The sequence below is a fragment of the Antechinus flavipes genome, chromosome 4, assembly GCF_016432865.1.
Source record: "Antechinus flavipes isolate AdamAnt ecotype Samford, QLD, Australia chromosome 4, AdamAnt_v2, whole genome shotgun sequence".
In the NCBI taxonomy this organism is placed as follows: domain Eukaryota; kingdom Metazoa; phylum Chordata; class Mammalia; order Dasyuromorphia; family Dasyuridae; genus Antechinus; species Antechinus flavipes.
Window position 1 is genome coordinate 216,015,115 of NC_067401.1, and position 144,179 is coordinate 216,159,293.

Below are 144,179 nucleotides of genomic sequence, written 5' to 3' on the forward strand. Positions count from 1 at the left end.
TAAAACAAAAAGCACAAAAAAGTGAAAATTGTGTGCTTCAATCTGCATTCAAACTTTATCTACATAAAGCATTTTCCATCAAAAGTCCTTTGCAATTGTCTTAGATCATTGCATTTCTGAAAAGAACTATATCTATCATCATTGTTCATCATTCACTCTTGTATTTACTTATATAATGTTCTTCTGGTTCTGCTCATTTCACTCAGCAGCAGTAAATCTGCTTGCTTATTATTCCATATAGAACAATAATATTCTAATGCATTCATATACCACAACTTGTGCAACCATTCTCTAATTTTTGGGTCTCAGTTCCTAATTCTTTGCCACCACAAAAAGAGCTGTTATAAATATTTTCATACCCATGGCTCATTTTCTCTTGTTATGCTCTCTTTGGGATATAGGCCTAGTGGCATTATTGCTGGATAAAAGGATATGCACAGTTTCAAGGCCCTTTGGGTATAGTTCCAAATTGTTCCCTAGAATTGTTGGATCACTTCACAACTCCATCAACAATGCATTAGTATTTCAACTTTTTCACATTTTTTTCAACATTTATCATTTTTCTATTCTGTCATTCACTAATCTAATAGATATCTGGTGTTTTAATTTGCATTTATCTAATCAATAATGATTTAGATAATTTTTTGCATATGTTTATAAATAGCTTTAATTTCATCTGAAAATTTCCTGTTCATATCATTTGACCATTTATCAATTAAGGAATGATTTGTTTTCTTATAAATTTGATTCTGTTCTCTATATATTTTAGAAATTATGCCTTTATCAGAAATATTGGCTGTAAAAAGTTGTTTTCAAGCTCTCTTCTTTTAATCTTAATTGCATTTACTTTGTTTGTGGAAAAACATTTAAATGAATAAAACCAAAAGGATCCATTTTGCATTTCATAATGTACTCTATCTCTTGTTTCATCATAATTCTTATAAATTCACCCCTTCTTTGTAGATCCAATAGATAAAAGCTGCTTTTGCTCAAAGCATGAACTCATTTTGATTTCATAGTGGTATAGAGTGTGAGATATTGGTCTCTGCCTAATTTATGTCATACTAGTTTCCAATTTTCCCAACAGTTTTTGTCAAGTAGTGAGTGCTTATCCAAGAAGCTGGGTCTTTGGGTTTATCAGTCATTAACTACTGTGTCTTGTGTACTTATTCTATTGTACTGATCCACTGATTTCTTAAGCCAATGGTTTTGATATTTGCTACTTTTTAATATAGTTTTATTGGCCACAATTGAGCCAACTTCCTTTGTATTTTTAATTTTTTAAATTAAAATTTAATTTAATTTAAAATTTAAAAATATATAATTAATTCCCTTGACATTCTTGATCTTTTGGTCTTCTAGAGGAATTTTATTATTTTTTCTAGCTATATAAAATAATTTTTGGTAGCTTGATTGTTATGGCATTAAATAAGTAATTTAATTTAGGTAGAGTTGTCATTTTTATTACATCAGCTCTGCCTATCCATGAACAATTAATATTTTTTCAATTGTCGTACATAGAACTTTATTTGAAGAGTGTCAATTTTTTTTCATATATTTCCTGGGTTTGTCTTGGCAGGTAGGATCCCAGATATTTTATATTGTCTGCAATTATTTTAAATGAATTTTTCTTTCTGTTTCTTGCTGTTGAACTTTGTTGGTAAGACATGGAAATGTTGATAATAAATGTGCATTTATTTTATATCCTGCAACTCTGCTAAAGTTGTTAATTGTTTCAAGTAGTTCTTTAATGGATTCTCTAGGATTCCCTAAGTATACCAGTATAATATCTGCAAAAAAAAAAAAAAAAAAAAAAAAAAAAGTAGTTTGTTTCCTTATTGACTAATCTGATTTTTTCAATTTCTTTTTTCTTTTATTGCTAACTTTTCTAGTATTATATTGAATAATAATGGTAAAAACAGGCATCCTTGTTACATGTCTAATCTTATTGGAAAGGCTTCTAGCTTCTCCCCATTACATATAATGCTGCTGATTATATGATATATAGATAGATTTTGCTTATCAGTTTAAGGAAAATTCTATTTATTTCTATTTTCCCTAGTGTTTATAATAAGAATGGGTGCTATATTTTGTCAAAAGTCTTTTCTGCATCTATTGGACAATCATAGATTTCCTATTAATTTTCTTAATGATATGGTCAATTATACTGATAGTTTCCCTAATATTAAACCAGCTCTACATTCCTGTCATAAATCTCATCTGATCATAGTGTGTGATTTTTGTAATGTAATGTAACAACCTTCTTGCTAGAATTTTATTTTTTTAAAATGCATCAATATACGTTAGAGAAATTGAACTATAATTTCCCTTTCTCTGTTTTGCTGAAATAATAAACCAGAGATAGTCTTGGTTTAAATATCAAAACAATATTTGTGTCATACAAGGAATTTTGTAGATCTACTTTACCAATTTTCCCCAATAGTTTTATATAGTATTGGGATTGATTGGTCCTTAAATGTTTTGTAGAATTCACTTGCAAATCTATCTAAACCTAGTGATTTTTTTTCCCTTGGGGAGTCCATTTCTGGCTTGTCCAATTTCTTTTTTTTTTTTAAGATACGATTTTTAAGTATTTTGTTTCTTCTTTTGTTAATCTGGACACTCAAATTTAATTACAAAAGGAATCTTAGGAGTCACAATTCTAAAACTGCTTTAACCATCAAGTTAACATTGTTAACTAATTAAGACACTTTTCACACTCTTTAAAATGAATCATATTTCTGTGAAGATAATTTAGCTTCTCTAAGAGAAATTAATTTTCTATATTCTCTCTCTGTCTCTGTCTCCCTCTTACCATACAAATACACATACACACACATACACACACATATACACACACACACACACACACACATTTATGATGCATTTTACCAAAAGCAACATGAAGTAGAATGTATTTTGTCTATCAATTAAAGTGAATCTTTAGTATATTGTGCCAAAAGTGCATCACCTCATTTCAGAACCAGTTCTGTATATAAACTATGGCCTTAGGGACATCAAAAGGCTACCACTGTACAAAATTATCTGCTATAGATACTCATTATTATTCTTGAAATTTCTTCATTAGATACTTTTTTTGAACTGCCTATAAAGCTCACATTAAATACTCAATATGTGCCAGGAGCAGTGTTGGACACTGGGAACATAAAAAGAAAAGCAAAAGTTTGTGTCCTCTAAGAATTTATATTTTAATTATTAATATATTATACAAATCTCTATAAAGCAGGTACAAGGCAAGATTAGAGGAATGAGCATTAACAATTGTAAAGGCCAAAAATGTGTTTTAAGGTTCATCAAAAAAAATTTTTTTACCTGGCCAGTTGATTAAATATATATATTATGTGTGTATATATGTATATTATAATATATATATATATATATATATATATATATATATATATATATATATATATATATATATATATATATATATATATATATACGTTTGTTGTTCAAGGATAGGCCTAGCTATGTTGAAAGAAATTTATCACCAAGTTGACTTCAGGGTGTTGAATGTTTTTTTTAACCAAAGCAACTACAAAGCTGTGTGAACACATGTACACACACACACACACACAAACACACACACACACACTAAGTAATTAGAAGGGATGTAGTTCATATAGGTGAAGGGTATACCCACATTTTCAAAAGTACAATCCAGAAAGCATATCAAAGTGTGTTATCCTCAAATGATCCTGTCAAATGGTCATTGATTTATAATTTCTTTCCAACATGCAAATGACAACCCATCCATGCCTGCCCATCTTTGTGATTATTTTCCATTTCCTCTTTTAAGTTAGCCGTAGAGAGTCCATCTAATACACAGGAAACCTTCATTATTTACTTTTAATATCACAATAATACTAGTGTAGCACTTCAGCTATCCACATCATCCCTCATTTTTGTCACATTTTCTTTTCCTATCATAAAATTTCTTGATGATGTTTTGTTTTCTTCTCATGTCTCCCCATGTTCAAACAGTAAGTATTGGAGATAAGAATTGGAGATAGGGCTTTCTATTTAGGTCATTTTGATACAGTTAAAAAGATCTCTAGCTTTGAAATCCCAGAACCTTCTTTCAAATCAAGCCTATCTTACATAATACTTTAGCAAATTATTGATCCTCTCTGGACCTCTTGTCTTTCCTTATTTGTAAAAAGTATGGATAAAATGGTTTCCAATGTCCCCTTTAATCCTGTGTTTTTAAGTATCTTAGATATTTCATATTCCCAATTATAGTTCATAATCATTAATTCAACATAAATTCAATGGGATGAAATGTACGTGGAGACAAAATAACCCAGAGGATAAATCATAATAGAAAACTGTGCCATATTAGCTTTATAAGGTCTTACCTACCATAACCTGTTGAATTTTTACCTTGAATAGTCAAAAAAAAAAGTTATACCCCACACATTATTTTACAACATAGTCTGTGCTATTTTTCTTTCTTTTTCTATAACTTATGAAAAAATTATCTTATGACCAATGTTATCACCTGCTGTTTTTTGTCTGTTATGTCTAAATAGTAATGTATGCTTTGCTCAAACTCAAGCTTTCATCTATGTCTCTTCTCTGTTTGTGATAGTGAGTACCTTGCATGCTGATGAACAGCTGAAAAAAAATCATCCAAAATACTATATGGCACATGCTATATATCTGTTTTATACAGTAATGGCATTCTTTGCCCTAAATTCTGTTTTCAGAGTTTGCAAATATGTTTCAAATGTAACAGACAGAATATATTAGCAAAAAGTGTTTAGCATATCAGAAACTTTCTCAAAATAATTGTTAAAAATACAAATGAGATGTAAATGTAGTATATTTTTGTATACAACAGATGATATTAAACAGCCTTGTAGATAACTTCCCCCAAAATGTCTCTGCCCACATTTGCCAATGTTTTAGGAGTAACACACCTGATGGCAGGAAACAGCCTTGGACTAAAAATCCAACTGAATATGAGCTATACATTTTATTTTTATCTTTTTTCCCCTTTACTAGTTTCCCAAAGATTAATTTATTATAAAGTCTGAGTTTTCTCATTTCTGAAACTGTGGACATATATAATCATCCCTTTATAGGATTATAAGAAATGGTAGCTACTAAGGTGAAAGGAAAATCTTCCTTATTTAGGAGTTTCCTAAATTATCAGGTTAACTTGAAAATGACCAGGTACAAAAAAACTTGACTTTGATCTCTTGCTTGTGGTTTGATGTACTATGATCTAAATTTCTGCCCTAACATAACTCTCTTATCTGGTTATCATCCAAGCAGTCCCAGGGGCAGTTTAAGTTTTTGCTTTGAATGTGAGAACCATATCCTCCTTTGCAAAAAATAAAAAAATAAACTTTCCTGGAAAGAAAAAGTCTCCAGTCAGGGACAAAGTGATAATCATGTGTTGAAAAATAGGTGCTACTATTTTAGTCCCTATTTTACAATGGATGAAACTGAGGCGAATAAAAGTTAAATGGCTTGTTCAAGAGCACACAGCTACTAAGTGTCTGAGGTCAGATTTCAAGTCTTTTCTGCCTCCAATATCAGTTCTTTGCCCAATGTACCACCAAGTTGCCAAATATACAAACATATTAAATAAACATTTATAAAAGGAAAGTTAATGGAGAATTGGCTGAATATTATTTTCTTTAGCATGATGAAAGCACTATTATGCTTCAAAGCTTAGCAAAGCTTATAGTCCATACATATGTGGCCAAGGGAAATTGTAATTTCCAGAACAATTCTGACTACTGCTTCAAAAATTCAAAGGTCCATGATTTTTTTTTCTCCGTAATTCACTTATGACTTATCAGATGGTCTTCAGGAGTGGCAGGAGATTGTTTGGCATATCTATAATTTCATTCATTTTGTTATTAATTTAGTTAGATGTGTCAGGCGTACATTTCCTATTTGTGATTCTGGGACCCAAATGTCAATCCTGTTGGAGTCTTTTCCTCCTTACATTAATCTACTTGTTTTCCTGTCTCAACACCTTTCTCAAGTTTACATATCAGAAAGGGTTTTAGAAATAATAAGAAGCTGTCTCAGAATGGTTCTTTGGAAGAGGCTTTTTAAATGTTTTTAGATACAAAATATTCAGATGAGTGAAAACAAGAGTCAAAAATTTCACTCAAACTCTTCTATTCCTTGGGAGAATATTGAGCTGATTCTGAAGGAAGAAAAAGAAAGGAAAAAGAAAAAGAAGTGGAGGACAAATCCATTGTTTCATTAACACCTTTACACCCTTTTAAATTAGTTATATTAATCTCATGTTAAATAAAGTTGGTTTTGATTGAATTTTCAAATCAATGAATGCCTCATTACATTTTAACTCTCAAGCCTGAAATTGCTGGACTGCCCATGAATATTTTTTGTCAACCTGATGATGTTTTTCTGAACTTAGCCAGATTAGGTAGTTTCCTGGAATTTAATTTTAATATTTAAGTGTGTAAGGTGAAATTTAAAATAGGTGTTCCTAACTTTCAGTCTGATACATTATCCACTGCACTACCTAGATGTTTATACTATAGTTATTTGATTTAGTTCCTCCAGTATTATATTCACTTATTGGTCATTGGACAGTAATATCACAATTAAAATTTTAACAACTTAATTATTAAAAAAATTAATAATTATCCTCTAAATTGTGTGATTCTTAGGATTTTTTACTTTCTTTTCTACCACTTTGTCACCATCACTGAAGAAACTGAAAAGATCATATAGAACTGGGAATCATTTAGTATTTTTCTTGGGTTCATAGATTGTGATGATAAAATTATACATAACCAGGTATCCCTCTTACAGGGTGACAAATTCCTCGTATTTTCTTATTTGGTCCTCAGAAAGAAGACCCAGTCTCTTGTAATGACAAGATTTGAAATTTCTACAACATTCTAAAACATGCAACATGCTTTCTGAAATTGCCAGTGTTGGCAATTTCTTGACTTCATGTTAAAATATTGCTCATGGATTCCTTTAGTAAATTCCACAAAAAGAATCAAAATATTACTTTCAAATTCCCACACATATTTTTGAAACAATTAAATTGAATTTCACCTTCTTCAAGACTATTACAAATTATGGCAAGGATTGTCCCAGTTAGGGCTTATACCCCAAAGAGATACTAAAGAAGGGAAAGGGACCTGTATGTGCCAAAATGTTTGTGGGCAGCCCTGTTTGTAGTGGCTAGAAACTGGAAATTAAATGGATGCCTATCAATTGGAGAATGGCTGGGTAAATTGTGGTATATGAATGTTATGGAATATTATTGTTCTGTAAGAAACGACCAGCAGGATGAATACAGAGAGGCTTGGAGAGACTTACATGAACTGATGCTAAGTGAAATGAGCAGAACCAGGAGATCATTATGCACTTCGACAATGATATTGTATGAGGATGTATTCTGATGGAAGTGGATTTCTTTGACAAAGAGACCTAACTGAGTTTCAATTGGTAAATGATGGACAGAAGCAGCTATACCCAAAGAAAGAACACTGGGAAACGAATGTGAACTATTTGCCTTTTTGTTTTTCTTCTTGGGTTATTTTTACCTTCTGAATCCAATTCTCCCTGTGCAACAAGAGAACTGTTTGGTTCTGCAAACATATATTGTATCTAGGATATACTGCGACATATCTAACATATATAGGACTGCTTGCCATCTAGGGGAGGGAGTGGAAAAATCGGAACAAAAGCGAGTGCAAGGGATAATGTTGTAAAAAAATTACCCTGGCATGGATTCTGTCAATAAAAAGTTATTATAAAATAAAATAAAATATAATCATGAATGACAAAAAAAGGAATTGTCCCAGTTAAAAAAAAAGGAACCTTTTAAAATGCATCATTTAACTAATAATATTTGAATTTTTGTTATGCACAAGGCAATATTCTAGAAACTATTAAGGATATAGGAAAATACCAAGCAAAATCCCTGCCCTCAGGAAGTTTGCTCTCTAGTTAGGCATGGATTAAATTATCTCTAAAATGTTCTTTCAATTTTATCTCCTTATGACATGTACATAAACAGTTACATTACAAAGCAAAAAAAATGATAAATACCATAGGAATATTTCAGACAAGAAGTGTTCAGAAGAGGGAGAAATGCTCAAGAGTCCTGTAACTAAATGCTCTTGCTACAAAGGAAGAGTATCAAAAAGAAATAAGAATGGTACTGCAATTAAATCCTTTGAAAAAATGTATCATAGGTCTTCCTATAGACTGCCTTTGACTGAACTATTTGGAAGAGTACATTCTAGTGAAGTACAAAACAAAATCAAACCAATCCTTTATTAAAAAGCACTTTTCTTATTACACCAGGATCAAAAAACTTAATAATAATAAAAATGCGAGCAGAAGTAGGGAAATCCAGACTTCTATTCATTCTTTCTTTATTTTTACCTTGAAAGGTTCTTTGATACTTTTATACCTACAGCCATTACTCTGTTGTGTGTGTGTGTGTGTGTGTGTGTGTGTGTGTGTGAAATTGTATTTTAACCTCCCTCTGGACACTTGGGATATTAATATTATCCCCTGTAACAAACAGCAAAAGAAATAAGGCATTTACGTAAATACTACAAATTAGATTAAACTGCAGTTCTGATGTAACCCTGTGACATACAGTTTCAAGTGAATTAAATGAAATGTACAAGTATTTAATGACTAATCCTTTTAGGTATTTTAATGCCCAAATGAAGATTTATTGAGGAGAAAAGAAAAGCATATGCAGTTTTCCATTAGAGCCTGCCTGCAGGCGGAGGATTGAGCAGATTGGCTTTTTTTTTTTTTTAATTAATATTTCAGTTCTTTGTGTTTTGGCGGGCCAGTTACACGTGGCTACTTGGTACTGAATGGACAGCTCCTTTTAGCTGGGATTGTTCGCTAAGGGAGAGCAGGCTACAGAGGGCAAAATCAGACCAAGAAGGAAGGGAACAAGGATGAGAAGAAAGAAAGGAAATGAGTCCATTCCCTAAGTCCCACACAGCCATCAGCTTTCCTCCTTCAGAAATTAACCTACTGATCTTTATTGAAGGAATTAGTCAAACTAGCAGCCTGCTCAATTCAGTCACAGAGGGGAGGAGAAAGCTTGTCAGACTCTCCGTTCCTCCCTTGGGCTTACTACAAACAACTTTCTTAATGCTGGGGGGAGACCTTTGAAGATGAGAAAGATGAGTAAGCCTACATTTTGGGAATCCCTCCTGCAGATCAGTGGGTCCCAAACTATTGAAACCTTAAGGACCGTTCTTTTTAATGTTATGAATCTTTTTCGTTCTGTAGTCAGAAAGGCACTATAGATATGTTTATGTGTATATATTCAAGTATGTGTATATGCACACATACACACACATAAACACACACACACATTCTGCTTGATCAAGAAACCAAAATTATCAGTGGACTTCTAAAAAACTTTGTTTCTACTTAATGCAGTTACATAGGGTCTTTTAGCATTTGGAACTTAGTTGTGAAGTTAGTTTTGATCTAAGAAGTAAGCATAAGGGATAACTGGACACCTGGCCATAAAATATTCTATTTGGAGTGTTTGAAAATTTTAAGTAGTTATTTTAGGGATCTGAAAATGTCAGTTTTATTTGGGCATTTTCTACACTGCTCTTGAGTTCTAAATACTTATCTGATTCAGGATATTTTTAGGGGAAAATTCTAGGTTTATATTAAATGAATTACATGTGTGTTCTCTCTCAGTCTCCCCAAAAAGCATTTAAATTTAGATGTGATCCTTTCTATAAGGAAAAACTCAAGCTTCAGATGGTCTGAAATTCTACTTATTGCACTTACTTGGGACATTGCTGAAGGTCTGAAAGTATTAATGATTAAGTGACCAATTTCTCACCCTGGACAAAAGTTAGAAATTCTGATAATGAGAAAAATATAGGTGTTCCTTTTCTCCCTCATCTGTTCATTGCAACTTGAAAAAAATGATTTTTACCACAACTTTACTTGACTAAGAATGGAAGTTTTAGATGTTTCATTAAGGACCATCAAGAATCTGGCATCAAAGGACATGGGTAAAACCAAGGAGCAACTTAGTCTATTTATATATTTACTTCCCTACCTCCACCTTTCACTATTCCCTCTGTTTCTGTTTCTAATGCCTAATCTAGTAAATGATTCTCTTTAAGTCCTGATCCTGTGAAAAGCCAAACCTATCTTAACAGAGCTAGACTTTGTGGTTCTATTGGAAATCCAATTATTTAATGGTACTCCAATTATTGTTCCTTTTAGGTCTCTGCCAGATTATTGAACTAGGTTGAAACCAAATTCATATCTTTGTATCCTAAAAATGAAATATGGCATTCAACCTGTTTCAGTGCAAGAAATTCTATGTGTCTTAATTTTAATGAATTCTTTCTTTTGAACCTTACTGGATATTTTATTTCTTTATAAGGGCTATATAAGAGATTTGATTCCATATTGCCCAAGAATAGTTGACATGCCTTCATCCTGTCAATAAAAAGAAAGAAGAAGAAAATATGACTCCATCTAGGATTTAGAAATCAAAGATCATTCTTTGAACTTTTAGAACTGAAGGGATCTTTGCAATTCACCTAATTCAACTTTCTTATTTTACAGAAAATTGAATCACAAAGAAGCAAAATAATTTACACTTATAAGTATAAAAAACACTTTTTAAAATTACTAGATCTGCTGTATCCTAATTCTTCCAGTTACATCATGGTGCCTCTCTTGAATTTTATTCCTGACTTTTTATTTACTTCTTATGTGTATTTCATTACCTGAGATGCTACTGACCTTGTCAGGACAAAGAGCTATTAAAACAATATCTTTCCTTATTCCATTTATGTGGTTAAGTCAAGTGAATGTTATTCTTCCAATCTCACCTTCATTCTCAAAAAAAAAAATTAATGTATTGAGCAGGACCCCCACCTTCTCAGTTGTGTTTAGGTGTTTATATTTTTTCTAAATTGTTAATCTTTTTTTTCCAGTAAAAGAGTCAATCTGAATGCTGTTTCAAGGTGGGCTGCCTATATTTAACTAAAGAAAGAAATTGCTCATTCTAACTGCTAAGGCATAAATAGATGAAGAGTAGATTGTGTTCAATCATACTTTATTATTTATCTGAATGTCTGCATTTATTATAGATAATTCTAATATAAGGTACATCTTTAATACATCACAGCCTACAGATGTTTCTAGTTTCCTCATACAAGAGAAGTCTCTGCACTAGATTCTGTCTCAAATCCAAAGGAAACAGAGAAAGTCTTTTCCCCCCACATTTAAGAAATGCCTTGGAGGGAAGTACACCCCCACACCTCTCTTCCCCCCAAAAAAGTAAATTTGTATAGTTCATTCTATAACTTCAAAATGTTTTAAGGTAAACCCAATTTGAAAAGAGTCTAAAAGTCAAGTGGAGGTTCTCTTGAGAGTGTCTGCTTTATTTCTTCAGCTCCATCTCTCAGCTGAGATGTTTTCTTCATGAGTAGACAGGGATTCATCCCACTGAGTTGGAAAGCAGAGAAAAAAACTCACATACTAGCAATTATAACAAAACAACTAGCATTTATGCTCAAAATTTGCAAAGTACTTTACAAACATTATTTCATTTGAGTCACACAACCACCCAGGAGACTATAACTGCACTGGGAGTCTAGAGAATTAGGCTTTGGCCTTGAATTTGCCACTGACTTGGTGACCTTGGTCAAGTTGTTTCACTTGAATCTTGGTTTTTTTCACAAGCCAAGCAAGATTGGACCAGGTGATATTTAAGACCTCATCCATTTCTAGTACTGTATAATTCTTTGGTGAGGCTCAAGTGGGAGATACTTTAGCAGGAGAGGAGGGGAAATGATTGAAGTATGAGATATGATGGGATATTAGGTAAATCAGGATAAAAAAGAATGATTTAAAAAAAAAGATCAGTATATTCAGAGGCATTCAGGGTAGAAACAGAGCTAGAGAGACCTGAATAAAAAGATTAAAATGAATGGGCCATAAAATTTCAAAACACAACTATTCAAGAGTAAGAAAGACAGGTGTAAGGTCTAAACAACATTCTCAGAGAGTAAAGACTCAGCAAGGTTACATAATGAAGTCAAGAGAGTGTAAAAGAAAATACCAGCAAAGCCAAGTTGAAGAATGAAAGGGTGATTGCACCAGAGAATAAGACAAATAAAATAATAAGATGTTGTACCAGTACACAAGGAAGAAGTCAATGAAAAAATAAAGAGGGAATCTGAGAGGCTAGTGAGATAGTTGACTGGAAGTCTGGAAGAGCATTTAAAATATAAATATATTTGAAACATTGGTCAGGTCCTCAAACCAAGAACAAAAGAAAATTAGAGGATGTCTTAAAGACTATTTCAAGGTCCTAATCATAGAGGCACAGTGTTTTAGGACTAAAGTAAAGAGAAAAATTTTTCATACCAATAACAAAAGTGCTCTGTGTTGAGTATGTAGCTGTTACCTCATGGAAACTTTGTTTTGATACCTTGCTTCCTTTTGCTTTCCTTGCCACATGTATCCCTGCAGATTTCCAAGTCAAGAACCTCCAAACATACTGTCTCTCCCTTTTAACTTAGGTTGGCTCCATCTTTCATTTTATGTGTTCACTATCTCCCATTTTGGTGCCACCCAAATGGAGAATTGGTGAGAAAAGCATCACACACACACACACACACACACACACACACACACAAACTCATACACACACACACACACACACACACACACACACACACATACACACACTTTCCATGGTTACTTGAGACATTTCCAGGTGTCCTGAAGCAAAAGAGATAAAAGGAGAAGAAATTATTTGGTTCATCTGATTTAAAGTTCAATTCAGAATAAGGAACTCTACTACTTCAGGGTAAGAAAAAGTCACAAGGTGAACTAATTATATACATAGGATATGCTAAGACACAAATAATGGAGGGAAAAGGGAAAGGGTGTGTGTAAAGGATGGAAATGGGACTTGGAAACATCATTCCAATGTAATTACATCCACTTGAAATGATAAAACAGACCTCTACTAACTAAAGGGGTAGGGAGAGGGCAATGCTTATTTACCTTACCACTTTCCAAAATGAAGACAATAAAAACCCAAAACCTGTGAAGCAGGTGACTTTCAATAATTTTTTCCAGGTTTAGCTATGCATCAAGACCACAAGTTTGATCCCCAGAAAGACCATTGAGTTTCTTTCTGGACTTCCAGTTGCAGATCTTATATTAGAAATCAACTAGATACAATCTTTTCCTTTTGCAAATAAGGAAAGAACTAGAGGAGTATATAAAGCAGTATAGAACACTAGAACAATCAGGGCTCAGGTTGACATGTGTTTCAGACCTTTACTAGCCTTTTGACCTTGGGTCACAATTCTTTCACCTGCAAATGGAAAGGTGAGGAGAGAGGAGTCTGAGATCCTTTCCAATTTTGAGTCAACATATGACCCTAAGATTTATGGACCTATGAACCTTTCTCAAAAATCCTAAGAAGAGAAGCCAGAATTTGAATGCAATGTATGCACCTACCTGCTCCACTCCTTAGCATTCCAAAGAATTACACATTTTGGTTTTCCCTAATAGAGAAGAGGGAGTTGGGAAAGGATAGTGTTTTAGTCACCTACCTGTTCCTCAACAACGTCTATCATTGTGCGTTGCACATAGTAGGCTTTTAATAAACTTCTATTGTGTTGAATTCCCCCAGACCATCCGGGAGAGGCAAAGGAAGATCCCATTATAATTAGGGCAATTAAAACCAAACTAACTAAAGTCTGCCTCAAATGCAGGTCTGGCCACCAAAAAAAGCAAGGTCAGAGAAACAAGGCTCTGAAGCTACTTGCTTTCCTCTTAATAGTCGTGCTCTGGAAGCAAGAAGGAAAATGAAGCCTGGACCCAGGAGACTGGATTTGTATAGTATTAAGGGAAAGAACCGTGGGAGTCCAGATGGTTCTCAAGGCAAGTCTTGGGAGAAATGACTTTCCGGAGGTGTAATATGGGGGTGGGGGGTGAGGGAGGAGGGAGAGAGAGGAGAGAAAGAGAGAGAAAGAGAGTTTTCTAGAGGCCAGGGAACCAGCTAGCTGGCCTGTCTATGCCAAAGGATCTTCTAGAAGGGCAAATAATTTAAAGACCTAGGGAAAGAGGGAGGATTATCATTAGTTCGAAGTATCTATTTACAGACAGATGCCGATAGGATTTTCCCATAGAGAATACCCCAAAACAGGGCTAACCTAATTAAATTAGATTTCTGAAAGATAGTATTGGGCTTCATACTCCGTGTCTTTCTTTTAGCCCACATCTTCCCATCTCCCGGGTTAAGTGAAAGTGTGGTGCGCACATGCTGATTAAAAGGGAAGGGAAGTTGGCCACCAGTCCTCTGGGCCTTTCCAACATCCACGCAAGCCTGCCATAGAGCCAGGCCCTACTCTAAGCTAGGTCTGCCGGCCCTTTTTAGAACCAACCAGTTTTGCTCTGGCACCAGAGGCTTACGCTGGGTCTCGGCGCCTAAAAGTTTTACAGTTATCAAAGACATTATTTCAGACACGAATCTGCCGCCCCCCTTTAATTTTCTACTAATATATTCGTAGCTCTTTTTAATTGGTTGCAAATGCATTTTCTTTGGACCATTACCGAACCCGTGTTGCCTCTCGGCTGCAGCGCTGAAGCGGAATACAGATCTAAGTGAGGCTTCTGACAGCCAGGCTGGAAAGCAGCATTGGACAGAGCAGACACGCTTTTTGGAAGGGGAGGCGGTGAAAAAAAAAAAAAAAAGAAAGGAAAGAGGAATTTAAAAAATCAATGACAACTCTTAAACAGAAATGACTGGAAAGTCTGTCAGAAATGTTAATTTGCACTAAATACCCCAAAGCTCTTATTTAAAAAAAAAAAAAAAAAAAAAAAGGAAAAGGGGAAAAAAGCCGAATACGTTCTTCCATTAGCAATTAGGTGATGTTCTGTTTCCCTGCAAAGTTCTCCGCTTGCTGTAGAAGAATCCGGCTGGGGTGGGGGGGGTGGCTTAAAAAAAAAAAAAAAAACTGAGTCGCATTACCCATGGGAGATCGGTCCTCAACATCCCTTCATACTAAGGGAAAGTGGGCATCTTCGAAAGAGACGAAGTCAGCTTTTGTTTAAAGTTTCCCGCCTGTTAGAAGTGAGCTGAGTCTTTCCCCAATCCAGCGCTTACATACTGAGCAAATAAATGTCTACACTTGCTCTTATTCTAAACTCCTTGGCCCGGGGAACCCTGTTAATTTCTAGATCTCTAGCCCAAATTTAGTTTTCTAAAACTTATGGGAAAATTCTAGTATTAAGAAAGATTAAGATATTTGTGTATTAGATTCCAGTAAGTATCTTGCCTAGAAAAGCAGGTTTAATTACAAACAAAAGAGTTCCGGCCTGGAGTTGGCGCGGAGTAAAAAACCCTGCATGCCCTTTTAGTTTCTTTAGGGTTGGTTTTAAAAAGTGAAGAGATTGAGTTCCCACTCTTGGAAGAATGCTGAGAGTTATTTGGAGGCCTTTGGGAACTTATATGAAGCCTAGCTGAGGGAGTGGAAGTTGGGATCGCTGCCTTGGAATCATCAAAGGCCAAGACAAATGGGAAGGAAAATATTCTTCTCATTCTGGCCCCAGAAACAAGCTCCTGCTTCTTCAAGAACATTTCTCCCCAAGGATTTCTCTCTTCTAATATTCTCTTTTGTTTGTACCTCTCCACTGGACTCTGAACTTCCAGCTAGAAACTGTATTTGAGCAATTGATATCTCTTTAACCTGTACACAAAATCCTTGAGGGCAGGGATTGGATTGCCACTCACCTTTGAAGCTGCTTCAGTATTAACACAGTGTCCTTGCACGTAGTAGGTGCTCAATAAATTTTAGAACGAATTAGTATTGCTCTTTCTTCGAAACTACTTGGGTTAAGAAAAAAAAATAGTTCTTTCAACGATTTGTTAATTTTGCATGTTTTTATTTGCTTTTCTATACCTGGATGCATTATGAGATGTGTTCCAGATTATACATAACTTCCTAAGATTAAAAATCTATTGAAACACATATTTATTTACATATGAAGAGAAAAAGAAAGATGCTGAAAAATGTGTTTGGAATCCCATTTGATATGCCTGTTCCTCATTTGATGATGTGAATATGAAACAGCTAGGAATAATATCCTGGAGTTTATATTTCTAAGGTCTCACTGGTCTCCTAAATATATCACTAATGTTAGGTTTTTGTGAAAAAATATCTCATTGTTTGAATTCAAGTGACCACACATTCACCCAAATACATCAAATTTTCACAAATGACAGACTTTATGCTCATGTAAAGTGAAGACACATGCGGAAATCATCCAAGAATTCCAAAAGGAATTTTGAGTAGTTTAATCTTTTATTTGTATATTTCAGAGGAGGGTGTAGGGGGCTTGGGGTGAAGTGCTGTTTTTTCCTGTCCTATATATTTATTATATATTCTTACATTTTATATACAATAATCCCTGTTCTCTATTTCAATTTGCATGCTTCTCATGACCATGGACTGGATGAAATGTGTGGATTTAAACTAAGATGGAAAACATTTGGAGAAGGAAAAGTAACTAGGAGGGGGAGCATATATAAATGGAGAAGTGATTTGAAAAAAAAAAAAAAAAAGCAAAATGTACCTATGTAGATGGTACAGTTATCCCTGAATAAAGGTGGCGGATATTGTTTCTGATAAAGAAGATGTGGATATCTTAAAGATAACATTATGCCTGCCTAAAATGGTTTAGATTTGATCCTTTCTGGAAGAAAGTGTGGAAATAGGCAAAGGACTAAAGTCTTGCTGTTTTCTCCAAAGTACCTTCTGACAACAAATCCTATGATTCCCCCAAGTAATCAATATCAATCACCCTTCAGCTCCATTGACTACAAGGTGTGTAAGTTTTTCCAATAACCTGAATCTCCTCTCTCTTATGGGAGGTACCCTCTTTCAGAAAGTGCTGTTAACAGACCATCTCAGACTAGAAAGAGCTTCAGCCCAGCTCTTACCACCTCATCAAAAAGCCACCAGCCACAGCATAAGAGTCATTGCTCCTGAATTAGTCAAAGGTTAGCCAAGAAGAGGAGAATGTCTGAAAGAGTTGTTATCTTTGGAGCAGGAAGGTTATCAAATGATTTACCTAGTGGATTCAATTATTCCATGTGTCCCCTCCCATATGTGTGGCCAGTCTTTCACAGGGAGTGGGAGGAAAGAGAAATAGGAATTAACTGCTGAAAAGACAGGCCTTTGGATTAATTAATAAGTGCAACCCAGATTGACTCAGGCTATTAAGTGGGGGGGGGGGGGAGGGCTGAAAGACACACACACACACATACACACACAACTGTCTAGATGGTTTTTGGGGGTGGGGGGGAGGAGGGAGACCTAAACAAACATAACGACAGATGGAAAGGAGAACTGACCAGTATGTGCATATGGCATGGCTGATTTCCTCAACTTTGCTTCAGACAGAAACAGCTTTTTTTTTTTTTTTTTTTTAAGTCGGTGTGTAATGGGGAGGGAGGAGTTGTTGGTGATTAGATTCTGTTTCCTCTCAGTTTCGTTGGTTTTTCTATCCCTCTGGAGCTGGCTGGGAAGATGGGGCCAGGTGAGGGAAGTGATGTGCAAATGAATTGTGGGTGACCTAGCAAAAGGAAGTCCTTATATAACTGTGTTCCCAATTTCTGTTATAGCTTCATGATCTCCCTTTCCATTAGGCCTTCTTTCCTGCTTTCCATTCCCAAAGTATGAATCCAAGCTATTGTTTATGTTTACCTTTAGGTACTCCCAGAACCCCAGGTTCTTCTCCATCCTCCTTTGTAACCAAAGGGCTCCTGATGTAAAATCAAAAGAGAAAGAGAATCTTAGGAAAATCAAAAGTAAGTGGATACAGTTTGCCTGCCTATCTGAACACTCATTCTAAAAGTTTCCCCCCTCAAATTATGCCAGTAGAGGCAATTTGACTTTAGTCTCCCTTGGCCCAGACAAAAATCATGAAGATCAGGACTTAATCCCAAGAATATCAGTAAAAGGTCTAGCTCCTTAACAGAAGACAAGCATTCAATGTGAGATAATAAGTATGTACTAGGTACTTGTCTCTTGAAATAAATTGAATTTTATTGAATCAAACTGAATCCAAAAGAACTCCATACTTCTTGGATTTTTTTTAATAATCCCTGTAAATCTTTTAATATCAAAGGATTGTATTGTAGTGTGAATAGTATCAAATTGAGACATAACAAACTAGAGTTGCAGTACTGATTCCTTCACTAAGTGTGTTACCATTGCTAAATCATCTCATTTCCTCTTTTGCAGTGTTGGACTACAAATTTCTAAAAGGGTGGTTCAATCTAAAGTATTATATACTAGGAGTAAGATGGTCTCCTGGGGCTCTCAGTGGCAGTAAGTCTGAGGAGCAGCCTGATGTAATGTGTTGTGTCTGGTGTCAAGAAGTCCTGAGTTTGAATCACTTCTTTAGTCAGGTACTAGCCATGTGACACTGAACTTAACGTGTTTGAGCCTCAGTTTCATCATCTGTTAAATGGAAACATTTATAACAACTATCACAAGGATTTGTCATGAGAATTGAAAAAAGATGAGTATAAACTTGTTTATACATTCAAGACATATATATGCATATATGTACATACATACATATATACAGAGAGAGAAAGAGAGAGAGAAGAGAGAGAGAGAGAGAGAGAGAGAGAGAGAGAGAGAGAGAGAGAGAGAGAGAGAGAAAGGTGAGTCAAGGAAGAGGATTTACTTTGGTTTAATCTGATAGATTCCAGAAAGCTCCCATACAGGAAATATTATATTGTGTTTTTCTTATAATTTCCAGTCACACATTAGATCCTTAATAAGTTTTTGTTGACTATAATGATGCTAATTATCTAGAGATTTATTTTATACACCTTAGAAAAAGCTAAAAGCCAAGAGGAAATATTACTTATCTAATTTTAGTTCTTTCTACCTCTGGAGAGGTGAAAAAGTTAACCAGGACATCTATCTGCTTTTAAATGATTTTAATGGGCTTAGAATTCTCCTGCATAGTAATGGACAAGAGCCTTCACAGAATCTGCTATGGTTTTGGTTTATTTATTTATTTATTTATCTCTTTGCTTGATGGCTTTGAGTAAGGTATTCATGTGACAACCAAATGTAATCAGCAGAGGAGCTCAGAACCACTCTTGGAATACAATCGGGCCCTGGCAAACAAAGGCTCCTTTTACAGATATTTCAGAAATCATCTGATCACTGTTTAGCCCATAATCCTTACTAACCCTCTTCAGTTATACAACTCCTCCTTTCCATTTTAAAAATGCTCTTCACTCTATTCCTTTTTTTTTTTTTATGGGGTTCCCTCCTCTCCAACACACACACACACACACACACACACACACACACACACACACACCTCTGTCTTTATTAGGCCAAAATGAAGTGGAATAGAGATCAGGAGAAGGAAGGGAAGGAGAAACTCTTCCATGATAAGAGGTGGCAAGTGTTTGCTGCTGACCCCTGTGCATGACTGGATAATAGCAGTTTTCCATTTCAGACAATGCATTTCAATTCTTGCCGTGTGCCTTTGTCCATCTGTATAAAGAAAGGAGTGCTGAGTGACAGCTCGGGTTAGCCTGCATGAACAGATACCAATAAACCCTCCCCAACCTGGACCTTTAAAAAAAAAAAAAAAAAAGCCACATGCCTGCTTGCCTGCGGCTTATTATTAAGACACCTTCACAGCTTAAACACTTAAAAGCAAACCAAATTAAATGGCAATTAAGAGAATGCCAAACCCTTTCATATCTACCAGATTAGAATTTGGAGATAACCAGCTCTTATCAGTTAAACTCGGGATAGAGAAGCTGAGAGAACTGGTTCCCAGTATATAGTTTGGATAGATTTCCCCTATGATGATCCCTTTCCCCACCCCCTACCCCCCAGGGATACTAGATAACTAAGTAGAAGAGAAGTTAGGGGGAAGAGAAACCGAGTTTTGAACGAACTTGAGCTCCGGTGTTGTTTGAAAATAGATAAATCCATCTAGAAGATGGATGTGGACGTGTATCCTCTCCTCCTTGCCCCCTCTTTGAAAAATGTAACTTCCAGAAGCTTAAAGGTTATTTTGGTTAATGATGTTCACACACCGAGTGTCAGCGTTAAATGGTCTCTACGAACCCCCCAATTCAGCGATATTTCAAAAAAAAAAAAAAAAAGGCAAAAAAAAAAAAAAAAAAAGGAGAATACAAAAGAAAGGAAGAAAATGGGTTGGGTGGGGAGTGGAGGATAACGTTTTACCTAAATTCAAGCTCTTGTCATATGTCTCTATTCTGCTTGTATTAAATATATATAGATAGATCTCACCGGTTACACTATTTTTTTTTTTTTTTATGATGAGAACTTGGGACTGTCCATCAGGGCTATTTATTTTAAAAGCTGCTTCAAAGTGTAAGCCACTGTACTACGTTGCCTTTCAAAAGGGGGGAAACCACCCAAATTCGATGTAAATAAGGAAATACCAACATTGTCTCCACTTAGGCAGAGCCAGCCATCCCAAAGTGTGTAATATTGGTTTGGGTGCAGGTTGGAAAAGGGAGCTTTCCAGCTCCCATGGAGTATAACCAATCGGAACGAACACTTACCTATGTAAAAGGACGCTTTAATTAATATATATATATATACTTCTGTCTCTAATATTCGCGTCTCTGGGCTAGATCTGTTATCTTCACAATAAAATGTGTGCAAATTCTCTTCATAGAGATGAGTCCCCACCATAGACTGTATAGAAAAGCATGATAAAGGTTGGAAAAAATGGATAAAAATGTTGAAAGAACCTACAGTTCCTTATTAGGCGAAGATACAATATTTATTCCTTGTCTCCTGGGATAAATCTCTTCTGCCTATTGTCCTCCCAGTACTCAGTGCTGATGCTTAATTTTCAAAACTTCTATATTACCAAGGGACCTACGACATCAGCCAAAGAAATACTCAGCAAGTACAAAATCTGTTCCAGGGAGCTGCTTTTGTGCAGAGGGAAAATTTTGTTCCTACAGGTTTTTAAGTGGGTACAAGGCAAGGAGATATCTGATCCGGGCAAAGCTATTACAATTTAGAACTCTATCTATAGATCATGTTTTTCCTTTAAAAAAAATTGGAAAATACAAGAAGTTTGGATTTTTTTCCTGATTCTTTTTTGGAGGGGGAAATTGCATCGTAAGCTTTCGGAGAAACCCAACATGTCAACTACCTTTCCGGGACTAGTCCACGATGCCGAGGTATTATTACTTTTTTTTTTTTTTTCCCCTCCTTTTGCGCGCGTGTGTGTGGCTGCTGCGGCGGGCGGTGGCAGCGGTGGTGGCAGCTTCCCCTGTCTCTAATCTATATTGGACCGTTAAGTTTAATTATAATCTGGCTTTGGGGGGACTTAAAGAAGGAAAGAGGAGAAAGTTCGTTATGACATCTGTCGCCAGGAAGGGCAACTCACGGACACGTTAAGAAACAGTTGCCATAATGAGAAGGAAGGGGGAAAAATAATCCTAATAATAAAAGAATGAGGAGGAGGGGTGGAGGAGAACGAGATAGAGATAACGGATAGCCAGAAAGGCAAAGTAAAAAAGACTGGGAAGGGGGGAGGGGGCGGTAGGTGGACAAGGGGTGGGAAGAACGATCCCCTTTGGAATGGGTTTTTCAAGTAGGGGAAGACAGAAACAGAGGACTGGTTTTCTCCCCCACCGCCCCCCCCCACAACCCCCAAAAAAGAAGAAGGCTTAGAAAGTTAAGCATTTTTGCATAGTTTTTTTTTGTTTTTTTTTTGGGGGGGGGGTTCTTTTCTTTTTTTTCTTTTTCTTTCTTTCTTTCTTTTATTTTTTTAGGGTATATACATAAATGGTGTTTTTTTGAATATCACTAGCCAAATGGCCTTAGGGATCTATGAAGGCTTTTGTCTTTGAGTCTGGGCCGGAAAGGTGATCTGCTGGATAGATCAAGTCCTTTAGGGCTGGTCAACCTCGCTTGCGGAGGCCATAGAATGTACTTGTTCCAGACTCCCGACTTTGCGGCACTAGAGACAGAGCGCATTTAGAAGGGGTTGTGCGCGTGTGTCACCCGCACCTATATAGGGTGGTACGTCTCTGTGTGTGTGTGTGTGTGTGTGTGTGTGTGTGTGTGTGCGGTGTGTGTGTGTGTGTGTGTGTGTGTGTGTGTATGTTTCCTTCTCAACTGAGGACGTGGCCGCCCACCCTCAGTTCTCCAGCTTTCATGGGTTTGGTGGCACAGTCGCCTTGCCCTGGCTCTCCTCCTAATCGTTGGCTAGATGGCTATATAGATATCTCTCTAGCTCCATAATTACATCTAGATTTAGATGGATGGAGAGCGGGGCTAAGGGAGAGTTGCGCTTTGGTTGAAAATGACAAACCTCAAGTTTTTTTGCTCTCCTTTTTCCCCCTCTTCCTTCCAGATACGTCACGACGGATCAAACAGCTACCGTTTGATGCAGCTCGGGTGTCTGGAGTCCGTAGCCAATTCCACTGTCGCCTATTCCTCCTCCTCTCCTCTAACTTACTCCACCACTGGCACTGAGTTTGCTTCCCCGTACTTCTCCACTAACCACCAGTACACCCCGCTCCATCACCAGTCCTTTCACTACGAGTTCCAGCACAGTCACCCGGCTGTGAACCCCGACGCCTACTCCCTGAATTCGCTCCACCACTCGCAACAGTACTATCAGCAGATCCACCACGGGGAGCCCACCGATTTTATTAATCTGCACAATGCTCGGGCGCTCAAGTCCTCTTGCTTGGACGAGCAGAGGAGAGAGCTGGGCTGCCTCGATGCTTATCGCCGCCACGACCTGTCTCTTATGAGCCATGGATCCCAGTATGGGATGCATCCAGATCAAAGACTCCTGCCAGGACCCAGCCTGGGGCTGGCCGCCTCGGGAGCAGACGATTTGCAGGTAAATACGCATGCAGCTGATATTCTTTCCCCTCCCCCCCTTACTCCCACCCTCTCCCTACTTCCCCTCCCCAACGCCCATTGATGCCTCTTCAATAACACTCTCTCTCTCTCTCTCTCTCTCTCTCTCTTCTCTCTCTCTCTCTCTCTCTCTCTCTCTCTCTCTCTCTCTCTCTCTCTCTCTCTCTCTCTTCTCTCTCTCTCTCTCTCTTCTCTCTCTCTCTCTCTCTCTCTCTCTCTCTCTCTCTCTCTCTCTCTCTCTCTCATACACACACACACACACACACACACACACACACACACAACACACACACAAAAAAAAAAAAAAAAAAAAAAAAAAAAACTTGCGCAAACTTTTAGACAAACAGTTTTCAAAGAAGTAAGACCTTCCAGTCCTCTTCGTTGGAACAAGACACCTCACCTGAATTTGTGTCCAATTAACCCTGGGTGCCCCTTCAGTTTAAATAGGACTTATCTGTGAACCTGCATTTACTCTGAAGCAGGGGCAGGTTGGATTGAAAGGTTCCACCCATCTTCCTCCAACAATCCCTAAAGTAAAACTAAAATTAATCGACAGCCATCTAAGCCCCAATATCTTTCATTTCGTATGTGTGACTGTGTGTCTTACTCTAGTCTCTGGAAGCTTTGAAATTTATTTGGAGACACAAACACTCCGAAAAATATAGGCCAAAAAAAGGTATATACCGTGACTTTCACCTCTATTGAAACTTTGGTCAAACATTCTAAATTGCTCTGAAAACTTAAATTTCACAAAGTATAAGACACAGGGCTTATTTTTAGTGTTACATAAACCTTTCACAAGTTTCTTACAACTGTAACCATTCTTTCTATTCCATCACCCCGGGAAAGGACTGTCTTGCCGGACTAGATACAGAATAATTGGTTTTATTTTATTCTAGACAGATGTCAGTTTCATTCTATATATATATTGATATCTCTAATTAAGACAGAATATTTTAATGGTATCATAGTATCATAATACTAGATTATTCTTGCCCTCTTTCTTTTATTCACACTTATATGACACATGATATTATATATACACTTGAACGCATGTCATCTATCTATATATTTATATATAATTCATGAATACATTAAAATGTTCAACAAAAAGAAACCTACAGTTTCAACATCTTTTAATGATTCCAACTCTTCTTTCTCTTGTTAAACAACTGATTTTTTTCTTTCATCCTCACAAAGTTCTCCAAGGTTTCCATATCCACTCTGTGGGCTCAAAGATTGTAAGAGCAGAATTTTGGAGACGTAGGAGATCCCTTGTTACGCACTGAAAAGCTTTTCCCCTCATTTACCTCCGAGCAAGGGAATATTTTAAAATTAAAGAAAAAGCCCTTGCTGTCATAACAAAAGAATGTTAGCCCTAGGATCAGCACGAAGGAGAAAAGATTTGGCTTCATAAACATTGACTTTCTACATTTAAATTCACTAAATAATTTTATACGCTCAGGGCGTTTTTTTACATTTTCCACAAGGATCCCCTTATGTCTCAGGGAGGGAAAAAAATCTGCTATTCAATGCTTAGCTCAACTAAAACCTATTTACTTCTTTTTATAACCACGTCTGCTGCTGATTTTTTTGTATCTGTACAAATTTTTTTTCTGTGAGAGGCACAAAGCCTGGCATTTTTCAAAAGAGGGGATTAGAACATTTGCAAGCACCAGACAAAGAGCGAATCCTGTGCAAAAGGACACCGTAGTTTATCCAATTTTCGACTTAGTGCCATTCAACTGGTCATTTATGCAATGTCATCCGACCAAACAACATGTTTTACTGGGGGGGAGGGAAAGGAGGGGGAAAGAGTTTGTAAAGCTGAGGGTTCCAGATTCATTTCTTCTAAGAAAATAAACAATCTTAAAAGGCTCTGTTGGAGAGAGTCTATACCATATTACCTTGCACGTTTCATATACTTCGGCACGTACTCTCCCCCACACACACCTTTTTTAAAATATCCTTAATCTTCCTTTACTCATTTCTACTCCAACTGGGGCAAACACAGAGATACTAAAAGAAGCATAACCTATATTTCCCTGTTCCCATGGAAGCACGTTTGTGCAATCTGTCTCCTTCCTTCCACCCTCTTGGACTTTGTTGACAGAATGGAAAGAGAGAGAGAAAAAGAGTCATAGCTAGTTTTAAAAAGAGAAAGGGAAGGAGGGTGGGGGGAGACCCAGTCTCTTTTTAATTCTTCCTTTTTAAAACGTTCATCAGCATATGCCTCATTTCAAATGCAACAAATGTAAATATACTTTTCCCTGAACAGAATTTTAAGTGAAAGTCCAATAGTTTGGAGGGCGGTTTAAGTCTGCCTAACAGATGCAAACAGTCTTGGGGCTTCAGTTCCATCTTTGAGTCCCCTAAAAAGATTTGCTATGGCCAACAAAGGAAACTGTCACACCTTTTCCCATCACCGCTTTAATTTATGCTCAGTCTCCAAGTTTTTTTTTTCATATTGATTTGATAATCACTTTAAGGCAGAACATTTAAAATAAGAAAGAGCCCAGCAGTGGGTTGAAAAGGGGGTCTTACAGCCTTGCTTCAATATGGTGAAAATGGGAAGGCAAAGAGGGAGCCAGGACTGTAAAGGTTGTTTTGTAAAGTGGGTTTTTATTATGCACCGACTCTCTCCGCATTTACTTAACTCTTCACGGGCTGTTGGGTAGGTTAACACCCTTCAAGGTCTCTTTCATGTCCAATACCTCGTTTGTTTGTAAAGGAAAATGAGCTTTTAACACATTTCCATTGAGCAAAAGTTTTTATTTTATTCTGAACCTAAAATGAGGGGGGGAGAACCCCTTTCCTCATTCCCAACGCAAAAGGTTTCTCAATCAGGAAGGGATCCCAGACAAATGGGCAGCTCTGGAGCATGTGTCTGTGCCTTCTTCCAGAGATACACTTCTGTTGCTTCTAAGGGCTTTCCTGCCTCTGGGGCGACAGAACCAATATGTTCTGAATGTTCTGCATGTGATATTTTCCTTTGAGCTCCCCAATATGGGTGTGCATTATTAGGGCTGGAATTGCCTGTATCATTTGTCGAATACAGTAGGTGCTTAATATACAAGTTATTAGTAGGTGTAGTGTACATGATGTATGCATAGCTAGGGAATTCAAATAAAAAAGTACTCAGTGTTGAGATAAAAGGAGGCATTGCTCTTACAAGCTTTAGCTTACATAGAATCATGAAATACATTCCTTGAGTTTTAAAGAATTGTCAAGTCATTTTCCTTCCTTTTAAAACATATTTGCTGACATCGGTGATTTTGCTAGTCTTTTGCTTCTACTGCTAAATGTTCTCTCCTCCTCTAGGAGGGAGGAGAATGCTGATTGGTGGGGGCTGACAAACCATTATCTATTTGTGTCTGTATTTGATTTATTTTTCTTTTCTTTTCTTTATTTTTAAGGGATCAGTGGATGCCCAGTGCGGGCTTGTTCTCAATGGCCAAGGTGGGGTGATAAGAAGAGGTAAGGATAAGTCACTCTTTCATGATTTCCAGTTATCTTAGGTGGCTCTTTTATATCAGATTAAATTATTTATTTCTTTAAATTTAAAAAAAAAATTACTTTATTTCTGATGTTTCTGAAATTAGAAGCCTCACCACCCACCCAGAAGAATTAACATTTTAAAAATCTCCTATGTATTACTTTTAAATTTTGTATTTTACTCAATCAACAAAAATTCTACTTCTCTCCCTCCCACCTCAACACTCCTTCCCAATTTGAGAAAGAAAATAAAATAAAACTCCGGTTACTAATATGTATAATCAAATAAAACAAATTCCACATTGGCCATGTCCAAAAGACGTATGTCTCATTCTGTACTTAATCCTTCACCTCCTTGTCAGGAGGTGCATACGCTCCCATAAATTTCAGCTGCTCTCCCTCTCTGAAATTAACACAGAATACAATCTGCAGAAGTAGCATTAAGACTGAGACTGGAAAGGGAGGGTAGAAAAGCCAATCATGATGTCCTAATAGTTTGCCAATAACGCATGTCATAATGACTAAAATCGAAGTTCAAGGCAAAAAAACTTCTCACACCCTCCGCCCCTCTGAAATACCACCTCCCCAAGCAGAATTTCGGGTTTCATTTACTCCCAAATGTGCCAGCCACCGCCTGTAAGATTTCAAGCAATGGTGTTAAGTTGAAGCTTTGAGGGCTTGTATAAAAGGTGTCCAGGAAAACTGCAGGGGCGGGTAATAAAACGCCAATATTGTAGCCACCCCTATTTTCCTAAATGTTCTGAACATTTCTTTCTTTAAGGGGGGAGAAAGAGAGGAGGGGGTGGTGTTAACTGTACCGGATAAAGCTTTCTTGTTCCCATCTGTTAACAAAAACATCTGAATCCAGAGTTACTCAGTTCAAAAAGGAATGGGGTGATGGAGGGGGAGAGAAAGGGAGGGGTAGGGTTGAATGTGCCCTTCATACATTGTTATGAGTTCATATCTCTGCATCACAACAAAGAAAAGGCATATAAACTTGGGTTTTCTTGAGACCCTTAGGATTTGATAGTCAAAGATCATAGCTGACTATACTAGTGGTCTGAGCTTATTCTTCCAATGATCTGAATAACCCAAGCCACAGACCAGGGAAAGGGGACCAGCTGTTATCCAACTTCATAAGAATTAATAAGACATAGTCTATTCACCAAGACTAATTCCGCTTCGTGTTGCAGCTCTCTTTAGTAAACCGAATCATTATTATGGGCTGGCAATGCCAAAGACTAAGTCATTTTTCCAACTGCCATTAAATTTACTTAGCTCACTTACTAACCCTTTAATGCTCATTGAAAGACTGTATACTTTTTTTGTGAAAGGGAAATGAATTGGTGGAAATGAGTGGGGCCTTCAGTGTTTGAACTACAGACAACATAACAGGAGTAGGTTAACGCCAAAGATGAAGTTTGGAACTTCAGACAGGCCTACTCATCGTTCCCAAGGATCCTTTCTTTTTAAAACATGTCATGGTCACTAAGCAAAAGATGTGAGGATGAGAGATGGAAGAAACAGTAGGTCAACATTTAAACACAAATTTGTTAACTAGGCAAACTCCTTTATCAATTTAGTAGTGCATAAACCTGGAATAGGCCTGAGGATAATGACAATTTAAAGGAAAAAGCATTAGGATTTACAAACAGGTAACGTGTTAGGAATGAAACCAACATAGCTAGATCATTAAAGGTAAAGTAGTCAATTCAGAGAGCCAACCATATTTTTAAGGGTGCAGATGGTGCTGAAGGACAGCGCCACTAATTAGACGCTTGTACTCTGTTCTTGGAGGACTTTTTGTCTTTGCTTGTATATTTAAGTTTCCTTCTCTACTCTTTTTCCCCCTAAAAATCATTTTTAAATGCTTTAAATGGAATTGTAATTTAAAAGATTATCTCCTGTAGTAGTTAGGGGAAGTTACTGGAAAGAAAAAGTGAGCGAAGAAAATTAGAAAAGTTACTGGAAAGGGTGAGGGAAAAGGAAGTGAGAAAGTTCTGTGATTCCATAAATTTTGATATGTGGGGATCCAGGGTCGTCTTCCTGCTAGAGAATTTCGTTCTTGGAGTAGAAAATCTGAGCGCTGGCTCTTAAAGTTTTATGTAAAGAAAATTGTTTTCATGGGTGCCTAATTGTTTCTCTCCTGTTTGAATATGGTACTGTTAATTACACCTGGTAAAGGTTGTCGAGCTTGAGATTATGAACCCTGATTTGAAACACTTCAGTCGTTAAAAAAAGGAGAGGAGGAATATGCTTTGGGATTCTTATACTAAGATTGATCTCCCAGTTGAGAGAGGATTCCGAGCAGTTTTCTCTTGAAGAGTGTATTCCATTTCTGAAGCGCTGGTAAACCCTTTCTGATTATTGCCTTAATAGATTTTAGCCAGGGTGTATGCGTGCTGGCATATGTATTTTCCTTTATAGCAATTAAAATTTTCAAGGATTTAAAGATTTCCCCTCCTCGCCCCCCCAAAAAAAATGCAGCTCAATTACATTTGATAAGCTTTTCCTGCCTCTTTCAAATAGTTGTTTTTTGTTTGTTTTGTTTGTTTGTTTGTTTTTTTAAATCATAGAGCTGATGCTTTATGAGCCCTTGCTTTAAATCTAACAGAGAGAAGAAATGATATTTCTTGTTTTCTGGGTTTAAAAAAGCAGCCTTTTCCTCCTGTCACTGAGACGCTACAGGAGAGCCCCATGTCAAACATTAGGCTAACGTGTTTTGTTTTGATTTTTTCTTCTTCTCATAGATCAGGTGACAGATGCTAACTACAAAGTGGGGTAGATACTCCACGATTTGGGTACAGTTCATATTTAAATTGCTTTTTTTTCATCACATACTTTCGTGTTACTTTTTACATGTAATTTAAGGGTGACATGAATTCGGAATGCGTAAAAATGCGCGACTTTTTCTTGATTCATCCTCGTCGCCCATTAAGTCTTCCAAGATCATTTGAAACTCTTCTTTTCTAAGTTAAAGAAATAATAATATTTTTTAAAAAGCTAGATTTCTTTACAGAGGACACCAAAATATCTATCATGGTAGAGCCTAATCATGCATCTATTATTTCTGTAAAATCTAAGTGCCATTTTTCAGCTCACCAGATTCAGCAATTGTATTTAGTTTTTCATTCCCTACCCGTCTGTCTCTGTTTTCTTCCTTTTGTGTTTATCTCTGTGTCCATCTCTAAATGTTTTTTTTTTTTTTAACATTTCTGTCTCTGTCAGTCTTTGTCTTTCTGTAATTGTCAGTGTTTTTGTCTCTCTCTGCCTGAGTCTTTTTCTAATCTGCCTCTGTCTCTTTCTGTCTCTGTTCTCTATCCCTGCCTCTCTTTATCTGTCTATTTCTATCTCTACATGCCTCTTCTTCTGCCTGTCTCTGTCTCTCTGTCTTTCTCTGTCTCTGTCTATGTTTAGGTCTGTCTATCTGTACGTCTCTCTCTCCCCCCTCCTTTTTTTTTCTCTATTCCCCAAGAAAAAAAATGACATTTCAGGGTCTAGCTGATAGACGGGGCAATTAGTTTGTGTTTGCCTTTAATGAGGGTCGGAAAGTAAAAGAATGTACAAGAAGACAGAGGCAGTAGTGAAGTAATTACTATCTAGATAAAATATTTGCCACCGAATCTGATGCAGCTATCCCTATGCTATCACTTTCAGTTAATGGTGTGCAAGATTTCGCCCGAAGCTCCGCCATTCTAACCATCACAACCAATAATCTTTACTTTACTCGGGCGCTCTCGTATCGATAGCTTCTCTAGCCTCGGGCGTCTGCTTTGATATGTTAATATTTCTGAGTACCAAACTCTGCAGAGATCATATTAATGTTGTACATACAGAGTGGGGCTTTGCCTTAGTTGAATATTCAGATTCCCAGTTTCAAAAGACAGCTCTTGAAGAAATGAAGCTCCTATTTACAGGAGTCGTCTGTGTTTTTAATCATTAAAAAAAAAAAAAAAAAAAAAGAGAATCTTTTTTTTCTCCTAGAATCTTCTCGGTTTCTCCCTTTCTTTTCTTTGTTAAAAAGTCTCACCTTTCATCCCCCAGTAGACGCATTTAATAATAAAAGAACTATAATAATCCTAACACTAACTGTAGTGATCATGATGGGTTCTTTCATTTGAATAGTAAGGTAAGGGAGTCTCCTCATTTGAGGAGTTTCTGGCTGAAATGGAGGTAGTTGGGGAAATGTAGTCTTACCTACAGATATTTGAATTTTTAAAGGCAAATACGATGACATTTGGTCCATGTATCTCTTTATAAAACTCAGCTGGCAAAATCGAGGCGGGGGTGGGGGCGGGGGGGGAAGGGGGAAAAGAGCTCTTGTTTCACTTTGTGATCCTTCTGCCTTCCTGCCCCAGGCTAATTTCAGAAGCTTAAATACCGCTATAGCCTCTGGGCCACGAAGAGAGACGGCCCAGGCTACCGGCAATATCTCTTTCTCGATTGCCCTTGGCAACATAAAATACAAACTACTTTGAATCAAAACATTTTTGGGGAATTAATATGATCTGAACTCTGCACGTTTTAAGGCTCTTGAGTTTGTCAAATCGCTTAAAGGTGACTGACATGCCAAGGCTGAGGCGTTAATACTCTGGTACAAACATTGTCAGATCTTATTTAATTAAAAAAAAAATGCTTTCTTAAAAGCAGTTCAACTTCAGTCGCCAAAAGTCTGCCAATAACGTCGTGGCCCAGGCCGCTAGCCTCCTCGACTTTTTTTTAGCGCGTTGACTAGTGGAGCTAGAGAGGATGGGTTTAGGGGGCGTCACATAGTTTTCCACTTTCTAAACCCCCTCTAAATCTGCTCTTGGAAAACTTTGGTCTATGCAACTCCAGGCTGGGATGCAACAGGGGATGGGGAGAGGAGTGAAAAAAAGAAAAGAGGAAGAAGTCTTTCCCTTTTTTTTGTATCCTTAGAAATCTGTCAGACTTCGAAAAAAAAAAAAAAAAACAATCCAAAACATCTTTACATTAAATTCCCAGTCACCTTACAAAATAAAGGACATAACATAATCTATAGGGATGGTTGCTCTTTTCTAAGGCATCTAATATGCGTGATCCAACGACTCCAATATGCTTTGTTTGCTACTCTTTATCACAGGTTAAATAAACTCATTGTGTTATCTGGAGCCATTCACTTCTTTCAGGAGACCTGTTTTCACACTCATTTAAGTAGATTGTTTTAAATGGTCCCTAAATTCCTCTCCCGCTTTGGAATCCTATGACTAATTCTTCCCAGGCTCTTCCTTCTCAATTTCCCTGTGCAACAAATAGATTCGCATCCCATGGGTGTGCGTAGACCATGAACTTCATGGATTAAGGTATGCTGGCACATCCTCTCTCAAAATCTGTTCAGGCCTTAGCTCACACCAATGGCAGCATAGACCACATACTCTCCATTCTGGGGTGGCTCTTCTTTCTGGGCTTTCCCTCAAAATGGTGGGGATACTTCAACAATCTACGGACTCCGCCCGGAAGAGTTCCATCTCTGTTTCTTTTGTTCTGTCTTTTACCCATCCTCTTTAATGAGGAGAAGCCTATTTACGCGCAAACAAGCCTAGCGCTCTTAATCCCACAATACTTTTGCGCACCAATGTAGCGCAATTAAGATTACTGTCGCTTTTCCAAAGGCCCATTGGAATCCAATTAAATATTCCCCAAATACTTTTTAATTGCGATTAGTAACTGCTGCAGTTTCAAGGGGAATGGTGGCTCTGGGAGGAGGGGGATAGGTACGCGCGCGAAGAGGGGGAGGGTTAATGGGAGAGGAGGAAAGAGTGCGAAGCTGGAGGGAAAGAGAAACAGGGAAGAAGCTCATTTGGAGACCCAGTTCATACAGATGAACCTCCTGCAACTCCAACTGTATAACAAACAGGGACAGGAAACTCCAGTAATCGCTTACACATTTTTAATGTGTCAGAGAAAACGAGCTATCACTGGAGATGAAGGGGGGGGGGGGGGAGGGTGGAGGAGAACGAAAATCCCTGCCGTTTGTATTTCTTTCATTTGAATTGTAAACATCTGTTTGGCTGTAAGGCGAACAGAACATTTATTTTGCTCTCAAGATTTTTCTCTAATTATGTCAACACCGACGCCACCGCGGCACAGACTGTTGGGAGCGGGGCGCTTTTTCTTTGCAAACGCTGAACGAAGACCCAAGCTCGTTGGAGCTTCGAAGGAAATATTGATCTTGTCTTGGAAAGGGCGAAGAGCGGGGCTATTTGTTGGGTAGTTTTCCTTAGAGGCAGGGAGAATCGAAACCCGTGTAGCTCAGAAGAAGTTTCAGGAGAGTTGGGTTAACACTTCTGGAAGGGAAGGCAAGCAGTTTCCTGAACCTTAAATGTTGGGGGGAGGGGAGATTTACTGGACAGGATCAGCTTTCCTCTGGGGCCAAAGCTCTAGAAGGTGGGGCTGAGGCCAATACTGACTGAGAAAGGTAGGGCATCACTGTTAGAATTTAACACAGAATGTATTTAGCAATACATTCAGCCCAATTCCAGACCCAATTTACATTCCCACATTCTTCTAAAAGGACAACCTTATCTGTACACCACCACAAATTCCCAGCTGATAGCTCTAGATTTCTAGCTTTTTCCATTTCAAAGGCTCAATCTCTATGGCAGACTCCATCTCCCCTAAAACCTTCTCCAGCCTCCAGGATATTAAGTGGGCTCGCAGGGATCTTAATTCTAGCCTTTGGCTGCATGTTCCCAGTTATTCCCGTAACGCAGGTCTTCTTCAGCTATTGGAAGGTTGTAGTGTGTGTATTTCAACCGAGCAAGCAGGGCCAAAGATGATAAATCAAGGGGAGGAGAAAGTGAGACGGTGTGTAAGAAACAGGTGGGATTAGCCACAAGTTTTGAACATTTGTGCTTCCTTAAAGCTATACTTGAGAGTATTTAATGTAATTATTGAGATTATCTATTGGGCAATCGGGCTTATCCTTACTTACAAAGGACACAGTGAAAAGAAGACTGGGCTTGAAGTCAGGAGATTTGGATCAGAATCTTATTGTTGACTCCATTTGTGAGACATAGAAATAGCTAGTTCATTATCTGTGCCAGGTTTTGTCATATGAAAACTGAGTTGGTTGAGAGTCTTTTCAGTATGAAGTCAGTCCTGCTTAACTTGTTTCCATTTTTCACAAATGGAAATAGTATATTATGTCACAAGATTGCAAGTAAAACATTTTACAAATATTAAAGCACTAGATAAATGTGAGTAGTTATTATGTTATACTTACATTTACACATCACTTTACAATTCACAATGCTTTCCTTGAAATAAATCCATGACTGTGTAGTAGGTAATGCAAATTCTATTATTTCGGTTTTACAGATGAGGAAACCAAGTCTCCAGGAATTTAAATGATGTGCTTAGCTAGAAAGCGGCAGAATGAAGAGCACTTCTAATTACAGATTCAAGTGATCTTTCCCATGGCCTATACCGGTTTACTTCTCTTATGTAGAGTCACTTGGGATAATTGAAATATATCATCTCTCCAAGTTCCCTTCCATTGACAAACCTATGATGTCCTATTCCTATCTATGTCTAAGTTCTCTATATCTAAAATTTAACATTGTTGTGTACTAGAGAGTGAAATGAGATTCATTATGTCTGTGTATGGTCTTTTTTTGAAGACACTATGTAGCATGTCTAGAAAGCTGAATTTAAAATCAGAAAAATATTGGTTCAGATCCTACTTCTAAAATATTGGCTTATGACTCTGAGCAATTCACTTATTCTTTCATAATTCTAAGACTGTAAATTGCAAAGACTTTAATGCCAACTCAAAGTGATAGAGGAAATTTCCTCACTTCGGAGTTCCTTTATAATAATGAATTAATTCATAGAGCCAATCCCTATTTATTATGTTTTGGTGAAGAATTATTGTATATACCCAGAATGTAATTATTTCTGCTAAGGAATTCAATTACATATAATGCTGTTGAGTCATTTTGTGAATGTGCTGGGTAAGTAAGCACTGGTCTGCAAATCTTCACTTTTAACTATCACTTAGGAAGGAGTCCTACCCCAGGTATTCTAGATATTAATAAGTCTTAAGACAAAGATTTTTTTTTAAAACAAACCAACCAGCTAATTTCTTCTAGCACCCTGAAAATTGTTGGAAGGGGAGATTCTGAATTTTCCATGTTGCTGTAAACTCTATAAGTTGCCAAATCTTCAATGGGGGTTGAAGGGATCCCTAAAGACTTCAAGAGTGCCAAGTATCAAAGCAACAAGAATTCCCTTTAAAGATGCTGAAGCATTAAAAAGAAGAAGAAAAGAAACTCAAGTTGATGCTAATACTGAATACAAAGTAAATCCTCAGACAATAAATGTATGCTTAAAAGTATAATCTTATCAGAAATATATGGCCCACCCAATAAGTACTCTTACTATGAAATAGTATGAAGCGTCTACAAGGCTGCATCTGGTATGGTCTTTTATCTCCAGGACTTAACATAGTGCCTGGCACATAATAGATACTTAAATACTTGCTGAGCTACATTGAATTGAAGTAATAGTACAAACTCGTTGTCATTGCATCCTGGTTAGGGAATGGGGTAAACACAAATTATAGAAATCTGTAAAATGTTGGCTTTTATATGCCTAGTAACATGCTTATTAGGTATCAGGATTTTATTTAATAGAGTTCAGACTGCCCCACAAAAGAAATTTCCAGTAGAAATATTCATTCTCTACACACACACACACACACACACACACACACACACAAAATTAATGCATTTTTTAAAAATTTGAAATGATAGACAAAAGAACTATTTGACTCTTCTAAAACTGTATTAATAACCCACAGAAATTTGGAGAAAATGCTTGAGACAAATTTCCTTTTCTTAGATGATGGCTGGGAAGTTTCATACAAGTGTATCCTTTCCCAGCCCACATTAAACTTAAAATGAGCAGTCTTATTAGTTGTGTTCACAATTCTGCACATACAAATAAGTGTCAAAGAGAATGAAAAAGGGTATGTGCCTATAATGCTTTGTTGTATATGTGCTCTTAGGCTGTGTTTCTTTTGATGTGTACAAGTATGTGATACATGTAAATAGATTTACTGATTTTTAAAGCACTGTGTAAATGTCAGATATAACTATTATTATGATATGGAGAAGAGAAAAGGAAGAGAGAGAAAATAAAGTAAGTGGGGAATGGTAGGTGGGGAGAGAATAAAGGAAAGAGAACAGAGGAAACATTAAGAAAGGGAAAGTGAAGAGGCAAAGGTGACAGAAAAGAGAAGGAAAAGATAGGTAAATGGAGGCAAGGGAGAGAGACAGATTGTATTTGTATCTTTAAGATGACTAGATTTTTTAAACAGGAAAATATGTCCATTTAATAACTAAATACTCATATCCAAGAATAATTAGAAGCAAGACTCGACAGAAATGAGTTTAATCACTTTTCGTTTTGATTCTTTCTGGAATCAGTTTAAAAAATTAACCCCACAAAATATATTTATTGTTGTTGTTCTATAGTGACACTGTTGAGTGAGAGAACAGAATAAAGACTCAAGGAACAAATTCCCCCCCCCAAAAAAAAAAAAAATGTTGGACTGATTTTCATCCTTTCATTTTTTATTATATTTTGTAAGGAAAGAATGACGACTTTTCAAGGCAGATGAGGCAAATAGAAAAAGCATTGTGTTATTCCTAAGGTTCTATTCTAAACTAGTTTTTGAAAGAAAAAAAAAAGCATCTACGGTTGAAAACTAAGGGAAGCTCTCCATAAATGATCCTGAAACAGGATTCACAGGTGTACTTTTTAAAGTGGAAATAATAGTACTTTGGTCTGAAGAGGAAGTTATAGTAGGTCCCCATAGTGCGCCTTCACACCGTCTGGTGTTCTACTACACTCAGCTGGCTTTCACTTTGGGCATTCTCTCAGTCCTTATCACTAATGATTCCTTAACCTTCCTCCTTTACTAGGAAACACCTTGCTGTTAGCACCTAAACAGGGCTCAGGATACTCATTTCTGAATTCCTGAAAATAGTCTTCCAGAGTTCCGGGTTCGATTACTCACTGTCAATATGATTTCCCTATCCCAGGTTGTAAAGAGGGTGATTAATTTGTCCAGAGGTCTCTTATTAGGCACTTTTCCACATCCTCAACCATCTACAGATCTAGTCATTGCATCCTCATTTATGTCATTATTGGGAAGTTTTGGAAAGAGAGAGACTCGGGGTAGTGAAAGAATCCAGTATTTGGAGTTAGAGAACTCTGTTTCAAAGACCAGCCCTAACATGTATTACCTTAGACTTTAAACAAGTCAAGTTAACTTCCTGGACTTCAGTTTCTTCTTCCTTAAATTAAGATAATTGGACTGAGTGACATCTAAGGGCTTGGTCAGTCATAAATCTGTTATCTTTGCTACTGTTGCAATGCTTCTCTTTCTCCTGTCCTTTCTATTTTTTTTTTTTTTTTAATATCTGGTTTCTCTTCTCTCCTCCCCTGTCCATCTGAGAAAATGATGTTATAGGATGTAAAGAACCTCATTGACTCTGAAAGGAGACACATTCTCAGGATCTTGCATGCAGAATTTAAATCCGAATAATTCCTAAACTGCTCTCAGGTGATAACGTTTTGCCCCATTGTGATTAGAATAACCAAGGATCACAGCAATGGTCCGAGCTCTTTGAATTTTCTTTTTCTTTGCCAGCCTCATCTTCTTACTCTTCTATTTCGAATGGACATGAGGACAGAGTTGTAATAAGGACCCATGGCTTTGATCTTTTACACAATCTACTGAACGTTTGTCAGGGGCTAGGTATTTCTGTCAGTGGCTAAGGAAAAATTAACCTGAAGAACTGATTTTGTAAATCTCAAAAGAGATCGGCTTTGAATCCAAAAAAGAGTCTTTGGACAGTTTAAAATTAGTACTAATTAGCAATTCTACTAATTAGTGATTAGTTCCTAGCTACCACGAAGAGGAGGGGAAAGGAAGGAGAGAAAAAAGAGAAAAAAAGAAGAGAAAAAAAAGGAGAGAAAAGAAGAAAAGAGAGAAGAGAGGGAGGGAAGAAGAGAGGGAGGAGGGAGAAGGAGGAGAGATCAGATTTGTGTTGTGCCTAAAAATGAGCAATTGGTTCCTCAAGAGAACTATAGCCTCAAAAACCTGAAAAGAGTGGGAGATGGAATGAGCCAACAAGCATTTATTAATCTTCTTTTGTGTACAAAATATGCTGCTAATTGCTGAGAATAGAAGAAAAAAAGCAAAAAAAAAAATGCTGCTTTCAAGGAGGAAAGTAATAAGCATTTGTTAATTTCATCATTCATCAGGCTTGTTTTATGAGCATTATTTCATTTGAGCCTCACAACAACCCTCTCAAGTAAGTGCTATTATTATCCTAACTGAGGAAAATGAGGTTAAATAACTTGCCCTGGGTCACACATCTTGTGAGCTTCTGAGATGATTTGAATTCAGGTCTTCCTTATTCCAGACCTGGAATCCACTGAGCCATCAGTTACCTTAGGAAAGCATAAAGTCTCCTGTAAGAATGATCTAGAAACAAAGTATTATACAGGATATGGGGTAGTCTTTGAGGGAAGACACTAAGATTAAAAATAACTGGAAAAGGTTTCCTAACTATGGTAAGACTTTAGCTGAGATTTGAAAGAAATCAGAAAAGTCAGGAGGCAATGAGGAGGGAGAATGGGAAACAGATAGTGACAATATCCAGAACTGGGAGATGATATGATGGAACAAAAAAAGAGGCCAAGATGAAAAACTAGACTATGTGAAGGCCAGTAAAGTGTGTACTTAGTCATTATTTAGTCATGAATAGAAAGCTAAGATTAATTGGTGGAATGTTGAGGTTTTATTTTAAAAATAGAAAAGTTTGCAAGTATAAACTTTGAGAAATTATTTCTTTCTGATCATCTGGGTTGTCCTTGAGACATTAATTTTGTTTAAAAATGAACTATGTAACTTGTAGCTATGACCTCCACTGTGTCTAACAAAAAGTATGCATATCGCTTATGTGCCCTTCATTTTCATCACTAATATATGGATGTCTTTTTTCCTTTCTTTCTTTCCAAGGTGGCACTTGTGTGGTTAACCCCACAGATTTATTTTGCTCTGTCCCTGGTCGATTGTCACTACTGAGTTCCACTTCCAAATACAAAGTGACCATAGCAGAGGTCAAGAGACGCCTCTCACCTCCTGAATGCCTCAATGCTTCCCTCCTGGGTGGCATTTTGAGAAGGTAAGATGAAGTTATTTGGTGGCTATTTCATAGTATTCAGAGTCTTCAGTCCCATCTGTCTACTCCATCTCTCCACTTTATGGACACTTGATGGATAAGATTCTTCCTGGCAGAATTGTTTGTGATCAGTGCTTTCTATGGATTAACTCAGATGAGTTTCCATATATTAGTTTTGTTTTGTTTCCCAACAGAGCAAAATCCAAGAACGGGGGACGGTGCTTGAGAGAAAAATTGGATAGGCTGGGCTTGAATTTGCCAGCAGGGAGAAGGAAAGCGGCCAATGTCACCCTCCTAACTTCCTTAGTAGAAGGTAGGATTTAGGGTTCTAAAAGTTAATGGGGTTTGCTAGAGGAATGGTGGTTGACAATTTTGGGCAACATGCTATTATACATTTACTTGTGTGTTTTTTGGGTTATTTTGCTATCAGTTAAGTGTCATTTAATTCTATATCCCATTATCTTTTAACTTCATTAGAGTGAATTTGCCACTTAGGGCTAATATTCCCTTCAGTTAGTAAGATAGAGGGAGAAGACATTAAAAGATCAATACATATTGACCTCCCTAAATAATTCATTTGATTGCAGATTTATCATTGTTTATTTGATAGTTCAGATAAAACTGAATTTAATTTATTTTCATTACAAGTAGTAATAACTTCTAAAAAATTATCTATGCTTTGCAGAAAGATTTTCTTAAATTTCAGCAGATAACTCTTTGGCATAGTTGAATTTTATGATGTTATGGACTTGTAAATGGAAATAAACAAGTGTTTAATTAGTTGTTAAGTGTTATGTTAGTAGAATTCAGTAATAGAATAATAGAATCTCATTCGACAAAACTTTCAGTGCCCTGAGATGTAATTTGTTGAGGCCTGATAATCTGAATTCATTAAAGGCAGTTAGGAACTTTCTTACTATTACTTTACTTGGGTTTCAATTATCCCCTATTTTTATTCTCTCTTTTCCAATACAAAGATCTTGATTCTTGGCAGAGAAAGGAAAAACAATAACAACCATAATAACTATAACCACAGTGTCTCCCTCATTCTATTATCCAGTCGCTACTTTAGCCCTTCTGGGCAATCATTTTTTATCTTGAATCATTTTCGTGATGGGGAGAGGATGGTAGACAGAAAACTTATTTTCTACTTATTACCTTGATTTCTATTTCATTCTCATAAAAATCACTGAAACAATTAGAAACAAAGAAAAAAAAAAAACTCCTTACTCTTGATTCTACTTTGGAGTTTCAAAGAACAAAGTTACCGCAATATCATATTTTTGTTCTATGTTGTATTCTTGAAAGATTACCAAAAATATATAAAATATAATAGTGGCTTAAATCTTTTCTCCAAACCTAATGTAAACTAATTATTATTTTTTGCATGTTAAGTAGTTTTGAGAATTCCTACTAGAATTAGTACATGGGGAAAAACTTAAATCAATTGTTTATAAACTTTTATTGTTAGCACACAAAATTTACTTTTTTAATGACACCTTAGCTTATTGCAAATACCAATGAGCAAGACTGATCATATTATGTAAAAAGAAATTGTTACAGAACAATTGTGAGTCACGTTTCCTTTGGCATCAGGATATTTTGTTATCAGAAACATATCAACTCATGCTCAAGGATAATGTTTTGTATACATGTGTGTATACTGAACTGAAATAGTAAAGGCAATTCCCGTACAAAAGGATTTAAGGGTGAAAATTAAGGGAAAAGCATAGAAACAGGACCTGTCTAGAGACTTTCAGACATGAAAGGGATGTTTTATGGCTATTCTTATAAATATGTATATATAGCTCTTTATAAACACATATACACAAATAACCTATATCTTTATATGTATTTGTATATATATATGACATCAAAATATTCTTTAATGCTGTTTGTGAAGTATTGACTTGTACCACCCAAACTCAAATTAACATTCAGACGTTTGCCATTGTCACTCTCTCACTTCCATTTCAAGGTACTTCAGATCTCATATTCCTACTTTGGGTCTTGGCTCAAGATTTTTTCTTAATTATTTATCAAATAAGTCTTAAGTGTTAAAGTTGAGAGTGGTACTCTTCATGGAACAAATGAAATAAATTTCAAATGAAAAACTTTAGGATGCAAAGCGGTAATTATGGGTTGCCAGGCCTTAGGTAAGCCAAGATTGATCATCAGGAGATCCTGATGACAAGAGGATCTTTTTTTTTACTCTTTTTTTTTTTTTTTAACTTTTCCTATTCTATCCTACAAGCAATCACCTACGTCTAGGACAAGAACTTTATGCTTTCTATGGGGCTTCTTAGGAAAATGAGAATGTTTTAATGAGAAGAGCAAGGAGATGACAAAGGAAAATAGGCTCAAATTTGAAAATAGATTAGGGAAAAATTCTCCTTCATGGTTATTGAATACACTCTTTTGTAATCTTTTTTTTTTTAATCCCTGGGTTGGGGTTCATTGATTGTGACAGTGATTGCTTCTTCCCCCCCAAAAAAGGTACTCCTTCTACTTATGCTTTTTGCTGTTGTTCAGTCATTTTCAGTTCTGTTCCATTCTTCATAACCTCATCTGGGGTTACCTTGGCAAAGAAAACCACTGGAATAGTTTGCCATTTCCTTTTTACATTTTACCGATGAGGAAACTAAGGCAAATAGATTTAAGGGACTTGCCTAGGGTCACATAGCTAGGGAGTATCTGAGTTTTTCCTAACTCCAGACCCAGAACTATATCCACTCCCTTTGTTATGTGGCTAAGACTTAGGTATTTTCTGAGGTGACAATAGGCTTAAATCAGATGTCTTTAAATTGTGTCTGTTAAATTTCTAAAAACTTTTATACTTATTATCTGTTTTCACATATATCTTTTGAATGCTAAAGACATCCAAAGACATAACATTTAGAGACATAATTGTTGCAATTATCTTGGCTTGCTTATGATCATATCTCCTTAAAATCACAGTGTCTAAAATATTCAAAGGAATGCTGGGATCAATAATGAAATTGGTAATCCTTCCAAAGCTTTATGATTATGGTCAGGATCTACACTTGTCCAAATTTAGAAAGCTGACAAAATTCAAGATGTGAGAATATTATATTATAATATATATATATATATATATATATATATATATATATATATATATATATATATATATATATATATATACTTTTTTTTTTCTTAAGACCTGGATGGTTCTATTTTAATTCATAGTCTTAAGCACTTATTCTGGACTTGAGTTATAAATGGATTTTATACTTAAGATACCAACTTTTTAGCAACTTTTGAAAACTCAATTGTAACAGCATTGGGGAAAATATTTTTCCCTCAAGGATGTTACTAAGAGATTTATTAGCATAGCAGCTCAAAAGCATTCATTATCCTCTTCTTTAAAGCACTTTTGTCTTAGAGAAAGCAACACCCATTATTAAATAGAATGCTCCACACATATCCTCCCTCTTGGTTTTTACCAATTGTGGGTAGAGTGTAGGTTTGGGTGTAGATTGGGGGGAAAGCATTACCCAGGAGTCAATGCTAGTAAGTAATGCAAATTTTCTATATTATTTAAAAGAAGTGAGTTATTGTGTATTTTGCAAATACTCAGATTCATATTCCCTGCCAACTCTATTTGCTAACTTGATCCTTCATTAAAGAACATAGATGGCCTGACCCTCACCTTTACCACTATGCCTTTTGTCCCTCCAAAAGCTTATAGTGACCTCATCTCCTACTTCCATAGGTAAAATTTTGCTACATTTTTATTGTCCTTGCTATTGTGTCAGAAGACCATTATAACATTTGTGTAAGAACAGACTTACATGATAAAGTGGGAGAGCTCATCTATGTACATGAGACATTATTTGATCCATAGAATAGCAAAGTACTTCATAAGCAAATTCATTAATTTTTTATCATTTTACACATCATCTGAGAAGTTGAGTAGCATAGAAGGGAGTAAGGAAGACCTGGGTTCAAGCTCCTTCTGGCACACAATGACTGTATGACTTGGACAAGTCATTTAATCTCTTAATGCCCAGACAGCTCTTCAAGAATAAAAATCACAAAAAAGGTGTTGATCTGTGTTGGTGAAGAGAATTATCTTATTGAAGGACTATTCACAAATAAAATCACAAATCTAGTCCAAATTGGTCCCTCCACAAACTGCAAACCTAATTCACATCAACTTAGTCTTAATCCATTATAGCAGAGCAGTTCCACTTAGGAAATCTGCTGTTGGAAGAACAATTTCCTTATATACATAAGATTGTAAACTGGTACTCAAGCAGGATACATATCCATGTCCTTATGATGTCAAAAGTCCCTAAAATCTTTCTTATTGCTAAGATAAGAATTAGCTTTACTTTAATGTTTTTCAGCTGTCATATTTGCTATAAATTTTCTGTCAGATTTCTTCTGTCAGTATATTTACTTATTATTAAGTATTAATTACTTAAGTGGGATTCGTTATCACTAAGTTCTACTCTATTGGTATTCTTATCAAGTAACAATATATTTTCCAGTTGTTTCTTAAAATATTTTAAGTTCTCCAAAAGTTCTTTTAAAGCATTTTTGGAGTGCGTTAAGAACATTCACACTATATCTATAAAAAACATGGTCCCAAAATCTTAATGCAATTTTGAGTTCGGGTAAATTAAATTGCACCAAGATTTTTGGGATACCCTATATAGTATTGCTGCACTTCCTAAAACAATAAACACTGAGTCCCAAGACTATGTCTTTAAAACCATCTAATAGATCCTACCATGGTCAAGAAATATTTTTATCTGATTCAACTCAGTATCTGAATTTGTTAAATTCAGTTGAATGGAGAGGGGCTTACTCATTTAGCTTAGATCTGTATATACTCTAACAAATATATACATATAATTAATAATAATGATAACCATTATTTATAATAATAATAAAATGCATGTGTATTTATTTAAGATTTGCAAAGTACTTTATACACATTTCATTTGATCCTCACCACATAGGTCGTTATTATTTTCCCTTTTTACAGATAAGGAACCCGAGGCTAATCAAGGTTGAAATTTATCCAGGGTCATACAGCTACTATGTTCCTGAAGCAAGATTTGAACTCAATATGTTTTTATTTTAATTCTCTTGCACTATCCACTATACCATCAGGCTGCTCAAATGTGTGGTTGAAAAGGGGGGAATCTGTAAAAACTGCTTTGTAGATTTTGGTAATAGTTTTTTTTGTTTGTTTGTTTTTGAGGAAAGGAGAGTTTGGGGGAGGGGTCTATATAATGCAAAATAACTACTTTAACTTGTTATTTCATGAAATTGTCAAGTTACTTGACAATTAATAAAATAGACTAAACTTCATAGACAACATTAAGGAGAATAATCAATCAATGGATTAATCAAAAGTCACCTTTTTAAGCAGCTATTGGTACACTATGTTAATCACTGGATCCTACTGCCTACAATCATCTGAATCCTCTACTAATATGCTTAGAATGTCCTGTAACCTGCCTTGTTGACAAATTGATTCTATCTGGCAAATAGTGTTTAAGCACTTTTAACTATTAAAATAGGGCAGAAAGCACTTTCAATAATTGTTCTTCTATAACCCTGAAGTTTCTATCTTTTGGCCTCTTCTTCCATCAATTTTATTCTACTGACTCACCTTTTCTAACATGGAGATTGAAAGATCAGAAATGAGAAATTCTGGCCAAAGTCAGAAGGAAGGCCAAAGAGCAATCGCAAAAATAGAGAGAAGTAACATAGATAGGACTAAGATATTGGTAAAGCTCAAAATTCAAACTTTGTGAAAGTGCTTTAATTAATTTTTTTAAGGGAATAAAAAAAGAGATTGGAGAAGTACTTGATTGTCTCACTTGAACATAACTGATCAGATTCCTTAACCTGAATCCCTTAAGGAAACTGCTCATCCATGGGGATCAGAATCTATTTAGCATCTTCTTCCAACCCAGAGAACTTGTGTCTTCCCATCTATTCCTTATACAATTCAAAGCACGTAGATGACATTTGCACTTTGGTGGTACTATAGTGATGTCCATGTGGTTCTGCTTTGTCAATGTCTACAATTGCTAGCGCTAACTTAGTATAATTTATTTTAATTATTGTTTATGGTTTTATTGAATTCTAGATTTAAATAGTGGAGAAAATGTTAATAATGAATCTTTTTAAAAATATATGCACATAGTTTACCCTGAGATCCCATCATTAAACATTTAATATGTTTTGATTCTAATTCTCTTGTACTATCCACTATACCATCAGGCTGCTCAAATGTGCGGTTGAAAATGGGGGAATCAGTAAAAACTGCTTTGTAGATTTTGGTAATAGTTTTTTTGTTTGTTTGTTTGTTTTTTTGAGGAAAGGAGAGTTTGGGGGAGGGGTCTATATAATGCAAAATAACTACTTTGCCCAGCCATAAAAGTGTATAACTAGCTGAGAACAGTATTTGTGACCTTTTTTTTTTTTTTTAAATTGGTCAATTGTGTGTTTGTTTCCTTAGACTAAATACTAAATTCCTCAAAACTGCCTTAGCTAACTCCCTCAGCCTCTAGGATCTGAAAGTACACCCTTTAATGAATTGCTCCCCCACTACCTCCCATCTCACTCTTAATTTTTGAAGCATAAAACTCTACTGCCTATCATTTTTCTGTCAGAGAAATACAATATGTTTTATTGAGTCAATTTTCAATTGGGCCCGAATCTTCATGATCCCATTTGGATTTTTCTTTACAAAGATACGGAGTGACTTGTTATTTCCTTCTCCAGCTCATTTTTCATCCAGCTCAGATGAGGCAACTGGGGAAAACAAAGTTAAATAGCTTGCCAAAGATCACTTAGCTAGGAAATATCTGAGACCAAATTTGAACTCAAATCTTACTGAATCTATCCAGACCTGGCACTCTATTCACTTCACCACCTAGCTGCTCCATTTCTGGATTATTTCATTGGGATATGACAAATCATTATTAACTGCTTATTATGTACAAGGAATTATGCTAAGTGCCAGAGATGAAATAAATGTTAAAATTTAGGGAGTACTTGCCCTTTGGGAAGTAAAAGGGAAAAGGGGAGAACAAACATGTACAAATAAATATGACTTGAGGTAGAAAGGGACAAAGGAGATATCCAAAGTTCTATAAGAAATATTTGAGAACTAATCAACATAAATTTATTAAGTATCTATTCCTGAGCCAAGTATTGTCTATACAATGACAAAAATAAAATAGTCCATGCCCACAAGGAGTTTATATTAGATCAAGGAAGAGAATATGTATTCACGTAAATATTTAGAAAATATCTAGAAAATAAATGAATGGTCATTTGAGGGCACTAGAATGGTAGAATTTGAGGGAAGGGTTAAGAAAATCTCATATTGGCAATTGGCATTTGAAATGAGTTTGAGAAAGAAGAGGTCATTTTCATTTGGAGTGAGGGTGGTGGTCAGGAAAAGCTTCTCAGAGGAAATAGCAACTGACAGGCATCACTGATATTTACTTTAAATAGCATTTCTAGATGACAGCATATTAGCATTTCTGGGTTGCAGAATTTGATCAAGGGAAAAGCTAGGTGGAGAGGAAGAGGTTAGTGCTTGAGACATAATCTCTGCCTTTGTTCTGGATCACACTATATCATCAGAAAACCCAGGAGAGGCTTTAGATGCCTTTTTTGCTCCTTCCAGCAAATGACTGTCTAGGTAAGCAAACTACTTTGTTCAGTGGGCTTCTCCAGGTCTGCATCCATTCAGTCACTCCCAGACACTGTCCCTTTCAATCAAGCAAAGTGTCTCAGTCAGTTCTCAGACAACCTGGAGAGGGAGAACAGTCATTGAATACTGTTTGCTCTGCTTTATAAGTCTTACCCCGTAAGCTGAGTTTAGGTTTTGCAAGAAGAAAAGAAAATGACTTCAAATCTTTTCTCTTTCCTCCAGATGAGAAATGGAGTAGATTCTAAATTAAATAAGGCAGGAAATTTATTAATAGTTGTAGGTGAAAAAAAAATAGTTAAGGGAGGCTTCAGGAAAGAAGTGGACCTCGAACCTTGAAAGATAAATAAACAAACATATATATGTGAAAAAAAATAGTTGTAGGTGCCAATGTTTTGAACATTTTAATAATAATAATATTTTATGCAATGCTTTAAGGTTTTAAAAATGTTTATTATAAAATTATCTTAAATTATTTTAAAATGATTATTTTTTAAATCTTATTTAATTCTCACAATAATCCTATGAGAAAAGCATATCAGATAATTATTATTCCAATTTTACAAATGAAGAAATTAAGATTCAGAAAATTAAAAGACTCAGCAAAACAAAAACAAAACCAAAACAAAAACCCATCAGACTTTAAATTAAAGTCTTCCTGCTTCCAACTTAAGCATTTTATCTATTCCTGCCAGGCTACCTCTCTAAATGATACTCATTGATTGGATGTAGACTTCATCATTGACATAAAAATCTCCTTTAAGAAAGGTAATTAGTAACAGATGCAAGAGAAAATTGCTTGACACAAAATTTAGTTTATTTTTTAATAACCCTCTTCTTTCCCCCAGATTTCTAGAGATTTTTAAAAAATGACTTTACTATAAGTTTTATATTGAAATTTTCATACACACTAAATATTTAATATTAGTAACTTATGAACCTATAAACTCAAGTAGAAATGAGAACCACTAAAAATACCTAAGAATTTCTGTAGCCCAATAATGACTTAGAAGATCTCATATTAGCATCATCTGTGTTATATTTTATATTTTATTTTTTTACTTATGTTGTTAGATAGTTCTAATTAGATTTTAATTTAGTTCAGATCCACTCCTTTTACAGACCATGATATGGCTCAAAGGTCTGGTGTTTTTTATCCTGTGGCTGGTATTACATGGGCTGAACATATTATTTTTTGCAGTGATAAGTGCATAAGCAATGCATTCTTTAGGGTACCATTCTTTAGATTTCCAGGAAAGGCACTAGGATTTGAGGAAATCAGGAAAAGTTTTCCTTACAAGATAATGCTTGAGCTAGCCTAAAAAGGCAACCAAGGATTTTAAGAGGGAGAGATGAGGAGGAAATATATTTCAGAACAGGGGACAGTCAAGCAACAGAAATGAGAGATGCAGCATGGTACATAAGGAACAGGAGATATGTCATTGTAACTGTACAGTGGAGTTGGTTATGTAGAGAAAAGTATACAAAAACTAGAAAGGTAGAAAGTGGCCAGATTATAAAGGATTTTATGTCCTCCAGGATTGTGTTTAGGATCATTTGTCAGCTAATGGGCATCTAAATGGTGCAGAACTTCTTAAACTTTTTCCACTCTGGACCCCTTTTCACCTAAAAAAAAAATTAACAAGATTCCAAGTATATAGATATATAAATCAGCTACTGATAATAAATCATAATTTCATGACCCCTACATTCAGCTATGAAACGCTATATGGAGTCATGAACCATAGTTTAAAAAGTTGGGGTGTAGAGGGTAGAGAGCTCTGCACCTGTCTTCATGAAAATCTGAATTCAAATCTGGTCTCATATACTTCCTAATTATATAGCTCTGGGCAATCAGCTCCTATCTGCTTCATTTTTTTCATATGTAAAATGGGGCTAATACCTACTACTGAGGATGGTTATAAGGATAAAATGATATAATATTTGTAAAGCAGTGCACCACATTAATATCGGCTATTAAGATTAATAAGAATTTGGATATGTTATAATTCCTACTGTTCAAAAATCTCAACTCCCCTCACTCCCATTCTCCAATTTCTGAAACTCTTACCTTAATTAACATATTAAAATGAAGGTGTTGTATGTGGGGAGGGGAGGAGTAAAACAGAGGACTGTAGTCATCATTAGCACCTTGAGTGTAGAATTATCCCTTCCATATTGAAACTTCCTTCATCTCAATTTATATATGTGTGTATGTGTATATATGTGTGTGTGTGTGTGTGTATACATATAATTAGTATAAAAAATTAAATGGGAATTTGAGGGGATTTTTGCAGAAAGCACAGGCAACAAATGCCAACAAATGACACAGAAAAAGTGTAGAAACTCAGAAATATATAAAATATATACATATACACACATATATATAAATATATATACATGCAGCATTATATATCAATATATTACACAATACAATAATAAATCAGACTTCTCTAGTATGAATGGAGTGTTCAAAAATGTTACTCAGATTTTCCAGATTGTGGGATGCCACATGCCTAACCTCTCTCAATGTGGAAGGGATACTGTAATTAGATTTTCATTTTAGCAGATTTTCTTGAAGGGCTCTAAGAGAGTGGAATGAATTGATAATTACTTATTGGGGCCAAGAGAGCATGATACCCAGAAGGAAAGACTTATATGATGCACCTAGTATGGGTAAGGTCTTTCTGAAAAGCACTAAGGACCTGGGAGAGGGGAGAATGATGAATTTTGTTTAAATTGCCTAAAACCAGCCTTGTCTAAGGGGAAAGAGCTATGCTTCTTTAATTCTCCTACCAGGAATCTTTTTTTTTCCTTTCCTTTCCTTTCCTTTTCTTTCTTTCTTTCTTTCTTTCTTTCTTTCTTTCTTTCTTTCTTTCTTTCTTTCTTTCTTTCTTTCTTTCTTTCTTTCTTTTTTCTTTCTTTCTTTCTTTCTTTCTTTCTTTCTTTCTTTCTTTCTTTTTTCTTTCTTTCTTTCTTTCTTTCTTTCTTTTTTCTTTCTTTCTCTTTCTTTCTTTCTTTCTTCTTTCTTTCTTTCTTTCTTTCTTTCTTTCTTTCTTTCTTTCTTTCTTTCTTTCTTTTTTTCTGCTGAGGCAATTGGGGTTAAGTGGTTTGCCCAGGGCCACACAACTAGAAAGTGCTAAGTGTCTGAAGTCCAATTTGAACTCTGGTCCTAACTTCAGTGCTGGTGCTCTATCCACTGTGCTACCTAAATGCTTCTGGGACTAACTTTTTTTTTTTTTTTTGAGGGAGGAGTTAGTTGTTTGTTTCCTAGGAGACAATGCTTACCGGAGATCAATTTTGTTTGAACTCAGCAAGTATAGAATAGAAGGCTCAGGAAAATGAACTTATCCCAAACTGAAGGGCTAGTGGATGCAAGCTGATTACAACAATTGCAACTTGTCTTTGCATAGCTGAGATTTGCAAATAGATTTGTATCTATTCTCTTATTGAACCTTACAGTATCTCTGTATTTAATGCAAAACAGGATATTTTGGGGTTTTAAGAAGCATCTTTGTTCTAAAGTAAAGCTATATTAAGATGTGTTTCTCTACCCAGGGAAAATATAAAATGCAGCATCACAAAAATAGAACTAACTCTGGAGGTATAGGACCTATGTTCAGCTTCAGACCAAAAAAAGAAATGTCTTTTATCATCAATAACAATCCTGTTATTGCTAACAGAGATAAAGAAATTTACAATTTACAAAACGATGTCCTCAATTTTGAGATAGTGAAAATATGCAGCTAGGTGGCATAGTGGATGGATTTTTGGACTTGAAGTCAGGAACACTCATCTTCCTGAATTCAAATCCAACTTCAGATATTTATTAGCTGTATGACCCTGGGCAAGTCATTTAGCCTTTTTGCTTCAGTTTCTTCATTTGTAAAATGAGCTGGAAAAGGAAAAGGCGAACCATTCCAGTATCTTAGTCAAGAAAACCCAGAATGGGGTCACATAGAATTGAAAACATGTGAACAATTATAGCAAAAATGAAAATATGATCATTTCATTATTGCATTATAAGAAAACAATTTAGGGGGATTATATGATTCCCCCAAATTCATATATCTCATATGTACAAGAATCAAGATTGAAATCTAGGTCTTCTGACTCTTTTTAATCTATGCTTTTATACCTTGGAGTCTAATGGCTTTTCCATTAGGGTGAAAATTCAAATAATCTGACTGATTTTACTACAATATTTTTCCTGCAGAAAATGCTTTATTAATATTATCATGAAATATATTTTCATAATGCCTTCAAGAGATGTCTTATGCCTACTGTGTTATGGACAAAAAATAGATGCTATTTTATAGCATTCTGTGGTTAACTTTTTTATTTTCCTTCTCCCTGCTTTCCATTCTCCACACCAAATATGATCTTTCTTTATTGGTTTTGTTCCTTCTTATAGGTAAAGGGGTTGAAGTGTCTAAGATTATATGGCAGTGAGAAAGGCCTCAAAAATCAGATCCTAGATTTCATTTTCAGTTGCATATTTTCCAGTCAGGCTGGATAACCTGTCAAACCCAGTTGCAGACAGCAACTTTCCTACAGCTTCTTATCTACCATAATTCTTGCTCATGACTTTCTACAAATTCTTCATAAGGAACCCACACAAAATTGGGGGCCTTCCTCAAAGTCTTTTGACATTTGTTGAGTATAAGAACTGTATCTGATTTGTTATACAATTGCCTGCATTTTCTGTTTCCATATTTTAACCCATTTTAAATTCATGAGCTTATGATCTGACATCATAACTCCATGAATTACTTTACTTTGGGGGGGGAAAGGGATTCAGTCCTACAATTTCACTTATATAAGATGTTTCCTTTAAAAAAACACTCTCTCTACTATAGATCAATTGCTGAAATAAGACTTAAAAATCTCAAGTTGTCTTAAGCATTGAGAGTTTAAGTGACTTACCAATGATCACACAGTTGGTATTAATATACAGCTAATGTTATACACCTAATATCTATAAAGTACTTGAATGTTTGCAAAGTGTTTTATCTATATTATCCCATTTTATCTTCACAACTTTATAAGGAAGTTTGTTACATTTTGCAACAGATGAGACTCAAGTTCAATCATTCATTCAGGGTCAGTCAATCAATAAATAGTACTATTAAGTGATTACTCTGTGACAGATTCACAAGCTAGTAAATGTCTGAGAAAGGAATTGAACTCAGGTTTTAATGACTCAAAGTTCTGCTATATCACCTAGCTATCTGGAGTGGAATTTGGGAGACAATACTTACTCTGAGATTTTTTTCTCCATTTGCCATAGCAACTTACATCTTTATACTTGACCATTATTTATATTCATCTTCATAGTGTTCTCATATGTGTCAATACCCACTTCTTTTAAAACCCACTTCATTCATAACTCCTTCACTGATTCCTCTAGCCAAAGTATTCTCTCTAACCTTCAAACTCTCAAAGCCTGTCATTCTATGGTATTTAACCATGTTTTATGTTATAGGTGTGTGTGTGTCTGTGTCTGTGTGTGTAGAAGCATAGAAGTTTCTTAGGGCAGCTAAGTGGTATAGTAGATAGAGAGCCAGGCTTGAGGTCAAGAAGACTAGAGTTTAAATCTTAAATACTTGATAGCTGTGTGAATCTGTTTGTCCTAGTTCCTTCATCTGTAAAATGAGTTGGAGAAGGAAATGGAAAATCATTCCAGTACCTTTGCAAAGAAAACCCCAAATGAGATTGCAAAGAGTTGGACATGACAAACAACTGAACAGCAAAAAAAAAAAAAAAAAAAAAAAAAAAAAAAAAAAAAAAAGAAAAGAAAAGAAAAGAAAAGAAAAGAAAAGAAAGAAAAACAAAAGAAAAGAAAAAGAAAAAAAAGAAGTTCCTCAGGGGCAGAAATCATATTTTATATATCTTTGTTTTTCTAGCAGCACCTTGCTGATACTAGTTGCTCAATAAATGAGTTTATCAAACCCTTTCCTTGTAATTTATAAGAAAAAAAAATCTTGCTTAATATAGTTCCATTTGAATGGCATTCCTAGGCATGCCGTTGCACCTAAAACAAAAAGTTGTTTTAACAGCTGATTTGTTTCTTCCAGGAAGGAGGGGAAGTGGAGGGAGGAAAGTGGTATGAATACTTTGTGGCATATTAGCGATACTAATAATGAGGTATAGGCTGAAAACAGTGTATAATACTTATCTTTGCCAAATAAATGAGTGTTCACAGGATCATAGACCTAGAATTGAAAGCAAACTCCTTGTGTTATAATTGAAGAAAGTGAGATCTAGGAAAATTGAATCTTTTGTCTAAGGTCACATAGATAGTGTCAAAGATGATAGTTTTTTTAAACCCTGGTCCTATGACACTAGAGTCAATACTCTTCTCATTTTGCTACACTGAGGAAATAGAGAAGTAATTGAATGAATCTCTCTTTTTAAAGCAATTGAGGTTAAGTGACTTGTCTATGATCACACAGCTAGTAAGTATCTGGTCACATTTGAACTCAAGTCCTCCTGACTTCATTTTGCCTTCTAGGTGGCCTTGAAATAATATTTTATTTTCAATAGTATTTTATTTTCCCAAATTATATGCAAAATTAGTTTCCAACACTCACCTTTGCAAAACTTTGCATTCCAAATTTTTCTTCCTCATTTCACCCTTCATGCTCTTCTAGACAGCAAGCAATCCCATGTAGGTTATAAACATGTGCAGTTCTTCTAAAGGTATTTCCATCTGAATGAATATTTTAAAATCCTGTTTATGAGTGCCTGAGTCAAAAAGATAAATGTGTATGAAATCATTTAACATAAGCATTTTTAAACTTTTTCCACTCTCAACTCTTTTTTTGCCCAAGAAATTTTCATATGACCCCAGGAATATGGATATATAAAGTAGATATACAAATCAAATATTTACTGATGATCAATCATCATTTCATGACCTTCACATTCAGTTATGAGACCCTATTTGGGGTCATAAATCACAGTTTAAGAAGTTGGAATTGAAGATATTAGTAATAGACCAAGGACTAATGTATTGATCACTATTGTTCCTAACATATTGCCTATCATTGAAGGCTACTGACTTACTCACTCTAAAATATTCTTTAAAACACATGTCTTCTTTAATCTCTTAGGGACAAAGATGCTTGCATTTTCCTAAATTCTTTTCATTCAGTTTATACTTCAACAAATCTACTCCTTAAATAGATATTTTGTGGTTGTTGAGTTATCTTTTAGTCATGTCAGACTCTTTGTGACCCCATTTGGGGTTTTCTTAACAAATATACTAAATGTCATTTCCCTCTCTAGTTCATTTTACAGATGAGGAACTGAGGCAAACAGCTTATGTAGCTTGTCCAGTATTACATAGTTAATAAGTGTCTGAAGCCAGATTTGAACTCAGAAAGATTAGTCTTTCTGATTCCATGCCCAATGTTCTATCCCCTGTATAGTGTTAATCTTAATATTAATGTTACAAACTAACCTCACCAAAACAAAATGGAAGAGTCAGGTGCCTAAATAGGAATTAGTCTGAAAAAGGTCTGGGAGTCTTAATGAATTGTGAGTGCAATAAAAATCGCAAATACAATCCTCATCAAAAGGATATGGAATTATGTTAATAGAGGTAAACCCTTCATTGTTGCAGGTAGCAAATCTCCCTCACCTTTTGATCTAATATACCTTTTGTCCATATTCCTCTACAAATTTTCATAGGTAATTCACAAGAAAGATTGGATAGTGCCAATGTGCATTTTGTTTGTCCATTGACTATGTCATGTCCACCTCCTTTTCTATCATACATCTCTTTGATGGTGTCTTTTATGTCATTTATTGAGCACAAATTTTATTGGTAATTTGCTATAGTATATTTATAACCACAATAAATTTTTACCTACTGCCCTTTGGGTGAGGCACAAATTTGAATCTTTAGAAGATTGTTGATTTTGTGATTGATAACCATAGAACATCCTTAGGAGAAGATGGGTATTAATAAAATGAGGTTTGGTTTCAAGAGAAAGCTTGGATTATCAAAAAGTGCTATCTACTTTTCCAAATGAGATTTCCCTCTTTCCTTCTATTTAATTTTGGACTCAGTTTATCATCTCCCTTCAATGTCTATCTACATATTGATGAACCAACATCCTGGATTTGATGATGGTTATGAATCTCTTAGAAGTCTCTGTGGCCTTCTAGAGCTTAAGGCAACCTACACTGTCATTTTCAATTAGGAGCATCTGAAAGTCTTAACCATTTATGAGGAACCAATTTGGACTTCGTGTTGAATATCCTCTATAACAGACTTGTAATGATGCAATGAAAGAAGTTAATACAATCTTTGTCTGAGTTAGGAGGAGAATAATGTTCAGAATGGGAAAGATAATGATCTCACTAAACTTTGGTCACTATACATATAGAAGTCTGTGTTTGCTTCAGAGAATGACAATTCAGGAAAGACATTGACAAATTGGAGATAAGTGACCAAGATTTTGAAGGGCCATGATAAAATGATATATGAAAAACAAAGAAGAAGCTAAAAATTTCTACACTGGATGAGAGAAGACAGCTGATTTCAAGTATTTGAAAGACTTACATGAAAACAAAATTAGTCTTGTTAGACTCATTTCCAGAGGGCAGAACTAGGTGTAGTAGGTAAAAAAAAAAAAAAAAAAAAAAAAAGAGTTAGGCTCAAAGTAAAGGAAATTTGCTAACAGAGTTACAGAATGGGATCCCTCAGGAGGCAGTTTTCATTAGGAATCTTTAGGCAAAAATGGACTGACCACTTGAAGATCTCCCTGAAATGGTTTTGCTAGGGTATAAATTGGAATAAATAGTCGCAGAGGTCCCTTTTAATTTTTATACTGTTTTCTGTGAAAAAGACTATTCAAATTAACTATTAAAATATATTTTAAATGCTTGGAAGTATGGATAACTTGTTTTGATAAAATACAGATTTGATTAAGCTAATTCTTTTATATAGCAATATGACTAAGGCATATAAGTTTTCTGGTTTAAAGACATATATATCCTTATGCCTACAACATCAATATTAAAGTGAGGTTTTTCTAAGTTTTAAAAATTGTCATTTTTATATGTCATTCAAGATAATAGCATGTCAAGAGTAAAATTTTACTTACACTTCTGACTTTTTATTGTACACTTCAAAAACAATCAGTTATGTAAATAGGAATTGTTATTTCTCATTTAGGTCCTTTAAAATTCAAGATCATAAACATGTGATTTTTAAAACAAATTTTTTAATGATCTTGGGGATTTTAAGCACATATAAATTTGTACTAATTCTCTTTGGTAGAATAAAAAAACTGCTAAAATTGTCTTTATAAAGTAACATTGATACTATGACAATTGTCAATTATCCTGTAATTGTTGCTTAGGGATGTCCTTGTAGTGTTATAGGATCAATAAAATTGAAAGGGACCTGAACAACATTTAGTCAAATTCCCTCTTTTTACAGATGAAAAAACTTGAGGGCTAATTTGATTAAGTGATTTGTCTAAGGCCATACAGATGTCAATTAAAATTGGTCTTCCAATGTATTTGACAACTCTGGTTGGGAAACATTCATACTAGTCTTTTCTCTCAGTAGTTAGTATGACATATAAAAAAACAATACCCTGCTTTAAGAAAAACCCTAAGTGACTTAAAATTTTAACAATCAAATAAAAATTTATAATTTAGTCTGTGAAATAATATAAAGATTGGTGATATCCAGAATTATTTATCTTTAGTTCCATTTCTTTGCCTCTATTTCCTTCCATTTAACCTAATTATAATATCTTAGATATCTTACTACTATCTTACTTATCTTACTATAGTACTTTAATTCCTAATTAAATGAAAAATCTAAAATTCTATATGTAATCATTTACCAAATTTTTCACATTGTGTTTTCAGATAAAAGTCCTGAATTCTGCCCATCCAGAACACAGAATATAAGATAATGTGTATAAAGCTCTTTGAAAATCTTAATTACTATATAAATGTCAACTATTATTGAAAGGCACCATATTTAAGAGGACTTGAAGGAGAAACTAGATGGCACAGTACGCAGGGGTCCTCAAACTACTGCCCGCGGGCCAGATGCGGCAGCTGAGGACAATTATCCCCCTCACCCAGGGCTATGACGTTTCTTTATTTAAAGGCCCACAAAACAAAGTTTTTGTTTTTATTATAGTCGGGCCCTCCAACAATCTGAGGGACAATGAACTGGTCCCCTATTTAAAAAGTTTGAGGACCCCTGTGTGTGGGTTTGAAGTCAGAAAGATTCCTCTTCTTGAATTCAAATCTGGCCTAAGAAAATTACTAGCTGCGTGACCCTGAGCAAGTCAGTTAACCCTGTTTGCCTCAATTTCCTCAACTGAAGAAGGAAATAGTAACTGCTCCAGTATCTTTGCCAAGAAAATCCCAAATAGGATCATAAAGAATCAGAACAGTAAAAATTCCTAGAATTGTACCCAAGAGACATGGGTTGGAATCCCCTTTCAGTTACTTACCAGCCCTAAAAACCAAGTCACTTAACCTCTTGAGAGGCTGATTCCTCATCGCTAAAATAGAGATGAATTATACTTCTACTGCGTGCCTCACAGGTTTTGAGTAAAATCTGCAAAACTTGTTCAGTCATTTCAGTGATGTCTGATTCTTTGAGATCCCATGTAGGGTTTTCTTGGCAAAAAAATACTGCAGTGATTTGTCATTTCCTTCTCCAAAACTGAGGCAAAGAGGATTAAGTGACTTGGCCAAATTACATCTAGTAAGTCTTGCCTCCAAGCCCTGCGTTCTATCCTCTGTGCCACTAAGCTGTCCCTTCTGCAAAGCTTGGAGGGCTTACAAAATATTAATCCCTCACTTGAAATTACAGGCATCTGTTTATTGAATTTGCAGGTATGTGGCCAAAAAAATAAGTAACTTTACACACATCTATTCATTCTACTTTCCAAATGTTCATATTTGAAAAGAGGAAAAAAGACAGTAAGTTGAGTTGGATATTGCATGAATGGAAGATTTTAGAAAGTGAGATGGCTTATCATCAGGCAGAGCTTTTTATCAACATGTACTATTAGCCTTTCTTAAGAAGTGGAAGTGATACCCCACTTTATCCCTTCCAAAGTAGTCTATGCATCTAAACTTATTTCCTTGAGCATGTATAAAGGGAAGCATTCTCTCTTCTCCACGAAAATAAGCAGATTTTCCTTCTTGGGAGGAAGCTAAATGGCACAGTAGATGGAGTGCTCGGCTTGGAATCAAGAAAATCTCAATTCATATCCATTTTCAAATACTAGTTATGTGACCCAGGGCAAGCCACTTAACCTGCCTACTTTAGTTTTCTAAACTGTAAAATGGGAATAATAATAGCACCTAGGTCTCAGGGTTATTTTGAGGTTGTTATGAGATAATATGAAATAATATTTGTAAATAGTTTAACACATTATCAGACATATTGTAGGCACTTAATAAATCCTTATTTCATTCATTTTTCCTTTATTGCCATTCTTTACCCACAGGGCAGTGAACTTAACTCATTTGAATCATGATGTAAGGTTATGAAATAACTAAGATACAAGTTCTCCATGTCATCATACAAATCAACTCTTCCAGCAAATTATTCATTTTGCTTTTTGCCTTAGAAGGACTATTTTCTAAATCTTTGGGCCAGTCTTTTAAAAACTGATAGCAATGGTTTAATCATATCTTTATCTTGAATATCATGGATAATTTTCATCCATTCACTCATCCATCCATCCATCTATTTTTCCTTTCCTCTTCCTCCCTCCCACTTCCCTTCTTTCATCTTTGGGTTCTTATATCCGAAGTTTATGTGGATTGATATACACATTTTAACTACGTATCAGTGTGTCTTCACTTGCCATTCCATTTGATGTAGCATTGCTGAACATCCTATAACAATGTTATCTCACAAGCACAGAAAGCAGTAAACATAATTGGGGGAGGGAAAGATCTGGTTGTCAGTGTAAATGTAAATAGCAGCTGTTCTGTTCAGACTGTTTTAAGAGCTACCTCACGGTGAGATTGTTGCATAAAATAGACCAGATCTCCAGAAAGCAGATTTTAGCATGAGATTTAATCATTTAAAAAAAATGCTGCCATCATCCTGTTTGCACCATTTTCCTTCTTTCACTTTTGAACAAATTAGAAAAAGGACAAATACTAAAGACTCAATCTAACAGTCCTACTGCAACCCTTCCCTTAAACACTGCTAGTTTTTTTTTTCTCATGTAACTTATAGGATATGTAACTATGCAATCAGAAAAAAAATTAAACTTTCTATTGAAAGATAACCATACTAATGGTACTATTTTGTGATCTCAAAGACCAATGTGAAACTTGAAGTCCATAAGAGTTATAAGGATAATTTTCCTTTTAGGTTAAATTGGATCATCGTTTTAGAGTTTAGTCAAACCCTATCATTTTATAAATAAGGAAATGAAGTCAGGTGATTAAGTCACATGGGTATAAAATGGCAGAACCTAAATTTGAACCCAGAACTTATCATTCCAAATTTGGAACTTTTTCCATTAGAACTCTTTCCATTACTACTACCATTACTACTACTACTACTACTACAATAATAATAATTATTATTATAGAACCACTACAATAATATATATACCACTATATATACACTATGATACATATACCACTACTAATACTACTACTACTGTAATAATAATAAATAACAACAACAACAAACAACAATATTACTACTAACCTTCTAAGTTAGGGCAGCTAGATAACACAGGGAACAGAGTGCTGGACCTAGAGCCATGAGTTCAAATAGCTCACTTATTGACTGTGTAACCCAGGACAAGTTACTTAAATCTGTTTGCCTCAGTTTACTGATCTTCAAAATAAGTTGAAAAAGGAAATAATAAACCACTTCAGTATCTTTGCAAAAATAATAATAATAATAATAACTTGAATGGGTCAGACACAATGGGATTAATTGAACAACAGTACTGTTTCCAGTGCTGTGCATACAAAATGCTGAGCATACAAATAAAAGAGGAGGAAAAATACCTTCTCTGCATTCAAGTAATTTATTATCTAATGGAGAGGCAACATGCTAACAACTCCATATAAACAAACTATATAGGATAACTGAAAATAAATTTAGATGCAAGGCATTAGGATTAAGGGAGATAGCAAAAGCATTTTTGAGAAGGAGGGATTTTAGCTGGAGTTTAAAGGAAACCAGGAGGCAGAAATAAGGAGAAAGAACAAAAGTTATTGGGAACTATTACTGAGAATGCCTGGAGTCAGAAGGTGGAGTGGCTTGTTTGAAGAACAACAAGGAAGACAATGTAACTAGATTAAAAAGTTTGTGGAAAGGTGTAAAGTATAAGAAAGCTGGAAAGGTAGGAAGGGCCAAGATTATTACGTGTTTTAAAAGCTAAGCAGGTGATTTTTATTTGATCCTGGAAGTAATAGGGAGCCACTGGAGTTTGTTGAATTAGGGGAAGGGATGACATAGTCAGACCCTGTGATTTAGGAAGATCAGTTTGACAGTTGAGTAGAGGATGCGCAGAAGAGGACTGAAAGTCTTAGAACTGTGTCAGTGACTAAGGCTTTTTATAAACTTGCCAGTTATGTCTCTTCCTCTTTTCTTTAGAAGCTGCCAATCATCTTGGCTCACATTAAACTAGCCCCTTTCCAATGACTTCATGTAAGAGTAATTTGTTTTATATCACTGCCCAGAATCACTGGCTACTCCACACAGAGATTCTAAGTGTGCTTAATAGTGATCTTGTTCTATTTCTCCTGCCAGGTATACTCTAATACATTTTAATTCCAAAACATTTTCACAAGATTCTAGGGAAAGTCATTTCTTTTTAAATCAATATATCAAAATAACAGCTTTATCACAAAGCTTAAATGTCTCAGATTAATTTATTGTAAATAATTCCATTCTACAATCTTACCCTTTTAAATAAAATGGGGAGGGGAGCATTTCACATAATATGTGTTATTTATTAAATCTAAAAACCTGCTGCTAAATCCTAGCATGAAAGAACAATGATCAAATTCATAAATTAGGGTCCAGTTATTATTATTTGCTTTAATTTGCTTATATTCATTTTTGTCACATTGAAATCACTATATATCAGTAAATGATAACTTTTATGAATTTGTATGAATTATGCAAATTTATCCTCAAATTTTACTCCAGGGAGTCAAGTTCACTTAACAATTTCACATATTTAAACATCAAATCTTACTTAAGAACAGAGCAAAATATTATCTAAGCTTGAATGATTGTTGCCATCGTACACTGATAAAGAGAAACCAAATTCACAAATTTTCATTTTTTTTGTAGGTATTAATCATACAATATACAATTATGATACAACAATAATAATAAATTACAAAAATTTTTCCTCACAAGAGAAAGTATCACTTTTGAAGTATTACTTCCATTTTGCATATAGAGAAACCAAGACTTAAGAAAATGAAGTGATGACAGTCTTATAACAGTTTCAGAAGCAAGTCTTAAATTCACATCTTCTGACTAAATCCTTCACTTTTCAGAAGAATTAACAAAAAAACTTTACTTAAGTGCTGATATTTAAGTTATTTTGGATATACAGGGAAAAAATAAATAAAGCTAAAGTTACAAGGAAATCAATTTTTAAAATATTAAGATGAGCTGTAGAAAAGAAAATAGATAATCAAGGACTTTTAAAAGGGAAAAAAATCTATTTCCAAATTATCTTTTCTTGGATCTTAAGTTGTTTTCTCATTTGGTGTTTTCTGTAATTAACTTCATCATTCTGCATAGAAATTTATCAAATACTACTCATCTCAGTCTGAAACTGTGAGATTTTTGGTTTAGTTGTTCATTTATTTATGAAATTTGTTCCAAATTTGTTTTAAAACATTTACTCCTCTGTAATATCTCTTATCTCTATCTTATACCCCCTCTGCTTTCTTAGTAAAATTTATGTGTTCTCTATTTCATCCCTAAAATCACCCTTTGTTTCAATTTTTCTTTATGACAAGAAGTATTAATTTTAAAAAAATGCATGAGATGATCACCCAACAATTTATTTGTTACATGTTAATTGCATAGATTTGGCTGTTAGCCATGGTGCAGCTATTTGGTTTTCTTAATAATCAAAACCAGTAGATCATGTTATTATATGAAGCCTCCAATGATAACATTTTCTTTCCCAACTCTTTTAACCCAAACTCTCTGCACTATTCTTTTCTTATTATGTAGTTAATTATCTTTTCATATGATTGCCAATCACCAGCAAGAATTTATGGACCTTAAGCTTCTTGTGGTCAAGGATAATGATATTTGTATCAATGATACTTATATCACCCAGAATTTCAAGTACTGTGATTTATATAGTCAATGGTTGGTAATTATTCAACTTAAATTACCAGAAAATGTTTCATTTGATCATATTTTATAAACATGATATGTCTTCTAAAAATGTTCTCTTATATTGTGTCTTTTGAACATTTCATTCTTATCTTATTTTAAGAAGAAAAATTTTATATTTTATTACTTTAGCAGGTTAAGAAGGTTTGATAAAAGCTTTCATAGTTTACTGAAGCTTTCTCTGCCCCCCCCCCAGGCAATTGGAGTTAAGTGACTTGCCTAGGGTCACACAGCTATGAAGTATTAAGTGTCTGAGGTCACATTTGAACTCAGGTTCTCCTGACTTCAGGGCTGGTGCTCTATCTACTGCACCACCTATGTGCCCCTACTAAAGCTTTCTTGAAAGCAAAACAATAATATAATATATACATATATATATGTGTGTGTGTGTGTGTATACAAATATATATATATAAAATTATACAATTTTATATATATATATATTTGTATACACACACACACACACACACACATACATATATATATATGTTCTTCCTCAAGCTGAAAATAACTTCATTTATTAAACTTTCCAAAATGCATCAAATTCTTGCAAAAGTCCATTAATACATTTATCAAATAGCATTAATAGATTAATAGACGTCTTCCCCAGATATTCATATGTTGAACTTCTGATGAGTATATGAAGAAAGTAATATGGTCCAGTGGCTAGAACTTTCAATGGGAAACTGAGAATGCTGGCTTCTATTCCTGGTTCTTTTACCAATTTTCTGAGTAATTAGGCTAAGAAGACAACTAGACAGTCTGGAATCAATATGATCTGAGTTCAAATTTGATCTCAGATACTTAGCAGCTATCTGTTGCTAGGCAAGTCACTTGACCTCTGTTTTCTCATTTTCAAAGTAAGGTTAATAATAACACCTATTTCCCAGGATTATTGTGAGGATCAAGTGAGATTAAAATTTGTTAAATTGTTAGCAAGTAGCAAGTGTTATGTAAATGTAAGCTATTATTATTAATTATTAATTTATCTGTTTCCAAATTAAACTATCTCCCTCTCCTCCCATAAGGAATTGATGGGAAAAAATAGAAGAATTCCCACTTGGTCATATCTCAACATGCATAATATTTAATATATATATATATATACATATATATATATGATACTTCTGTTAAGAATTTATATGAGGATTGATTTTTTTTTTTTTTTTAAACAGGAGAAGCTTTACATTTGGCTCGGGATTTTGGCTACACTTGTGAAACAGAGTTTCCTGCCAAGGCAGTAGGAGAACATCTTGCCAGACAGCATATGGAACAGAAAGAACAGACAGCTAGGAAAAAGATGATTCTAGCTACAAAGTAAGTCTAATGTGGGGAGACACCTGGCATTTTCATAGTCAGTATTTTAGTATATTTGAACAAGGGAAAACACGCTAGGGATGCATCAACTATTTTAAAAGAGATCTTTGTGGGATCAAGTAGGGGTTGAAAAGCAGCATTCAAGCATAAAAGATAGGGAAGATAAAAGAAGAAATGTCCCCTTGACAACATAGACAATATAGCAGTGTTATTAACTGCTTTCAGTGAGCTGTTTAACTACCATTACTATTAATAGAAGTTTCAGGAAAGATGGTTCTTATGCATGCAGAAAATGTTCAAGAAAGTAATTTTAGGTGAACTAAATTCTGAAAATTATGCCACTGTTTATTGTATGATTCAATCAGTTATTTAATAAATGTTGATAGGATTCTCAGAGATTTTTGAAGGTGATCAAGACCCAGAGGCATTGTGTTAAAATGAAAAGAGCATCACATTAAGAGTCAAGTCAACAAGCATTTATTAAGCACCTATTTACTAGACACATTAGTAAATGCTAGAGATATAAAGGCAAAAAATACCCTTCTTTTAAGAATTTTACAATCTAATGGGCAGATAACATGCAAACAACTAAGTAGCTAGGTGGTACATTAGATAGTGTGCCACACTTAAATTCAGGAAAATCTTATTTTGAATCTTTTATACTATATACCAAGCATTTATTAGCTGGATGACTCTGGATAAGTCTCAGTACCTTAGTTTTCTTTCATCTACAAAATGGAACTCTTCATGATATGACATTTATAAGCTCTTTGCAAACCTTAAAACATTAAACATTAGCTGCTATTATTATTAGCAAGATGCAGTTAAGTTAGAGGTAATACACATAAGGAACAGGATTGGTAATTTTGCTACTAATTAGTTACATGATCTGCGACATGATAATTGCTATAAATCTCTACTTCATCTGACAAATAGGGCTGTTAATGACTATTCTATTAGCTTCAAGAAAGGGTTAATAGATGTGCAAACCTTTGAAGGAAAAAATTGTTATGAAAAGGCAAAATATTGGGATTTGATTCCTTCCTTTCTGATTTAGAATGAAAAAAAAATTTATGAAAATTTATGAAAATTTATGAAAAAAAATTTATAGTGGAAGGCAATTCATTTCCTGATAGTCTGGGATAGCCAAGAATGTTATTGACAATTAGAGAATAAGAAGATGTAAAGATAGGCCCTTCAGGTTCAGGCCCTCTTCTTGACATTTTGAAATAATAATATTCATACAAATTTCCTACTTTATATTTGCCTCTCCATGACTGTTAGAATTTATAGATGATTTTTTCTATTTTAAAATGAAAGAGAAAATATATATAAATGAATATGAATTACTTGGAGTATATTCACATTTGGCCTATATTTATATTAAACTTTAATATGTTTTTGAATATGAATATTGTCATTCACTTAAAATAATTTGGGTATATGATGTAGATGAAAATGTTGGCTCTCAAATAGAATTCTAACTATTCCTCAAATGTTTTATTTATTTCCTTTTTTTATTTTCAAAACATATGCATGGATAATTTTCAACATTCACCCTTGTAAAAATTTGTTCCAAATTTTTTCTCTTCTTTCTCCCCACTCCTTCCCCTAGATGGCAAGTCACCAATATATGTTAAAGTGCAATTCTTCAATACATATTTCCACAATCATGCTACCCAAGAAAAATCAGAAAGGAAAGGAAAAAAATTAGAAAAAACTAAATGCAAGCAAACAACAAAAAGAGTGAAAGTACCATGTTGTTTTCCACACTCCATTCCCATTGTCCTCTCTCTTGGTGCAAATGGCTCTCTTTATCACAAGATTATTAGAATTGGCCTGAATCATCTCATTGAAAAGAGCCATATCCATCAGAATTGATTATTGTATAATCTTGCTGTTACCTTGTACAATGATCAATTCACTTAGAATCAGTTAATGAAGGTCTCTCCAGACTTCTCTGAAATCACCCTGCTAATTGTTTCTTATAGAATAATAATATTCCATAACATTCACATACCATAACTTATTCAACCATTCTCCAACTGATGGGCATCCACTCATTTTCTAGTTTCTTGTCACTACAAAAAGGTCTGTCACAAATACTTTTGCATATGTGACCCCTTTTCTCTCCTTTATGATCTCTTTGGGATACAAACCCAGTAGAAACACTGCTGGATCAAAGGGTAAATACAGTTTGATATCCCTTTGGGCATAGTTCCAAATTACTCTCCAGAATGATTGAATCAGTTCACAACTCTACTAACAATGTATTAATGTCCCAGTTTTCCTATATCCCCTCCAACATTAGTCGTGTTTTCCTGTCATTTAGCGAATCTGAGAGATGTGTAGTGGTACCTCAAAGTTCTCTTAATTTGCATTTCTCTGCTCAATAGTGATTTAGAACACCTTTTCATATGACTAGAAATGTTTTTGATTTCTTTATCTGGAAATTGTCTATTCATATCCTTTAACCATTTAGCAATTGGAAAATTTAATTCTTATAAATTTGAGTCAATTCTCTATGTAGTTTAAAAATGAGGCATGTATGTTTATATATAAACAAACCATTGAATGTAAAACATTTTTTCTAGTTTATTGCTTCCCTTTTAATCTTGTCTGCATCGGTTTTGTTTGTTAAAACAACAACAACAACAACAAAACTTCTTAATGTAATCAAAATTATCCATCAAATACTATCTTAAATAGCTATAAGAAGAGTTATAAGGTGACTCTGAAGATCTTGCCATCATATAAAATAAACTCATCACTTTAGACACTTTTTAATCTGGTCCAACTTACACATTTTATTGATGAAAAAAACAGTCTCAGAGAATTTTAACTGTGTAAATTCACACAATTTGTAAATATCTGAGCCAAAGTCTTGCATTCAAATTATGTGCTTTTTCCTCATTTCTTTGATTGGTACATGTGATGTTTTTAGGCAAGGCACTGTTTGGATGGAGGAACTATTGTTTTTTACACCATATACAGACTATTATACCATATAGGACTTAACCATATACAGGTTAAGTCAATGGAATAAACTTTTTACCCTAACCAAACTGCCATCTCATCTCAGAGAGAAGCAAAGGGAAAACAGGAACCAAAGGATAAAAAGATGAGGAATGAGAGTGAGAGAAATGATTATTAATAACCAACGATTTGGAAAGATCCAGAGTTCCCCTTTTTTTCTAAATTCCTCATTTCAAGGCTTAGCCTCTAAAGGAAAAAAAAAAAAAAAAACAGATATCAGAGAAGATTAGCATTCTCCTAGATCTAGGAATTGCTAACCCACCCAACTTTATAAGCAATTTAATCTAAGGGGAAATTCCAGCCAATTGTCTTCTGTTTAGGCTTGGATAGGGGATCTAGATCCTTTGTCTAGATTTCCCCTGAGCGGGGGTGATTTGGAAGTAAATGTGTATCTCCAACCCATCATTAGAATAAGTCCACCTCTCATTGTAATATTTCTTCTTTCTTATCAGAGTCATTGTCTTCCCCAGGAACACCTACCTTTCCCTGAGCATATAAACTTTGAATGGATTCCATGAGGGGCTTTTGGCTTCAAAAGTGTCACTGAGTTGTTTTATTGGTCATATGGTAATATTATTAATAAAACTATTAATAACCCAGAAATTATATTGCTCAACTTTTTAAAAATGTCACAGGAACAAAGAAGGAAAGAAAGAGCTTGATAGGTTTTGGAAAAAGAAAAAAGAAGAGACAAGAAAAGAGAGGAAAAAAAAAGAAGATATAATGTCTGAGCTTATATTATTGAAACAAAATTATTGTTAAAGGTTCTGAAAATATGTTATGGAGAAGGACCTAAACAATTCCTTAGCAAAGATACTTTAATGGTTTGAATGTTATATAATAACACCCCCATTTATCTTAATTCTGCTTTATTTCCTTTTCTCATTAAAATACATATATATTTGTATTTAAGGGCTATTTATGGGCTGATCTAGTGATCAGTCTGACAGCTTTTACTGGTTCCATTTCTAACCTGAGCTGGTTCACCCCACTATAGACAAGCTGTTACTCCTCCCAAACTTTTCCCCAAGGGCTTCCCATATTAATGCAAAACTTAGTTTGGATATGCAATTAGCCCATTCTTTGAAAACCCCAAACTCCCAAACTCAAGCAATCCATCATTTCCAGCCTCTACAATAGTTAGGTTGATTGGTGTGTACCACCACATAGTCCACCACTATGCCTGGTTTCTTCTCATTTTTAAACAATCCTTCTGGTCGCCTACTGGAAGGATCATCAGATATTACATATCAGCTTCCTTCCTCCAGTTACTAAGCATATGTGCAAGTGATTTGTTCATAATGTTATTAGAAAAAAATAATTACAGATACTGTTATCCTACTTTCAAGAAAAGGAGAAACAATGTATTTTAGTAAATCTAAAGAACCTAAAAGGAAATCACTGATCAAGCTAGAGGAAAAATCCAGATCCAACACCACTATCATGTGAATACTATTATATTAACTTTCCTCCCATAAGAGTTTTAAAAAATAATCTGTCACCCAGGAGTAATATGGCCTATGAAATACCTGTTAATGCCCAGTTGCCTCCTAATTCTCATTCTATAGAATCTCTCAGAAGGTATTCTCTGGACTGAGAACTTATCAACCCACAGGACTTTTATGGAGAGATGAGATGTGACTCTAACTATCTTACTCCTACAAGAAGTTCTAATTCTAAAATAATGGTAGGAAAATGGTGTTAGATATACTCTGCCAATCCAACTGGTTTCTTTCTTTCTTTAATGTTCCCTTCTGCATCACCTTGGAGTTAATCAGAACTCCTAAGAAAAACTTTAAAAGTGACTTATTATCTAAAATTCCTCAAAATCTCATTAATCAGATAAAATAGTAAAAACATTATGATGATCCTCCAGGACATAAAATTGAGTTCCTTCAGGAAATAAACATGTGCAAGAAACTTGAATATACATAATGTCATTAGAAAAGAAATTGCAGTTACTATACCAAGATAGAAATAAATATCTAAGTATATATATAATAAAGAGTAATTTTATTTACATTTTATAGTTGACTCCATCATATTATATATTAAGATAGAGATAGTCAGGGAAATAGCTCTATAGCCAATGGGTTTTTCTTTGTGATGATTATTTAACATTTCTTTAGAGCCAATATTATGTTGAATGCTGGAGAATGTGATTTTATATAGCCCTTAAAAAGACCTGGTCATTTTAAAGATGAAAAGAGAACATAGTTTTAGAGGTAGAAGGGAACTCAGAGGTCATTTAGGCCATTTCTATTGTATAAATTAAGATACTTACGTCCAGTGAGGTAAAATGACTAGCTCAAAGTTACACAGGTAGTAGTGGGAGAAATATAATTTTTAACTCTCATCATGGGAATATATATATATATATATATATATATATATATATATATATATATATATATATATATATATATATATAACTTTTTCCACAGTACTACTGTATCTGCATTATGCCTAGCCTTTTTAATCCAAAAACATAGAATCAAAGAATCTGAGCAATGAAACGAATTAAACAGCTAATCTCCTACAAATAACTTCCAGATATTTAGTTCCCTGGACAAGTGCTGAAAGAAAGGAAAATGGGTTACCAGTCATAATCCTCTTAAAATGCATGACAAAGAGCAGAGCAAAAGCTAAATGAGAAGGCAAGGCTTATCTTTTTCTTGTTTTATTAACCTCAGTCCCTACTGAAGTACTATGAAACTGCCACTCTGTTCCAAGTATTCCAATCAGTTTAGGAAAGATGAATCATTGTATATGTGTGTAGATGTCTTCATTTGTACTGAAGGAAGGAGAAGTCATGAGAACTTGGTAATAAAGAGTCCATTCAGATTGATAAGAAGGTCATAAAGGACGGGTGGATGTTGAAGAAGATTAAGAAATTATTTTCAAGAAATTGACAAAGATATTCAGGGTAAGGTCACTCAAGATGGAGATGTCTAATAATGGAAAGCTATATTTATTTTTAGTTCTTCTTGGACCATAGTAAATGATCTTCAGTTTCCAGTTAAATATGCAAGAACATATAACTATATGATCTTCAGTCCCAACTCAGGTCTGATTTTTTTCTTGAGGGGAAATTTTAATTCGGACATTTAACTTAGGGTTTGAAGAGGGCTTTGCCAAGTTCCTTTCTTCATCGTGTAGAAAGGCACACACGAATTCCTGTAGACCACAATGACTAAATTATTTTTAAAGATTGAAGGTATGAAGGATATTATTAGGATAAAATTTACACTGCTAAAGTTTCTGAATACTGCTAGAGGAAAGATCCTAAATTATTCCTTAGGAAAGATACATTGAATAGTTTATTTCTTATGTCTCCCAATCTTATTCAGGTTCCTTCCTTCTCTCATTTTTAGATAACCCCAGGCTTTTATTTAAAAGCACTATTAAAAATCAAGTATCATTTTCTGCCAGGAGTTAAGGATGTGTGCGTATGATTTGAATGCTCACAATATGACTAAAAGGGAAATAGGAGATATAGGGATCATAAAGCCGGAGGTCATCCATTCAATATATACAATCAACATAAACTGCATAATAAAACAACAGAAATATATAATAAATTTATGAATATATGTAAAAGTAGCATGACATTTTTTTGCAATATATTAAAGTATAACATTCATAGACTCAGCATTTGTTCTCTGAAATATTCTATTAGGAGTAGTTTCCAAAGTTCTTCAAAGGTAGGAATATAAATATCAATGGATATTTTGTCAATTCAGATACTGAAAGTTGAAATTAGGAGTCTTTGAATTCTAGCATTTATCTCACCTCTGTTTGTAAGACTGGGGCATTCAAATCTAAAGAACTATCTCCCAAATTCATTGGCTTGCAGATTCAACTGCTGATTTGCATTGGTAGCAGATTGGATCACATATTTATTTTTCACCTCAGTGAATAGCAGATTCAGTTTTATACAGTTATATTGCCAAGTATATGATTGTATTTAAGGCCCATTGATTTGTGCAGTTAGTCTTGTATTTCCATTTTGTTTCCAATGTGTTGTTGATGAAATAAATATTTTGGTGTAATTAAGATACACTTTTAGGAGGGAGATAGAAGCTGAGTTTTTTTTGTTTTTGTTTTTGTTTTTTTAAGTTCTAAAAATGCTTCTAAGTAAGGATACATTTGTATACAGAATTGCACAGGAGTTCAATTTAGTCTATGTCTTGATGAGAATATATAACTGTGTGAGGTGCAGGAATGGCCTCTTCTCCATTTAGATCACTGTGATTTTGTTCTTATAACAAAGGAAAGTGGAGTAATTAAATTGTATTCATGACCCTTCATTAAATGACAGTATGGTATCACAGACCAAAGAAACAGATCAAATTTTCAGTTCAAACATCAGCTAGGATCCAGTTCAAAAGATTTGTTTGTTGCATAATCTTAAGACTGCTGGAATGTTTTATCCAGACAGAGTTGGAAACAGTAACATTTAAATTTGTAGTTTCATAAAGATCATCTTTATCCATAATATTTCACAAAGGAATGTTTCATCTAGCCAAAAAAAAAAAAAAAAAAAAAAAAAAAAAAAAAAGAAGAAGAAGAAGAAGAAGAAATGAAAACAAAGAGAAAAAAAGGAAGGATTTCACATGTGGTAAAAATAAATCTGTCAGCATTATAAATTTTCCTAATGTTCAATGATTTTAAATAAATTCACAATAATTTACTAAGTTGTATAATCAAGGAAAGAAAAGGACATAGTTCAGTTTAGTTTGAGTATCAAACTAAAGCATTGAAAGTGTCATGTAGGTGACACAGTGGATAAAATACTAGGTCTAGAGTCAGGAAAATATAAATTCAAATTTGATCCCAGACACTTAACTAGCTGTGTAACCATTTAACTGTTTGTTTCGTCTATAAAAATGAGCCAAAGAAGGAAATGGCAAACCACTTTAGTATCTTTGCCAAGAAATCCCAAATGAGGTCACAAAGAGTTGGACATGACTAAAAATGACTAAACAACTTGCTCATTCCAGCTTCTTTTGTATCAAGGATAAATTTCTTGGAGTTATCAGTTGAGGACTCTTTATGTGATTTTTCCAAAATATTCTCTTCCCAAGATCTGAAGTCAATAAAATTGGTAGACTGAAAAATAATAGTCTTATGTCTTGAGAGTCAGATTTTTCATTTTCACAGGAGTTCTCTGTTGCTGTGAGAGGCTGATTTCTTTTGGGCCATATATTCGATTATCTGCAACAATCATGTAACAGGATGAATCAACACATACAAAACAACTAGAAAAAAAGTTTAATCTTTATAATATCCCAAGATTTTAGATTTAAATTCTACCTTGCCAATAAGAACAAAGGAGTAATTAGTTTAAAATTGATATCTACCAGGGAGAAAAAAATCTATCTCCATTTCCAGGAAATGTGAATTTAGAAATGAAAATGTAGCATGCTAAACATACATTTGGCAAGGGGGAAAAAAAAAAAAAACTTAAAGGATGATATCTCACTTCCATTACTGTAATGTCCAGCCTAGCTTTCTAAAGGACCTCGGGACCAACCTTGATCTTAGTAGGAGGCAGGAGAGCCCCCAGGAGGATGGTCAAAGATGGAATGTCTCTATTTCCAGTCCTCTCAGCCTTTAAATACCTCAGTATGATTACATCATTACAGAACACTAAATATGGGTGAACTAGAAAACCATTATATCACCATACTAAGTACTAAGTATATATGAACTAGAGAATCAGTATCTCATCAATCACAATGAGTTAACACCCTGTTGTAAGTATCTTTGCTTTAAGTATACTTTTCTTAGAGTTCCCCAATATTTGTGGTCCTCTACACATTACATTAGATAAGGACTAATTTTTCCATTTCTACTCTCTGTACTTACTACCTATTTACAAATAATGATGATAAATAATTGGTTAGCTCCTTGATACATGAATACAAATATTATTTCACTTTAAAATGGTGGATTGGGTTCAGAACCATATCCAAATCTACATTGCAGCACTTGCTTATAATGATCTGTCCTATTCTTCAATATTCTGGATAGTATTGGTCATAGCTCCCAATACTGCATCATAGTTCACAAATCCACATGTTTTGGTAATCTTCAAATGTTTTGGTGATAGATTCTAATGGTGTTCTAGACCTAATTATTACCATAGTCATAAGTCAAATCAGTGATGACACTGAAGAATATGATTCAGTTCATAGACAGTCTAAATTTGTTGTAGATTGAATATAACAATGATTAAAAAAAAAAAAAACAGAATCAGTTTCTCATCTATTACAGAGGCCAAGTTTTGTACTTACTATTGCATTGAGTAATATGTATAAAAGCATATGTATAAAAATCGAAGAATTCATAGAATTAATGTGATATCTTTGCAAGGAGCTAAATCATTTGAACTCAGATTAAAGTTTTTTTTCTCTGGAATCTGATTTCCAATTCTTGTTCTTTTTGTTTTTAGACAAATTTGTAAAGAATTCCAGGATCTTTTGAGCCAAGATAGATCACCGCTTGGATCATCCAGACCTACTCCAATTTTAGACCTCGATATTCAGAGACATTTAACACACTTCAGGTATGATCTTATTTTCTTTTCTTTTGGAGTGATAATGTTGGTAGAGTTAGATGTTCTACAGGTGTCTCTCTAAATTGTTAATTATTTCTTCTAACCCATCAATAACTCCTGCTATTGATGATAAAATCAGGTAATTCCATTTCAATAACTACTTTCTTTTTAGTTGCATTATTTGTTTATTGTCATAGTAGCTACATTTTAAAAATTCCACTTGTCTAAGGTCAAATTGGGAGCATAACTAATGATTTTAGATGGAAAAGTGAAAATTACTTCATTCTGGATATTAGCATAGTTGATGATGACAATGCTCATGAAAGTTAATATAAAAATTTCAAAGGGCACTTAGCATTTTTCTATTCATGGTCTTGCACCATTTAACAAACTCCATTTTGTTGTTGTTTTGTTGAGAAATGATAAAGCAGAAGAGTATTCTGATTTCAGTTAAGTCATATCTCACAAGATATTTAAGACCCTAACATTACAAGAATATACAAATTTTCCCCCAATTGTATGGTGACAGAAAATCATAATATATTCATGCATCATGCATCAAAGGCAATGGATGCATCAGACATCAATAACTTAGACACCAAAAAGAATTTCCTGACCATTAGACTTTATAGACCTTGAGGTGGCTTATTGGAAAAATTAGTATTTCTTTGTATTAAGATTCACATAGAAAAATAAAATAGAATTCCCTTTTTATTTTTCTCCATTGATCAATTTGAATAACTTCCAGTCTTATAGACACTCGGTGATCTTGATTTCTCAATGCAATTTCCAAGGTAAACAAATCAAATATAATGGTTCTTATCAATGGAAGAAAGAACTACTCCATTAAAAAATTAATTTTATAATTTTTAAAATAAAATTGGTGGTAAAGACTTGTGACTTATTTTGTCAGGAGAGCTTTCCATCTTTCTTAGTAGCCTATGAAGTAGGTGAGCAATATATCTCCTTTTATAAAATGAGAAAGATACTAAGACTTAATTTCCTCATACCAATTGTTATGCATAGACATAAATTAGAATCTTTCATGAAAGGCAGTGTGATTTAATGCAAAGAGTACTGAGCTTGGTTTCAGAAGAGCTGATTTCAAGCTCAGTTTTACTATTTGCTAGGTCTGTGGTCTCATATAATTAATTTACCTTCTCTGAATTTCATTCTCCTCATTTATAAAATAGAGCTAATAATTCTTTACAACCTACCAGAGTTGTGAAAGAAGTACTTTGTCTTCTTTAAAGTCTTATGTAAACAAGTCAGAGCTATTATTATTATTATTATTATAAATCATAATTATTATTATCATTTTCTAATGTGTCACATAACAGATAATGCTTTTTGTAATACTTATTAGAATATGAAATTTAGCCCTGGGGATTGAAATAATTACTTTTTAAAAATTCTGTCAAGAAATCAAGAGAAGATAGAAATAGTGAATGAAATATTGAATTGATAACTAATAAGGCAAACTAGGGATGAATATTCATAGGATTATAGATTGAGAGCTTGAAAGAAGCTTAGAGATCAGGTAGTCCAAATTCCTCATTTTACAAATAAGAAAACTGAGGCCCATAAAGATTAAGTATTTTGCCTAAATAACACACCTTTAATAAGTAACAAAGCCAGGATTTGAATCCAAGATTTCTGATTATAAAGCTACTTCTTTCACCATTGGTCAATTCTTTGCGGTAATTTTGAGATAGCTGATGGAGCCACAGATAGCTAATAACTAATATCTATTACCACACTATATTTAGATTAGTTAAAATTCAAGCCGTTATATATTTTTTGATTGTAAGTTCATGATAGACATTTTATACAAATTTTAATTGACAAATTTCAGTTCAAAAGTGTACTTGAGGAATTTTTACATTAAGTTTTGGAGCCATGGATACAACCTGATTCTCTTGAATGCTGCAAAATTTGGAAGCCATGTGTTACATCACTGCTGTTAGGTGGTGCCTTCAATCACATGCATTATAATGCTATCATTAGACAACGAGCAAAATTCTTTCTATTTTGAACAGTAGTATAAAAACAAAATGTTCTGAGGCTTACATGTTTCTAATAATTTAGGCAAAGAGGGCAACCAGGTGACGCAGTGAATAGAATATTGGGGCTAGAGTCAGAAAGACTCAACTTCCTGAGTTCAAATACGGTCTCAGACATTTACTCTGTGATTCACTTAACTCTGTTGCTTTAATTTCCTCATCTATAAAATGAACTGGTGGAGGAAATGGCAAGCCACTTCAGTATCTTTACCAAGAAGACCCCAAATAGTCACAGAGAGTCAGACTTGATTGAACAACAACAAACAGGTTATACTGACTATCAATTAAAAAAAAAAATAAGTTCATAGACTTGGAGGAAGAAGGAAATAGTCATTTGTCCAACTCCCTCCTTTCTCTCATATACAAGAAAACTGAAGCCTAGATAGCTGAAGTAACTTGTTCAGTTATGGAGATATAGATATAAATAATTGAAGCTAGTTTCTCTGCCACCATATCTTGGGCTCTTTTCTACTGTGCCAGAAATAAATATCATTATTCTCATTTCACAAATGAGGAAACTTAGATTTTATTTTTCCAAAGCCTTGCAACAAGGTGGCAAGGGGATAGAGGATTGCATCTGGAGTTAGGAAAGCCTGAGTTTAAATATGATCTTGACACTTATCAGCTGTATGATGTTAAGTAAATTACTCAACCATTGTCTGCTTCAGTTTTCTCAACCAGAAAATAAGGATAATAATAGTACCTATGTAACAGGGATTCATAAGGATCAAATGAGATAGTATCTATAAAGCATTTAGCACAGTGCCTGGTACATATTAGGTGCTTAATAAATGTTTGCTTTCTTCTGTCACTCCTTCCATGAAGCTAGTAAATGTCGCTATCAGTAACAGTTCAGATATTGTAATTCCAAATCCAGGGCTTGGATCACTACACCCTGTGGTTTCACAGCTTAGGAAAGAATGGATCTGACAAGCCACCAATATTACTTCCAGTTGGGCATGCCAGTTGCCATCACAGGGTGCTAATGGAAATAACATGTATCACAGTGAACCCCTGATGATCCATAGATAACACAAAAAGCTGCTTATCTCAATCAAAATGACAAGAAACAGATATTCATTATTTATAATTTGCTGAGCATGGTTAAAAAATTACATATTACTCTCCAAAATGCAGAAAATCACACTTATGCAAAAGAAAACTGACTGGATTGAAATATACAGAAAATATCACAAGTTCCAAAATTTCAGAAGTAATAGTACACATTAGATGGAGAAAGTATCAGAACACCAAAAATGGAACAGACACATAGAGGGAACACACAGGCTTTATTTTCTGTATATAGCTTTTGAAAATTCTATAAAATTGTCAAATTATTCCACCACCACCCCCTCCATTTTTCTCCAGTCTCCTGGGAAGGAGTTGACTGAGAAACTATGTGGTGAATCAGAATGTTGAATTGTAATCCTGGAAAATCTGGTTTTGAATGCTGCCTTAGACCTTGCCTAGCTGGGTGACACTGAACAAATTACTTGATCTTCCTGAGCCTCAATTTCCTCATCTGAAAAATTAAGATAATACTAGCACTCAACCTCATTGTTCTGAAGATCAAATAAGATGATATAGGTAAAGTGTTTTGCAAAGTTTTGAGTTCTATCTATATATGAGTTATTATTGTTATGGCTTATGTTCACTTTTTGAGGCCCAGAACAAGTAAAGTTAGGGAGAAGGCAATGTGGTACACAGAAAAGTATATTGGCTCTTCTAGAGTCAGATGACCTGAGTTTAAATCTTTTCTCTGATGCTAACAGCAATCTTTTGAAAGTCACCAAACCTCCATGGGCCTCACTTTTCTCACTTCTAAAATAAAGGGGTTAAATTCAATAGTTGCTAAGATTCCTCCCAAATATGTATTCAGAACTAGCTTAGTAAAATGAGCTAAAACAGTCTTAAGAAGAGAGTTGGGAATTCTAGAGTTAGTTTTCTTTCTCTTGACAGAAAGAATATTAAAATTAACATGTATAGTGTCCCAAAAATCTTAGTTCAGTGTTAAGCCACTAGAACGTAAAATTATTTTTAGTAGACATTTACTAAACATTTAATTAACCACTATTAAAATTATTTGAAGCACAGCAAAACTACTTTTAAAAAAAGTTTTAAGTTACTAGAGATTAAAAATTACACTAAAACTTTTGGGACATCTTTTATAGGCAACTATAAGTGCAGCTGTAGAGCAGCTAGATAGTACAGTGGATAGAACACTGGACATGGAATCAGAAAGACTCCTCTTCATGGGTTCAAATCTAGCTTTAGATATTTATTGGCTGGGCAAGTCACTTAACCCTGTTTGCTTCAGTTTTTTTTTCATCAGGAGAAGAAAATAGTAAATCACTCTGTATCTTTGCCAAGAAAACCCCAAATTAAGTCACAGAGAGTCAGACAGGACTGAAACAACTGAATAACAACAAAGTTTGTGAAGTATTTCACATACTTTAAACCATTTATTTGCCACAAGCAAGTTCTGACCTAGAGGCAATATTATTCCTATTCTACAGGTAAGAAATGAAGGTTCAGTACTGATTAATAATGTGATCTTGCCCAAGATCACTCAGCTAGAGTCAGAAGTGAATATTGTACTCATTTCTTCTGGGATCAAGGAACAACAGTGAATCTTCTATATAAGCTTGATGTTAGAGTAGACCATGAAAAATTAATGAAGAAAATTAAAGAAATCTTCCCTTCTGTACTGTGGTTGAAATAGCTATATTCTGCCACCTTTCTGCATTTACAATCCCAAATCTATACTTCTGGTGTTTAATAAGGGAGGAATGAGATTGAATGAAAGGAAAGAGTTAATTTGATGTGCTCAGTTCCTCTTTTCAAATAAAGGAAGTCCCTGGTTCTATGCTTTCACTAGCCCAAACAACTTGGCTGGTTGCCAAAGTAGTTGTATCCACCTTTCCTCTTAAAAATGAGGGTAGTTCTGCCTACTTAAGAAATTTACTGGAGACTCTAAGTGAACTCTTTCACTTTCTTAGAGTATGTTGTACCTTCCTTATCATTTCTCACTTTCTAATTTTTATTTTAATCATTTGTATGTAAGTATTATTTCCCTTATTAGATTGTAGATCTTTCAGGGTTATTTGAATCTGTAGGCAGCTTAACTAGTGGATGGATAATTTGACTCAAAGTCAGGGAGATCCCTGTTAAAGGGCTGCCTCTGGTTTATGCTGGCTATGAGATGCTGCTTAAATTTAACTTCTCAGAGCTCCAGGCGGGTCTCTCAAACTTTTGTAGAAAAGCTAATAATGTACTTTGTTGTTATCCCACCTGGAAATTCTTTATATCATTGAAATCATAACTCCAATCTAATCCCTCTCTAATGCCCACTGATTATATTAAATACAGAATTGGATTTAAAGTAGGAAATCAGAATCTTATCTCTGATGAATTAGCTATGAAACCATGATTGTCACATCAATCAATAATTCAACAAGTCTATTAAACACTTATTATGTCTAGGTGCTGCCTAGCAAGTAGCCAACAAATAAATAATAAACAAATGAATAAATAAATAATGCCTGATCACAATGGGTTTATGTTAAAATGGAGGAAATAATATGTATGAAGTATGTAAGGCATAAATAGAGAATTAACAAATACAAAGTAGTTTGGGTGCAAGATTGGATTTGGAGAGATCAGAAAGAGCTTCTTACTCCCATGAAATTCTCTAAGTCTGTTAAAAACCAGTTACTTATTAGCTTCAATGAAGATTTGAAATCATAGACCAAGATAAACCCAGAGCCTCACCACTACCACCACCCCTCAAAAAAAAAAAAAAAAATTCCAAAACAACTCTAATGCTTAGCTAAGTGCCTTGCACAAAGTGGCTGTTTGATAAGTGTTTATTGAACAAATGAATGAATGATGTAAGCTCCTTGAAAACAATGACTTTGTCTTTGTGTACCTAGTATATATCATTTTATCTGTTACATAGTAAGTACTTAAATCCTTGTTGGTTGATTGTTTCATTGATTAATTGAACAGGAAAAAAATTCATCACCTAATATAATCATCCTCCCCATCCACCCTCCAAAATGGGCTACAATTTAGCATCTTTATTAAGTGTTTTCTAGGTTCTAACTTAAGTCAACTATATTGAATAATAAAATTATGTCAGTATTGCATTGGACAGGACATCATCAGATTCCAGGCCACTTGACAAATAGTATTTTGAAAAGGGATTCAGAGGCTTCACCAAGGAGATCCATGATACAAACTCTAAGATGATAAATTAGAGATTAGTTGATGAGTTGTATTGGTAGGGTGAGTTTCCACAGCAAGTGGGACTCACAAAATAAAATAGATATAGATTATGAGAAAGTTAAATTATTAAATGTTAGGAGAATCTACCTGACAGGCTTCGTGAGAATTTTTTTCTTTAAAAAAAATGCCTAAAAGTGATGGTTCTATCCAAATTCAAAATAAGACCATTTCCCAAAAAGTATAGTAAAAAGTATGACTGTCATTAGTCAGATTTATAATCAATAGCCATCTGAGAGAGGAATATTTTGTCATTAGGAATAAGGAAACTACCCTCCCCCAACTTTAAATAACATCTAAACACTGTAAAAGAATATGTTGAGAAAGAATGCATGACAGTAATTCAAGAATATAGAGTGACTATTACATACATGAGATACAGGATGGCCTAGGGAAAATACAATAGAAATATGATACCCCTCAGTGCAACACCCATTTATTGGTTTTGATTTGTGAGGTCAGTCCTCAAGAGCCTCTTTCATCTCAATAGATCTAAACCTGGTGGCAATTTTGCCCAATTCCAGGCACAAACCTAGTCCTATAAAATGCTGACATACTTCACAGCTTGTTATAGCTAGACATATGAAATTTTTATTTTATGAAATGTAAAAAGTGGGCACAGATATGGCTAATAATTTTTTCACATAATTTTCATGTTTCCTCCACCTTGTATTTTAGTAAAGCTACTTAGAGAGGCAGTTTAGTAGAAAGGACAAATATTGGCTCAGAAGTTTGGAAAGCCAAGCCCAAACAATCTACAAGAACTTATTAAGTGTTTACCATACTAGTGCCTATTATATACCAGAATCTGTGCTAGATTTTGGGGATACAACAAAAATTAAATTATCCCAGCCCTCAGGGGCTCTATATTTGATCGGGAAAATATTGTGAATTAGAGGAAATAGTACTGGTTCTCTATTCAAAAATCTAGGTTTATATCCAAGTTCTAATCTTTTATCTCTCTGAACCTCAGTTTTTCCCTCTATAAATTGAGTAGTAAACAATCTCTAGAAGTACATTCTGTAGGTGTCAACAAAGATAGCAATTTTCCTGTATTATTCCTTCTGCTGAAGGAAGTTATCAACTATGTCATCATCATCTTTTTTGTCATTATCATCATTATCATCACCTAACAATTATATAGTGATTTCAGGTTTACAAGTTATATAAATTATCTGATAAATTGCTCACCACTCCCCTCAAAATGAAGGAAGACTTCATAAATATATGAAATAGATATTAAAATTAAAACTATGAAGCAAAAAAAAGCAGTCCTTAAATTCAAATCAATAAATATTTATTAGACATAGAGATAGAAACTCAGACCTATGATTTCATTGATAGAGAACTCCCATATGAAGAAACTGTCTTTATCAATGTAGGTTGACAGCTTTTCTGAATTTTTAATCTTAGAGTTTTGCCTTTATTAAGCAATTTATTTGTATTTTTATATTTATGAGAATACAAAGATGAAAAATGACATAGCTTTCAAGTTTAAAATCTACTGGAGTAATAAGATGTATTAAAATAAGAATATTACAAGGCAGAATATAAAAATGGAAGAATAAAGCTGTCTAGACAAAATTTGAAGCAAAAATATGAGAATGACAAGATTACTTTGAGCTGCAAGAAACATGAAAGGTTTCAAGGAAGTGCTAGACCTTTAAGGAACAGAATATTTCAAGAATTGAAAATGCGAGGCAGCTAGATGGCACAGTGGATAGAGCACCATCCCTGAAGTCTGGAGGGCATGAGTTCAAATCTAGCCTTAGACACTTAATACTTCCTAGCTGTGTGACCCTGAGCAAGTTACTTAATCTCAATTGCTTCAGCAAAAAAAAAAAAAAAAAAGTAATTCATAAAAAAGAATTGAAAAGGTTGGTTGAATGTGTCCTAGTCAAATGCACAGAAACAGGAGAGGGCAGAATAAGATCTAAAATGAGACTAAGATAGTGCTAGTAGTCTATTTTCACTGGAAAAGAGAAAACATGAAGAGAAATAGAATACAAATTGGGAGATAAATAGAGACAGATTTTGGAAATCCTTGAAGGCCAGGCTAGGGAATTTGCTTCTGATACCATAGGCAATGGAGAGTTGATAAATGTTTTTAGTGACACTTAGGGATTATTAAGATAGCTTTGCAAGTTCTGTCATAGATGGATAGGTAAAAGTCTAGAATCAGAGAGGTCAGGGAGGAAACTATTCTTACAATTCATGCAAAAATGATCATAAAGACCCAAACTAGTATATTTAGTAGTGTAAATAGAGAGCAGGAAATAATTATAAGCTATTCAGTTATCTCTACCACATCACAGGAGTGAGAAGCACAGAGCCCTGGCCATCTGGAAGATCCATGTAAAATTTTTGGAACCTCCTTTCACACCAGAAAAAAAGTTTTGTTTTGTTTTGTTTTGTTTTTTCTTTTATGGAGTGTTTAGAGTACTTTACTGTAAAATTGGAATTAAGTATTTTGTATAGGTTCTATGTTGTCTGCTGGCCTTCATGGGTCATCTGTGGTTTCTGCAAAATTCCCTCAAAATTCTTATTTAATTTTTTATGCCAACTCATGAAAACATAATGGATAAAGTCTCAGTGTAGAAGGAATAATTGTATATTAGATATGGAATAAATGAGACTTGACAGCTGATTTGATGGGGCTGCTCAGAGAAAGAGAAAAGAGTCAGAGATAACCTTAAAGATTTGAAACTAGGTGATTAACATTATAGTGATGCCATCAAAAAATAGGGAACTTAAGAGGAGAAGCCTTGGTAGAAAATGATGAGCTCACATTTTCATAACATATTACAACAAATAGGATGATTGCGTATAAAACTGCAAATTTACCGTATATAATTTGCTATCCCCTTCAAATATACAACAATTATTATGTAATTTTGTTTTCATTTTATTCTTCCTCCCTCCCTTCCCACCCTAGAGATGGCTACTATTAGACACAAATGGGTATATTTATGTACAATTGTTCCATACATACTTCTTTTTATTAGTTCTTTCTCTGGATATGATAGCATCTTTATTCATATGCCCTTTACTTTTTAATTTGTGTATTTATAATAGTTAAAATGACTAGATTGTGAGTCAAGTGCATAGAGATAATAATTGAAGCTGAGAGAGTAGATGAGATCACCAAAAGTATATATATAGTTAAGGAGTAGGCTGAGGACAAAGCTTCAGTGAATAACTTCAGTTAGTAGGCAAGGAAGATTTCACTTAGTGAAAGGAGTCAAACAGAAGCAATTATTCAGAAAAACTTGGAGAAAATCATACTATTAATGGAACCCAAAGGAAAAGGAATTATCATAGAGGTAAGAGTCGTCAACAGTTGGTCATTTTCTTCAGAAAGCCAAACAGGATAAGAATTGAGAAAAGGCTATTTGATATGGCAAATATCTCTGAAGTGTCAGAAAGAGAAATGATCCTAAAAGGATCAGATTGAGTCAAATAATGGGTTCTGTATATAGGACCTAATTTGGGGGACTATTTATTCTTAAGGCTCCATTACTTTGTTGTAAAATCAGGACTCACAAGTCTGGGATAATAGGCCAATAAATGAAAAGGATCTTTGATTAAGTTAACCTTTATGTTCTTTGGTTTAATTAAATAGTTGTATTACTCATCTAATTAAATAAGAAAGAACCTGGGGCTCTTTAGTGAGGAAGAGGCTGCAGGGAGAGAGCAGCATAGAGGAAAAATTATATGTAAAGAGGCAGAATGGACTAGAAAATCTGGCTTAAATTGGCATTGATGAAAACAGATTTTTTTAAACTGTCATTTTGACTTTGATGACTAAAGCCTCATACTTAGATGATATCAAAATATGTAGAATGGATAGAGTCAGTATATTTAATTCAAATTCCATCCCTGGTATTTACTGTATCCTAGTCAAGTCATTTAATGTCCCCGGCTCTCAGCTTCTTATCTATACAATGAGACATTAGGCTAAATGGATGAAACAAGCAACTGAGCTGATATTTGAACCTAGGTCCGCAAACTTCCAATCCAGCATTTTTTTGTTTGTTTGTTTGTTTGTTTTTTTAATTTTTTGTTAGTTATTCCATGCTTCTCCCTTGCATTGGCAATGGAAATCTCTAATCAATTTACATATGTCAATGTGATAGCTACCTCGGTATCTCATTGAGTTTATAAAGGAATAGAAAGCAGGGAAATAGAAAGGGGGTAGAGGAGAACAAATAAGACAGGTATAATACTCAGTCTGGGAGTGAGCGTTCCCACTGGCCCTTTTTCTTGGGAGAAGGGGTAAGTGTTGGGTCGTAAAGGAACAGTTTCTAAATTTATAAAATGAAGGGGTTGGATTTCATTAGATGACCTCTCAGGTTCCCTCTAGCTCCAAATCTTTGTCTCTTTGAATTTAACTAATCACTGCTTTTTGTAATAAACAAGTATTGCATTTTGAAATTTTGAAATCTATTGTTCAGCCAGTTTTGCACTTGAATCTGACTTCCTGACTCCATTGGATTTTTCTTGGCAGTTACTAGAGTGGTGTGCCATTTCCTTCTCCAGCTCATTTTACAGATGAGGAAATTTAGAGTTAAGTGACTTGTCCAGGATCACACAGCTAATAAATATCTGAGGTCAGATTTGAACTCATGAAGAGAAATCTTCCTGACTCCATGTCCCGTACTGCATCAACCTACCTAACTATCTTCATAGACATTTGTAAACATTACTTAACCCATTTTCTCTTTAATCTGTTTTTCTCCCTTCCCCAATCCAATCTACCAGCACAGACTGTGATAAGGCTGAGGAAGTAACAAGGAAGGAAGGTAGATGTTTAACACTTTTCCACAGGATAGAGAACATTCTTGCTGATTTATTCCTTAGTACTGTACATTTTCTCAGTGATGAGGGGTCTAAACAAATCCTCATGATATTGGTTCTAAAACAGTTTGGACTGATAGGAGCTGCTATGTGCATTCCCAGAGCACCTATCATAGCTTCCTTTTTTTGCACTAGTGCATTGTTTGCTGTTTCTTTCCTTTGAATTTTGTAGTAACCATTTTGCTGACAGTCATTTAATGCTGTATGACTTGAGCCTCCAGCTACAACTGGACATATAACCAACTAATCCATTAGCAAAATAGAGGATAACTCTAATGGCACTGCATTATAAGTGAAAGATGTCCCGTGATAAAAATTCATTAGATTAATGCAAAAATAGCTATAATACTATAACAGGATTTTATTGGTGCATGTTCATCTAATTGAAAGATAGATATGTAGAGATTATTTTAAAGCATTTACCAACAACAAGTAGATACTTTGCAAGATAAATTGCTAGAAATATATATATATATATAAAAGTGAACCACATGCTCTTATTGTTTCTGCATTTTGTATGTTCTTTTCTCAGTCCATTAACACCATCACCTCCAAAAGATGGTCTAAAAAATCCAATCAGATTCAACAAATATAGCCAAATATAGCATGACATAATGTCCAATGGAAAGTCCTGGTAGAACTTTCTTTTCCTTTCTAGTGGATAGCAAATTATTAATGTATTCATTAATATATGGCAAAGGAACAATGTACCTCTGCCAGATCAGTATGAAAGAAATGCAGGTATGCTGAGCAACCACAGGAGTTTGCTGGCTGACATGCTGCAGAAAGTGGAATGTGCTGGCTGACATGCTGCAGAAAGTTAATTCAATAGTTTTCATGATTTAATTTAAAGAACTAATAGAGAATACTTAGGTGGATTATAAAACTTATCCCAACAAGACAAATCAGCAGTGTGCTTGAAATAGCTTTATAGCACCATGCTGTGATCCTTTAACAAAGCTCACTAAAGGAAAAAAAAAAAGTATAGACTAGGGAAAAGAAATGATAATTTTGGCATCTTCTGCCAAAGGGAAGATCCTTTCATTATATCAGATAAATTATGTACTGACTAGCAGGTTTAGCCTTATATTTAAACACATCAGTTCTGGGTCACAGATTCTTTAAATTTTTGGTTGATTAAAAAAGTAAGTATTCCCAAAAACCCTAAACTAAAAACTACAATGTCTAAAATTATAAGTTGTTTTTTAAGTGAAAGTTGGACAATGTGACAGAATAAATTTAAGATATGCTACAAAAACATAGTACCTCGTTACCTAGTATTTGAATTTAAGGAACAGAATTATAGAACTCTTATTTGCAAGAAAGTATAGGGGGAAAAAAGGGAAAAGAATCTACATTCATGGATATCTTTAGAGATCAGATATGCCAGCATTCCCTGGAGGCAAGTATTAGCATTTGTCCTTTTTCTTGTTGATGGGAATTTTTGCCATATCAAGAATTCTTAACCTTAGGTCCCTTAAACCATAAGGTGTCTATGGTCAGATTTCAGAGGGTCCATAAACTTGGGTAGAAAAAAATAAATCTTGATTCTCAACAACATTTAATTGAAATTTGTTATTTCTTTCGATTGTTAATGTAGACAACAATCTGAGAATGAAGCCTTAGACTTCATGAAATCCAAAAAAAAGTGTAAGACCTCTTGTTCCACATAGATTATCTTAAGTCACTATTCTAAAATTGTGCCATTGCCTTATAATAAAAGTAGTGCCTCATTAACTTTCATAAGATTATAGATTTAGATCTGGAAGGGATCTCAAAGATCAGTTAGCCCAATCTCTTTATTTTATGGATAAGAATACCATTCCTTCAAAGCTCAATACATCTATCTTCTTTTCAATGGAATAGTAATATTCTCTCCAAGATTTGTTGGTTCATCAGGGCACAGCCGCTTTACATTCTATGGCACACTGGTATATCATTATTAATTTCCTTCTCCTGCAGATATAATCTTCTTCTTTCAATTTTTACTAATTCCACTGAGAATGTGAGGTATAGCAGTTGCATCCGTGTACGCAATATGGTTAAAAGTATTTTTAAGAATAGGCTTGTTTTTCTTGAATGCAAAATAGAAGTCAAAAGTACCCTTACCTAATACACAAATCATTTAAATTAGGTATAAACTAAGTGTAGCATACACATGTATAATGCCTTAACAATGTTCAAAGTACTGTGTCCCATAAAGTACTAAGTATTAAAACAGTTCTGACTCCAACACCAATTTAAGGAGGCAACACAATGTAATTAGCAGAAGGCATGTTGAATTTGGAATAGAAAGGACTTAGGTTCAAATCTCAGCTGTGCCTCCTGTATAAACTTGCTACCTATATAAACAAAATTCTTCCCCGCTCTGGATTTCACTTTGCTTTTCTGTAAAATAAGGAGATGGAAGTAAATGATTTGTGCCCCTACTAACTTTATAAGTATTATTCTCTTCATTTGATCACTCCATCTAAACAGTTGACAAAGTTCAACACTCAGTTGATTAGTTCTTTTATAAATAGCTTTTTATTTTTCCAAATACATGCAAAGAAATTTTTCAGCATTCACCTTTGCAAAATCTTGTTTCAAAATTTTTTCCCTCCCTCCCCTTCCCCCTTCCCCTAGAAAGCAAGCAATTTGATATAAGTTAAGCATGTACAATTCTTCTAAACATATTTCCATATTCATCATGCTGCATAAGAACAATTAGTTGATTACAATTAGTTGATTCGTTCTGAAAGATGAGAATCACCCACCAAAGAAACCAAAGTTAGTTGTTTCATTGGTCTCACTAATGTACCATCCACATATAGACCTACTTAAAAAGAGACAGCTGTGTCCAGCCTCTCAAAAAATAGAAACTCCACAAGTTTTCATACAAGGGATTACTTTTTTAAAAAGTTGTTTTTCAAATATCTTTAAAATAGACTCGTTTTCCTTTAATCAAAGTAAATGTCAAAAGTACTGTTATTTAATGAATAGTACACTCATCATTGAAATTGGTTATTATTACTCAGTGTAGCACTTGTACAGTTTCAAAGTACTTTATACATGAAGAAAATTTACAAAGTGAATGTATATACTGATTCCAAAGCCTTTTCACTATAAGAAATAGAGTCACAGATTCTCTTACAACTTAAATCTCTGGGTATCTATTTACTCCCACATAATAGTAGCTGATGAAAGGCATTCTGAAACTGAATATGTTATATATACTTTGCACCATTATGATATTTTCCCTTAAAAAAAATCAAAAATGTTATGGCTATTTCTTTAATCAATATAAGTGGTCTGAAAGAGGTTAAAAATCCATTTCACATAAAAAAGAGAAATGCTGTAAAAGTTAAAAAAAAAAAAGCAATAATACAGTGTTGCATAATAATTTAGGCAGAAACTTCTGGTTTAGTCACCTCCCTCTGACATTCTTTTCACCAGCAATTTAGGAAAAAGTACACTCTCACTCTTCTAAAATAACACAGAAATTAGAAGAAATACTTTTGATTCTAGAATAGTTTGTAACTATCTCTGAATAGGCCAATGAAGCACAGGGATTACAAATTAAATGGATAAGTACCATAATAGTTATAGAAGTAATGAGTAAAGAAAAAAAAAAAAACTGTTAAATCTAAATCAAATTTTCTGTAAAATTATCAGATGTTATAAAGTATAGTTCATCTGGAATTTCTCAGCAGGTGATTTTATTGCTTTCCATAATTTATCAGAGCTTTTCTGCTCCTTGGTGTGACATTAATCATAAGAAAATGAAATTAATGAGCTAGAGTTCAGAAGCACACAGAGAGAACAGAAAGGCAATGCTTTTTCATATTACAAGCAAGATTTGACTAACCTTAAACACATCTCACCCCCCCAAAAAAACTATGTTTATGGTACAGTATTGTATTCTCTTTTTCTTCTCTCCTCTCTGCTTCTCTTCTTCAACTAGGTGCTCTGCAATTCCCCCTCCTTGCAGAAACAACCCTATAAAAACTCTCTACAAGTGAAAGGAGAAGACCATACTAAGGCAAAGATTTTCTTCCCAATGTCTGGGAGCTCTAAGAGAGGAGATCTTTACCCCACTGTGCCCATCTGGCTACTCAGTGGATCTGTCTTCCCTTGGATTGAACTTGGGTGTTTGTCCACAGCCCCCCATGAGTTCTTCCTCCTATAATTTTTCTCTGTTCTTGGTACTCATATTTCCTTGTACTTCCTGTCAGCTTCCTTCCTCTCTTCTTTCCTCCCTTCTTTTTTGCTTCTTTTTCCTGCCCAAGGGCAATTTTACATTTGGTAAAAATTTGCTTTAAGTGTGTGAAACAGTCCACTTACATGAAGAAACAATTATCTGGAAAGAAAGACAGATAGACAAACATAGAGATAGAGAGAAAGAAATAGAGAAAGATATAGGGACAGACAGAGACATAAACAGGAGAGAGACAGACACAGAGAGACAGACAGAGACAGAGAAACAGAGATAGAGACAGACAGAGACACAGAGAGACAGACATACACAGAGAGAAATATAGAGAGACAGAGACAGAGACAGACAGAGAGAGAGAGAGAGAGAAAGAGAGAGAGAGAGAGAGAGAAGATGAATTATATATCTTGGACAAATATCACGTATGGGCAATGAGCTGAGTCTAGACATGATTAGGAAGAGAGAGAGCATGATTGTGTGATTGCAAAGCTTTTTAATGAAGCTAAGCTTTTCTCTAAAACATAGATTCTTATTTTTAAAATCAGCATTTTCCCAGCAATGAAACCTTGCTGCAAGTCATAGAATATCACAGTCTCTAAAAATTAAAGTTGAAATTATCCTGAAAGGCAACAGAGAGGTACAGGTTTGACATGGATAGGCTACAACATATTGACATGAAGAACTGTGCAGGAGAATGTCATAGGGAGATACAAAAATTGGACATGTCTTTAAGAAAATAATTATACAAACATTCTGGGTATGAATTGATGGAGATTTTAAAAGGGAAGATAAATCATAAAGCATTGTTTCATTACCAGGACAATGTTGATGTTAAAAAAATGGAGGCAGAGAAAGATATGGAAGGGAATTAAGAGCATCTTGTGTAACCCCCCTCATTTTTATAGATGAGAAAACTGAGCTACACAAATATGAATGTTTAAATAATTTGTTCAAAGTCTTTGAGGTTGTCAATATGAGACAGAAATGTGATTATCTGTGCTAATGTTCACCTCAATACTTGATACTATCTGAGAGCTGGCTTTATTGTGGAAGTTAGAAGATACCTATATAAGTTATCCTCTTTCCTAAGAGAATATTTAATAATAATTTCTATAATTCTCTTTCCTTATTTCAGTACATTTAGTATTGTTTAATTTTATACAGAAATGCTACAAAAGATCTTATGTGTCCAATATGCTCATTTGTAGTTTCTTCCCCTGTAAAATGAAGGGAGCTGATGATTTTTGGGAACTTTTCTAGCCTGATAGCTGTGATACTGATTTCAGGAATGGTGCTCCATCAATTACATCAGACTGACTCTCTCCACAGTTACATTTCATCATTCCATAATATAAGCAAATAATTCATTTCCCCCTGGACAACTTTCTGATGATGATGATTTCCAAATGGCATTTAGATAATGGCCAAATTATCAAGGCAAAAACTAACAGAAACAAAAAAACATCATTAAACCTGGATCTGGACTTGAAGATTAATTTATGCCAGAGCTAGTACTCTCCTACCATAACCTTGTAGAAATTAGAATCACTTTTAGTTCCCCAATAAGACATCAGAGTATACAACATAAGTAATTAAGAAAAAAAAATAGGCTGAATTCATATAACGTATTTCAAATGTAACTGCCGTGTAGCATCAAGGATAAAGAATTGGCCTCAGAACTAGAATGACCTGATTTCAATTTCTACCCTGGACCATATTTCCTGTGTGACCTTGAGCAAAGTCCATAATTTCTCAATGTACCAGGGAACTTTCCAAGATTAATAAAGGGAATATTATCATGAGAATTTCCTGTATCATTAAAATCACAGGCCCAGTCCCTGTCCCTTCAGATTCAAAGATATTACTGCATATGTGAATCTGTACAGGATATTCCATGGTCAACTGTTTTTTGATCTAGACTTAATTTTTTTAATGTAGGGAACTCCTGGCAAGGAAGCCCTCTTATTAGTAAAGATCAACACCTCTTCTTCAACTTAAATTCTTAGAAATGCAATTCTTTAAATTCTTAAGATATTAGAAAATGAAGAGGTTTGTCCATGGTGACATGTCCAGTGTGTGTTGAGTTAGATTATGAATACAAATCTTTATCACTTCAAGACCAGACTTACTTCTCTGTACATAACTATGTATTACAAATTAGTTATTTAATAAGTCCAAGATAAAGTGTTTTATACAGATATGTTTGAAAATCCATATAATCTTTTTGTCCATGTTCCATATATAAGATGTCTAAAAAAAATCTCTGCAAATCCATTTATATTTCATAGGATTTTTTTTTTTTGTATAGGGCCTTTAGAGTTGATCTGTTTCAACTCATATCTTGCTTCTGTCTTCTCTGACAATCAGTCAAAAAGCATTTATTTAGCATCTACTATGTGCCAGGTATTGTGTTAAATGCTAAGAATACAAAGACATGCAAAAGACAGTCCCTTTGCCAAAGCTAATGACTGTCAGATGGAAAAGGGTAGAATAAATATGATTTAAGCGGGAATTAAAAATTGAAATTGAGTGAGGGAAAAAAGGAAGAGAACATTTAGGAACTAACAAAGAGGTCCTCTCCTGACTTTGATGGATTACATTCTAGTGTATTAAAAAACATACAGATATGATTTATTACTGATGATATTCTTTAAGAAAGGAACAAGAAAAGTGTTATAAGACTGAAGACAGGCAAATGTATTGATTAATATGAGATTTATAAGTTTTATATACATTCCCTATTATTAAAACCTATAAGGACTGAAAGGAAAAAAATGGACACATGGGTTAATTAAAAACATCATGACAAGCCAATTTAAATTTCTTTTAAAAAAATAATAATACTAGATTAGCAGACCAGAGAAATGTTGCAAACTTCATATGTCTTGAGTTTTACCAAGGTTTATAGTACTTTTGTGAAGATAGGTATGTTTGCGTATATATATATATATATATATATATATATGTGTGTGTGTGTGTGTGTGTGTGTGTGTGTGTGTATGTATTTGCACACATATTTGTGGACATGTGTTTACATATAAGTATAGAAGTATGTGCATTTATGTGTGTATATGTATGTTCGTGTGTGTTTGTGCTTGCAGTTTGGTGGCTTATTAGGCCTGGGGAAGGGAAACTCTGACCTAAAATCTAATATTAGACATTTATTAGCTGTGTGACCCTGGGCATATCACAATCCTGTTCCTCTTCTGTAAAAATAAGCTGAAGAAGGAAATGGCAAACAATTCTAGTATCTTTGCCAAGAAAATCTCAGTGAGGTCACAAAAAGTTGGATATGATTGAAATGACTCAACACCAAATACAAATATATATACAAATACATATACATAGATTCAGACACATACATTTATATACATATCTGTGTGTGTATATGCTATATGAATATACATTCAAGAGAGAGATTTACTACTATTCGAATGACCAGACAAACCCCAAATATTAATGGATTAATATCAACCTGCAAAGAAATCTTTATTAAAATAGGGATTTTAATATTTTAACATTGAAAGGGAACTCTCTAAATCTATCCCTTGATTGTTCACATAAGGAAACTAAGACCTTCCAAAGAATTTAAGTAACAGTAACTTGGCCAGTGTCACACACAGCTAGACAGAGCTTGGATTCAAACCAATCTTTGGCACTGAATCTATTGTTTGTTTGTTTTTTTCTTCTATATACAATGTTATCTTCCCTGATTAAGATTCTGTCTTTGGGGCTAACTTTTCAACTTTAAAAAAAAATCAGAAACTTAAGCAGGTTTAACTAATTTGTAGAAGAGAGAAAATTGGGAAGGAGACATTGGATGACAGAATGATGATCCTAAATTATCTCGACTGAAATTATGAAATAGAACTAACAAAATGAAATTTAAAGCAGATGACTATAAAGTTATTTGCTTGGGTTTAAAAAAAAAAACCCTCAACAGAAGAAGTACAAGAGTGGGAAGTCATTACTAGGCATCAATTCATGTGAAAGAGCCACATGGCTCTTTCTTTAAATGGCTATAATATCAACATAGGCATAACAGTGTACTAAATCAATCAAAAGAAACTAAGGCAAATATTTGCTTTCAGTTTTGTTTTTTTCTGAACTTTTTAAAATTAAAAAGTATTTTTTATTTCTCTCACCATCTTTCCCAATAAGATGGAAAAAAAAGAAAAACAAAACTCCGAAACAAATGTATATAATATTCAAGTGAAGAAAACCTCCTTATTATGCCTGTCTAACAATGTATATCTGATTTTGCATCTTGAATCCATCACCTCTCTTTCAGGAGGATAATAACTTTTTTAGTGGGCTGTTATTGTATTGGTCAGAGGTCTTTAAAAGTATTTTTAAGGTAAAAATTGTTCTCTTGACTCTGTTCACTGTATGCTGTATCCTTGAGTTCTATTAATAGAAAAATGTCTCCTCAAATGGAAAATAATCCCGTTTTTCTTCTTAGACTTCTTAGAATTCTCTTAGAATACTATCAATTCTGGGTGCCACATTTTAGCAGGGACATTAACAAACTGAAATGTGTTAAGAGAATGGAGACCAAAAATAGGGAGATTCAAAGCCATACCGTATGAATAGAAACTAAAAATAACTGGTTATCTTTAGCTTGGAAAAGAGAAGATTTAGTGGGAATATATAAGAATCAGTTATAATCATAACACACACCATATTTCTAAAGTATTACAGGCCCATTAAAAACTCTCCTTCCAAATAGCCCTGTTGGATACATAGAACAATTGTTATCCTCACTATATAGGAAAGAAAACAGAGGGGCAGAGAGATCTACTGATTTGTCCAGATGGATAGGAAATATCAGAGCAAAGACACAAGACTATCATATTCAAATATCTGGAAAGCACTCAAGAGTAATGAGATTTCTCTCCCATGACTCCAGAGAAAAAAGCTTGAACTACATGGAAGTTAGAGAAGTAGGTTTCAGTTTAATATAAGAAGCCCTTAATAATAATAATGGAATGAATTGCTTTTGTCAGTGAAATTTCCGGTCATTGGAAGTGTCTAAGTAGAGGCTGGCTGATCCTTCAGTAGGAATGTTATCTCCTTTTATTTATTTGTTTGTTCATTCATTCATTTATTTGATTATTTATTTATTCATTCATTCATTTGATTATTTAATTATATATCATGCTGACTTCAGTAACTTCGCTGTTGTATGATGTGTTGTGGCAACTTTCCTTACCAATAGAAATCAGCAACTGATGTGCAATCTAAAATCTTGGAGAGGGACTACCTAGAGCACCAGGAAGTAGTGACCTGCCCAGGTTCATACAACCATTATGTCAGAAATGGAAGTTAATCCCAGGTTTTCTTAACCTTGAGGACAGTTCTCTATTTAATATGGCACACTGTTTTTAATAAAGAGTATAGCTAATAAAGAGTGTCAATCTTAAATCTTAATGCAAAAAACTAAAGAGCCTCTAAATTGTAGTATGAAATTCATGAGTGGAATATGACACAAAAAGCAAAAACCAAAGAGCCTCTAAATTGTAGTATGAAATTCATGAGTGGAATATGACACAAAAAGACTTCATCTTGTTCAAAAGGAACAAATTAGAAAGGAGTTTCATTGTACAGATGAGCAAATTGAGACCCAAGTGTGTGAAATGAATTGTACCCTTTTAGTCAGCAGGAATATAGAGAATAGAAGTCAGCTTCCAAGCCATTGCAATAGTGACAAATACAGAGTTGCATATATCATTAATTTGACAACTATAAATCTCTCAGTAATTGTAACTTCCACATATCAAGATTTACCTATCTGAAAAGCAAAGTTGTACTTTAAGATTAGACCCGCAATATTAAAACAAAATGGAAAAATGGGCCACGATCATGTAAATTCGTGATTACAAGCCCTATTCCTTGTTAGTTATCTTAGATTCTGAATACCAAAATATCATTAATATTCATTGATAAGTCCAATATGATGCCAGAACAGTTCTGTCATCAGAACTGTTGGTTCTGGTCATTTTTTCTCCTTCAACTCCTATTGCCCTCTCTTTGGCTGTTTCAGGCTTCCTTTTGGAATATCTTAACAATCCTCCATTAGAATATAAACTCCTTAAGGACAGCGGCCCTATTTCTGCTTTTCTTTGTATCCCCAGTGCTTAGCACAGTACCAGACATAGACTATGTGCCTAAAACATACTTGTTGAGCAGTGAGGAAGCTAAGTGGTATACAGATTAGATGAATGAACTTCTTTAGTTCAACTAAAGGCATGACACTAGGAATACCCCAATTCAAGTGCCATCTCTGACTAATACTGGTTGCCCAGAACTGAATGTGTGTGACTTGATACTGCCTCCTGGCAAATCTCTACTACTATATAAAATGAAAAGCAGTTTCAATTCTGTATTGGTAAAAGGAGTATCTTGACAGAAGTTTTCACACTAATTATATAACAATTTTATGCCCTCCCAAATATTATGCGAATTCTTAGAAGCTGTCCTCAGAACCAGGTTAAATCATAGGGCCAGATTGAAATTACTGTGTGGTAGGATTGCAAGGTAGTTCTGGGAACAGGAGGTATAAAAACTTGGGGAAGGGAGGGAGATGGTAATGCTAAGTAAAAGATTCCTTAAAAATTCCTTAAAATGAAAATATAAACAAGATGCATTAATAAGAAGAGTAATTTTTAAATGAAATTTAGTGTTCTACCTATAAGATACAAAAGGGATCACGTAATGATGATGACGATGATGATGGTGATAATGACAATTAACATTTATATGGCATTTACTATGTCCCAAGTACTGACTAAGTGCTTTAGAACTTTTATCTTCTTTGCCGTTCACAAAAACCCTGGAAGGTAAGTGCTATTGTTATCCTCATTTTTACAGATAAAGAAATAGAGGTAGACAAAGATAGTAAGAGTCTGAGATTGGATTTGAACTCAGGGTTCCCTGACTGCTAGATGTACTATACCACCTAGAAGGAAAGAAAATTCGCCATAATAAGAAAAAAAAAAAAAAAAGACAGATTGATGATTCACTGACTAGAGTGCTGAATTTGGAGATAAGAACACTTGATTTCAAAGCCTGCTTCAGACACTTAATGAGTTGCATAGCCCTAGCCAAGTCATTTTAAAATCCCTCTGCCTCATTTGTAAAACAGGGGTATTAATAGCACCTACCTCAGAAGACTGTTGCGAGCATCAAGTGAGACAACATATGTAAAAAGACATTGCCAATCTTAAAGAGCTATATGCCACCATCATCCAGCATCCTTTCTTGAATGAATGAATAAATGAATGAAAAATATTTATTAAACATCACATCCCAGGTTCTGTGCTAAGCACTAGGGTTAAAAGCAGAAAATCAAAACAGTCCCTGTCCTCAAGGAGCTTATGTTCTAAAAATCAGGAGACAATGGGCTTGAAAGGAATCTATGGATAGATTTCAGAGAGGTCTGTAAATTTAGATGGGAAAATAATAACATCTTATCCACTGCCTTTATTTAGAAAATATTCAGAGAAGGGTTCTATTTCTTCATCAAACTGTCAACATAAAAAGGCTAAAAATGCTTATCAGTCCTGTCCAACTCTTTATGACCCCATTTGGGGTTTTCTTAGCAAAAATATTAGTGTGGTTTGTCATTTCCTTACCAGATGATTTTTACAGATGAAGAAACTGAGGCAAACAGAGTTGAGTGACTTGCCCAGGGTCACACTAGTGACTAGTTACTAGTAAGTGCTTGAGACCAGATTTGAAATTCAGGAAAAGGAGTCTTCCTGAATTACAGGCCCAGCAGTTTATCTACTGTACCACCTAGCTGTCCAAGAATTTTTTAAGCACTTATAATATACTAGACAGTGGGCTAAGAGCTTTAGAAATGTCAAGAGCCCTGTCAGATAGGTGCTATTATCCTTTTTTTAATATTCAAGGAAACTGAAGCAGGCAGAGGTTTTATGACTTGCCTATGTGACTTGGTCACAAAGTTAAGAAGCATCTGGGGCTTAAGTTGAACTAAAGAAGTTCATTCATCTAATCTGTATACCACTTAGCTTCCTCACTGCTCAACAAGTATGTTTTAGGCACATAGTCTATGTCTGGTACTGTGCTAAGCACTGGGGATACAAAGAAAAGCAGAAATAGGGCCGCTGTCCTTAAGGAGTTTATATTCTAATGGAGGATTGTTAAGATATTCCAAAAGGAAGCCTGAAACAGCCAAAGAGAGGGCAATAGGAGTTGAAGGAGAAAAAATGACCAGAAAAAAAAGCAGGCAAATGAATAAAGAAAGAATGAGCATCAAAGCCAGAATTTACCTATTTTACCATTTGGCCTAGAGTCCAAATAACCAAATTGACAATCAGTGAAGGAAGTAACAGATTAGCCCTTTGGTTATATAAAGTACTATGTGAATATTTCAGGTTCCTAAATTTTAAAAAGTATCCAACAGAAATGAGAAATAAGCTCCAACCATGCACACATATACATATATACATATACACACAGATAAATATTGTTGTTAAGTTGTTTTTCAGTTGTGACTGACTCTTCATGACCCCATTTGGAGTTTTCTTTGCAAAAATACTAAAGTACCCTGCTATTTCATTCTTTATCTTATTTTGCAAATGAGGAACTGAGGCAAACCATAGTTAAGGTACTTGCTCAGGGTCACACAACAAGTTAGTGTTTTAGGCCAGATTTAAATTCTTGAAGAGCGGTCTTTTGGACTCTAGGCCCAGAACTTTACACTGCATCACCTCATTGCCCCACATATACATATACACAAGTTTAAATATCTCTATATAAAACATATTTATATGTATATTATGTATGTGAGTGCCTGTATGTGTTGTATGTATACATACAAAGGCACATACATACATGTAGTCATATCTGCATCCATATATTTCCTTGAGTCCATGTTCTTCTCAATGTGTATATACCTTTTATAATAGCAGATTACAATATATCCATATCTTAACCAGTATAATTCTTATCTTATGTGTCCATAAATCACCTAAAGAATGTCCACTAATAGTTTTAATATTTTTACTGCTATGTGTGTGTTGTATATTTAAGCATTATTCATATAGAAAAAGATCAATGTATTGTCCAAGTTTAAGGGAGAGGTTTCACTTTTTCCATGTCTGAAAGGGTTTTGTTGTTGTTGTTGTTGTTGTTAGTATCTTCTCAAATAAAAAAAAAAAAAGATAAATATGTAGCCAGATAAAAATTGCATTTTTGTGTTAAATACAGCTGCCCTCCTATTGTCTAAATAGATCATACACTTCTCAAGAACAGGGTGCAGTCTTAGAATTTTTCTGTTTATCACAGTCACTAATGAGTGCTAAAAGAAAAATAAGTAAATTGACTAATAAGTATTTATTAATTTGGATCTGGTAAATTTAAAAGGGAGACCTATTGTCCACCATCCTGATGAAAATCTTACTTCTTCTTCCCTTCTTTTCATTTGTAGCTTGATCACTCATGGCTTTGGGACTCCAGCAATATGTGCAGCCCTAAGCACTTTCCAAACTGTCCTTAGTGAAATGCTGAACTACCTGGAAAAACACACGGCACACAAAAATGGTGGAGCAGCGGATTCTGGCCAAGGACATGCCAACTCGGAGAAAGCCCCCCTGCGGAAAACTTCAGAGGCTGCCGTGAAAGAGGGCAAAACAGAAAAGACAGACTAGCTACATCAAACAGAATCTATTTCCAGAGTCTTGCTGCTGATATTTTTTTCTAATATATATATCATTGAGGGTGACTAATCTTCAGTGGACCAAATCTCTTCCCTCTCTTACCCCTCTAAAAAAAAAAAAAAAAAAAAAAAAAAAAAAAAAGGAAATGAAACAAAACAAAACAAACAAAAAAAAAAAGGACAAAACAAAACAAAACAAAAAAAAAACAACAAAAAAAGGAAAACAGCAGTGTAATCGTGTGATGAAATTGTCACCTTTTTTTTATTTTTATTTTATGTTGCAATAAACTCCTTTTGTGCACGTATTTTATTGTTCCAAATTATCCTCATCACAGTTGCAAGCACTTCTGGACTTTGGAGAGGCAACATGTGCTTTTTCACAAGCTAACTGATGCACTTTTTCAACCAAATGCGTAGTTAGGGATCAGGAAGCATGTACAAAATGGGAACCACCACCAGCTTTTATGGCTCCAACAATTCTCTTGACTTTAATCTTGTAACAAAAGAGTGCCTCATTCCACTAAACAAACCAAGCCAGCAATCAATCCATCAATAAATGTTTTGGAAACCTGAAAAAGGAAAAGTCATGCCGTTTTCTGTCCTGTGTAATAATAGTATATTTTCTAAAAGTATGGTTACCTCCAGCAATCAGTGCCTTGGTGGTATTTTTAAATTCCAGAAATCTAGTCCCCTTTTATCTCTTGCCCCAAAGTCAGGTTGAGTTTCTAATGGTTTAACATGAGAATCACACAATGTAACACTGAAGTGAAAAAGAACCTCTCTCACACACTACTTCATATCCGCACCTAAGAAGTCAAGAAAATTTCCGGCTATTAGGATTGGGGTAAAGGATAACACAGACCCTATCTATACTTGAGTTAATATACAATGAAATGGAAAGTCCTGGCCTCCCCTTCTCTAGAAATATTCAGGAATGTGATAGATAATAAAGAAACACGCGGTGGCAACTCCTGCCAGATAGGAGAATGAAAAAGGTCACCTTTGGAAATCTATTAGAACCTAGTAACTTAAGGTCATACAGTCAAGATGAGAATTCATCTTTTTTTTAACATCCACCCTTCTAACCTCCATTCTAATACCTGAGCTCCAACGTACCCCGGAAGCTTTCATAAGAACAAAAATATTCATGTCTATGTTCAGAAAAGTAAGAAACGAAATGATTAGAGAGATCTTTTACTTTTAAGATATTTCCTTCTTTTTTCGGTTTGTTTCTAAATCTTCATTGTCCTTTAATTAAAAACAAAACAAAACAAAACTCAGAACTGCATTCCTCAATCAATTCAATACCAAAAAGCAATGATAGGATCTGTCAGCTAATAGAAAGAAAATCTAGTTTAGATAAACCCAGGTTTTAGAAAAATCTAATAATATATTTGTTCTTCTGCTGTGAACTTTTTGGAGATTTACAGTCTAATGAGCATGGAGGACATTCTTTATATCAGCAAATATATCTATTTCAGTGCATACAGAATATATAAAAAAAAAATAGTTAGGACATCTTTTTTTCCCCCTGAGGCAATTAGGGTTAAGTAATTTGCCCAGGGTCACACAAGTAGGAAGTGTTAAGTGTCTGAGACCAGATTTGAACTCAGGTTCTTCTGAGTTCAGGGCTGGTGCTCTATCCACTGCACTGCTTAGCTGTTCCAAGGATATCTTTTAAGTAGAATAATTAAACAACACTTTATCATTATATGTTATCTCACTTGATTTTTCTCAACAATTCTGTCAGGTAGGTAATAAAAGTATTATACCCATTTTAAAGATGAGATTACATGATTTACCCTTGCCATTTAATTAAGGTAAGCTTACAAAGGGAACATTTATTCCTAGCCAAAAATACAGAATAGATTGGGCACCAGAAAACAAATGTATATTTAATAGAAAAGAAAGAAGACTTAGGAACATAGCAACTGGGGGACTCAGAGGAAGTCATTTACCGAGGCCAGATAGCTAATTAATGATACAGGTAAGGCTCAGATTTGGGAGAGGGGAACAAGCATTCCATTAAGCATCTATTATGAGCCAAACACTTTGCTCATTGATTAACAAATATCAGGGCTTCTGATTTCTAAGTCAGAACCTTTTTTATTCTACTGTGCCCGCTTCCCAGCTCCCTCCAAAAATTCATGATCTTTTTTTTTTTTTTACCATACCAGTAGTTCTTGATATAATTTAGGAAAAAACTGATCAGCACTTTTAACATCAGGAACACACCAAATAATTCTTAAAAGTATTTAGCCCTTTACAATTCAAGTCTTGAATTGAAAATAGGCCACACAACAAAATTAAATCTTGTTATCCCCAATTGCCCCAAAAGTCACACAAAAAAGGGAGAGTTTGAAATATTGAAATGCTAAAATAAACATTTGTGTGACTCCACTAAATATAATTCTATTTTGTTCTTTTCCCCATTCTCACTCTCATCTTTTTCTTTAATTTTGTGGCTTAAAAAAAGTTTTAAAAAGTTTAAGAAGAATTAATTATTTTTTTCCCAATTAAATGGAAAAAAGTAAATACATTTAACTGCAGTCCTAAATTTTGATCCAAAAGTAGAGACTATCATTTTTTCCTATGCAGAAAAGGCATTCCAAAAATTTCCAATTCCCACGTGAAGCAAAAATTATAAATGATGCAGTGTAATATGTATAAAGTAGATTGCTAAGTATCATTACATATATTAATTCCCCTTCTTGCTCACTCTGTTAATTTTTTTCATAGGCATTTGATATGATTAATACAAAGCAAATTTCTGATAGGTATATCATATTTAAAAAATCCACCAATTATACGTTAACAGACAATAAATTAACAGATTATATTTGTGTTGGCACGTGTGTTTTCAGTAATGCTTTCTTTAAAGAACTTATAGGTTACTGCTCTTATCCTTTCTTAGCATTTCAAAGAACAAAAAAAGTATTAGCCTTGGTACATAAGAGTAAATATAAATACAGATCTACCTGCCAGACATTTTTACTGACAATCCCTAATGGGACAGGAATTATTAATTAGCCATGCAAACCAGTGAGATATGTTGTTTGATGAATTTGGGCCATGATGTTTTCATTCTTTTTTTAAATTATCACATTTGGGTAATCATTTGTGTCATATTCCTATCCTATAACAACCAAAAGGTTCTTTAATCTGTAAGTCTTTATAGTTTCGATATATATAACCTGCTTATTCCATTATACATATATAAGTATGTATATATGTACATATACACACACACACATATATATGTATAATTTATTTAATTAATTTTCTTCAGTAAGGAAATATAGCACATTAATTGCAAGTAGACTTCAAGGAGGACCAGCAAAAAGAAATACACATACACAGAGAAATATACAGACAGATACTAGTAGAAGTAAAGGAACAGACTCTGGCACTAGGCTAAAAATGAAAATAGAAAAGAAAGAAGATTTAGAAACATAAAATTCAACTCATAGTTACATTAGACAATTAAAAAAATATTTTATTAATATAAACATTAAGTAAATTTTTGCAATGTCAATTATCATTTGTCCATCAAAAAGATATCTAATCATACTTACATGTACTTAATACAGAAAAATGAATATCACTTCATCTAAATTACTTATTTCAAAAGTCAAGAAATATTCGTTAGTTATATGTTTATGTGTAGGAATATCTATGGTGGTGGCTTATTCTAAGAATACTTCAGTACTCATTTTAGAAATCACTGTCCCAGGTACTCTGCATTGATACATTTTGACATGCTTGGTGAAGGAAAAGAAAACCTAAATTTTTAAATTATTAAATATTTGTTCTTGTTTGGAAACAAGCAGGGGTCTAGAAAGAGGACCAGTCTACACATCTCCCTTCCTTCAAATGCCTTAATAATAATAATAATAATAATAATAAAGACAATTTCACCTGGCATCCTGAATCCTTTTCCTTTTCTTTTCTCTCCTTTAGGAATAGGTTTTCTTCACCAACATAGACTGAGACTTTTGTCTCATTAATAGCAGTAAGATTTCTGCTCAAGGTGTAAAATTGACTGTTTGTCACCCTGTATATTTGAAGGTCAAATAGTCATGTACATTTGTATCAATAACAATCATTATTATGAATAATTGAGTTAATAAAATATTTCCCTGAATTCTTTCCTCCCATTTATTGAATGCAAGAATATTTTGAGATAAAAAATTCCTGAAATATATTCAACATTTGCCCATTTGTCTTTTCTTTGTACTTGCTTAAATTTTTGACTGATAAAAATTAATTCCTAGAACCTTCATTATCAAGTTCACCTACTGATAAAACTAATTACTTCTTCCACAGAGAAAAAGAAAACCTGTACACACATTGCACATATATACATATAGATCTGTGTGTCACACACACATGCACACACACACACATACACACACACATATAGAATTATGTATATATCATATCCATATCATATCACTATGTCTCTATCTATTATCATGAAGGTATTTTTAAGACTAATCTAAGGAGATCACCCAAAATGAAGTGCAGCGATTACTAATGGGGCTGATTGCTGATTGGAGTAGAAACTTTGACCTGCTTCATTTCTGATTTAGGTCCATATAACACTCCTTAGGCAATCTGGTGGCACCCCTCACCATCCCATTCCTATCTCCAGAGTCTCACCATATTGAGGACAGTAGAGAGCACTGGAAAAGATTTGCACTGCTAGAAAATAGTTATTTCAAACTGGAATTAGGCTATTTCATGTTTCAGAGCTGTTACCATTACTATCATGATCTTCCTGGGACTGTTTCTTGCACATTAAAGTTCTATACTATATTAGAAATTCTGTAAGTGTTTTTTTGTTTGTTTGTTTTTACTTTTTTTTTTTTTTTTAGATTTTTCTTTTTTTTTTCTTTTTTTCTTTTTTTATTTAATGATTACTTTATAATGACAACATTATTCCTTGCACTCGTTTCTTTTCCGATTTTTTTCCCCCTTCCTCCCTCCACCCCCTCCCCTAGATGGCAAGCAGTCCTTTATATGTTGGATATGTTGCAGTATATCCTAGATACAATATATGTTTGCAGAACCGAACAGTTCTCTTGTTGCATAGGGAGAATTGGATTCAGAAGGTATAAATAACCCGGGAAGAAAAACTAAAATGCAGATAGTTCACATTTGTTTCCCAGTGTTCGTTCTTTGGGTGTAGCTATTGTAAGAAAGTAAAAGGTAACAAGAGGAATTTTCCTACATTGACATAGAAAACCTTTAGAAGTTTGACTCCCAGTGTGTCAATTCTTTGAATAAATTGCTATACAATGGCATCACACACACACACAAACACACACACACACACACACACATACACAAATACAAAATGTTGTTTGTCTTTTATTTTCAAAGCAGACTAATGACATCACAGGGTGGTTTTAACTTGAGTGTTAAGTGAGATAGATTTGCATAAAGTCATTCTACTCTTCAAAAGCATCAAAGTCCAGTGGTAAAGTTAAGACAACTGGAAATGACCTTGGCATTTTAAAGGTATAACCAAGCCCTACGCATTCCTCACCACCTCTTTCAGCCTTCTTCGTGGCCATTGGAGTAAATTGTTCTCATCCACCCAGTATGCTGGAAGAAGTCTTTACATGCTTTACGTTCATGTCCCCCTAACTCACTGATGCATAATCTGCTGAGACAGTTTTACTGGAATGTGGCTTCTGTGCATGCTACAGCTTCTTGGATCCCACAAATGAAAGTTGAGTAAAAGGTTGGACACCAAAGGTAGATAAACAGCCCTGTGTGCATGTATGTGTATGTTTATTTATTTGTAATTGAAGTATAAAAGAGATTGTGGAGCTTCTAATCTATAGCCTAAAAATCACCTTTATAGATTATGTTAAACAAGATTTTTCTTGGTTCAAATAGGTGATTTCATCACAGGACGTTCCAAGTGTCTCATTTGACAGTTGCAAATTGTTAATTCTTTATAACTTAGATAATTGTTACTGACAGTGAGAGGTTTGAATGACTTGCATCTGTTCAGATACAAGACTAGCTTAGTACAGAGGCAGGATGGGAAACCAGCTTTTCCTAAAAAGACCCTATTCAATTAAGATACAGATAACTAAATCTTCAATTATGCTAACTAGAACACTAAAATGAGTTTGACTGTGCTTACTTACTTCTTTTGAATTCTATTCATGAACATCGTCAAAAGTCAACATTTTTCTAAGATAATGCCAAAAACTAGTAACAATTCTCTTTCCTTTCCTCCCTCCCTCTTCCTTTCTGTTCCACCTCCTTTCCCTTCCTTCTCTTTCCCTTTCTCTATCACTAGGATTCATTGGTATAGACAAATCCTTTTGAGGTAATTGCTTCTACTAATTCAGATCAGGGTTTGTTTCACAATTCATAGTCTTTAAAGAGTTGTTTAGAGAATTGAAAAAGATTGAAAATGTTTTCAGCAACTTCTAAATTTCTGCACTCTGCAATCAAACCTCGGTCATCCCAATCTAGTTACATTTCTACCTAAAACAATAAAACTTATTTAAAATGACCCCTGTAAAATTTATCCACAGAATCTTTCTGGAGGTCCTCCCTGGACACCCTCCCTCAAAAAAATGTATACATTACAAAATTACAATCTATATGGAAGACTTTCTGGGAATGTTCTTTGCAGATTAAATAATCCAAACTCCTGAAATTCATTTACTTTCTCAAAGATAAAGTGCTATGCAATATCATACTAAAGACTCAGGTCAGATAAGTATCATACACCAAAATCTTACTCAGAGAACTTCTTAAAATGTATTTTATTTTCTATTTTTTTATTATAACTTTTTATTGACAGAACATTTGCCTGGGTATTTTTTTAAAATAACTTTTTATTGATAGAACTCATGCCAGGGTAATTTTTTACAACATTATCCCCTGCATTCACTTCCGCTCCGATTTTTCCCCTCCCTCCCTCCACCCCCTCCCCCAGATGGCAAGCAATCCTTTACATGTTGAATAGGTTACAGTATATCCTAGATACAATATATGTGTGCAAAACTGAACAGTTTTCTTGTTGCACAGGGAGAATTGAATTCAGAAGGTATAAATAATCCGGGAAGAAAAACAAAAATGCAAGCAGTCCATATTCATCTCCCAGTGTTCTTTCTTTGGGTGTAGCTGTTTCTGCCCATCTTTGATCAATTGAAACTGAATTAGCTCTCTTCCTCGAAGAGATTCACTTCCATCAGAATACATCCTCAAACAGTATCATTATTGAGGTATATAATGATCTCCTGGTTCTGCTCATTTCACTTAGCATCAGTTGATATTCACTTAGTATCAGTTGATAGAATATATGTGTGCAGAACCAAACAGTTCTCTTGTTGCACAGGGAGAAATGGATTCAGAAGGTAAAAATAACCTGGGAAGAAAAACAAAAATGCAAACAGTTTACACTCATTTCCCAGTGTTCCTTCTCTGGGTGTACCTGCTTCCGTCCATCATTGATCAATTGGAACTGAGTTCGATCTTCTCTTTGTCGAAGATATCCACTTCCATCAGAATACATCCTCAAACAGTATCATTATTGAGGTATATAATGATCTCCTGGTTCTGCTCATTTCACTTAGCATCAGTTCATGTAAGTCTCTCCAAGCCTCTCTGTATTCATCCTGCTGGTCATTCCTTACAGAGCAATAATATTCCATAACATTCATATACCACAATTTACCCAACCATCCTCCAATTGATGGGCATTCATTCATTTTCCAGTTTCTAGCCACTATTAACAGGGCTGCCCACAAACATTTTGGCACTACAGGTCCCTTTCCCATCTGTAGTATTTCTTTGGGATATAAGTCCAGTAGTAGCACTGCTGGATCAAACTGCACAGTTTGATAACTTTTTGGGCGTAATTCCAGATTGCTCCCCAGAATGGTTAGATTTGTTCACAACTCCACTAACAATGCATCAGTGTCCCTGTTTTCCCGCATCCTCTCCAACATTCATCATTATTTTTTCCTGTCATCTTAGCCAATCTGACAGGTGTGTAGTGGTATCTCAGAGTTGTCTTAATTTGCATTTCTCTGATCAATAGTGATTTGGAACACTCTTTCATATGAGTGGAAATAGTTTCAATTTCATCATCTGAAAATTGTCTGTTCATTTCCTATGACCATTTATCAATTGGAGAATGGCTTGGTTTCTTATAAATTAAAGTCAATTCTTTATATATTTTGGAAATGAGGCCTTTATCAGAACCTTTAAATGTAAAGATGTTTTCCCAGAATTAATGAAAAAAAAAAAATCAAATGAAGGTGGCCTAGCTGTACCTGATCTAAGACTATATTATAAAGCAGCAGTCACCAAAACTATTTGGTATTGGCTAAGAAATAGATTAGTTGATCAGTGGAATAAGTTAGGTTCACAAGACAAAAGTCAACTATAGCAATATAGTGTTTGACAAACCCAAAGATCCTAACTTTTGGGATAAGAATTCATTATTTGACAAAAACTGCTGGGAAAACTAGAAATTATTATGGAAGAAATTAGGCATAGACCCACACTTAACATTATATATCTAGATAAGATCAAAATGGGTCCATGAGTTAGGCATAAAGAATGAGATTATAAATAAATTAGAGGAACATAGCATAGTTTACCTCTCAGACTTGTGGAGGAGGAAGAAATTTGTGACCAAAGATGAATTAGAGATCATTATTGATCACAAAATAGAAAATTTTGATTATATAAAATTAAAAAGCCTTTGTACAAACAAAACTAATGCAAACAAGATTAGAAGGAAAGCAACAAACTGGGAAAATATCTTCACAGTTAAAGGTTCTGATAAAGGCCTCATTTCCAAAATATATAGAGAATTGACTCTAATTTTGTTTAATATATAAAATTATAAAGCTGGGATAAACAATCTCAAAGATCCCATTCAGATCTTAACATTTCACAAGTCCATGACCCTAAAAAGATGAGAAAAAGTAGAAGATACTTCTCCTTGCAGGATGCAATCCTCTTCTGTTCAACCAAATCCTTCACATCATAGGACCTTTTTCTTACCTCCAATAGTTTCCTCTCTTTTGACTCCTTTATTTTTATCTACAATATGTTCAGATATTCTTTCTACCTACATCTACTTACCTATCTCTCTCTCTCTCTCTCTCTCTACACACATATACACACATACATAGACACACATATATACCTTTCCTTTACCCTGTTCTCCCCTTTATCCTCTTGTCTTTTCTCCCCTTGTTCCTAAATTCCTTAGAAAATAATCTCCAACTCAACCTCTAAAATGCCCGTTTTAACTCCTTCAGTATGATTTTCGTGCCCACCATTCCACCAAATTTTTTTCCAGTCATTAATAACTTTTGACACTATTAATCACTACTTATTTCTTGATACTTTCTGATCTTTGGGATTCAATGAAAATGCCCTGTCCTGGTTTTCCTCTTAGCTCTTTTCTGTTCCTTTTCCCTCTTCTTCCTTGGCTCCAATTTCTCCCATTACCTTTGTCATTTCTTACCCTTAACTCCACCCAGATTTTGCCTTTTTTGTTTGTTTTTTTGTTTTTGTTTGTGGACTATTTTGCCACAAGTTGAGCATAAATAGCCCATGTGAACATTTGGGGCAAATTCTCTAAATTTGTGTGTCTCATATTTCTTCTGAGCTACTTCAATTCTGCTTTGCTCATGGAGCAGAGATCCTTCTTTGATGTGAACATACTATACTGGGTGGTCCTTTGTTGGTGTCTTCCATATCAGCGTATCAATTCCAAAGTTCTTCATAAGAGACCTTGAGAGTGTCTTTGTATCATTTCTTCTGAATTCTCCACAAAATAATCTTTTAGGCAAGTATACATTCGGCAACCCAACAACGTGTCCAGCCCATCAGGGTTGCACATTCTGAAGTAAAGTTTAATGCTTGACAGTTTAGTTCTAGAAAAGGCCTCAGTGTCTGGAAACTTATCCTGCCAGGTGATCTTCAGAATCTTCCTAAGACAATTCAGATAGAAATGATTCAGTTTCCTGGCATGGTATACTGTTCAAGTTTTACAGACATACAACAATTAGGTCATCATAATGGCTCTGTAGACCTTCAGTTTGGGGATCAGTCTAATATTTCTCTTCCATTCTTTCCTTCAGAACTTTCCAAACTCTGAGCTAGTTTTGGCAATGTATGCAGCAACCTCATCATCTATGTATACAACCCTGGAAAGTATATTACCGAGGTAAGTTGACTTATCCACAGTATTCAAAAATTCTCCATTTGCTGTAACTGATGGATTCACATAAGGATGTTGTGGTGCTGGCTGGAAGAGTACTTGTATTTTCTTGATGTTAATTGTCTGGCCAAAATTAGCACAAGCAGCCTAGATTCGAATACTTTGTTTTATTTCCTCTTTGGAAACTGCATTGAGAACATGATTATTTGCAAACAAAAAAATCATGCATTAACTCTCCCTCCACTTTGGTTTTGGTTTGTAGCTTATTGAAGTTAAATAATTTTCCATTAATTTTTCCAATTAATTTTCCAAGGTAGCTGATCTTGATGCTGTGTTCATCCTCATTGAAGGTGTCTGCCAACATTGCTGAAAATATGCCTTGGGAGTAAGTACACAACCTTTTTTCACTCCCCTAGTAACTGGCAAAATTCATAGAAAGTAATAGAAGTAAGTTTAGGAGGAAAAACAAGCAAGTAGGATATCTTTAGAAAATAATTTGTTGAATGTGTTATATGTGTGTATATTTTTTGTATAACATTTGAATTCTCACATTTGATCTGAATTTCTGTTCTCTTTTATATGTGAAAATATTCTTTTTTAGTGTTTGTTAAAATTAGATTAAAAAGTAAAGTGAATAATTCAAGGAGGCATGATCTGTTACAAAGTGATACACGAAGACTAAATTAAATCAGTACAAATGGAAAGAACAAATGAGATATCTCATTTCTCTATTATAATTCACTCTTGCACTTCTCTTTCTTCTTTTCATAGAGGTTCCTCAGCTCCTTTACTTAGCTCACTTTCTGACCCTTGGAATTCTATATGACTTGGTAGTCCTCCATTTTATACAAATTTCTTAGAGCATGACCAAGTCTTTCACTAAAGCACTTTGATTGATTCAAGGAGGTCTACTGATCTCATTCACACTTGGTTTTGATATATTCAATCAATGTAGAATATGTTCTTACCTAACAAAGGTAATTCCTTTTAAGTGGGTGGAATAATCAATGGAGCCTTCAGGCAAAACTTTCAGTACTTAGTGTTTAATGAATCTTCCTTGAATTGAATTGCTGGTTGGGCGAATAGGGAGTTGGAAAAACTCTTTATAAATCCTGATGAGTCTATAAAGATGTCATATTATTGGGAGTATTGGGAAACATTGCTTTACTGGCAGTAGATCCAATCTTTGTCCTATCATTCCATTCCTAATCAGGAAAAAAAGATATTTGGCCTTTCTCTCTAACAAATGTTAAGGCTGAAGAAAAGGTTCAATTCAATCATTCAGGCATTTAATAAGTATCTTCTATGTTCCAAGCATAGTGCTTTGCAATTGGGGACACAGAAATTATAAATAATTATATAATAACCACACTTCTTCCTTCCCTCCCTCTCTCCCTTCCTCTCTTTCCTTCCTCCCCCCCTCTCTCCTTTCCCATTCACTTCTCTCTCTCTCTCTTTCTCTCTCTTTCTCTCTCTCTCTCTCTCTCTCTCTCTCTCTCTCTCTCTCTCTCTCTCTCTCTCTTTCTCTCTCTCTCTCTGTCTCTGTCTCTGTCTGTCTCTCTCTTTTTCTTTTTTTTTTCCCCTCTTTTTTCCTTTTTTTTCTCCTTTTAAATTCTCTGAGGGAGGAAATCCTAAAATGAAAAAAATTGCCACCCAAATTAAAATAGTAATCAAAATCAATAGACCCCCCCCCCAAAAAAGATCCAAACAATTAACAAAACAGAAATTACTCAAAGTTATATCCTCATCTAACAGACAATGTTGAAGGACTGGGGAATGGCTTTGAAAAAGTATGTCTAGAGAAGTGGAGAGAAATAAGACAAAGTGAGAATGGTATACACGTATCACCCTTATTTTCAATTATATGATGGGCTGTCATATGGAAGAATAGTTAGACTTTGCCTGTTTGACACCACCACCCCCCTCACCGCCCCTCCTCCCGTCCTCTCTCTCCCCCCTCCCCCCATTGAAACTAGAATAGAAGATTGTAGCTACCAGGTAGAAATATTTTAATTCCATGAGAAAAAAAAAAATCCAAACTATTAGAGAGAAACAAAAGAATATTAAACTTTATCAAAGTATAGTGATGTCTCCAACATTGGAGATCTTTAAGCAGAGTTTAGGTGAACATTTCTTTCTTTCTTTTTTTTCTTTCTTTCTTTCTTTCTTTCTTTCTTTCTTTCTTTCTTTCTTTCTTTCTTTCTTTCTTTCTTTCTTTCTTTCTTTCTTCCTTTCTTCCTTCTCTCCTTCCTTCCTTCTTTCCTTCTTTCCTTCCTTCTTTCCTTTTTCTTTCTATAAAATTCTATAAAAATCTAACATTGCAACTTTTTTTTTATGCTTTTCTCTGAAACAGCAGAGAGATTTCCTTTCAAGACGTGAAATGTATATTTATAACAAGTTGGTCAAGGACAATGTGTATTCTACTGCCCTCTACTGGAATATCATGAATGTCAGACCAACTTGTGCAAGAAATTCTGCAGAACAATTTTTTTTTTTTTTTTTAAATGGTACTCTGGATCTTCTGTGAAGAAGGCACTGTATAGTAAGTACAGACCTTTCATTGCGGGGAGGGAGAGAGTCACGATGCTGCATTTTAACATACCAAAAAGTTATCTGAAGTTTAGTTCATCTATTCAATAGCAAAATAGGGACTAATTACAAAGTTAACTTAAACTTTTCTACAATTGAAAACAGATCTAGAATAAACAGTAATGTATTATTTTCCTTCCTGTACCTCCCCTTCCTCCAAAAAAAAAAAAAAAAAACTCTTTGTTTCTGGCTCTCTCTTTGTTTCTATCTCAATCTGTTCCTCTCTGTCTTTCAAACTTTCCCTTTAATGTCAGTCTCTGTTTTTTGTATCTTTTTCTATATTTGTCTCTCTGTCTCTGCGTGCTTCTCTTTCTCTCACTTTTGGCTCTGGAGTCAGGAATGATTGGATTCAAGTCCCTTTTCTAATAGATACTAACTGTAAGATGCTGGGAAAGCCTTTTAAATTTTCAGTACTATAATTCTCTAAAACTATAAATTACAGAAATGTCAATATGCATTTGTTCAGGGAATTTTCATATACAGGACTTCCTGCATATATCAAGAAATAACAAATCCAACCACTCTCATTATCCTCAAACTACATAGAAAAATGGAAGTCTCACAGTTTAGTATAAAGAATGTTAGATAAGAAGACAAGAGAACTAGTGACTAGTTCCTGGATATCATCTTGAGTAAAGAATTTCATGAATCTATGCCTCAGTTGTCTACCTGATAAACTAAAAATTTCTATTTCTCTAGAGAGAAATTCTTGGAGAAAAATGGAGGAATAAATGAACTCTAGAATTTCTTAAAATGTAGGATCTCTATATGATTTTATATCATATTTAGATGATGAATTTAACCTCAGGTTTGTGAATGTTTTCTATAAAATATGAATGGCTTAGAAATTGTCCCTGATTTGTTTAGCCCATGCCAGATATTGATTTACCATGTGATTTGGTCTTTAATTTATGCTTGATTTTTATTCATTTTGCATCACCTTTATGTCCAAATGTGTCCTCTCTAATTCCTTATTCACTAAACAGCCTTGTGAAACAAAACAGATACAAACCAGAGGGAGAGAGAAAAAAATTCTGCAAAATTAAAACATATATCAATAAAATCTGACAAGATCCCCAAATCCATAATCCACACACACACATTAGCAAAGAAGGGAAAGGCATTATGCTTCCAAATGAATATTTTCAAAAAGTCTCTTTTCTAGATATAGCCTATCCCAGCAGAAAGCTAAAACTTCTCCAGTTTGAGTCAAATCCCAAATAGTTTCATTCACTATTTAGTAAGTCCCAATCCCCTAACCAAGATGTCTTATTCTTACACAACAACAATAAGAAAGTCTTAGAGGAAAAAAGAAATACCCATCCTGGTTCTCAACAAATCTAAGGGGTGAGCAAGAGAACTGTTTTCTTATAATTTTATTACACTTCAAAGTCAGGTAAGTACAGGCAGCAACCTGCCATTCCCCTTTCTTCATCAATTACTTTGATTTCCTGTTTCTAAGAGAACTAACTCCAAATTTCTCTCTCCTGTTTGTTTGTTTGTTTGTTTTGAAGAAAACTACCCTGAAACTCAGAGCAAAGAGCAAAGATGGATAGATGGCATCAAAGGATAATTCTAAAGCCAGCATTTCCAATGAGAATTATATTTCTATCTGTATCTCCATCTAATTCCTTCTCCAATCTCTCTCTCTCTCTCTCTCTCTCTCTCTCTCCCTCTCCCTCTCCCTCTCTCTCTCTCTCACACCCCCCCCTCTCTCTTTCTCTCCCCCCTCTCTCTCCCTCTCTCTCTCTCTCTCTCTCTCTCTCTCTCTCTCCCCCCTCTCTCTCCCTGTCTCTCTCTCTCTCTCTCTCTCTCTCTCTCTCTCTCCCCCCTCTCTCTCCCTGTCTCTCTCTCTCTCTCTCTCTCTCCTCTCTCTCTCTCTCTCTCTCTCTCTCTCTCCCTCCCTCCCTCTCCCTCTCTCTCTCTCTCTCTCTCCCTCCTTTCTTTCCTCTCTCTCTCTCTCTCTCTCTCTCTCTCTCTCTCTCTCTCTCTCTCTCTCTCTCTCCCCTTCTCCCTCTCCCCCCTCTCTCCTCCCCTTTTTCCTCCTCTTCTTTTTTTTTCTACTCCATTTCTAGAGTATTTATGTTTATTACATTATCATGCAATTTTAAAGGAAGAGTGACTCATTCAGCTGCCTTAATTTGAGAAATGACACTGTAGAATTTCAGTTTATAACTCCTGTCTGGACTTAAGGTAAAGAAATCTCCATGGAAACATCAGGTTTTTTTTTCCCACTGATTAATAATACACATTTTTTTTCTACTAATATCCTTCTAAAATGTCTCAAACAGGCATGAAGGTGACACTGGATTCTTGAAGGTTTTGCCAGATGAACATAAGCCCTAGCATATACTATCAAGCTGGAAAGGTTTCAAATATAGGGCAAAAATGATCTGGCTGTTTCTTGTTCAAGGACCAAGCTATAGTAGCTAAATGTAACATAGTATGCTACTGGAAAGACAACTGGTCTACAGAGAACCTGGAATAAAATGTGACCTCTGATGTTTATTAACTGTGTGATTTTTGACAAACTATTTAACCATAATGGGCCTGTTTTCTCTTTTATAAAACAAAATGGGTTAGATTATAGGACCCTACATTCTATTTCAATTTGAGAGCTGTTATTTGTTTTTAGCAGAGCAACTCTTAAAAGGACCCTATCCTTAGAACATTTAAATAAACAAACATGTGGCACCAGTGAAAGAGGGTAAATGCAGTAAGAGGCTTCAAAAAGCACTTCCACCTCTGGCCAATGCTCTTTAAAATTGAGGATATAAAAATGGGAATAGGCCAAGAAATATACCTCAACTTTTGCTCTAGAGTGAGGAAGGTCTAGAAGTAAAGAAGAAGTACTGGAGATGATATAGCTGATAAAGAATGTAGTCCCATGATTGAGGGAGGGAGAAGAGTAAGGGTAGAAAGCAGAAGAGGCTGAGGCTGAGAAAGCAGAAGCATAGATGGTAGATTTTGCAACTACGGCATTTCCCAATGTGTCCCCCTCTCTATGACCAAGTGATTAGATGGACTCTCAAGAGGACTTTCCTTCCAAAACCCCAGTTGAAACTGTAGGCAAAGAAGTTGTGTTAAGATTCTCCTCCTTCCAAAATACAACAAAGAATCTGGTAATTTTAAGCTAGAAACAACCTTATTGAAGACATAAGCCAATCTTCACATTTTACAGTTGATGAACATGAATTCTAGAAAGAGAAAGCCTATGGTCATACATAAACAAATTTCAGTGGCAGCCAAGAGGAAAAACAAGAACATCAATTTTATATTACTTTCCCCCTGCTTTCAATTAATAAGCATTTATTAAATGCCTATTATGTGTCAGGCACTGTGCTAAGGGCAAGACACTGTTCTTAGTGTTCTCAGATTTATGAAACAAGGAGAGGCAGAATTATGTAGTGGCAAAATCAGAAGTTTTGAGTTCAAATACCAAGTCTGCTACCTTCTAATTGTGAGATCCTGGTGGGTCACTTCATTTATCCAGGACTCCAGTTTCTATCTGTAAAAGATGTTTTATAAAGTCCTTTCTAGATTTAAATCTGTGATGTAAAGATAGTTGTTTTGACTCAGTCATAGTATCATTGATCTTTCCTTACATAGAGAATAGAATCAAAGGATTTTATAACTCTTAAGGTGAATTGCTCTCAGGTTCATATCTTATTTTATTTATTTTAATTTCTCATTACCTGTCTTGTTTGTTTCTAGTCAAGGAAGACATCATGACTCCTTCAGAATAAGTTCATCACCTAAGGTGTCATCAAACTAGAGAATGATTCATCATTACTTCAGTTGTCTCTCCCATCTGATTGGAGGATTGGAAGGTGGAGAAATGAATTCCTCCAAAACCTCACTTTGTAAAAGGTGAAGGATTTTCCAGATAGCTCATCATTTCTCATTAGCTGCACAGCTTGATTTCAACTCCATAAACATCATGCCTTGATACTGGGTACTCTTTGGTAACTCCCACTGCACCTAGAGATTGTTATTTGTCCTTCCATTATGGAAGAGAACCATAGGAGGCGATGTGATAACATCAGGGAGGTGATGCCCTAATGTGCAAGTGAATTGGACTCAAGTGAGGGAGGGTTGTAAAAGGTCACTGGCCTCACTTTCCCCTCCAGAGCCATCTGAGTCCAGTGGACAGAGATAGATCTGGATGATTGGAAATGGCCCTGCATGCAATGGGAGACTTTGGCCTTTTTAAATTAAGGTCTTCCACCAGTTTCCGTTAGACTGAAGTCACACTCATTCAATGATTAAGGCTAGCTAGCAATTGAGACAAAGAATCTCCTCTATTTCCTAGTTTACAAAAAAATCTAAAAAAAAAAAAAATAGATCTGAAAGGGGAAAACCCTTAGGGTTTCTGGCCAGAGCAGAAATGATTGCTATTTACATTCAATCTGAATCAACACAGACACACTTTTAAGCTTCTTTTTGTGTATTCTCTACCTACATCAAATTGTAAACTCCAAAAGGTCTTTCTTTTTATTTACATTACCGGCACACAGCATACAGTTTGGTACATGGTGGGCACTTAATAAATGTTTATTGACTATTACAGAGGAAGCTGAGAGAGGTGTAGTGTCTGGGTCAAGGTCACTCAGCTATTTAATGGCAGAATCAGTCCCAACATCCAGTCTAATCATCCCCCTTCTCCCCAGTCCAGAAGAAACCTGGAGTGTGTGAATATATTTTTTTTCTTTTAATAAATTTTTTTAGGGGCAGTTAGGCGGTGCAATGGATAGAGCACCAGCCCTGAAGTCAGAAGGACCTGAGTTCAAATCTGGTCCCAAACACTTAACACTTCCTAGCTGTGTGACCCTGGGCAAGTCACTTAACCCCAATTGCCTCAGCAAAATTAATTTTAAAAAAAACTAAGGAAGTAGCTAATATCTCAGAGGAAAAGGCAAGGATGGAAAGTTGCTGCCTAATATCCTTTCAAAATTTTCTGAATCATAAGTTTCCTTCTGTAAGGACTAGCTCTTATCTTGATATTACTTTGGAATAGGATAAATACCCTTATTAAATTGAGGAAAGTAATTCAATCATGTTGCAGTTATGTCTAATTCTTCTATGATCCAAGTTAGTGTTTTTTTGACAGTTATTAGAGTGATTACCATTTTTTTTTCAGCTTATTTTACAGATGAGGAAACTGAGGCAAAAAGAGTTAAGTGATTTGGTCAAGGATACAGGGCTAAAAAGTGTCTGAGGCCAGATTTGATCTCAGATCTTTCTGACTCCAGGTCCAGTATTTTATCCAATGTACTAACTGGCTTCTACTAAACTAAGGAAACGTAGGACCTTAATACAGAAGGTGGAAGGATTCACAGAGATTATCTAGTCCATTCTACTCATTTTATAGATAAGGAAACTGAGGAACAGGGAAATTAATGAGCAAAGCCTTCCATTATGCATCCTGTTGGCAAGCAGGTAATCATCAAACATCCGTTTGTTCCCAGGATTAAACTCTCATTGACATAGCTTCCATTATACAAGGTTTGTTTTTCTTTTCTTTCTTCCTTCCTTCCTATCTTCCTTCCTTCTTTTCTTTCTTTTTTTTATTTCTTCCTTTCTTCCTTCCTTCTTTTCTTTCTTCCTGCCTTCCTTCTTTTTGTTTTCTTCCTTTCTATCCTCTCATTTTTTTGCTTCCTTCCTTTTCTCCTTCCTTCCTTCCTTCCTTCCTTCCTTCCTTCCTTCTTCCTTCCTTCTTTCTTCCTTTCTTCCTTCCTTCCTTTCTTCCTTCCTTCCTTCCTTCCTTCCTTCCTTCCTTCCTTCCTTCCTTCCTTCCTTCCTTCCTTCCTTCCTTTACTTTCCTTTACTTTCCTTTCCTTCTTTCCTTCCTTCATTTCCTTTCCTTCCTTCCAAAGGTAAAGAGTTCAGGACTTAGTGATAGAGTTACTGCCTACCCATCAAAATAAAATAAAATAAAAGAGGGACATTAACACATAATTTAAAATCATAAAAGAGAGGAATACCAGGAAAAAAAAAAACAGAAGAGCAAGACAATTTGGAAAGTTATATATTTAATTTATCATGTGGCTTTATTTACTTTATAGCATTTATTATATCTTCCTCTCACTGCATCCCCTGTTAAATAATAAAAACCCTCATAATAAATATACATAATTCAACAAAACATATTTCTCCATTATCCAGATTCTTTAATAAGAGATGAGTGGCCTATTTCATCTTCAGTTATTTGCATTGATCAGAATTCTAAAGTTTTTTAAAGTTGTTTTTCTCCACGATGTTGTCATTGAATAATTTCTTTCTAGCTCTGTTTGATTCACTCATTAGTTTGTAGAGGTCTTTCCAATTTCCTTTGAAACTGTCCATTTTGTAATTTCTTTTGACATGATAAGTCAATTATATTCACATTCCCTAATTATTTAGCCAACCCTCACTAAAGGTGGGGGAGCAATAAAGATGCTCCTTTAGCTTCAAATTTTGATTAGTATGAAAAGAACTTTTATGAATATTATTTTACAAATAGATCCTTTTCCACTCTCTTTGATGTCTCTGGCACATACTCCTAGTAGTGGCATAGCTGGATAATTTACTATAAACTGAAAAGAAGCAGCAAGATGAATGATAATAATTCATGGTTTCATGCAAAAATCTTCTTTTTCCCGTCTTTTTTTCGTACACTAATACTCATTATATTTGGTGTTTGATAAATTCAGATTTTTTAAAAAATGTAATCTATCCCTGGAGAGAGAATCTCAGCAATAATCTAAATGTATATTATATTATTTTGCTTTTCTGCTATAGTTCTCATTGCTTTTTATTTCACTGCTAAATTCCAGAATAAATAGAAACCTTTAAACATAAAAAGAGGGGAAGCTTATTTTACTCAGTGGGAAATGTTTAAAGCTGACTCATGGAGCACTCTCAGGAAGTAACTGCCTTCTGGCTTTCTCCACAGTTTGAAGGACAAGGATCATATCTCTAGAATGGAAAGGGATATTTAAGGTCATTGAGACTGGTCACTTAACCTTACAAATAAGGAAACAGGCTTGGAAAACATAAATGACTTGCCCAATCTTAGTTGGGTACCAAGTATCATGACTGAGATTTGAGACTATATCCTTCATGTCCAAATTTAGGACCCTTTCCATGGAGCATTCCACAAGTTTTCCTAATGTTTCATGTGGCTCATTTAAGTTTCATAACAACTCTATGAAGTAGATCCTACAAGTGTTGTTATCCCCATTTCACAGATGAGGAAAGAGACATACATCTTAATGCCCAGGGTCACACAGCAGATATACAAAAGGAGATTAAAACTCATATTTTTTTTTTTAAACTTCCAATCCAGTACCATAATGGGGGCTACTAAACCATAAATACTGATTTTGCGGGCATTAAATTGACTTAGAAAACCACATATTAGTGTCATCTATGTTTTACTGTATTTTAATTTTGTTAAATATTTCCCAATTACATTTTAATTTAATTGGAGCAATATTCTAAACTGTTGTGAAGTGCATGAGTTCTGGGCCATGCTTGATATTTCTATAGTATAATATTCATTAAGAAGAGCTGAAATCACTTTGCTCATTATTCTCACCCTTCTTTACTCCCTTCTAACAACTGTACTAAGTCATGGGCAGTGTTTGTACTGACCAGAAGTAATCTCAAATAAATCCCTCTACATATAGGAATAGGAGAAGTGTAAAAAATTCACATCCCCACTTCCACTGATTACACAATCCAATTCAATCTGAAGAAAAGGAAGGATTTTTTTTTTTAAAGTACAATACTATCACTTCACTCCCACATTCTCTGCTTTAATCCTTTCTCTGTCCTTGATGTTCTGTCAAAAACTATAGTCAGCAGACTGTCCACAAATGTTCTCTTCATAGAGAAGGAACAGATACAAAAAAGTATCCAAGCCTTAGAGATCAGCAGAAACCTGAAACAATGAAGGGAAATTGGGATTTGAGAAGGACAGTGAATAAAATTCTAATTTTGGCATCTGTGAGCATCTCAGGGAAATTTTTGATATGGTATGCAATCTTTGGAACTGAGTTACTCTTTTTTTCTCTTGCTGTCTTGGTTTCTTTCTGTCTCTTTCTTTTTGTCGCTGTCTGTCACTATCTTTCTCTCTCTCGTTTCTCTGTTTCTTTCCCTTTTTTCTTCCTTCTTTCTCTTTTATTCATTCAAGAAAATTGACCGTAATAAAAATAAACCACAATTTAAATGATTAACAACTGTTTGCAAAAAGGTAGTTTGTAGCTACCTCTGGAATATGCAACCTAAAGTTTTTCATATTTTCAACTAAAGGCTTAAGACAAGTAAAATATTAACCCATTCTCTTCACTTGAACCTGAGTGGGAGTGGGGAGAAAGAAGAAATGTAATTTAATTCTTTTTACTATAGATAATCTTCTGGTCAGTTTCAGCTATTTTCATTGCTTCTGAACTTTCTGTTATAATATTTCAACCACATTTCCTTCTACAGAACGTTTACATCCTTGGTTATAAGCCATCATTTAATATGACCCTACAAAATAATACTTTCTTTTTCTTTAGCTGGTTCCCTCTGAAACTTTAGATTCAAGTTGTCTGAACAAAAACTAGTCCCTCCTCCCCCTAAAAAAATTTCCAATTTTCAGAAGAAAACATTTTTAGTATCCTTTACTTGTGAGCCATAAGATTTCATGGTATATGGTTGAACTCTTTGGTGACTCACTCATTTTTAACACTAAATTGGAATTTAAGAGAATTTTCATTCACCTTGAAATCTATAATCCTACGAATTTAGGTCCAATTTCCATGGAAAGAATTATATTATTCAGCTTGACATTCTAACCCATATGGTACTTTCTATTCAAAACAGAACAAAAACTAGAAAAAAAGAAAAGGAAAAACAGTTAGCTAAATTTTTATGCCTAAAGATTTATTCCAGTCCATTCCTTGATAATGACTTTTACTCTTGTCCTTTGAAGATCCTCATTATTTATATTCTATATCCCACTTAGGTTCATCCTATATATTTTTATTGCTTTTTGTGTTATATTCATTTTTAATTCTTTGAATATTATTTGTTCAGTGCCTCAAAGTCATGAAATAAGACTCAGTGAATAGCAGTATTTGTTTTAAAGCAAAAAAGATCCCCCCCCAAAAAACTAAGGTTATTAAAGGGAGATTTACCATTTTTGGAAGTAACCAAGCTTACTATCTTTCTGCTTAACTCTGGGCCTACATGTACATTTCTGTCCCATATATACATACTGATAGATAAACTATTTGTTGCATCCAAATGCATGTCATGATTTGAAGCCTCGACATTTCCCATCTGTATGGTCTTTTCTGTAAATGTTTAAGCCAAACTATTAAAAAATGTTGATGTGTTTCATTTTTATATTATTAAACATTTACAGATTACTCTCACTTTGAAAGAAATATTGGGGGACAAGATGAAGCAGCTAAATAAGACTAACAGACTAATCTCATGTGAAAGTACAAGAAACATTTCACATCTGTAATATCTTCCATATCTCCCTCCCTTTCTCTTTCTCTCCCTCTTCCCTCCCTTACTCTCCTCCTCTCTCTCTTTCTCTCTCTTTAGTAATGTGTGTCTCTTAAATAATATTAAATTATTTTAATAAATATGCATAGCCAAGCAAAATAAATTCCCTAAATTGAACTAAAATATCATAATATTATATATACCAATATATAAAATATCTACACTTGTTTTACACACCAAATCTAGCACCTCTAAATAATGGATACATATTTCACCATCAATGCTATATAATAATGAATGAGCATTGTACTGATCATATTTCTTACTATTTTCCAAGTTTCCAAGTTTCCAATTCTTATTACTTAAATGCTTTTCTTGGTTCTCCTTATTTTATTCTTCATCAGTTTATAAAAGTACTTTAATTTATTCATTTATAACATTGATGTTTTAGTACAAATTGCTTTGGTTTTATTTTCTTCTGCATCAATTCATTTAAATATTTTCATGTCTTTTTGAAATCATCTTTCCTCATTTTTAACAGTACTTTATCACAATAACATAACACAACTAATTTGGCCATTCCTTAATTGATAGACATCACTTTAGTTTCCAGGGGAATTCTGAAAATATAAAAAGAAATGTTTTTTATGTACATTTTTTTTCCTCTTTCTTTGATCTCTTTTGGGTATAAGAGCCTATTAGTGATATGGCTGGGTCAAAGAGTATGCAGTATTTAGAAACTTCCAATGTATAATTACAAATAGTTTTTCTTAAATGATTGTACCCATTCACAAGTCCACTAACAATGTATCAATAAGTCTGTTTCCTTACAGCTCCACACCATTTATCAGTTTCTTTTTTGTTACAATTGTCACTCATAGTTGTTAAGTAGAATCTCAGAATTGTTTTACTTTGTATTCCTCAAATTCATAACAATTTGGGGTTTGCTTTCATATGACTATATATGATAGGCTGGGTCTTTTTCCTTGAGAATTATTTGTTTATATCTTTATGCCATTTATCAATTAGGAAATGGTTATAAATATTTCCCAGGAGATTCTCCAGTGATTTAAGGCTTAATTCAATCAGAGAAATGCCATCTACTAACGGGGTTATCTGAATGACCTCACAATTCACAGGAAATACTTCTTTAACCTTGATCTTGATCTCCATCACAGTGTTTAATGTCTTTGATAAGACTGTTTAATGCCTTGATGATACTTATAACCATAGAGCCATTAAAAAGTATTTCTATTGTTACACAGTTCAAGGAATTCTGCACACATTGATGTATGAGTGGTAGATACCATTTTTGAAAGAGAACCTTTAAGATTGGGTTTTGCTGTATTGAGTCAAATGCTTTTTTTTCCATAATATTTGTCTTCTCTATATTTTTTAGCAAATTGCATAATATGTTGTTATGTTATTATTTGCCTGTTCTTTATCTTGCATTAAGCATGTCCCCAGTATATATAAATATTTTGTATAGATCAGAAAGTAAATATGTAGTTGTAGATGTTTCATTGAATGTTTAAGGTTTAATATGGAATGAAATGTTTTCCCCATCTTTGACATTTTCTGTTCCTTTGGATGTCCCTATTCTTAGGGACATCTGTTTCTTAAAACCCTGAAAATTGTATAAACACTCACAATTATTTTTGTCCTCTTTTAATATTTGGTTCAATTCAGCTACTTTTCTAGTCACTTTACAATATTTCCTAAACATAATACCTGCCCTCCAGCCATCATCTTCATCTCCCTTCAATTATGACCTACAATATTCTTGGATTCTCCTCCTTCCCCATAGATGACATTTTCATTTTGCCCAGAACCAGGCTGCCCACTTCAATTCTTAACTACCAATCCCAAAACATGATGTTATATGAATACTCTTCCTATTTTTAGTTCCTTTATGTGTTGTCTTCTATCATTGTGATGTAAAGACTGCTTGAGGGATAGGGACTGCTTTCTTTATTTGCATCTGTATTCCTAACATTAGAGGCAGCTTGCTAGGTGATACAATGGATAGAATGCTTGTAGTAAGGAAGGAGTCAGGAAGACTCATTTTCATGAATTCAAATGCAATCTTAGACACTTACTAGCTGTGTGACCCTAGATAAATTACTTAACACTGTTTGACTCAGTTTCCTCATCTGTAAAATTAGTTGAATAAGGAAATAACAGACCACTGGGTCACAAAAACTTGGATGCAACTGAAACCACTGAATGACAATTCCTAGTATTTAATATAGTGCCTGGCCCATAGTACACACATAATAAGTGCTTTCTCTGTCTCTGTCTCAGTCTCTTCTCTCCTTCCCCTTCTCTATAACTACATCAAAATCTAATCTATTATTTTCCTGCCGTTTTCATTTTAGAATGCCATCTGTGTATTAATTTGAGAGTGTACATCTATGAGTGAAAGAATTTTGTAGTGAATAGAGAACCACTCTCAATGTCAGTGTTCAAGTTATACATTTAATAAATATTGACTATAGGAAGATTCACAAGTCACTTAACTTCTTAGTGCATTAAGAAGATCCCTAAGACTATTAGTTGTTAAGCTTCATTATTAAAATAAATGACCTCTTTATCAAGAGTTCTTGGCTTGGAGACCTTGGAGCAATTTTAAAAATAGATAAATAAGCAGAAAGAAAGATGGTAGTTAGACAGATGGAGATAGATGGATACATAGGTAGATTTGATAGATATGTAGGTAGATTAGAGAGATAGATAGATAGATAGATGGATGGATATAATTGGTTTTCTTTGTAAGTCTATGTATTTTATTTTATATACTAAAAATATTAGTCTGAGAGAAGATACATAGGCTTCGCCAGATTATCATAGGGATCTATAACATCCACAAAAAAACTTAAGAACCCATTTTATACTGATGAAATCATAGGTCCAGATTACTGAAACAACAAATATAGAGAAAGAAAGATTAGAGACAGGAATAAGATATGTGTGTGTGTGTACCTAAATATATGTATACATACATACATATGTGTGTATATATATATTTTATATATATATATATAAAATATATATATACACACATACACACACATACACATACGTGTGTATATATGTATATATATGCATATATATACACACACGCACACATACCTATATATAAAATTTCCTATTTACTTCTCTGTGTATGTGTTGTCACTACCTTACCTTCCTCTAACTTAGTACAATGTAAGCTCCTTGAGAGCAGGTCTCTTTCATTTTTTTTCTTTGTATTTTTAGTGCCTGGAACATAATAGGTATCCATTAAGAGCTCACTGAACTGAAATGAAAAGAGGGATTATTAAAGGAATGAGAGAACTTAAATTCTATTTCTAACAAGTATTCATTGTCTGGTTTCACAGAGTCAGGATATTTAATTAGTCTGTACTTCTCAATTTTCATTTGTTTAAAAAGGGTATTCATAAATCTTGTCCTGATTCACATTTATTATGTTTTAAATTTTGATGACATATCAACAATACATGAAAACTATCATGTCTTTAGAATAAAGGTGTGACATAACTGTAAAGTTAATTAATCTATTTCTTTAATATGTAAGTTAGAGAATGGTCTCCTACAAGCCTACAGATAGTAATCAGAGATTCATAAATTGTCACAGGTAGAAAGGACCTTAGAGAACATCTAGGATCATAAGATCTAACATTTAGAGATGAAATAAATGTTTTAGTCCAGTTAGCCTAACTCCTTCATTTTATAGTTGGAATAGAAGGTACATAGTTTGTAGTAATGGTGGGAAGAATTAATCAATAAATATAATTAAGCAACTACTTACTATGTGCCAAGTCCTAAACTAAGTGCTACAAAACAATACAGAAAACAAGATAAGATGTTCTAGAATACAAGATTACAATATTCTTGGGTGATGAACATATACAATACAGGAATAATTAGAAAACAATTAAGTACTAAACCTACAATACTTGCTATAAATGTAATAGAAACATAGTGAAGGCAAAAAGCAGTATGGGCCAGTTTAATCAGGCGAAGATTAAAAAAGAAAGTAGAATTTGAATTAAACCTTGAATGATGAATGGAACTTTGGATAAAGAAGAAAACAAAGTGAAGCAAAATCCTGGAAATAGGAACTAGTATCCAGGGCCTTACAAATAGTGATGACATAGGGATAACAACAAAGAACATTCATAAATTTATCGATGTTTAGGGCTGGACAGAACCTCAGGGAAGACAAAATTGAACATCCTCATTTGGAAGTTGGAGTAGAAGGAAACTATGGGAAGTAAGGGCAATTAAGAGTGAAAAGCTTGTTCCACAATTGACAAATGATCAAAGGATCTAAATAGACAGTTCTCAAAAGAAAAATAAAATCTTTCCATAGTTATATAAAAATGCTCTAATTCACTATTGAATAGATAAATATAAATTAAAACAACTCTGAGGTACAACTTTATATCTTTCTTATTGTCTATTGTAAGTGAAAAATGTTAGAGATAATGTGGGGAAATTGGCACACTAATACATTGTTAGTGGAGTTGTGAACTGATTTAACTATTCTGCAGAGCAGTTTGGAATTATGCCCACAGAATTATAAAGCTTTTTGACCCAGCAATAGCACTACTAAGTCTATCTCCCCAAAGATCAAAGATAAAGGGAAAAAGACCTAAAAAATACAAAAATATTTGTGATGGAAAAGAAATGGAAATTGGGAGAATGCATATCAACTGGGTAATGACTGAACAAGTTGTGGCTTATATTTATTGTGGAAAACTATAATGCTATAAGAAATGAGAAGCAAGATGCTTTCAGAAAAAAATCTGGACTTATATAAATTGATGCAAAGTGAAATGAACAGGACCAGGACAACATTGTACATAGTAACAACAATATCATACCATGATCCATGGTAAAGGACAGCTTTTCTCTGCAATGAAATAATCTAAGACAGTTCCAAGATATAAATATAGAATAAAAAATGCCAATCACTTCTAGAAAAAGAAGTGATAGTATATGAATGTAAATTGGTGAATTTTTAAAAACTTTACATATCATTATTGGGTTTTTTTTTTGTCTGTGTGTTCTTCTAATATAAAAATGCTTTGCATAATTACAATGTAATTTATATCAAATTGTTCAAGAAGAGAAGGGAAAGTGAGGGAATTTGAAACTCAAAATAAAAAAAAAGTTTTAAATTGTTTATATGTAACTGAGAAAAATTAAATTAAAATTAAAGTAAAAGGCTGAATTGCTTGGTAGAGAGCCACTCTAGAAACTTAAAGAGAAAGGGAAGTTTAGATTTGATGAAATAATGAACCAATTTTAGTTCTTGAATGGAGACTTTATATTTTTAAAAAGATATTTTAGTAATATTGAATTCCCATAATGGAAAAGAAGTTGAATTATCTACTGTTTTGAAACAGGAGAACTATTTATGCAAGAAGTACAAAATTGCAAAGTAAAACAACTTTGAAATATTTAAGAGCTCTGATCAATGCAGTGACTAACTATGTCTGTAGAGGACATAAGATAAACAACATGTTGCCCAATTCCTGACAAAGAGGTGATGGAGTCAAGGGATAGAAAGAAACATACATTTTTGGATTTGCCTATTGTGTTGATTTATTTTTTCTTGACTATGCTTATTTGTTATAAAGTTATTGTGTTTGGGTTTCCTCTGTTCTCTATGTTAATTGGGAAGGGGCCATGCAGAGAGGAGTTAGCAAAAGTAATTCCTTCCAAAAAAAGAAAAAGAAAAGAAAAGAAAAAAGAAAAAGAAGACATTATTGTAATATTTATTTTTAAGACACAGATGGTAAGAGAAGGAAGTTTAGAAATAAGCACAGACAAGGTGGGTGATTTTGAGAATAACATAGAAATTATTATATATTTTTACAAATGAACAAATGGTATGAAATGAAGATTCATTATTTCATACAGAATTCTCTTTTTTTGCATTCTGCTGGTATTTGGAAGTATCCCCCCCCCTTATTAACTTAAGAATAAAAAAAAGAATTATCTTCTGCTTTTCTACTTCATCTTCCTTTTGAAATAATACATGTGCTAAGAATGGTAGATTTCTCAACTGTGTCTTTCTTCTTCTTAGCTTGCTTCCCCTCCCACCCTGCTTTATATATATTCCTCCATTCAGAGGAGAAACAGAAGCTCAAATACATCTACTCTGTACTCCTCAGAGGGAGAAGTAGCAAATTAGAATTATTCTATCTACCCCCTAAATAGTGTTAGTTTAGGAGAAAATTATTTTTACAGTCAAGCTATTTCCCTGATCACTATCCCTAAGAAAGAAAAAGAAGTGTAATTTGTACCCAAAGACAGTTCTTTTCCATCAAATGCTAGTTACACAGACACACACAAAATCACAATTACCAAATAATAAAAAAAAATTTTCCTAAACTGATAGGAAACAGCAGTTATATAAATTAGAATTGAATATAATAGTCAATACAAAGAATAAATGAGTTCTCTCAGTCAGATAGATAGGGAGAGACAGATATGGGTGAGAGACAGACAGAGAGACACAGAAACAGAGACAGAGACTTTTATTTCATCCAAGGGGAAATTCCCTAAAGTTTCTAAGGAGACAAACTGGAAATCAGAAACACGTTGTGTCATTTCTGTAGCTTCCCAAGGTATTTTAAAAATATCTTTCTCCAGGGTTTCTCCCCAAAGGGACTCTGGAATCATGTGTCTCTTTTGACGAATGAAGAAAGAAGGTTTTATTTCTTCCAAGTTAAGCACAAAGTGAAAAATTTCATTCTTTGTCTCAGTGAGAAGGGTCTTAAACAAATGATCCATATATAAACCTGAGGTCATATACACATATCTTCTTAAATAATGATACTTTCAGTGTCAGCTAGAATGGATTTGCTATGTTAGTCTAACTCTTGTTTATTTTGATAATTTACTTAATCTGTGCCGTGTCTTTATCATATGGTTATTTCTAACAGTGGTTTTGTTTTTACTTTTTACATTTTCTTCAATTTCATCTTATATTTTGAATTTCAAGTATGATTATTTTAAAGATCTCAGTTCTTGTAAAAAGAACTGAAATGAAATGATGAGAAGAACGGTTTCAAAAAAACAAACAAACCTTGAAAGTCTTATAAAGACATATGCTAAGTAGCACGAGAACTAGGAAATCACATATTGTGAGAACAATATTGTAATGATAATCAACTTTGACAGACTCTCTGATCAATACAATGATCCACAACAATTCCAAAGGGCACATGATGAATGGTATACATTACCAGAGAAAGAACTGATTAATTCTGAGTACAGACTGAAGCATATTTTTTTCACTTTATTTTTCTTGTTTCAGTTTTGATTTTTTTTTAAACTTGACTAACATGGAAAAAAATATTCCAAGCAATGCATGACTGATCAGTTATATACTCTTTCCAATCACAATGATCAGTCAACTCCACAACAATACATTGTGGAGAAAAGTAAATTATGTTAAAATAATTTATCTAACTTTATACAAGGAATCAAAGAAATAATTAGGTACTAAAAATAAGGCCTTCAGTTTTGCAACCTTATTTTTGAAGCTTGTGTAAATGAGGTTTTCTTTCTTTTATAACATGTTAAAATGCTTCAATCAGAATGATCTTTCCCCTCACCTTTTCTGCATCCATTTCTTTTTACTAAATGATAATAAACCATCTAGTAAGTTACAATGAATATTGAATTCAAGAACCTGCATCTCTTCTGTTGTCTTAAATGCAATCTGATGGAAACAGAGAGTACATGAAATCTCACAGGCCTTACAAGTCCTTATACCTTCTTGGAATATATATATATGTGACAAGTATTTTATTAAATCCTCCAGAACAATTTTAACAAGGAAGAAATTTTTCTCTAAAAGAAGATTTGGCTTTTCTTCATGCTTGGATGGTATGTAAGTTTGTGTCTTCTTAATCTCAAAAGAGAGAGCTAGCATAATTGTTTGTGATTATTAAAATAAGTTTATACTTTAATCAAACAAAAAAAGAAAAAAACTATTGGTGATCAATATTTAAAGATATTGGTAACATTTTTCCCTCTAAGTATCCAAAATATGGTACTGATAATATTTGTCGCTGTAATATTTTCTATATTACTATTATAATCCTGTATCTAGATACTTATTTTTAGTACTCTTTGTTCTTTTTTATTTTTTTTAATTGTCTGATAGTACTGTAAGCCAAATTTAAATTATATGAACTATAAAAGGTATCATTCCTGGTAAAATCCAAGCCATTATATATAATGTACATGTATATGTGGTTCTTCCCTTACCATATCTACATATTATATTTTACTAATTATATAGCATGGTTTAATCTTGAATATGGGCTTTCAAATTATAGATCTGACTTATACCATATTAAGGATACTATATTATGAGTTATTCCTCAAATTAGCACAGATTTTCAGCTTATGGACAAGGAATATCAACAAAGTCCAATAATTCCCTTTTATAATTGAGACTTTGATATAGTGAAATATAGTGATATAGTGAAATAGTGAAATATAGATTAGCAGTCAGATAGGTTCAATTCTTATCTGTGATACTAGTTAGGTATCACTGAGCTTCAGTTTCAAATGAAAAGTCTGGATTAGGTGATTTCTGAGATTCATTCTAACTTAAATCTATAGGCCTATAATTATAGGAATAGAGAAAGAGTAAATAGAATAAATGAAACGGAAAAGTTAAAGAAAATAGAATAAGCAATCATTGAATTAGCAAGTTCAAATAGGAACATACTCATAAATGGAACACTTTCAAGACAACAGCATCTACCACTTAATGAAATAAATTATGTATCTATTTTTGCTATTGACTTTATAAGGTATTGACTTTGAATCAGTCACTTTAAACTTATTGTGTATTATCTCCTTATGGAGGAAACAATGAATTTAATAATAGCTCTCTTAATTGTTTTACTAAGATAGAGCGAAAATAAATAAAAGTTAGTTTTAAAAAGCTATTATTTATATCACATCACATACTTCACTAAAATTTTAAAATAAGTGTTGTTTTTTTGTTGTTATTTATTTTTTTTTTTTTACTAAATGAAAAAGTACTTTCTCTCCCTGCCATCTTCCTTCTCCTCTCCCCATATTGATTAAGGAAAAACAAAACAAAACTTCTATTACATTTATAGAAAGCCAAACAAATCTATATCTATATCTAAAATACATACCTATATATGTTTCAATATGGACTCTGAGCCTATCACTTCTTTGTTAGGAAATGGTTAGCATGTTTCCTTTATGCGTTCTCTAAAATAAATTTTTTATTGATGTGATCAGAGTTCCTATAGATTTGAAGACTAAAATGAGAATTATTGCTTTACAAATGCTTGTAAAGTCTGTTTCATCTTTATTCTCAATTTGATTGTTAGTTATAAAATAAATAAAATGTTATTAAAAATAAAGGTGCTATTATTATTCATTTGCCTACTTTAGAGGTTCTTATACAACCTGAATATGTTTTATGCATTCATTCATTTATTCATTCATTTATTATTTTGTTTAAGTAAACTGGTTGGAAGTACAGGGGATACTTAAAAGCCTCATTCAGTGATGAGCTGGTAATGTTTTTTGTTTTTTGTTTTAAATAACTTTTTATTGACAGAACTCATGCCAGGGTAATTTTTTACAACATTATCCCTTGCATTCACTTCTGTTCCGATTTTTCCCCTCCCTCCTTCCACCCCCTCCCCTAGATGGCAAACAGTCCTATACATGTTAAATAGATTACAATATATCCTAGATACAATATATGTGTGCAAAACCGAACAGTTCTCTTGTTGCACAGGGAGAATTGGATTCAGAAGGTATAAATAACCCGGGAAGAAAAACAAAAATACAAACAGTTTACATTCATTTCCCAGTGTTATTTCTTTGGGTGTAACTGCTTTTGTCCGTCATTTATCAATTGAAACTCAGGTCTCTTTGTCAAAGATACCCACTTCCATCAGAATACATCCTCATACAGTATCTTTGTTGAAGTATATAATGATCTTCTGGTTCTGCTCATTTCACTTAGCATCAGTTCATGTTAGTCTATCCAAGCCTCTCTGTATTCATCCTGCTGGTCATTTCTTACAGAACAACAATATTCCATAACATTCATATACCACAATTTCCCCAACCATTCTCCAATTGATGGGCATCCATTCATTTTCCAGCTTCTAGCCACTACAAATAGGGCTGCCACAAACATTTTGGTACATACAGGTCCCTTTCCCTTCTTTAGTATCTCTTTATATAAGCCCAGTAGAAACACTGTTGGGTCAAAAGGTATGCACAGTTTGATAACTTTTTGAGCATAGTTCCAAATTGTTCTCCAGAATGGCTGGATGTGTTCACAATTCCACCAACAATGTATCAGTGTCCCTGTTTTTCCACATCTCCTCCAACATTCTACATTATCTTTCCCTGTCATTCTAGCCAATCTGACAGGTGTGTAGTGGTATCTCAGAGTTGTCTTAATTTGCATTTCTCTGATTAATAATGATTTGGAGCATATTTTCATATGTCTATAAATAGTTTCAATTTCTTCGTCTGAGAGTTGTCTGTTCATATCCTTTGACCATTTATCAATTGGAGAATGGCTTAATTTCTTATAAATTAGAGTCAATTCTCTATATATTTTGGAAATGAGGCCTTTATCAGAATCTTTGACTGTAAAAATGTTTTCCCAGTTTATTGTTTCCCTTCTAATCTTGTCTGCATTAGTTTTGTTTGTACAAAAACTTTTCAATTTAATATGATCAAAATTTTCTATTTTGTAGTCAATAGTGGTTTGGTCATAAATTCCTTCCTCTTCCACAGGTCTGAGAGGTAAACTATCCTATGCTCTTCCAATGTATTTATAATCTCATTCTTTATGCCTAGGTCATGAACCCATTTTGACCTTATCTTGGTGTATGGTGTTAAGTGTGGTTCAATGCCTAGTTTCTGCCATACTAATTTCCAATTTTCCCAGAAATTTTTGTCAAATAATGCGTTCTTATCCCGGAAACTGGGGTCATTGGGTTTGTCAAACACTAGATTATTAAAATTATTGGCTGTTTTATCCTTTGAACCTGATCTGTTCCATTGATCAACTAGTCTATTTCTTAGCCAATATCAGATGGTTTTAGTAACTGCTGCTTTATAATATAATTTTAGATCTGGTACAGCTAGGCCAGAGCTGGTAATGTTTTAACAAAATTTTTTTTCTGAAAGGTAAAAATGTACACTTAACATACTTTTAGTTTAATCTACATTACATAACATTAACATAATTTTAGTTTAATCTGTAATTTTAACATTTCATTCCATAACTTCTTAAGTATAGATAATCAATATCACAACATTTCAAGCCACAATCTATAGTGTTTGTCATTTTCTGGGGTGTTAATAAATGCTCACATTAAAAACCTAATGATCAGTAGTACTCTCCAATGGGCTACTGGTTCCAGTATATGCCTGGTCACTTGACACTTGTCCTCTACCATTGATTACCATGGGATCTTTGGCCTCTTTTTCTGACTTCAGCCACTTCACCTCTCTTTAGACAACCCCACTTTAGGGGCTTACTATATCAATGCCTAATTTAGTGCATATATTTGATTGTTCAGCTCATCACAGTTCAAAATTTTCAAACTCAAAACATCTCCCAACCTCAGCCTTTCTAGTAATTACAATTACAGGTATGTGTCAAAACACCTGGTGTGAACATATTTTTACCCATAACACACACATTTGTAAATTTTTTTATTACAAAAATTGCTGGGTAATTATTACTGTTACCATAACCATTTTACAGATCAATAAACAACCTCAGAGAGATAAGTGCTATGTCCAGCTATTATACAACTAGTAAGTGTGCCATTCTCTGAAAGTCTATCAAAACTAGAACTCAGGGCTCTTGGCATTAGTTTCAATGCTCTTCTTGCTAACCTATAGTAGCTCTAATGTGCTAAAATTTTTAAATTGTTTATTAATTACATAATCATATATATGCATATATACCATCCTGGTATTTTAGGGACTTATACTTGTCATTCTTGCCTCTCTAGAATTATGCCTAACTGGAGAAATAAATTACTGTAGTCAGGGAGCAGATTATCAACTTCCTAAGCAACTAACCTACCAGGTTAATGGAAGAATACATTCATTTCAGTTAAAGTCTATTTTCCCCTGGTTGGATGAATGCAACATGCTAATCTGACAGTAACATTCTTGGAAGCTGCACCTAGCTTCAATCCTGGTCATATTCCATTATAGTATCTATATACAGAGATGTTTTGGGTTATATGTACCAGGAGCAGGGTTATGGGGAGTAAAAGATAATTCATAAAATAAAAGCAAGCAGGATTCATTAAATTATATTTTTATTGCTTAATTGACTTCAGAAATAGAGCTTCAATTATAACTGAAGAAAAATTCAAATACAGAAACATATCACAAGATCAATAACATGATGTCTCAACTCCCTGAATCACAACATTTCAAAATTGGGAAAGAGCAAAGGTAGGTGATAATCTCATCCAAAACATACTTTAAAAGAATATACCTATTTGATGTGCCCAATAATTAGTCATTTGGCTTTTATCCAATCATGAGGGATCCAACTATCCAAAGAGAGTCAAGTGGTAGAATGAATAGAAAACTGGACAGGGAGTTAGGATTAGCATCCTCTCACAGACACTTAATAGTTATAAAACACTCATCAAGTCATTTAATCTCTCTGACCCTTAGTTTCTTCATCTGGATAATAACAGCATTTACTTCATAGAATTATGAGAGCTCAAACAAGTTAATATAATCAACACTTCTGAAAACCTTTAAGTGTTTTGTAAGTGTTAGTAATTAATAATGCTATTATCTCCTGAGGCAGCCAATTCCACTGTGGAATACCTTTAATTGTTAGATATTTTCTCTTGTGTCAATCCTAAATTCTCTTCTTTGTAACAATATTGATAACAATCCATTATATCATGATTTTGGAGCTGAAAGAAACTTTAGAGATCATCTAGCCTAAAGGTATCAAATTTACTACTCATTGACTGCAAGTGGCAGCAAACCAGATGAAAATATAATTGGAAAACGTTTAACATAATAAACAAAAATACAATAAAACAATGCTATATTGTGATCTTCTAAATCATTATACCTCAAGAGATCCTTATGTAAGAGGACATTATGTAGTGGTCCTGTTTCTATTTAAGTTTGGCACCATCGATCTAGTCATATTTATAGATGAGATAACTGAAGCCCCCAAAGTTTCAATAACATTCAAGGTCACACAAGTAATAAATCATAAATAAGAATTTCAAGCTAGGTCCTTTGACTCTGTTTCCAATATTCTGTCTGTTGCTCCTAGTTCTATTCTTTGGAATAGGGTATGTGGGGTGTTCTAGGGAGGACTAGCACCTCAAGTATGGGGGCTTGCTAATCTCTTTTCTTTTTCATTGTTTTATTTTGATTTTTATTTTCAAAATATATGCATAGGTAATTTTTAACATTCATCCTTTCAAAACCTTGTACTCTAAATATTTTATCTTCCTTCCCCCATTCCCTCCTTTAGATATAATCTATGTTAAACATGTACAATTCTTCTCTCTCTCTCTCTCTCTCTCTCTCTCTCTCTCTCTCTCTCTCCCCCATTCCCTCCTCTAGATATAATCTATGTTAAACATGTACAATTCTTCTCTCTCTCTCTCTCTCTCTCGATATATATATATATATATATATATATATATATATATATTCCCACAAATATCATGCTGCACAAAAAAAGATATAAAAGGAAAAAAATGAGAAAGAAAACAAAATGCAATCAAACAACAACAAAAAGAGTGAAAATATATGTTGTGATCCACACTCAGTTCCCACAGTCATCTCTCTGATTATAGATGGCTCTCTTCATCACAAAATTATTGGAACTGTCCAGAATCATCTCATTTTTGAAAAGAGCCATGTCCATCAGATTTAATCATTGTATAATCTTGCTGTTGCCATGTATGATGATCTATTTGTTCTGTTCATTTTACTTAGCATCAGTTCATGTAGATCTCTCCAGGCCTTTCTAAAATCATTCTGTTGATCTTTTTATAGAACAATAATATTCCATAACATTCATATAACATAACTTATTCAGCCATTTTCCAACTGATGGGCATCCATTCAATTTCCAGTTTTTTGTCACTATAAAAAGGACTGCCACCAACATTTTTGCACATGTAGGTCTTTTCCCCTCTGTTATGATCTCTTTGGAATACAAACCTAGTAAAAACACTGCTGGATCAAAGGGTATGCACAATTTGACAGTCCTTTGAACATAGTTCCAAATTGTTCTCCAGAATGGTTGAATCAATTCACAACTCTACCAGTAATGTATTAATTTTCCCATATCCCCTCCAACATTCTTCATTATCTTTTCCTGTCATCTTAGGCAATCTGAAAGGTTTGTAGTGGTTCCTCAGAATTGTCTTAATTTGCATTTCTTTGATCAATAGAGATTTAGTGGCTAACCTCTTTTCAGGGCTGCTCTTCTACCTTTGTCCAGTTCTCACAGTTCCAAGAAGTTGTACCATTTGCAGTGGCCACTCCCAATAAAATTGTTTCAGCAAACAGGATAAATCAGCTTGAGGATAACTGATAGGTCTCAAACCAGGCAGTGAATTAGGGAGATGTTTATTTAAAATTGTGAAGATTTCTCCTGAGAGAATGGGCAGAATAGAACAATTTGATCCAAAGGCCATGAAAATAGCAGGTGCTGTGGAGTACTTAGAGGTTGATCAGGCACCTAAGATGCCAATGTCATTCACTATGTCCTGGGCCATTATGTGCCATTTTGACTTTTATGCTGTCGTTAGAATTTGATGACTCAGGAAGAGAGTGAAGTTGACAAACTGTGTGCATCTATGCCTCACTTAAATCCAATTTACATTCAAATCAAGACATTACCAGTGATATTATTGTTCCTCTTTGAAATTAAGGACAAATAACTACAAGTGTTTGGGACAAAATATAACAACCTTAATGTCTCTTCAACATGCTCTCTTCAAATACTTGAAGATAGCTATCATGCCCTCTCCCCTCCCAAGTCTTCTATAGATATTAAAAATATTACTGGTTCTTCTGATATTCATACTGCATGTGTCTATAGTCCTTGTTGCATCTTGGCTTTTTCTTTAGATTATCAATGTCTTTCCTAAATTGGGGTTCCTAGAATAACAAGCACAACATCTTTAATGTGGCCTTACTAGAGCAAAGTATAGAACACCTACCTCCTTATTCCTGACATATCCTTCTCAACATAGTCTGAAATCACATTAGTTGTTAACTCCCATAATCACATTGTTGCTTCATACTTATCTTATACTTCACAAAAGCCCCAGATCTTCTTCAAAGGAATTGTAGAACTAAAGCGATTGTTTTGTATCTTCCCCTTCTTGGACTTGTGAAGTTGATTTTTGAACCCAAGCATAAAACTTCATGTCATAATAGATTTTACCACTTGTGCTTCAGCTGTCAAGAATCTTTCTGAATTCAATTTCTGTCTACTTGTCTGTTACTCCCCCCCGCCCCTTTATGTTACCTATAACTTTGATAACATTCCATTTATTTCTCTTTTCAAATAATTTGTATAAAATTAGATAATATGATACCAATGGCAGATTTCTGGGTAATTTACTGAATTGTAACTACATTCTTGGTACTCCCATATTCCAAGTTGGGTGACTTTCTTCCAAAATTGTTTCTAAACAATCTATATGAGACTACTTGAGCAGGGAGAGAAAATCAACTAGGATAAAGAGAAACTTTATAAAGGAGATGACATACGAGCCAAACCCTGAGAAAGCAGTGATTTTAAAAAGTGAAGGGTAAAAGGACATTCTAGATGGAAAGCATGAAGATGGAAGATGGAAAAATGAAGTGTTGAATTTAGGGAATGGCAAGTAAAAATGCTTATCTGGAACATAATGTGAAGATGAATAATGTGAAATATGCCTGGATTGGTAAACTGTAGGCATTATCTGAAGTGCTTTAAAAGCCAAGCAGAGGAATTTGTGTTTTAGTCCAGAGAAAACGTATTGAAAGTATTTGAGAAAGGTGACATGGTCAAAATTGTGCTTTAGAAAGATTAAACATATTTTTAAACATTTAGGAACTTGTTTTGTTTGACTATGAATATTTATTATACAGATTTTGTTTTTCTTTTAATTTGAGTCTGGGTATGAAAAAAATACTTCTTAGTTTTAAAATTGAATAAAAAATTTAAAAACAAAAATAAAGGATATATTTGGAGATAAAAAAAAGATGAATTTGAGAAGGGAGAGATTAGAATCTGGGATTCTGGTATGAAAGCTGTTGCAATAGTTCAGATAAAAGGTAATGGTGGGTTGAAGGAATATGGTGGCTATATGACTGTAGAAAAGAGGACAAAAGCAAGAGACATTATGGAGTTAGATTTTGTAACACTTGACAATTGATTGGATGTAATTTGGGGAAGAGGGAAAAGTTATGATTGGTACTAAACCTGTGAACAGGGTTGATTAGAACAATTATCATATACTCAAGAAAAATAAGAGAAATTTGGATAAAGGTATTATTAGAAGAAGGGAATAATGAGTTCTTTTTTGACCATATTGAGATTTGATTTGTCTACAAGACTTCCAAGGACAGATGTCCAACCAGTTAGGACTGGAACACTAGGTAACCTTTATTAATGGGTATAATCATTAAGAAGATATCTGGATAGACAACAATTGACTTGGATGAGAGTTGATGATATCACAAAGAAAAAGATTAATAAGAAAGAAGAGAAAGGCTCAGAACTGGTTCTTAGAATATATTCCCAGTAATTCTGCATGACAATGTGATTTAAATGAGACTGAAAAGTGGTGGACAGAAAGAGAACCAAGAAGCACAAAATCCAGGTCATAAGTATATATCTAGTATATTTCTTTCTTGTTTAAGAACCTTCAGCAATTTCTTGTCTCTAGGCTTGTTCTGCTTTTCTTTCTGGACCCAGACCTTTATCATTCTCAGAACAAAGACTAAGGGTAACTCAAGTTTGTGCCCAGATTCAAATAGTTAGTGGTGATTAAAAAAAAAAAAAAAAAGAATGGTGGATGAGTGGAAAAGATGTCAGACTCGCACCTTTAATGACTAGCATTCAGAACTCCATTAGAGACTGATAATTCAAGGTCTAACTAGGATTTTATTAACAAAAATATTTAAAATAGTAAGCTATCAGACTAATATTATCTTCTTGTCATAGGTAAACTTTTTTTAATATTTTATTTTATTTTATAATAATTTTATATTGACAGAATCCATGCCAGGGTAATTTTTTATTATCCCTTTTTATCCCTGCAACATTATCCCTTGCACTCGCTTCTGTTCCGATTTTTCCCCTCCCTTCCTCCACTCCCTCCCCTAGATGGCAAGCAGTCCTATATATGTTAGATATGTTGCAGTATATCCTAGATACAACATATGTTTGCAGAACCGAACAGTTCTCTTGTTGCACAGGGAGAATTGGATTCAGAAGGTAAAAATAACCTGGGAAGAAAAACAAAAATGCAAATAGTTCACATTCGTTTCCTATAATGACCGCATATTTAAAATCAGCTGGAGTCAGGAATTCAGGTTAAGGGAAAAATCTTCAATCTTTATTGAAGTGAAGAGATGAATAAGGATTGCGATAGCAATATGGGCAGCTGCGACAGGAAGCCAGCTAACAGAGAGAGAACTGAGCTGAGCAAACTGTTGCAATGGCAATGCAAAAAGTCTCTCCTTTCCCTTCCTTTTCCACTCCCCTGCCTCCACCCACCAAAATCGTCATTTCCTATACAACACATCAGGACTTGCACAAAGAGTGGGCGGGGGCCATTCTTTCTCCAAGCTTATATATTAATAGAGTATGGTCCAATTACTATTTAGCCTCATGTGCTTGGGACCTCAGTGCATCAACTCAAGCCTCAGCCCATTACAATTTCCCAGTGTTCTTTCTTTGGATGTAGCTGCTTCTGTCCATCATTTATCAAATGAAACTGAGTTAGGTCTCTTTGTCAAAGAAATCCACTTCCTTTTTTTTATTTTTTATTTTTTTAAAATTTTTATTTAATAATTACTTTATATTGACAGAATCCATGCCAAGGTAATTTTTTTTTTTACAACATTATCCTTTGCACTCATTTCTGTTCCAATTTTTTCCCCCTCCTTCCCTCCACCCCCTCCCCTAGATGGCAAGCAGTCCTTTATATGTTGGATATGTTGCAGTATATCCTAGATACAATATATGTTTGCAGAACTGAACAGTTCTCTTGTTGCATAGGGAGAATTGGATTCAGAAGGTATAAATAACCCGGGAAGAAAAACAAAAATGCAGATAGTTCACATTCGTTTCCCAATGTTCTTTCTTTGGGTGTAACTGCTTTTGTCCGTCATTTATCAATTGAAACTCAGTTAGGTCTCTTTGTCAAAAAAATCCACTTCCATCAAAATATGTCCTCATACAATATCGTTGTCGAAGTGTATAATGATCTCTTGGTTCTGCTCATTTCACTTAGCATCAGTTCATGTAAGTCTCACCAGTCCTCTCTGTATTCATCCTGCTGGTCATTTCTTACAGAACAATAATATTCCATAACATTCATATACCACAATTTACTCCAATTGATGGGCATCCATTCATTTTCCAGTTTCTAGCCACTACAAACAGGGCTGCTACAAACATTTTGGCACATACAGGTCCCTTTCCCTTCTTTAGTATTTCTTTGGGATATAAGCCCAATAGAAACACTGCTGGATCAAAGCGTATGCACAATTTGATAATTTTTTGGGCATAATTCCAGATTGCTCTCCAGAATGGCTGGATTCGTTCACAACTCCACCAACAATGCATTAGTGTCCCAGTTTTCCCGCATCCCCTCCAACATTCATCCTTATTTTTTCCTGTCATCTTAGCCAATCTGACAGGTATGTAGTGGTATCTCAGAGTTGTCTTAATTTGCATTTCTCTGATCAATAATGATTTGGAACACTCTTTCATATGAGTGGTAATAGTTTCAATTTCATCCTCTGAAAATTGTCTGTTCATATCCTTTGACCATTTATCAATTGGAGAATGGCTTGATAAGAAATCCACTTCCATCAGAATACAATAGGTAAACTTTTGAGAAAAGTTATATGGACTCTTTTTCTCTATTTCCTCTTCTACTCACTTCTCAATTACTTGCAATCTGTCTTCAGATATCACAACTCAACTTAATTCTATAAAGCTGTCAAGAATGTCTTACTTGCAAAATTCAAAGATCTCTTCTCAGTACTCATCTTTCTTGACTTCTCTGAGGTTTTGGAAACTGTTGATCATCTCTTCTCTTCCTAGATATTCTTTTCTTGGATTTTTGTGTAATTGTGCTCTCTTGTTTTTTTCTTTTATCTAAATAAACATTTTCAGTCTCCCTTGCTAGATCATTACCTATATCTTGCCCCATAATCAAAAGGTATCCTGCAAGATTCTGTTCTAGACACTCTTCTCTGCTCTCTTCTACTCTGCTATTTTTTTCTCCTTTCCTCTTCTCCCCTTCTTCTTTCTTCTCTTCCTCTCCTCTGTTCTCCCCTTCTTTCATCTCCATTCCTCTCTTTCCTTTTCTTTCTCTTCTCTTCCCTTCCTTTTTCTTCTTTTTCCTTCACTTCACTTCATTCTCCTCTCTCCTCTCCTTTCTTCTCCTTTCCTCTTCCTCTTTTCTCTCCTCTCCTCTCTTCTCTTCTCCTCTTCTTTTATTTTTATTTACAGAATCCACCTTAAAAGAAAAATCAAGAAATTAAAAAAAAAAAGCTTAACTTAATAAATTCTAGTAACTTGCCTACCCCTTTCTCTTTTTCCTTAAACTGAACTAATGATCATTCTTTTTAGACATTCCTTTGCTTTACTTACTAACCTGGGAACTACCTTGAAATCCTTTTTTCTTTATTTACCTTCACCCTCTCATACTTTGATTAAGAAGAAAAAGAAAACACAGAAGAAAAATTGACCTTATGGCTAAACACAATAACATTACTCCTGACTACTAACTTGAATGTATTGGGTTGTTTATAATTAAATGCAAGTTATTCCATTAATAATCTAGAATAGTTCTATTCTAAATCTAGAATAACATAAAATGTTGTTTCACCTTAGGAAACACAAAAGTTAAACATGGTTATGAATGGTAGGAATTTCTGAGAGTAAAAGCTCTTAATTTCAAATGAGTTGACCAAGACATTTCTAAATGCATGGATAAGAAGTGATAGCTAAAGTTGATTGCCAATTGTAACTTAGTCATTGAAATGCTAATTTCTTCCAATGATCCCACAATACAAAATTAGACTTAAACTAATGCAATTGATATAAAACATTGTGAAAACACATGTTTTATAATTATTTTATCAATATCCATGAAATCAATATTCAAAATCCATGAATTTATGAAGAATATAAATAACCCTTAGCTATTAAAGATGCATTTTGGATGCATGATATCTTTGTGTCCTTTCAATTGTTTAAGAATTCTGACAAGTTCAGAAAAAAAAATCCTTACTTTGAGTTCAATCATTATTTAAGTTCTCTATATTTCTCTCATGATTCAAGGAAATATCTCTCTCTGGTGGTAATGGGAACTTCTAGTTATTCAGTCAACAAATAGAATCTTCTTTAAAATTGCTCATGAAAATAACAATACTATTAAAATAAACCATGATTTAAAATAATAACAATAATGGTAATAAGCATTTATTTAGTGTTTATAATATTCTATGCATTATGCTAAGCAAGATTACAAATATTATTATATTTGATCTTCATAGAAATCTTAAGAGAGAAGTGCTATTATTATTATCCCCATTTTATAGCTGAGGAAACTGAGGTAGACAATGAGTGAAGTGACTTGTTCAGAGTCATACAATTATTACAGGTCTTTCTGATATGAGAACCAGTGATTAATTCACTATACAACTTAGTGTGACTGTTATAATCATTACTATCACTATTATTTTATTTATTTTGTTAGAGTTTATTATTTTATCCTATTATTTCTAATAAACAGTTCAACAGAAAAAATAAATTGATAATGGCAAAAATAATAAAAAGGCAACTTGAGAAACTTTTATCTATTAAACTATTGAATATACATTTGTAAGTTGTTTCTGCAAGTAGAAATTAGATAAATTATGCATTACAGGAAATTGTGAACATTATTTTAACTATATTAAAATTTCTCTATACAAAATAGCATACAGCTGAAAGTATTGTGTTCTTTTATGTAATTTTGTAAATTATAATAATGTTTAATGATTAAGCTATTAAATTAGCAATGTGGAATCAATCCAAATAAAAACAAGAAGAATAATGACAACAGAAATTTAGAATTGATAAATTGAAAGGGATATTATCTTGCCCAACATAAAGCATGAATCCCCTTTGCAGCTTTCCTGATAAATGGTTCTTCTTCCGCTTGCTGACTGCTTCAATTAATAGGGAATTCATTATTTTTTGAGGTATTCATTGCAGGCAATTGTTAAAGAAAAAGCTAGCAAAGTCCACAGAGACCTGGTCAGGAGGACTTGGGTTCAAATCCTGTTTCTGATACATATTACCCATGTACTAAGTAAGTTGCCCAATTTCTCAATGCCTTCAAGTAATTCCATTAAAGTACAATCTTTTCCTACCTTCTAAACATAATTTGTTCCTGGAAAAACCTATTGTGCTAAATTCTCTCATGTCAAAACTCAACAATTTCAATGGAACAAATTTCTATGCTTCTTGAAATTCAAAGTTGACACCAACTTTCTAACCATTGATATGCATTATTTGTTGAATTCAACTTTTAATGCAAAAATAAATTTTACAAGAAAAATAGAAAAGAAATTGATGCAAATGATACAGTTTATAACCCATTTGAAGGTATGAAAGAAGAGAAGGAGACTTCTAAGAAAACTGGATATATTAAAATATTAAAATTAAAAAGAAAAATAAGCTCTCTGTAAGAAGGTTGACATTTTATGTATAATTCTCTTTTATGTCCTATTAAGTACATGCACATTTGCATCCTATTTGGTGTTTGTTAAATTCAAAATTAAAATTAGGAGGGGAAAATGTCCATCTATAAAGCCCAGAATCCACCTTTAATTTTCTTTTTTGAAAAGAAGTACAGTTTCTCTGGTTCCCATCTTTTGGCACTCTACCTATTTTTTACTGTTTCTCCTAGATTACCAATATTGTTTCCATAATCAAATCAAAAAGCTCTTTAAGAAATCTGGGATCCAATCCAATTTAGCATCTACCAAATGAACACTTTATAAAAGTCAATGTCTTTAGTGCTACAGGAAAGAAAAAAAATTAGAAAAAGTCTAGAATCTGGTCAGTGCTCACAGAAAGCTAAATAAGTTTGTGGGGTGGGAATAAAACAAAAGTATTATTGACTATATGTCTATAATCTCAATACAAGGAAGAATAAAATGAGTGCCATAATAGTATTTAAAGTGTTTTGGAAATCCATGGGATGGATAGCGATCATCTGATCAGGATTAAAAGACTTCAAACTCATTTGAGCTGGGTTGAAGGATAAGAGGGATTTTAATAGATTTATATACAGAAGAGTGTATTTCAATTTGAAAGAACAGAATGAGCAAAAACATAGAGGAAAATAAGGGGAGTGTTTCAGAGAACAATGAAATTATCCTATTTGACTATCTATAAAGCATTTGAGTATGGGAATTTAAAATATTTAGGTTTTTCATTTTTTTTTTTAGTATTGCATTATCTTTTCTCAAGGATAAGATGTCCTTAGACATCTTCTTTCACAGAAATATATTAAAAATACCTTTTTTGCTGTCTTAAGCATTTTTAAACAAATATCTAAACTCAATCAGAATGATTTATTGACAAGGGATTCCTCATTAGCTGAGATTTTGCTTGAAGTATATATTCAAAATTGTAATTAAGTTACCATGAACCACTTTGGGAAAATGGAAATAATTTATTTTTAATTTTCCATGAACTAATTACTAATGAGTATATTATATTATTAAGAATATTTTCTCCACAAAATTATGTTTTTTCTATTTCTATTAAAATGTTTCCAGAAAGTCTTTTTCTGATTCTTCATTATAGCATGAAGGGGATCTTGAGTTATTGAAAGCTATGTTAGTGAAGGACAATTTATCTCCCTCTAAATATTTGATTACAAATAAGCAAATGAATATCTATGTCTGATTTCTGAAGACCAGCCTAAATGAATATGGAAAGGTTCATCCCTTATAGGCTATCCCATTGGTGATAATTTTTTTGGCTATGAAAACCTATGACACAAAATACCAATAAAAATAATTATGCTTGGTCCTTTATTGCATTTTTTCTACTTCTATATTGATAGAGTGGTACAAAAGCAAAGGATGCTAAGAATAACACAATTTTAGATCATCTCTAAGCATCACTTCAACTGTTGTTATGCTAAATGTGAAATCTTTGGTAGCAACCAATAAGTGGACATATCAATAGTAAAATGAATTATGGCAATTTTGAGGTTTTCCTTAGCAATAAAACCAAAAGAGAAAAAATTGCAGCTGAATGGAAGGATGGCTCAAAGCTTCTAACTGGAGAAGCAAATAAATGAGTTGGCAGTGTTGGTTTTGCCATGAAAAGCAATGAGAAGCACAACTTCATGGGACACTTTATTCATCCTATTTTAGTGTTCATGATAAGCATTTGTAAGATCATTTTGAAGATAATTATAGCTTTTACTACAGCATTTCTCTTAAAGAAGAAGGCAAAAAAATTAATAAAGAGTAATTTAAGAAACCAATCCCCCTTATCTATATGCTAAATCAGTGACAGCAATAAAAAGATGGCTATCATAAAAACAAGGTTAGAATATCTTGCAAAAAAATTGTTCGGAAGTAAAAAAAAAAATGAGAGAGGCTCAAAACCTATAGACTAAAAGACTCATTTCTATGTCATATATATATATATATATATATATATATATATATATATATATATATATATATATATATATATATATATATATGTTTGCTGAGTTAATTGGG

General features: G+C 34.1%; 1 protein-coding gene across 3 annotated transcripts; it reads left to right on the plus strand.

Moving 5' to 3' along the window:
- The first annotated feature begins 21,006 nt into the window (after positions 1 to 21,006).
- TFAP2D (transcription factor AP-2 delta) lies at positions 21,007 to 98,381 on the plus strand. Of its 3 annotated transcripts, none has more exons than XM_051997139.1 (8): positions 21,007 to 21,283; positions 22,465 to 22,962; positions 26,399 to 26,459; positions 38,533 to 38,698; positions 38,890 to 39,008; positions 62,981 to 63,122; positions 72,616 to 72,729; positions 97,571 to 98,381. In XM_051997139.1, exons 1-8 carry the CDS (start codon positions 21,245 to 21,247, stop codon positions 97,788 to 97,790), a joined length of 1,359 nt encoding a protein of 452 aa, XP_051853099.1. In that variant the 5' UTR covers positions 21,007 to 21,244; the 3' UTR covers positions 97,791 to 98,381. The 3 variants fall into 3 exon arrangements, with proteins under 3 accessions (XP_051853099.1, XP_051853100.1, XP_051853098.1); XM_051997140.1 differs by lacking the exon at positions 21,007 to 21,283 and adding an exon at positions 21,627 to 22,130; XM_051997138.1 differs by lacking the exon at positions 21,007 to 21,283 and having other exon boundaries at positions 22,381 to 22,962.
- The last annotated feature ends 45,798 nt before the right edge of the window (positions 98,382 to 144,179 follow it).

Excerpts from the sequence above, each read along its gene's own strand:
- TFAP2D (XM_051997138.1), top strand. The coding sequence starts at position 22,414 with ATGACAAACCTCAAGTTTTTTTGCTCTCCTTTTTCCCCCTCTTCCTTC. Across the intron at positions 22,963-26,398 it reads CGGGAGCAGACGATTTGCAG|GGATCAGTGGATGCCCAGTG; the intron begins GTAAATACGCAT and ends TTTATTTTTAAG. Across the intron at positions 63,123-72,615 it reads AAGATGATTCTAGCTACAAA|ACAAATTTGTAAAGAATTCC; the intron begins GTAAGTCTAATG and ends TTTTGTTTTTAG.